This window comes from Micromys minutus (assembly GCF_963924665.1).
Source record: "Micromys minutus genome assembly, chromosome: X".
NCBI classification, from domain to species: Eukaryota; Metazoa; Chordata; class Mammalia; order Rodentia; family Muridae; genus Micromys; species Micromys minutus.
The window spans coordinates 78,271,865-78,416,043 of record NC_137970.1 but is presented as its reverse complement, the minus strand read 5'-3'; the positions used below and the strand labels follow the sequence as shown (position 1 = coordinate 78,416,043).

The window sequence follows — 144,179 nt, the reverse complement described above, 5'->3', positions numbered from 1 at the left end:
GTTCCACCTATTCTCATTCTTTCGTAGTTCACCAATAATTAGTATCTTACTTTCATGCTGTACATTTTATATAATTAAAAGAAAATAGCTTATATTATTAAAAGCTAAAAACCAGAATATTTTCATCACCATCTAACCATCCCTGTGTGTCCCATACAGCCTGTCCTAAGCCATTGATAATCACTGACCTCTTACATTTTCTACATTTTTGTCTTGTCCAGAATTTCATATGGTTTTGATTATATAGTATGTTGTTTATGTAAACTGGCTTCTTCGTCTTAGCAATGGGTAGCTATTTTCTCTCTCATTTTATCTTGTCAGAGCTTGATAGCTCATTTATTTTTACTAATAAATAACATCCCCATTTTATTCACTTCTTGAAGAATAAGATTTTTTTCTAGCTTTGGTAGTACTGAATTAAACTGCTAGAAATAGTCATGTACAGATTTTTGTATTGATATAGGAGGTTAAATTGTGAGGGGCAAATTAAATATTTTAAGAAAAATATAAACTGTCTTTCACAGTGGTATAGTATTTTATATCCTTACTTGTCCTCAAGAAAATATCTTATTATCAGAATTTGTTATTAGCAAATTCAGAAAAAATATTTTGGCATATTCACAAGTCTGAGTTAATATAATCATCTAATTTTAGCTTTAATCTTTCATATGGCATACTACAAAAGCCTCCTTTTATAAACATATAAACACCTGTTCAAAGTTTTTTACCATTTAAATTTTTTTAATCATATTAAAATGTGTGATACAGAATTTACCATGTTGAATAGTTTTAAATTTATCACTTAGTAGGTATTATTTAGTTCACATTTTTCTATAATCAATCTCCAGAATGACACACTCTACACTAAATGAAACTTCATACATACTAAAGAGCATGATATTTTCTCACCCACCTACCTTGTCTTCAATCACTTAGACACCATTAAATTTTCTTTACCTATGTATTTGATTGCTATAGTTATTTCATATATATATATGTATATTTCATATATATATATTATATACATATATAGTCCCACAAAATTTTTATATAATTTTGTACCTTTAACATTTCATTGTTCTATGAGACTGATGCAATGGCTCAACTCAACTTGCTGTGGAAGTCTGAAGATCCAGAGATTAATAGTACTGCATATTCCATGACCCAAGTACCAAGTTAGATGAAAACAAAAACATCTCTGAGACTTTTGCTTTCTAGCCTGCCTGTTTGTGTATGTTTTTGTGTGGGGGAGGTAGGTAATATGAGCTTCAGATTCAGGATATTTCTTGTCATAAAGAACTAAGGCAGAAGGGACTAGAGAGATGGTTCAGTGGTTAAGAACAGAGGACTTAAGTTTGGTTCCCAGGAACTATGTTGGGTGGCTCACAACCAACTGTAACCCTAATTCCTTTTCCAAGGGGATCTGATCCCTATGGAATTCTTGAGCACACACACACACACACACACACACACACACAGAGTTAAAAATAAAAATCAATTTATATTATATTATATTTTCATCTGACCTTTAAAAAAATCTTGTTTCCTGGATTAATATTATTGCCTGGATTTAATATTATCAAATCTAATCCATATATTTTTTTGCATGGTATCTGTCTCAGTTAGGGTTTTATTGCTGTGAACAGACACCATAACCAAGGCAAGTCTTATAAATAACAACATTTAATTGAGGTTGGCTTACAGGTTCAGAGGTTCAGTCCATTATCATCAAAACAAGGTCATGGCATCATCCAGGCAGGCATGGTGCAGGAGGAGCTGAGAGTTCTACATCTTCATCCAAAGGAAGCCAGAAACAGACTAATCATCCTCAGGCAGCTAGGAGGAGTGTCTCCAAGACCACCCTCAGAGTAACAAACTTCCTCCAACAAGGCCACACCTTCTAATAGTGCCACTCCCTGGGCCAAGCATATGCAAACCATCAGTATCAGACTTGAGTTAACATCTTAATATAGTTTTAATTTACATTTTTTAATGACATAGGATATTGATGTGTGTGTGTGTGTGTGTGTGTGTGTGTGTGTGTGTGTGTGTGTGTGTACACAAATACAGCCACATACAAATACACAACTAAAAGTGGTAAGATTCATTGCAAAAATAAAACACAGAGTAATAGAGATTATCAAATGTCCTGTTCTGACCTACTTGAGTATACATAGACATATAGAGCACACCCCTCCCCCATATAAATATAAACTTCATAATACAGCACACTCATACACATGTGTAAAATTAATTTATTCTAAAATTTTTAAAAATCTATAGAGAGGTGGTTCAATAGGTCAAGTACTCTGCCAACATGAAGACTAGCATTTACATCCTTAGCACTCACATAAACAAGAGAAGTGAAAGAGGTTCTACCATTTCAACAGTATGGAGCTCTGCTGGTTAGTTTTCCCAAGCTTGACACAAGCTAGTCACCTGGGAGGAGAGAGCCTTGATTGAGGATCAGGTTGGCCTACAGGTCTATAGGTGCATTTTCTTGATTAATGAGTGGTATGGGAGGGCATAGGCTACTGTGGGTAGTGCCACCTGTAGGTATGTGGTTCTGGGTTATATAAACATGCAGCCTAAGCAAACCACAGGGAACAACCAGAAAGCAGAAGTGCTTTGTGGCTTCTACTCTGGTTCCTGCATTTCCTTCCTGCCATGATTTCCTCTGTTTGTCGACTGTGATGTGGAACTTCAAGTAAGCAATATATACCCTCTCTCCCAAGTTGCTTATGATCATGGTGTCACAATAGAAACCTGACTACAATAGAAGGAAAGCCTTACTAAAAGTGACCTATTTGCAAGATGCTTATCATAGTTTGAAAACATAGCAATGCATCAGAGAGATAGACCAGTACATAAGGGAACTTGTCAATAACTGTGGCAATCTGAGATAGGTCTCTGGGACTCACGAGGTGGAAGAAGAAAATGAAAGTCTTCGAGTTGTCCACCTGAAATCCAAGTGCATTTCTATGGCACATGTTTACACCCTCCCTAGACAAAAACAAACAAATGAACAAGCAAGCAAAGATAAGAGAAAAACACTTGCTTAAGAACATAGAAATTAACATTTGAACAATTGGGCACTATAGCCTGACTACGTGAGTATGTAACCTTCCCAATCATGGAAAGCTTTTTTTTCCCCCAACTTTTTTTATTGGATATTCTCCGCATTTACATTTCAGGAAGCTTCTTAGTTACTCTATTTTATCCAGATGAAACTCTGTAACAGCTTTAGGATTCCCTAGCGCTTCCTGTGATGGGGCCTCTCTCGTTTCTATTATCTGCAGCCTCTCCCTTTTCCATCCTGCTAAAGGTTTATCAAAAACTAGCTATCGTTCTCATTGCTTGTTCCCATTGTTTCTTACTTGTCATTTCCATTCATTTCTTCTCTGGTCCTCCTTAACTGAATTTGGGTTTTAATTTCTGTAGGTAGAAGTTGAGGTTAAGTGAGAATAAACGCTTTCATCACTGGAGGCTCCATACTCTTTGTTGCATGACCTGGTGTGTTTGAGTTTGATAAAATATCATCTATCAGTGTTGGGGAGAAATCTGCCTTCAGACTTTTACTTCAGTTGGCTGACTACAGGTTAGGCTGAAGGATAAACATTTTGATTCCCCTTAAATGAGAGCGGGATGAGGACACAGTTATACCTTTAATTAAATTTACTGCATAGCTTATGAGGCTAATTCCCAATCGCACCAGTGCCGCTACTTTTAATTTGACATTATTTGATTTGGAAGAAGCTTAGGCCGTAGCCCCTAATATTTTAGGTTTGTTTGAATTCTAGTTTGCACAGCCTAAAACCCAGGAACATAATTACTGCAGTTTTTCTCTGTCTTCTATCCTATTTTCCACTGATATAATCTGGACAAATATTCAGGATATATTTGTACAATGAATCATTGGTTCATGTGAATTCTATTTGCATCTGGGGCTCATCTAGTTCGTATATACAGCCTATTTTTAGTCCAGCACACACAGTACTCTTTTCATAGTGCACATTACATTGTGTACCTCTCCTGTCTCAACTCCCTTCAATCGAGTTAAATTTCATTTAGAGGCAAAGACAGTGTCTTTATAATTGCCTACAGGGCCTTCAGCTTCTGTGTGCTGCATTTACGGTTCTCTATCTAATCTCTGCTCCTAGAACATACCTTTTGCCTTTTTACTCCATCAGCTTTTCCTTATTGATTTTCTGCTGATACACCATGTACACTCTTATTTGAGGTTCTTCACTCTGGCTCAGCCCCACTTGGATTGCTTTTCCCCAGATACCTGCCTGACTATGTTTTCCACTTCCGTCAACTCTCTTCTTAAAAATCAATTTCTCAGTAAGATTTACCATAACAAAAGCTATTTAAAATTGCATACAGTTGGCACGGTTTATAGCTTTGTAGGTTTTTTTTCCCTCCTCAGAGTCAAGATTTATATATTTTAACATAGATGAACCTTAAAGACAAAATGCTAAGTTAAACAAACCAACCGCAAAAGAACAATTTCTACATGATTCCATTTACACGACACGTATGAGGCATTCAAACACTGGAGGCAAAAGGGAGATTGATAGTTGCCAGGTGCTGGAGGACAGGGAAAGAGGAGCTGCAGCAGCTAGTCTCAGTTGCTGTGGTTTCAGTCTGGCCAGATGGAAAAGCTCCAGAGATCTGCTGGAAGCAATGCACACACACACACACACACACATACACACACACACACACTGCTTTATTGTACACTTCAAATTGTATGCTGTGTATTTTACACACACGTACACACACATACACACACACACACAGAGAGAGAGAGAGAGAGAGACAGAGAGACAGAGAGACAGAGAGAGACAGAGAGAGAGATGATCAGCTACACATTAAATATAACCAATTAAACAACAACAACAAAACAGAAACAGACCATTTAGACCATTTGCTTCAGTCTTTCACACACAGAAACCCGAGCATTCCTATCCCAGTGCTCACAAGACATGAAAGTTGGATGAACTCAAAACAAACAATAGTTTTACACTTTAACTGTTTGTATTCCTTTTTTTCATTAAATTAATAATAATAATAATAATAAACCAGAGGCTATCAGCCTGAAGGAGAGGATTTGTGAGGGCTTTGAAAGTAGGCAGTTCTAGGGTCCTGATAGGAAGAAAGAATTAAAAGCATTTAAAACAATTATCAACTTGAATTTTTAGGGAAAATACTTCAGTATGGAGTGAGAGAGAAAGCCAGAGAGTCCCAGCCAAGTTTATACCAGGGACAAAACCCATCAACTTCTGGGAACACGTAAGTGGTAACGTGGAATATTGTAAGAAGGAGAAACCTCTGGAGGAGAAGAATCACAGGGCGAGGCCACTACAGTTTTCTCTTATCTCCAGAAATCTGTCAGCTTTACATAATGGAAAGCCCAAAAGACATGACTTTGCTTTGGCGGGAGAAGGAAAAGTATTCATTGCCAAGACCTGCTCTCCAGAGTAACAGCTCATTTCAGAGGCTTCATGACATCTGAAAATGATTCCCATTAGCTCCAGCCTCCTCTGATCCCCCCCTTCCTCCTCCTCCTCCACCTCCTCTTGCCCCTTCCTCCTCTGCCTTCCCTCTCTGTCTCTCTGAGGGTATCCTAGCCAATTTTTTAAACATCTTTATTTTTATTTAAATTTTATGTGATATATTTCTGATCATATACTTTACCCTCTCCCAACTTCTTCCATATCCTCCTTGCCTCTCTAGTCACCTAACTTTATTCTCTCCCTCCCTCCCTCTGACCCTATCTCCCTCTGTCCCTCCCTCCTTCTTTTCCTCTCTCTGCCTCTCTCTCTGAAAATGTCCAAAATGAAAACATTAATGAACCTTAATACAAAAGTCAAAACAGACAAACTAAAGAAAGATAAAAAAAAATTCAAATAGACCAAAAACAAACAAAAAAGAAGAAAAGAACAAAAAAAGAAAAAAATGAACAGAAAATTATGAAGTCTAAAACAGACTTTTTTGTTTTAGGCCTTGGATAGGGCCTGGCATGGAATGTGGTTAATATACCCAGTGTCATTACTACATTGGAGAAAACTGTCTTTTTTTTTTTTCCTTTTCCAGTAGGTATTATTTGCAAATAGGTTCTTCGTTAGGCATGGGACTTTGTGTCTCCCTTTCCTTCTCAGCACTGGGATTTTGTCTGGTTAGAATCTGTGCAGGTCTTGTGTGTGTCCTCACAGTCTCTGAATTCATATGCGTCTGGAAGATGCTGTTTTTTTTTTGGGGGGGGGGATCAGCCACCACTTCTGTCTTTTAAATTCTTTGTACTCCCCCATCTGCTTTTTATTCTGTAGACTAACATTTTGCTGGAATGTTGTACTTTTGATGTTTTTTTCTTATTTCATTTCATGTTTTGCCTACATGTATGTCTGTGTGAGGTGTTGGATCCTCTGAAACTGGAGTTATGACAGTTGTGGGCTGCCATGTGGATGGGTGCTGGGAACTGAATTCAGGTTCTCTGGAAGAACAGACAGTGTACTGAATCACTGATCGAGCTATCTCTCCAGCCAGTACGTTACTATTTATAAACAGGATGAACTATAGGATATTTATGTTTTTAAGACTAAACGTCATAAAATTATGTATTTTTTAACTTTAAAAAATATATTTATTTATATCCTGAACACTGCCCCCTAGTCCCTCCTCACAGAGACTGCCCCCAACACCCCCTTCCCCTCTCCTTTGAGATGGTATACCTCTCTGTGTTCCCGACCCCGACACATCAAGTCTCTGGCAGAGTAAGTGCATCCTCTCTCACTGAGGCTAGACAAGGCAGCCTTGTTGGGGAATGGATACCAGAGTCATGCTACAGTTTTAGGGAGAGCCTCTGCATCAGTTGTTGATCCACATGGAGTCTGAGCTGCATGTCTGCTATATTATGTGCTTGGGACCTCAGTCCAGCTCATGTATGCTCTTTGGTTGATGGCTTAGTCTCTGAGAGCTCTCAGATGTCCAGGTTAGTTGACTCTGTTTATTCCCCTGTGGGGTCCCCATCCCCACCAGGGCCTACAATCTTTTCCCCAACTCTTCCATAAGTGACCCTGACCTCTTTCCAATGGTTGGCTGTAAGTATCTGAATCTGTCTGCGTCAGCTGCTGGGTTGAGCCTCTCAGAGGACAGCTGTACTAGGCTCCTGTCTGCAAGCATAACACAGTATCATTAATAATACAGGGACTGGTGTTTGCATATGGGATGAGTTTCGTTAATTGGATGGGCATTCCTTCAGTCTCTGCTTCATCTTTGTCCCTGTATTTCTATTAGACAGGACAAATTTTGAGTCGAAAGTTTTTTGAATGGATTGGTGTCCTTATCCCTTTACTGGAGGTCCTTCCTGGCTACAGTAGGTGACCTTTTCAGGTTCCACATCCCAACTGTTTGGCATCTTAGCTAACTGACTCCTGAGAGCCTATCCCATCTCAGGTCTCTAGGACAACCTAAAGATTCCTTTCACCCCCAACCCTAGGCAGCTGCAAATTCCATTCATTCCTAGCCCTCTGGGTACCTTTCTTATCTCTTTGAACATCTGATCTGGCTCCACCCTGCCCTCTCCCACCCACTTCCTTCCCTCCCTCTGCCTCCTGTGACTATTTTGTCTCCCTTCCAAATGTGATTTACACATCTTCACCCTTCTTGTTTAATTTATTTGGGTCTTGGGGTATATCACGGCTATCCTGTGTTTTATTGCTAAGATCCACTTATCAGTGAGTATATACCATGCATGTCCTCTTGGGTCTGGGTTACCTCACTCAGGATGATATTTACTAGTTCCATCCATTTGTCCGCAAAATTTGTGATGTCCTCTTTTTAATAGCTGAATTGTATTCCACAAAACTCTAGTCCAAATGGATCAAAGACTTCAACAAAAACCCAGATATACTAAATCTCATAGAGGAGAAAGTGGGAAATACCCTGGAACACATTGGCACAGGAGACAATTTCCTGAACAGAACCCAAATGGCTCAGGCTCTAAGATCAACAACTGATAAACAGAACCTTGTAAAAAAAAAAGTAAAATGAAAAAAAAATCTGAAATGACAAGGACATTGTCAATAGGACAAAACAGCAGCCTACAGATAGGGAAAAGGTCTTCACTAACCCTACATCCAATGGAGGGCTAATATCCAAAATATATAAAGAACTGTAGAAGTCATATTCCAACAAACCAAATAACCTAGTTTTAAAAAAATGGGGCACAGAGCTATACAAAGAATTTTCAATGGAGGAATCCCTGAGAATGGCTGAGAAGCACCTAAAGGAATGTTCAACATTCCTAGTCATCAGGGAAATGAAAATCAAAACAACCCTGAGATTCTACCTCACTCCAACCAGAATTGCTAAGATCAAAACCTCAGATGACATCAGATTCTGGTGAGGTTGTGGAGAAAGAGGAACACTTCTCCACTGTTGGTGGGGTTGTAAGCTGGTTCAACTACTCTGGAAATGAGTCTGGTGGTTCCTCAGAAAATTGGACATAGTACTACCTAAAAACCCAGTTATTCTACTTCTGGGCATATACCCAAAAGATGCTCCAACATATAATAAGGACACATGTTCTACTATGTTCATAACAACCTTATTTGCAATAGCCAGAAGCTGGAAACAACCCAAATGTCCCTCAACTGAAGAATAGATACAGAAATTGTGGCTCAATTACACAGTGTAGGTGGAAATGAAAACAACAACAACAACAACAAAAAAAAAAAAAAAAAAAAAAAAAAAAAAAAAAAAAAACCAAGAAACTTTAGATTTTGTAACCAGTAAAATAAAATTAAAGAAACGCCATGCCTGGTGGTAGAGGTCTGTATCCCTGATTACTTTGAAGTGGAGGTAAGAAGATTATAAATTCAAAGTCTGCTGAAGCTACAGAGTGAATTCAAGGCTGCCTGGGAAACTTAATGAAATTCTGTTTTAAATAAGCTAAAAGAAGCCTAGGATTTAGCTCATTTGTATAGCTACCATGGGTGAGAGCTTAAATCAACCTCAAATATCACAGAATTAGGTAAAGCATAAAGTCGAAACAAATAACAAACATATTGATCGTCAGACAGTTTTGCAGTGGTTCTCAACTTGTGGTTTGTGACCCCTTTGGGAGTGTCAAATCACTTTTTCACAGGAGTCACCTCAGATCACCAGAAAACACAGATATTTACACTGTGATTCACAATAGTGCTGACATTACAGTTATATGGTAGCAACAAAAGTAATTGTACCGTTGGGGGTCACCATAACATGAGGAGCTGTATTAAAGGATTAGATCATTAGGAAGGTTGAGATGCAGTGCTCAAAGAACATAATGATTTTTTTTTTTAGGGCAAATGGATTTCATAAATCAAAACTTGATTTCATATAAAAATGGGAAGAATGCCAGAAGAAAGAATAAATGAAGTAAAACCAAAATTACCAGTGTTTCTTATTCTTGGTAGAGATAAAAGCCATAAGATTGGTTGACATAATAAGGACATCAAGGCCTTGTGGGTTTGGAGTATGTGGGAATGAATGGGAAAAGTGCCACGAATGGCAGGCATGCTTGTTGCATGTGGAGTGGTAAAGTACTACTTGAAGGAACATTTAGGGCTAATTAAAACTCCAATTGAAACGTAAAATTACCTAAGCAAATAAAATGTACACTCAAGTAAAACCACAAGGCTACAGAGAGCAAGTGTAATGAATGAAAAAGACAAACAAGTCACTCTTATGATTCTAAATGTACTGGTTGTCATAAATGAGATATACTAAACACATCAATTAAAGCACATAAAGTCAATACAAAAGAGGTCCTGAGTACATATTGTTTATAAAACCTTAATTAATTGGGTTTTTATTATGTTGCCTGAACTGTTCACACACTTCTAGGCTCCTATTTCAGCATCCCGAGTAGCTGAGACTGTAGGGGTTCACTATCAAATTCAGCTAGGAAATCTATCTTAAATAAGAAGACAGCTAAATTGAAAGATAAGGGATGACAAAGATATATGGGAACATTTAAAAATGAACTACTTTCTATTAAATCCAGTAAAGCAAATTTCAGAATCAGGATGATTATTACAAATAACAATAGGCAGGATAGATAATAAACTTGTCAGGTAACCGGATGTAATAATCCTTAAATTGTATTCATTTAACAATAAAATATCAAAGTAGGGGACACAAAACTGCTAAAACTATGGATAACAATATATAAATATATCTCTATACTTGGAGATGGCATAAAACTGTCCGTAGTTAATAGATTAAGCATCCAGAAGTTTGGTAAGGGTTCGGTAAATCAGAAAAACACTAGTAAAATCAACTTGATGGAATTATCCCACATTATTGGCCATGAAGTATATCTTGAACTGGTACTCAATAAGCAATAGATAGCTGGGAAACTGCCCAATCTAAAGAGCTTAAGCCACAATTTCTAAATAAAACATGGATCAAAGAATTCTCAGTGGAAATCTAAAAGTAGTCTGAATTACACTGAAGTGAAAATAAAGGTATAAATTTTATTTTGGCTTCAATACTAATGTTCAGATAGCAATATATTATATTGCATATACTATGTCTATATATTATCTTATATGAGCACACACACACATATGGATGCGTAGATGAGGAGGATTTTGTAGGAAGAGTACTAAGCTAATTAAAATATTATTGTCATTATTATTTTGCTGGGTGTGGTATAGCATATGTTTTTCAACTCAGTACTTGGGAACTAGAAGGAGCAGGATCTGTGATTTTATGGCCAACCTGGTCTACATAACAATTCCAGGATTGTGAGGACTACATAGTAAAATCCTGTCTCAAAACAAGCAAGCAAGTAAACAAACAAAAATAAACAAACAACACAAATTCAAAAGAACAATAGCAAAAACCAAACCAATCCCTAAAATAAAATATAACATATATAATATAATTAATATAAAATGATATCTAATTATATGTATATATGTATGTTTTTATTTTTCTAAATGTTTCACTTTTTCAAAGATTTTTATTCATCATTGTGTGTATGTGAGTACACTGTAGCTGTCTTCAGACACATCAGAAGAGCTCTTCATATCTTATCACAGATGGTTGTGAACCACTATGTGGTTTCTGGGAATTGACCTCAGGACCTATGGAAGAACAGCCAGTGCTCTTAACCACTGAGCCATCTCTTCTGCCCCTCTGTATATGTTTTTATAAGGAGGTTGAATAGATGTATAGGTGAATAATGCTAATCCAAGGAGCAACCACAGATTCACTTGGTCTTCTGCAGAGCCACAACCCCATCTAAGAATACTGACTTGGCTGATTGCAAATAAGCATTGGTACTATGCTTTGAATATTCAGGTTGAAACTTAATGTGGGACTGCGTTTTGCCCTGATGCTGGGCATGGCCTCTGGGGAGGCAAAATACTGGGAGCATGACTGGGCTTATCCCATGAAGCTGCCTGATTGGGGCTGGATTTAGGGACATGCTGAGCACCACTCCAAGGGTGGGAAAGTGCAGTTTGAGATGTGGGAAAGCAGAAGCTAGTATTCCCTGACCTCCAGGGTAGCCAGTCGATGCTGGAGACCACACAGAGGAATTGTGAACAAAGATTTGGGGATCAACAGACTGTGATGTGCCCAGGACTGTTTGGGGGCCTGCAGGCTGAGGACAGCATTTAGCCTGAGGCTGGGGCTGGGAGCTCCAGTTTAGCTGATCAGTGATTGTCCTTAGCTTGGTGCTGGCTTGTCTGGAAGTGCAGAGAGGCTTTCTACAGGAAATTTAGACAGGCTACATAATCAAAGGCCTTCTCCATGCTCCCCATGGTGGTGGTAGATGAAAGAGACAACCCTTTGTTCCAAACTGTTTATTAGTTATTCACCTTGGAAGATGGATATGTACCAGCTTCTCAGGGTAGGGCAAAGATTACAGAATGGGAGCTTATTGGCTAAATCCTCAGGGCCTTTAAGTACCTAATTAGCATGAAGAACTATGTCCTATGTGGCCATAGGTCATATTTCCTTATGTTGGATATGTGGCATGAGTACCAGGCCAGGAATCTGGCAGGGTGTAGGGAGTTGCCTACCATCTTAGGTAGTAGTTTCCTGGGACTTATACCTGCCTACCTTACCAAGTTTCCTGGTAAGGTGTACTGTTTCACAACTTAATCCTCAAATCAACAGCATTAAGACACTGTTATTAGACTCTAGAAGGGTAGATCAGCTTCTAACTTTTCTCAATTAGGCTACTTCTCACTTATATGTAAATGAAAACAGCTAGTCATTCTCTCTCCCTCCCCCTTCTCCTCCTTTCCCTCCCTTTCTCTCTAGAGTTGTCCATCCTTCCCTCTCTAGATATAATAACATTTATGAGGGAGAAAATATGAGATACAATGGAAGTAAAAAGTGTGGGTTTGATTCCATTTATTGTTGCTGTGACTTTGAAACTGTTCTTTATACAGCATAATATAGTAATATTTGGGGGTAGAGAAGCATTTAAAGGTCTAGGGTATAGTTCAAGGTCACTTATCATGGATAATATAGTAAGTCCCTGGGTGTAATCTTCAGTTCCACAGAAAGAAAAAAAATCCTGAATTTGAGTATGTGTAGCGATGCCCGTTTTTAATCCCAGCACTCTGGAGGAGGAAGCCAGTGAGTCTCTGAGTTTGAGGCATGCCTGATCTATAGAGTGTGTTCTAGGGCAGCCATGGCTGTTATACCGAGAAACCCTGTTTCAAAAAGAAAAACAAAACAGACTTCAGAATTAAACTTCAAATCTTTTGGGGGAAGATTCCCTTTATTGGGGAATCACAGGGCTCAGGAAACAGAAGCAGGAGGACTAGAAGATCAAAGATGTGGCAGGCTCCAATAGCAAGACCCTGTATAAAGAAACACCATCTGCATCCTAACTACCAAGGTTCCTTTTCCTTCTCTGTACTCTTTTCTTCAGTCAGGTATACATTATATAAAAACACATGTCTTCCTACCACATTTCTATGAATGAAAAATGAGAGAAAATCAATGGTCATATTTTTGTGAATGACTTCCTTCTTCTTCGTTTTGCATTCTCCTCCATCTCCTGTGTGTGTGTGTGTGTGTGTGTGTGTGTATACATGCATGTATGTGTGCATGCATTCTCTGCCTGTGTCTATGTGTGTATGTTTGTTTGCAAGTCAAAACTTCGCATCGAAGAGGCCAGAGATTCATGTTCCTGTGCCTTCCTCAATATCCCTTCACCTTCTTTTTATTTACCTATTTTTTTTGAGATAAGGAATCTCATGGAACCTGGAACTCACTGTTCAGCTAGAGTGTCTGGGCAACAGGCTCTAGGGATTATCCTGTTTGTGTTCCTCAGTTTTATGATGAATCCAGGAACTGAGAATTCTGCTGAAGGCAAGCAAATTGCCAGTTGCACCCTCTCCTCAGCCCCACCTCTACTCCTTCCCTCATGAGTATTCTTCTCTCCCTTTGTTCTACCCCTGAAATTTTAGTATCTCCTCCTTCACCCAGTTGTGGCAAACAAATTGTCCTTAGATTCTGCCAAATGTCCCCTGGGAGCACAATTTCTATAAAATATTACCTGTCTTGATTATCACTACTCAATATAAAAGAAACTAAAACATTAGATTAAAATGGAGTTTTTAATTATAAATGTGAAATAGCTCACAAAAATGTATTAAATACAATATAAATTTCAGGCACTTATCCTTTCAACATTTCTAGTATATCAAGTTTTTAGATATGTTTGCAATATCCATAGAGCACAGGAAAATGAAATTCAATGAGAAAGAAATTTTAAATCAAAAGACAACATTCTTTGATATTGCAATTGTGTCACAATCTTGCAGTTGTTATAAATGATATCGTATGCAATAGGATAATAAAATTAACTGTTCATGCCTTTCAACCCTAGGCCTTCTTCTGTGTCATACCCACCACTCTGCGAACTCATTTTGAAGAAGATAATAAAATGTTAGGAATCAAACAGGCTATATTTTCTCCACCTCTTAAAGAACGCTATCATTCTATGCAACAACATAATCCAGCTCAGGATACACGGTTCTCAAACATGAGCTTATAGCACCACTTAGTGGTTTGTATGCTTCATAGAAGCAGGTGGAAAGATGCTCTGAAGAGGTTCAAGTGGTCTTAGGACTACAGGCTGCCACTTTTTACATTTGGTCTAACACTTAAGACACGGTACAGTAGAATGTCCAAATCTAAATATCAGATAGTTGTCGGGTGGAAACTCAGGTAAGCCTAAGCACTATGGCCCCGATTCTCTGCTCAGGGTGAGGTGACTGTCTCACTCTAAACTACTCTATTCCAGCAACAGGAACTGGACCAGTCAGGGACTTAAAGAAAGAAAAATGGATATTAGAAGAAAGGAGCTTTACATAAGGAGACAGTACTCAGTCATTTCTTGTAGAACACAAAAATGAGAGGGAATTTCCCAGTATTTTATAGTTAAAAATAATATCTAGGTTGTGAAGACAGTTTGAAGAATTTCAAATATAGGCCAAGTAGTTTTTTTCCATGCATATAATTACTTTTATTCGTTGGGGGTATTTGTCACATTACTTAAATGGCAAATATATTTGCTCTCTGAAACCAGTCAATAACATTAAAGCAAGGTTTATTAAATAGAAAGAAAATTCAGAATGGTAACAGGGAAAAAAAAGAAAATAAATTATTTTGATTACATAAAATACATATATTGATCTGAACAATCATTGGACATACTTACACAATGTATGAATATATATGTACAGGTAATTTACTAAATTTTTATGCAGTTTATGTATGTGATAGACATTATAATTCAAATACAAATCTGAGAAAAATAGAGTAATAAATATCTTCAATTTATCATTTATTTGCTAAATTTTCAAAATTAATTAATCAAAAGTTACTTAATCAAAGGTCATATAAACTGAGCTTGATGGTATATGCCTTGCCTATAATCCCAGAATCTGGGAAGTGGAAGAAGGAGGATAAGAGTATTCTAGGTTATATCACAATTTAGATGTCAGCCCAGGCTACACAAGTTCTTTCCTAATAAAACAAGTCAAAAGTACTAAGTACTCTGAGAATCTAAAGGGGCTAAAATGTGAACACTAGGTATTTTACTCACCCAGGTAGCATTTTTTTCCTTAAAGGCAATATTTGTTAATGTTAAAAGTTATGTAATATAATCCACTACATATATTTTCTATTATTTTACTTTTGTTTTCTCACCTTACATTAACACTGCTTGAGTTGAGTGGTATCTGCAGTTGCACAATGAAAGAGGGCATGACCCTGATATCCTTTGCCTCTTCTTAGTCCAAGTAGCAGAAACCAACCATATTGAGCCTGTGCACATGTGTGTGTGTGTGTGTGTGTGTGTGTATGTGAGAAAGAGAGAGGGGGGAGAGGGGGGGAGGGAGGGACAGAGACAGAGAGACAGAGACTGAGATAGAGACACAGAGAGAGACAAGGAGTGAGCACTGTAGCTCCCCTGGCAGGGCCCTATCTAGGGACCATTGAGGAGCTTGTTTCAGTTTTTTTCCTGCCAAAAATAACTCAAGCACTACAGGTAGCTGTGGAGAAAACCCTAGACACAGCAGACAGAATCAGTTGGTCAGCCGGTGAGCAAACACACACACACACACACACACACACACACACACACACACACACAAAAGAGAGAGAGAGAGAGAGAGAGAGAGAGAGAGAGAGAGAGAGAGAGAGAGAGAGAGAGAGAAGAGAGAAGAGAGAAGAGAGAAGAGAGAAGAGAGAAGAGAGAAGAGAGAAGAGAGAAGAGAGAAGAGAGAAGAGAGAAGAGAGAAGAGAGAAGAGAGAAGAGAGAAGAGAGAAGAGAGAAGAGAGAAGAGAGAAGAGAGAAGAGAGAAGAGAGAAGAGAGAAGTAGAGGGAGAGACAGCAGAGATGGAGACACAGAGACAGCAGGAAAATCAAACCAGAACAGAGAGATGCACACAGAAAAAACACTGCAAAGCAGAGTGGGGACTGTATAAACTGGTTAGGCCTTCCCTCCAGGGTTAAAAGGCTTAACTATCTCATAGGCATATTTTCCTCACTAATTTAGGGTTGGTCAACTTAAACAAAGACAGGGAGGCTGATAGGCCCACAACTTTGATGTGAACAGGTCCTGATCTGGTCTTTGTCAGTAGGACCCTGTTAGCAGGAGAAAAAAGCTTTGCCAGTACTTTAGACCTTTGTCAGGAGTGTGAGGTAGCCAGAAGTTTGTTGTTTTTATTATCTATTTATGGCCCCTCTGTCTCTCTGTCTCTCTGTCTGTCTGTCTCTCTCTCTTCATCTGTAATCCTCCTCTATGTCACCAAAATGAGGAAGAAGAATGGTTCATGGACACAGTGATAGTGAATTGCACAGTTGAGTAAGATAATGCTTCTCATCCATGCTGCTGCATCCCACATTGCTCCTTTGAGGAAACAAAAGAAGGAAGCAATGAAGTCTTTTTTTTTTTTTTTTTTTTTGGACCATGGTCACATGTTTTAAATCTCCTGAACTAATACATCCTAAAACAGTTGGCCCTTGTTGGAAGGCATAGCCATTGGCCTTTACAGATCCTTCCCACTCCATATAACATGCTTTTTTCTATAATGCTAAGCTCTGAGTGTTTCACAGGTTTACCAAAGCATCTGAAAGGTTTGCAAGTGAACCCAAACAAGGTACCTTGTGAAATTAATCCTTACAAGGTACAATGGGAGGCACAGATTTAAAAATTTCAGGAATGTTCTGGTTAGGTAAGGAACAGATGGTAACTAACAAAGTAACTGTGGGGGGAAAAATCCTACAAAAGCTTATGCCTATAACCATTGAGACAAGGGTTAGAATTTTGAAAGAAGATTCTTTGACTAGGTGGTTAAAGCTATTACTAGATACTATGAGGTTAGTACATGAAAATTTCAGTGTCACTGGTAGACTACCTTCCTCTGAGTTATTAGCAAGGGAGGCCTCTAAAACCACATACATAACAGGTTATTATCACTGTTGCAGGTAATAGAACTAGATGTTGTAGCGATGAGGATGATGGAATTTTAGGTAGAATTATAAAGGAATATAGTTCGAATTTAACAGAAAGTTTGCTTTTAGCTGGTTATTATTCTCACTACTGGAAGGTATTATGTAGACTATGATTCTATATCTGACTTATATCTCCATTTTAGATTGCATGCAATCTGAAAATCACCTTTTAAGATCTATATTAACTTTCTTAATGCCAAACAGATGGTCTGGATAAGAGGCTACCAATCTTCAACGATGTCAGAAATCTCAGAATGACTAATACTACCTGGTAATGAGAAGCATAAAACACAGCTTCCAAAAACTAGCCAATATATAGAGACTGCTGCTGATCACTAGGACAGTCCCACATCTCTCAAAACGTTGGAGCGTCAGTCTTCAGCCTTCTGGCCCAGGATCATATCTGATACACCTTTTTTTAATACAGAAATCTTAAGGACTGATAATTTTGGCTTGGCAATGGTCATCAGTCAACTATTCTGCAAAAGTGTCCCTTTCTGGACAGTATTTTCTGTAGATGAATGAGGCAATTCTTGCCAATTGGCTGTCTTGCCACAACTGGAGCAACTCTACTGATGTTCAATTTTTTTCTTAAAATCTAAGAAGGGCTGCTGTCAGGAGCAGACAGGTCTCTAGTCAACTGATCTTTAATTTTAAAATGTCTATAAATATATTCTGTCGACTTCTGATCTACATAAAGCATCTCTGAACTGTAAAGCCTTGACTACTCTTGGCTATCTTAAATTGAAATTATCTTTTAAAAAAGGTGCCCTTTTAATGACTTAGAACCATGAACTCGTTATGTATCCTTCAACTAGTATTGTTTAACCAACTAAACACAATGCTTAAACTTTAAATTGGTATCAAATAAATTTTTAGTACTGTAAGGATTATAACTTTAACTTTGTATCAATTAGAAAGATTCTTACTAATGAAGATATGACTTTAGTTTAGTTACCAAAATAGGATTATGACTGTATAATCAAATTTGACAAATTTCTCCCTGTATGATTATGACCATTTCTAATTTTTTTTATAAAAACAAACTTACAATAATCACTTTCATCCCCTCCTAAAGTCCAGAGAATTGGACGACGACTCATCTTATATTTTATACATTGTAAAATGGTAATAGTTATATTCATCTTATTATTTTAAAAAAGCCTTTAACTGGACAAAAGGGAGGGAGTGTAGATTGTCAGGAAGCAGTTTGTATTTTAATGCAAATTCCACTTCCCCTAGAAGACAGGCCCAGTTACCTACTCAAGAGATGATGTCATCTGAACCTTCCCATTTTAATTAGTAAAATAAAGGCAAGCCAGTGACTGGGTGGGGCGAGGGAGGTGGAGAGAGGAGAAGTCTCAGAGGTCAGAGGAGTGAGGGAAGGTCCTGGAAACGTGGAGGTTTCGAAGGACAAGCTAGACACAGGTGGGATTGATTGGTGTTAAATTGCTATGAGCATTAAGGATTTTATAGGTCTAAAATCATATACAGAAGGGCAGTTTGTATCTTTGTCTATTTGATGTAATCTTGTTGCGTAGAAGGTTTGTGGATTGAGAGTTGAATATATAAACCTGAATGAAAAGCTATCAGGCTGTAGAGTTGTGTTTGTGGGATTTGGGGGTAGAGAAACAGCCCAGGATAGAGGCAGAGAACCAGCGGTAGAAACCACCAGGGAAGCGAGTTGCGTGGAAAAGTTGAGCCCTGGCGGTGGCTCAGACTGGGCACCAGAGGTGCGCACGACCCTGTATCAGGGTCGGGCCTGAGGAATGAGACCTCAGGGCCGATAAAGGGATAAACCATATTTTTTAAATATTTACCGCAACAATATTATGCATGCTGCTAGGGAAGAATTGCCACAAAGTACTGTTAGGTCTATCATCATGCCAAAAACATGCTCAAAGGTACAATGATGGGAGGAATGCTATGGGCACAACCAGAGGGACCACATATTTGATATTGTAAGACAAAAATCTCTGGCTGGAAAGACTGTAGGCCCTAGAGGGAAACTTACTACTCTTGTTTTAGTAAATTATATGTAACAGGAGCCATCTAAAAAAAGACTAAGACATGCAAGTATGTTTTCTGTAAATGGCTCTCAGTTTTGCATGGCTTGCGATCTGTGAGCTCACCAGAGACTCAGTCCCAGGATTGCTTCTTGCTGCTGATCTGCTTTTCCTGCCACTATTACAAAGCCTAGTGGTTCTTGGGCATCAGCCTACCCTATTAGGCAAATTTCCTTCAGATCAACATGAAGATGTACTCTTATGTAGTAATATTGTATAGACAAATAATGATTTCTCCGTTTCTGATGATTTTATAGAATTCTTAAATTGATACAAGTAATTTCAAACCCCTCATAGAATAAAGCTACAATTAGTGCTCTATATGTCTTCACATGTCACAGGCTGATTGTACTAGATGAAATTACAGATGTGCACTAGATAATGCAAGGCCACGTGAAACTGTTGCTTCAGACTTGAGCTTATAGAATGAAACTTATAGACTGCTTTGAACTTAATATCCACACCCTTCTGTAACTACCCTTTTATGTAAGATTTCATCTATGAGTTAATTTTATAAAGAATATTTGTCTAAGAATTTATAAGAAGGCCAGAGAGGAGAATTAAAGTATGGCTTTTGGGGGCTCTGTTTGTCTATATTCATGTGCATACATATGTGTATATATGTAGGTATGCATGAACATTTGTGAAATTCTTGAGACAGGTAGTCAGACTGGCCAGAGTTTATGTTTGTGTGTGTGTGTGTGTGTGTGTGTGTGTGTGTGTGTGTGTGTGTTTGAATTCTCCCTTTCTTACCCTTTGATTCTCTCTGGCTCACAAAGAGTTGATGAACTCTGAGCCTCTTGACTGATCAGTGAGTTGTAGAACAAAGAGCTAGAGTAGTTAGCTTTTTTCCTTAATTCACTGCAGCTAACAGCAGGAGTCAATTAGCAGAAACCAGCAGCTTTTAGCCACAAAAGAGTAAGAGAGTAAAATTTCTAGAGGCCATCAGCTTTTGACCCCCAGAACAGTAAGAGTTACAAGGCCTTCATCCAACACAATGTTGTGTCCCATCTCAGTACCTGTCATGCTGCGAAGGTCCCTGGCAGATATGATGTTCATATCAAATTGAATTTTAAAAATTCGTGTTAATGATCATCAATTATTGCTGCTGTAGCTTGTTCCATGGAACTTTTTGTAGTGGGCAGTAGTTATTGTAGAGACTTGTAACCTGCTGTATTTCTGATTATAATATTGACTGTTGCTGTCAACTGGTCCAGTGATCAGTTCTAAATGGAAGAAAATGATCAAACATTTCTATTATCCCTATCAAGGTTCTGGTGTCATTGTGGAAGGGAGATGAGAAAAAAAGTGTATGAGCTGAAGGAATGGTGGAATGCGGCGTACTTTGCAGATGACACAGGGCTGTTTTACCACCGTGAAATGAGATCAGCTGTGAATACCCCACATGGAACCTTCACAAGACTGGGGCCATTGTTGCTTCCATTTAAAATTGTGGTTCTCAACCTTCCTCATGCTGTGACCCTTCAGTACAGTTTCTCATGTTATGGTGACCCCAACCATAAAATTACTTCATTGCTACTTCATAACTGTAATTTCACTTCTGCTATGACTTGTAATGTAAATATTTGACATGTGTACAACCCTTTGGGAGCTGTGGCCTTCAGGTTGAGAATTGCTATTTTTTCACTTTCATTTTTTTATTATTTTATTTATTTACATTTCAAATGTTATCACCTTTCCTAGCTAAACATCCTATCCCTCACTTCTATGAGGGTGCTCCTCTACCAACCCACCCACACCCACTCAGTGCACAAGCACTGGGTCATCAAGCCTTCACAGGACCAAGGGATTTCTCACTCACTAATGGCAGATAAGTTAATTATCTGCTACATATGCAGCTGGAGCCATGGGTCTCCCCCATGTGTACTCTTTGGTTTGTGGTTTAGTCCATGAGAGCTTTGGGAGATCTGGATGGTTGATATTATTGTTCTTCTTGTGGGGTTGTAAACCTCTTCAGCTCCTTCAGTCCTTTCTCTAACTCCTCCACCGGAGTCCCTGTGCTTAGTTCAGTGGTTGCCTGTGAGCATCCATGTCTGTATTGGTCAGGCTCTGACGGAGCCTCTCAGGAGACAGCTACAAGCTCCTGTCAGTAAGTACTTCTTGGCATCAACAATAGTGTCTGGGTTTGGTGTTTGCAGAAGGAATGGATCCCTAAGTGGTGCAGTCTCTGGATGACCTTTCCTTCAGTCTCTGGTCCACTCTTTGTCCCTGTATTTCCTTTTGACAGGAGCAATTCTGGATTAATATTCTTGAGATGGTGGTCCCATCCCTCAACCAGGAGCCATGCCTAGACACTGGATATGATTTCTATAGGTTCTTTCTCCCCCTTTGTTGGGTATTTCAGCTACTGTCATCTCTGATGGGTCCTGGGAACTGTTGGCTACCTGGCATCTGGGACTTTCTACCCTCAGGTTCCCATCCCCAACTGCTACACACCTCCATTGAGAATTACTATTTTAGAAGGAAGGGCCAGGGGCAGTAATTAGAATCTTACTGAGATTACAGCTCCTCTATCTTGCACCCATCTTTTATGTGTAAGTCATTCTATTTTATCTTCATGAGGTCCCATGAGATGTTAGAATACACGGGAAACAGAAAATTAACTAAAGTGGGAAACTCCATCAATGTGACTTTCAGGAAGTTACCAACTTTGGTTCATTTCAGGTATGTTTTTTTATTTTATCCTACATTGTTGTAATAACCTCTCCAACCCAAATAAGCCTGTGCAATGAAAGCACAAAATTAATATGAATACAAGCAGCGCACCTAGACTGGGCAGATCTACCACTACCCTACTTTGTTACCAGCTATGGGATCCCTTAAAACTTGCGGTTTCTTCTGGCCATGTTTCTTCAGTTCCATTTTCCTTCTACCTCTTTCTACAGAGACCCTCTCTGTCCCCCTCTTTCCAACCCTCCAGCTCCACCTTTCCTTCCCCTGCCCAATCACCAGTTCTTGCCTTTATTTTACAAATTAAAATGAGAAGAAGGTTCTGATAAAGTCACCTGAGTACTCTAGGCAGCCCTTCTTGGGGAAGTGGAATTTGCACCAAAATAAAACTGGTCCAGGACAATCTACAACACTATGTCATCATCATCATCATCATCATCATCAATTATAGATGCTTGTTTCTTCTATTCTAATGGAGAAAGAAAGGGTGTGGATTTGGGTAGGTGGGGGAAGTGGGGAGGATCTAGGAGTAGTTGGGAGAGGGGAAACCATAATCAAAGTTATATAAAAATAATTAAAATTTAAATATTAAAATTAAAAACTGAAAGAAAATAAAAGCCAGACCAAGGCCAGAAAATTTGTTGTGTGCCTTTAGTCCTAATATTCTGGAGAGAGAGGTGGGATGTATGAGTTTGAGGTCAGTCTAGTCTACATAGGTAGTTCTAGATCAAGGCTAGATAATGAGATCCTCTCTCAAGAGAAAAACAAATGTCAGAGCCAGGTCAACAATATGGCTCAGTGGATGAAACACGTATAACAAGCCTGATAACCTGAGTTCAGTCCTTAGAACCCATGTAATGCTGGAAGGACAGAACTGATCCCACAATATTGTCCTATGATGTCTCCAAATATATCAATCACAAATTGCATAAAACATGCATGCTTTGGCACATCCATGCCCACACATATATAATATCATACATAAAACTTAATACATTTTTTAAAAGGAAAACAATTCATCAGAGAAGTCATTAACAACTCAGTATCCTCCATCTAGTTCTTGAAATGTGAACCGTTTGAACAGTTATGTGTTGCAGTAAATATTTAAAATGAAGGTTTAACCTTTTATCAGTCCCCACTAAGATAGAAGTCTGTACACCAGGCAGAGTGAATACAGAAATATGTTAGGAAAGTTATTAATAAATGAAGATTTGACATTCCAGACTGAGAGAAGGGTGGATCAAAATACTTTGACTACGGTCCTGGTTTTACAAATTACTTACTTACTGATGTGTAAGTGATAGTAAGTTAGTTTGTTTTGTGAATTACCCTGCTAAGGCCATGTGGCTCATCAAATGCTGGCTAGTGAGGGTTTGTGATTATCTTAATTGCATGTATTGTTTCAAAATTTTTACAATGTTTGAGTTTTGTGTTTATATTATTTTTCTTGGAAAGAATACGAGATACAAGATATTCTAGTTGTTGACTAAGGGACATGCTATTTTGGGAGAAACGTTCTGTCTGTGTTTTTAAAAAGTGTGATTTGTCTCTGTGTGCCTTTCAGAGTTGTATGGATTAGATTTGATAGAGGTAGACCACCTGGAAACCTAAATTCAAGAGGATCAAACAAAATATTTCTCAATACTAAAATGTTTTCTGTTGAGTTTTAGACATATTACAGACTGTGTAGCTACGATGAGGCTTGTCTTAAGAATGCTAACCTGGCCTGATTCCAGACATCAGAGACTGCAAGAATCCTCGGTGTGGCTTTCCTTCTTGAGGCCTGTCCAGCTTCCTCATTCCCCCGCCTTCTGAATTCTCAATGCCCATATAATCAGCTTGAAGAAGCTATGAAGAGTCGTTGCCCAATTCCCTGGACTTTGGGGAGTGAAAGTAGTCCTTATAATGTTGTTTTTATGAAGAATTTAGAAGTGGTCATAATCTTACAGGGAGGAAATAGCCAGATTTATTTGTACATCTATAATCTTCTTCTGGTAACTAAGATAAAGTGGTATCTTCAGCGGTAGAAATCTTTCTAATTAATGCAAGTTAATGTTATAATCTTTACAGTGCTATAGAATTTATTTGATACAGATATAAGATTTATATACTGTTTTTAGTTGATTAAACAATACTTGTTAAGGGTTAGATAACAAATTCATGGTTCCGAGTCAATAAAAGTTTTGAGATATTTCAATTAAAAATCATAAGAGTATTCAAGGCTTAGTTCAGAAATGCTTTTTGTGGTTAGATGGTTTTCAAAAATGTCAGAAATCCATAAATTGTGAAATTTATGTTATTTATCTTTTGTTGAGATATATCTGCTCCTTACAGTTCCCCTTTGACAAAATTAACAAAGAAATTGAGCATCTATACCTCCAGGTGAGGTACACTTTGTGGCTAGGTGACCACTGGGCACACACTGCCTATTTCTTCTACAGACTAATATTGTCCGGAATGGGACACTTTGTGCAGAATAGTCAACTGATAATATTTGCTGAGCCAAAATTATCAGCCCTTTAATATTTCTGCATTTCAAAGTCTGTCAGAGATCCTGGGCCAGAAGGCTGTGAAGACTTACTCTCACATGTTGCTAACAGGGTACTGTTGGTAGAGATTTATCTCTACAGTCTCTCTCAGCTCTGTAAACCGTGTTAGACTTCCTATGTTTTTAGATATTTGGCCATTCTCAGATTTCTGATGGAATGAAGACTAATTTAGTTTTATAGCCTATCCAAGATGACTAATTTTGAAAAAACATAGTCATATAGAATATTTTTAAGTGGTAATAGTTGTTCACAGCTTACATTTAAAGGTAAAGTGCTTTTGGTTTTTTTTTTTTTTTTTGTTGTTGTTGCTGTTTTGTTTTTGTTCTTTTTAAAGTAAACAAAAAGGGTGATATGTAAATTTATGTTAAGGCGATACACAAAGAAGTAGGTGAGGAAAAGGCTAGAAAACCAGAAGAGGGGGAGAAAAAGGCAGAGAGAGGAAAATGAAGATGGAGCTCGAGAAAGGTGATCTGGACCCAGGTGGACTTAATAGGTAGATAAGAATATTTTAAGGGATTCTATAGGTCTTTTGTCTCATATAGAAGGGCACTTTGTATCTTTGTCCATTGGATATAATCTTATTGTGTAGAGGGTTTGTGGCTTAATAATTTAATGTATAAATCTACCATGAAAAGCAATTGGGCTTTGGAGTCCAGTTTGTGCTAGACGGTGGGGTAAAGAAACACTCCTGGGCAGTTGTATCCTCCCACCAGGAACAGAAACAGCAGGGCAGGCAGAGTGAACTGAAAGGAATCCCCAGGAGAGTGGGGCTTGTGGACCTAGTGACAGAGTTCTTGTGTTCGGCTCCACACTAGAGTGGCATCCATGGAGTGAGACCACAGGGGCCAATAAAGAGATAAACCATTCTTTTTAATATTTACTGCAACAGTTATGTGGATAAAGGAACTTGGCACTCAGGGTGATGTGTACTTGGAATAGGCAAGCCTAATGTGGAACAATCTTTCCACACTTGAAACCAAATTCGCTTGATTTATACTGTTACACAACCTATTTTTTAAGCAGTTCAGATAGATATTTGTACATGCGCACAAGCATATTCTTTGAATGGAAGCCTGTCATAAAATCTCACTTATCTCTGTAGGTGTTTAACAGCTATAAATATAGATTGGTTATATGGAGGATTCTCAGTGTGTGCACATGTATACAGACCAGTAAGACAGGGATAATAGCTTCCTTCCACTTCATTTACCTCTTTTGAATTATTTTCAACTCTCAACTCTAAGTCAAGGAAAGCAGATCATATTTTCTAAGTCATGCTATCAGGCTAGTACAAGGCGAGCTAATATTCTTGGCAACCATATAGATATGTGCTAAAGAGGCACATGTGGCTCTGCTGCAGTAATGGGAGGGTAGATTATTCTATTTGCTCTCTTCTTGTTATACACCCTACTCAAGACATTTCATTCATTCACTCACTCAGTAATTCAGTTAATTGGTTTTGGGTATGTGAATGTGTGTGTGTGGTATCTGTACCTGTGTATATTCAGTTGAGTGTGCTCACTTATAGTTTTATGGAGGTCAAAGGAGGACTATCAGATGTTTTGCTCTAAAATTCCCCACCTTTACCCCTTCATACAGGGTCTCTCACTGAACTTCAAGGTAAGCTGGTATCCTGGAAATTACCTTGATGGTGTATACCATTGTGTTGGGGTTATAGGCACATAATGTCAGACTTGGATTTTTACATGAGTGCTTAGCATTTAATCTTTGGTCTTCATAATTGCACAGTACATACTCTTATCAACTGTGTCATCTCTTTAGCCCTCAACCAACTTTTTAAGGCTCCAATTACATGTATGTTTTGAATATTAACAATGGAGCAAGTAGTTAAAAAGTTGGATTTCTTAATAATGATTCAGAAGAATATAGTTTGAATTGTATTGATTATCATTTCTTCTCAGTTCTAAGAGATGCCACACCCTCTGAAGCCAAACTGCATAGTGCTTAATTCCTAGCTGGGCCATGACAAGTGTCAACCATTGGCAAGCTATCTTTATCTACCAGAAGCTTCAAGTTTATTGCTTAATTTAAATTCCTAAAAGAACCCATAAACTTGAAGCTAACTATATAGTTATTCATTTCTTCCTAGGCTATGTAACAACATAGGTAATAGAAAGTTTATTTTAAAATCTTAGGCATTTAAAGGATATATATATATATATATATATATATATATATATATATATATATATTAGAACATGAATTAAATTGATTTTACAAGTCTATCTTTGTTGGCATGATTATATTAGATCATTCTTAAAGGTAAAGAGAAAAGGGTGATTGATCTTACATACAATGGGAGCAGATGCAGACAGAATGACAGGGCTTACTGGAGATAGATTCATCAGGAGTGAAAAGGGGTAAAAGAAAACTACAATTTGCAAAGTAGCAGGAATCCAAACATTCACACTACTCAGAAAGGTATTGGGACCCATTGGAAATGACTCCAGGTATTTGGGACCACAGTCCAATGATTCCTATAATATTCATATCAAGAAAACAGAAAGCCACTTCAAGGAACCAAGAGTCTACTTGAATGAGTGTAGACAATAGACCATGGGGGGAATATCAAATGTGGCTCATATTTTTCCAGCATGTCATATAATTTTAATTCAGTCTTGGAAATAACTTAATTCAGTCAGTTTTATACTCCATCATATTGATATTAGTTGCAACTCAAGAGACTTGTCTTTCTGGTGTGGTGTGCTTGTTTGAATGGCTTCCTTCCTGTGTACAAGTCAAATAATTTAGCTACTGGAGAGATGCCTTAAATAAATGCATGGTACATATTTGTTTATAGCAACATAATATTTGTGAATGAAAACATATTCAAAACATATTTAAAATGTCTGGAAACATACATGTCTCAGAAAGCTACAATATTTGTATAAAAGAACCACATTTAAAATAAATGTTTGTATAAAACTAGCCAGTAGATGTCTTATTTTGTGATACTTGATGTAAGAAAACTTTGTCATTACCTATGAGCTTCGAACTATTTAAAGGTTGCCTCCTTTGGGCTTCTTTCTGAGGTAAATAGTAATAAGATTATTATGTTGACCTATCTTTAAATTTCAGGTTTGTGAGGATTTTTTCAAATGAACCAAAATGTGCCATGGCCATGTAATCACGGGGACAGAGATGGCACTTTGATGAAACAACAAATAAATCTGAATTTCAAATGGTTGAAAATAATAAAAGCATGTAAGATAATCTCAGCTTCCCACTACTTAAGTCTCTAGTTTCCTGTTATTTCTTGTATTTACTGAAGATCTTTCCCATGATAAGTACCAAATGAGGTGTTTTAGCATATAGGTAGTAACACTACAAAACAGCTCCAAGTCTGGTTTTGTATTTACCTTCAGAACTGACTAGTTTCTAAACATGTAAATCCACAGAGATGCATTTTATTTCCTCTGGAATTACTACTTGAATCTGCTTGATAAGTTTATGAATGAATACAAATTTTCATGACATGTGGGAATGCCATATTAAACTCTCTTCTGTATGCTACTATTAGCTTTTACTAAATCCCTTTTTGATCACTAATAAACTCTGAATATGTACTCTTCTCTTTGAATATGGCCCCTATTTTTCTTTCTCCAGCAGACATGAAGATACTGGGTTGGCATGGTTTAAGGTAGTATTGAAACTTAACTGAGCTTGCTCATACCAAATGACATTCTGCCTATGTGTCCACCATAGTGTCCCAAAATATGTCTCTCTCTATTCTATGTGATTCTATGCCTGTATGTCCCAGATATCTAGAAGAAATGTTATTAGTTTCTAATTTTACAAGTGTAGCCTCAAAAAGGTATTTGGTGGAATATTGTATGTGCAGGTGTATGTTTTCTACACGTGCTCATGTGCATTTGGAGGACATTGGTTGACATTGGATATTTTCTTCAGTTGCTTGCCACCATTTTATTTAATCTTACTAAATCAGAATCCCTGATTTGGCTATACTGGCTGGCCACCAAGCTCCAGGGATCCATGTATCACCCCTTCCCCCAGTGCTGGGTTTATTAACACCTTTTACCAGTGCTCTGATGCTTGAATGGCAAGCAGTTTACTGACACATACCCCTCTGCCTACAGAAAGAGCTCTTATTAGATAACCACACTTTTTTTCTTGGCCAGAACTCTCTAAACACAGAGACCCTCTAGCATCTCCTAATCAGTACATTATTATTTAATTTAAAGAAATTATTATTTCTCAATTGAGCCAACTTCCAAGGCATTGTGCTTGCATATTCCAATAATGACACCAATCAGTAACTGCAAATTTTTATTTAAGAAGCCAAACAATGATCCATTACAGAGTTTCTGGTCAAACAATTTGTTTCAAAGATTAACTCAATACAAGTTGAATGTAACTGATTAAAACAAGAACATGTCTTGGAACAATCCAAAAAGTACTTAAAAGATCCCATTGAGAGTATGTGGCATTATTCTGTATCTTACAGAGACTATATTCGATGAATGAATTGTTTTTCATGTATATTCGTGCAGGGTGTGTGTGTCTGTGTGATGTATACTTGTGTTTTTTTGTTTTTTGTTTTGTTTTTTTACTGTATGTGTTTGTATGTGTGAAAGAGGGAGGGGAGAGGGAAGCAGGGAGGGGTGGAGAGAAAAGGAGGGAAGGGTAAGGGAGATGGTGGGGGGAAGATTAACATCCGATGTCATTCTCAGGAGTGTTATCTATCACTGGATTGGAGACAGGGTTTTTCATTGCCCAGCAAGCTCCAGAGATCCACTTGTCTACCCTCTTAGCACAGGGATTGAAAAGATCCATCAGCAACTGGAATCTGCATGTGATTTCTGGGGATGGAATTTACAGCTATAAGGCTTTAGTCACCTGGCTATCTCTCCAGCACTCACATAAATGAATCTTGGAAGAAAACATCACTTTGCTAACAGTTTCTCTCAGAAATGGTGATAGAGGAAGCAGCCAATCTTAGGCATTTTGAAGCTTATGTGAAGGGACATGATGAGTGAATGGGTGATTCAGCTTTGCCCGATTTTCCCCTCTTGCTCTTTGCTCTTAGGATCTTACTTTGTTTGAATTCCTTCATTCATTCAGGAATGTTGTCACCAGCCCTATTCTAGTTTTCAAACATCTCACATGATACATTTTATAGCCAGCGCTCTGGTAATAAAACAAAACTGCCATGAAATCAAATCAAATTCTCACCAGTGGTGCTCACAACCTGCCAAAAAATTCACACTTCGAACAATGAGTCTAATTAAAACTGTCTTTCTGGGCTTCGGCTCCAAATCTGCCCTGCATCGGCCCTTGCAGGTCCTGTTATAAGGCATAGGGCACATGTCATGTCCTCTATTACAAACTGTAATGAGGGTGAAGGTGTAGTCCCACTCTGTTTTGTCACCTGTCAAAGGCTGTACAAATCCCACAGATTTCCACCTAAGTTGAAACTATTCATTAGTGACCTCTATGACTAAAGAACTACTTCAAATATTTCAATCTTTCCTACTTGAGCACTAAAAGCTCCTTTCTTCTTGCAGGTACCAAGTTCCATTTCTTTACTAACACTTTAGCCTTCAAAGCCCAGCACTACACTGATAATTCTTGCTGTGTAATTAATTGCTTTGGGACAACATTGTAGTTTCTTTTTGCCGTTTCCTGTGCTTGCTGGAATAAATGCCACAGAGAACAACGGGAGTTGAGTTGTTAAAAGAGTTGTTTTGTCTTAGTGTCTTACTGTCTTAAACTTTATGATTTTAAGATAAAACTTACTATAAGCTTATTTTTGAGTAAATATGAAGAAAAAAAAAATCTTAAAAGGCTTGTTCCTACGTACTACTTAAATGAGAAAAAGTTCTGAACCTCCAACATAGCAAAGCTCCAGTTCCTCAGCGACAAGGTACTTGCACAAAGTTCCTCATGGCCTTTTGGTGTACAATTTTTTTTTTTTTGAAAAAAGTAAACTACTTCTAAGGTATTAATTTGACATTAACGTTTGCTTATTTAAAATAACTACTGAACGTAAAAAAGTAATTTGAATTGTAAACACTCAAGGAGAAGCCAGTTTTAGGGTCACATTAGTGTGTCACAGTATCAGAAATTCAAATCACATTTCACTTGTGGACTCAGGTTCTCCTATAATCTGAACACTGAGTTACTACACTCTTGAAAGAAGTCATTAGGAAAATCCAAATCTTCATTTCTGGCACAAAGGTGTCAGGAAATGATATACTGTCAGGAAACCACACACAGTCAGCTGCTTTTTTTTTTTTTTTTTTTTTTTTTTTGGTTAATCAGGTAGTTTAAAAAATTATTATCCTACTAGCAAAGACTTCAGATTTGCGAAGCAGAACTAGAGGACTTATTGAGGTATACTTTGTGGTAGGTTCTGTAGCTTTTTCTATTACCACAGAACTAACCATGTCATTGAGGATGGATAGGTATAAATCACGTTTTTTTTTTTTTTTTTTTTTTAAAGATCAGGTAGCAGTTACCATAGGTGAGCAAAGATCACCTATTTTGGGCATCTATAAAAAAATTGGAGATAGACTGGCATGAATTTCACTACTTCAGTTTTGTAGACTTTGATATACAATGGATGTTATATTTTTCTAAAATTCCTGCAATTTTCGTACCTAAAACAAAGGACTCTAAATTTGAGATTATCACTTTGATAATCATAATTTCTAATCTTACAGTGATAAAATGTGAAAATATAATTATTATCCATCAACATTCTTTTCCTTTGTTGCATTGCTTTGCTTAATAACTTGAAGGGCATTTTATATAGCTTAATGTACTTAAAATATATTTATATTTTTAAAAATATTTAATGCTGTCTGATGGTCACAGTATTGGCTATATAATAAAATTCAAAACTTATCCAATCTGGGGGACAAAATTGGACGCCTACTTTGATGTATTAAAAAAAAAACTTCTACAGTACATGTGCATTGGAGTTCAGTCCTGTATTCAAGATAGTAAATATATTTTTGGTAGTTTGTTAAAACAGCTATCACTTGGAGCTTTTAGGAGGGCAGAAGCAAACATCTGAGATTTTCTTCTCTTTTTCTTATAAAGGAAAAACAAATTTAACAAGGGGCCAGAAAAAAATCACAAGTGTTCTTCAACTGTGGATTGTAAAACTCATTATGTCTTTGAATTTAACCTTTGCTTGGAAAAATCATATATGGAAAAGCTTAATTAGGGCCAATTCCTTTGAAAGTTGCTGGTGATGTAATTTAGGTTAAACAGGTTTCTTTACTCCATGCTGTAAATCTGAATACAGATACTGTCCAAACTGTCCTAAGAGAAATGTTTGAATTCACAGTAATGAAAGTTACAAAGTTTGTGCAAAACATATTGTACACCACTGGAGTACATAGAGCTTGCTATAGTTAATTGTATTTATAAAGCTGTATTTCTTATCAGACTATTCTGTCCTACATTAAAAGCCTCTGATAAGAGTTTTCTCTAATGTTAAATTCAACTGTTAAGATGCAATGGCATATTTGAGATGGATGTTGTTGGCTGATCTCATTGGAACCCTTTAAATAGAATAGGTGCTTTGGGTCTCTTCAAGTTTTCCAAGGCTCACAACGTAAACCAGGCTGTGGTGATTGCTCAGTAGAGAAGTAAAGAACAGCTATAAAAAAAGAAAAAAGTCATCCGTGAGTTTCTAATCTATTTAAACTAGATACGTAATAAACAAAATGTGTTAAGTACCAGTATCTAACTAATTTGATATCATTAAAATATTAAGCCATCTTCTTTGGAGCAAAATTTTTCTTATTTTAAGAAACATACATTTGATTAGTTTGGGATTTAAATGATATATTTCAACATAATCATTTCACCATAGTCTACCAAATTGTAATTTATATACTTTATTATTTTGGCTTTGTTTCCACTTTAAAAATTTATTCTAATTTATTCTTGGAGCCTCTCCCACATCTACACAATGAATTCTGATCACCTGGTCACATATCCCTCAATTACCTATGGACCCTATCCTGTCTTTTTTTTTTTTTTTTTTTTTTTTTTCAATTTATAACCCACTGGGTCCATTTAGTGATGAGCATATGTGCACAGTTGGGGGGCCATCCACTGGATCATGGGAGAATACCAGTGGCTACTCCTTCCCCTTAGCAGCTCCCAACTGCCACACACACACACACACACACACAACACACACACACACACACACACACACACACACACACGGGTTCTTCCAAGATTAAAAAAAAAATCAGAATAGAACCCAAACATAAATCTCAAAAAGAAGGCAGTTTTTTAAAGTCATGCAGAGTATGAGACCTAATGATGGTAAGTGGAAGATCCGGATCCCTTCACACCTTTTATGTGTCAAATACCCTGGAAGATGCTACAGGATACATTAGAATTCTGCTTTGGTTCCCAAAACACTTCTCAAAACAGTTCCATTTTGGTGATAAAAGAATTAAGTTTTAGAAAGTTCAAACAAGGGTTAATGATGTGGCCCAGTTTGCAGTGTTTGCCTAGCATGTGTGGGGCCCTGGGTTCCATGCCCAGCATTCTCTTAACCCCTGAAAACAAAAGGTAAAGAGCAGATAAACATCCTTGGTTCTCACATCTTGTAAGATGACAGCAAGAACTGCAGTCCAAAGCTCTCTGACCTCAAAGCCTTCTACACATTACATCCCTGAAACTGCACATTTCTTGACTTTGCTGTTTTCTATGACATCAGTTTGAATTCTGTGTAATCTTTGGTAATGATTCTTAATATAGCCAGGGTTATTTTTTCATGGTATTCTTCCTTAAAATATTTACTTAGGTGATGAACTTTCCCATCTCGCTAATTTAATAGTTAACACTGATGAGATTTCACAGAAACCTTCCAGCTCTCAATTTTATTTTTCTTCCTTGTAAAATCATCAGTATACTTACTTGTGAGGATAAACTGAAACAAGCTTCTAAAATAACAAGCATATATATATATATATATATATATATATAAAATAACAAGCCTAACATATAATTATATATTCAAGAAATGTAAGTACTTTTTCTTTTAGTCTCACAATATGCTGAAAACTAGAGATGGAATATTTTCACCAAGCAAATAAATTCTGGAAAGTGGGTTCTGTCAAAATAAAATTATATTATTCAACAAATATGTTACTATTGCCAAAACAAAAAATAGTTTTTATTAATAGCGTGTCAATTTAAAAAAATCCTAAATATGTACAAGCAAAAGGAAAGGTATAAAGTCTACTTCCTATGCTTAGTTTGTTTTGACTTTACTGAAAGTTGTAAACTGTACCTTGTCACCACGGGCACACAGAAATCTCAGTTTCTTGATTGCACGGCGCTTGAGCTCATTCTCAAGAATAGTTGACTGTAGAGAGCGAGCTTCAATAGCCCTTTGGTCCCATCCAGTGATTCTCTGTGTACACTCAAAAGCTACGATACAATTGGAAATGGCAAAAGAACATCTGTTATTTTTTAGCAGTCATATGAAAAACATAACTAAAGTTAACTATGAAGGAGCTCATAGTTCTAGGTTAGGTTAAACTCATCTGTTCTTCATCTTATTTTGAAGTCTACCGTTTTGGACATTTGCTGTTGCTGTTTAGGACTGGTATTCTATAGGTACTGCAATGACAAACATTGACTTGCTAGATCGGTCCTAATGTTTGTATTCTTGAACTGTCAGACCACAGACAAACCAAAGAGGTAATGACTCTGTTTCTAGTTGCTCAAATCAGTCCATGGCTTTTTTTTTTTTTTTTTTTTTTTTTCATGGTGTATGTGAGATACAGTATCACACCACATACAAATGGAAGGCTCCTAATAAAGAGCTGTATTGTAGCATAAAATGGAAAACTGACTATTCAACAAATTAAGACAGGGAGTAGGGATTTGGTAAGTGGTAGTGTGCAAGGATTGAAGTTCAGTTCTCAGCCTTGAGAAAACTAAATCTGCTAAATAATATCTTGTTCAAATAATGACTTTAGTAACCCTAATTTAATTGAATAATTTTTTTCTGCTATAAGCAGAACGGAGGGTAATTTTATACACTCAAGGGCTTTTCCTTCTGGGGAAAACTTTATTATATTTTAAAGTTTTTAGATAACTTTTATAATCCACCATGGCAATATCATTTATGAAAGCATAACCCTAATTATGAAAAGCCCATATGCTCCATTGATTCTGTGAAGTATTTTATAGCATGAGAAGCAATATCATTAAATGTTTAACTTCCAATATTTTATTCTTTATGAAATTTACAGGGAAGAAAATTTCCATATATAAATTAAATTATAACATTTAAAATGACACAGATTTTAACTGGAGTTAAAATATAAACCATGGCATTATGTTTGAAACCAGAATTTATTAATCTAGTTTTGTTTTCCTTAATTTTAAAAGAGGGAAAGTCAGCCTTACTATAGTTGTCCTTAAGAAAATTACCCATCTTGTACTCTTGCTTAAACCAAACTGTACTTGCTCTACATGTACATTAAGTTTACACAAAATAACTTATGGAAGACTATAATCTTATAAAAGTAACTAGAAAATACATAGTGTGAGCAATATAGCATATCTCAAGCAAAAGTACAAAGCATTTATTATCCTGTATTTTTAGTACAATTCAAACTACTTACCTTATGAATTTGATATCAAAATTGAAATAAAATTTCTGTCTAATTAAATTTTTAACTAAGAAAAAATAGCTGTTCTTAAATAACTTTAATAGCATAATTTCAGACCAGAAATGTGTATTCTTATCTAAGAAAACCTGGTTTTCTGCCTATTTGTAAACAACAAGTTGTGTTGAAGTAGAAAACAGATTGAATTATTCCTTGATATCAGTGTTATATTGTAATATATTCTCAATATATGGTAAACAAAAAATACCATGTGTTTGTAGTGCTATGCATTCTTTTATGTATAGATATCTTTCAAATTGTACCAAGATTTTTTTATCTAGGTTAGAACTCTTCTTGCCTAAGGACATGAGATGTAGTAGACAACTTTTAAGTTCCCATTTACATCTATGATCATCGAGCCACTTGAATATTACAGTTTTGGTTACTTTCCCCCTTTGAACTTAGCTACCTGATTTTCATTTGTGACTCATGCACTTTCTGAGCTTTTAAGGAAGTGAGCCCTTGCACATTCTAGGAAGGCTTTCTTTCACTGAGCTGCCTCACTAGGTCCCAGATGTATCTCTATATAAGACATAGCATGTCTCCTCCTGTTTATAACTCTTTTGCGCTAAATTCATCAATTCGTACTATAAGCTTTAAGTGTTTGTCACTTGTGATGATTTCAAACACTCTGTGAATTCTTGCATGTTGGAAGAAATTAGAGAAGTTTTTCAGGACAATTCTTAACATTGACTGTGCATAAAATAATTAAACGATTCTGAAGCTGCAATTCAAAAAGTCTCTTATCATCCCATAAGAAAGTAGTTGGAAAAGGAGTTCTTTCAAATTGGTCACTAAAACAATGAGGACGTCACTACTACCTGCAGACATTAGAGAGGATTCTGCCCTCTAGACAAACAGCCTTTCTTTTTTTTTTTTTCTCTCTTTTCTATAACCCATTCTGACTCTGCAAACACACACGCACGCACACACACACACACACACACACACACACACACACACACACTCACGTGCATGCACAGAGAGAAAGAGAGAGGGAGGAAGGGAGAAGGGAGGGGCCATTTATCTTATCATTCTACCCTTTACTGTCTTTAATACTTTAACTATTTGCATATTTTCTGTCCTCTAGTTGCCAAAAGTTAGGAACATACAAAAGAATCTCAAATTAGTTATCTTGTTTTCCCAGACCAGCAGTGCTGCACTGTTTAGGGTTGTACTCTGAAAAAGCAGGGTTATGCACAAATTGTCATCTGAGTGGCAACTGCCAAGCATAAATGACTTCACACAAATACCACTCTCTAAAGTGAACAGACAAAATACAACTATTTATTTTTTAAAATAATGAATAAGACTTTAATTACCCTTCGGTGCTTTAAGAAAAAGAAACAATCCAGGAAAGCTGATTTAGGACTTGTTTTTATCCTGTTAAAGATTCTCTGGATCATTTGAGAGCAAACGAAATTTCGTACATACCCACAGAAGACGGTACGTCTTTCCACACATCGAGGATCTTCTTGAGGAATTGTTCATTTGCTTCCTCAGAGGCAGTTTCAGCATTGAAGGAGAGCATCACTCCAACTCCCAAGGAATCAGGTAAAATGATGACATTCTGTGATATAATGATTTCCAGTGACTAAGATTATGTTTCATAAAGATTTTCTGTCTTCAGCATTTATAACTATTATTTTAATCAAAGAACTATTACTTAATTGAAGACAAAAAGATGTTCAAAGTGCAGAGGGGAAGGTAACTTTTGTTTAAAGTCAGCAGCATGAGATAAATTAAATGTTTTATAAGAGTTGGTTTCCTTTATGGCTTAAAGCCATAAATTTTAATAATCTCTATTTTATTTAGGATAATTATTTGGGAAGAAGAGAGATGTATTTCTAACACAGAAATTTCTTGAAATACTACAAGTATTGTGTGTTATAATGGGAAAAATAATACAATCTTAATTTTCAGATTTATTTCAGAAATTATGCAATATTTTCATAATGTATTGTGACCCAATTGATAAATCATATACATAATTCTTGCTCATTAGCAAATTTATAAAAAGAAAAATAAACCTCAAATAGCTTGAGCTTAAATATTTTAAAAGGCAACCTCTATCTAATATTGTTCATGGCTGATTTTATTTTATTTGTCCCCTTTTCAATAAAATGTAAATTTTCTCATTCAATTCACATGCCGAAATAGGCTTAATAAAGAATTCAGAAGTATTTGCTGCAGAATAAGGAAATAGTAAGAGAAAATTAAGCATTTGTAAACTTCCAGATTCATAAATGGGACAAAATCTGCTTAGAGCACAGATCTTATGACATTGATGCTATTTTTCTGAGAAATAAATGTGTTCTTCTGCTGTTTCTCCAAATTAGCAACTTACAGGGGGAGGGGGAGGGAAGGTCAGAAACTATACTTGCCAAAGCCAGTGTACTCAGGCCAAGTGCTTGAGGCCATGTCTCAGCAACAACAATCCTCAAAACTAAAATGGGAATCCAGAGGCGAAACGCAATTTTAATGCGTTCCCTGGGTACTTGCATGAGCAGTTGAATCAGAAAAACAGATAAGAAAGAATGAAAGAAAAAAGCAAGAAATATGGTTTTCTCAAGAAAATCTGTTTGGAATGAAGCAGGCGTGCTGCAAATCCGGACAGCCTCTGAGGTAATTCCCTTGCTTTCTCAGATGGTTTCTCAAGCAACTAGATACTTTTCAGCAAGTGTAGCTCTCCAGCACCATCAGCAACTTTGTAATCTAGCCCTTCTGTGAGAACAGTCTTTTCAGGACAGTCTCTTTCGTATGACACCCTCCTCTCCTTTAGATTGGAGTCCTTTCTATTTTAGTGGGTCAAGACACTGGGGAACTTATCTAAAAATATGTTTGCATATCTATGAGGTATCTTAATTAGGTCAGAAAATGATTTGTAACATCTTTTCTCATTCTAGGTTCTATAGTTAATTAACTGATTTCTAAAACAAATAGTTTACCTGCTTAGTATTTACATTTAAGTTTCTTTAATGATTTTTCCTTTTCAAACGAGTGAATCATGTACCCCCAGACTGGCCTCAAATTTGTTAAAAAACTGACACTGACAGTAATTCTCCCATACTTCCTGCCTATATTTCCAAAGTTATGGAATTACATGCATGCACTGATATGCCTGTTTGGTTTTTCAGTAAGTGTAAACTTAAACCAACTTTTGAATATTCATTATTGTACTAGCTTCCTAGGAAAGGCTATATGTTCTGAAAAATCTAAGAGGGAGGAAGCCCCAGAGGCAGTTTAACTGAAGAATAATGTAGTTATATCACAATTATTCTGTAGGTTTGGCTGAGGTTGCATTCAATATTTTCACAGTACAAACAGGGTAAGCTGTCTATACAGGCAACTACTAGATCATTAGCTAATGATTGTTAGCGTCAAATTTAAAAATATCTTCACCTATGTTTTGATGCTTGTTTTCTGTAGTCTTTAAAATTGTGTTATTAGAGACACAGGTGTTATTAGCAAAATGTTCAAAATATTACACAAATAGGGTGAATTTTACATAATGATGACCTGATAAATTTTAGTGTTCAGAAAACTGATTATCAAGAAAGGATGAAGCAAAAAAAAAGTGAACAAAAAAACCTTTTAAATATATATTTCAACAGGAAAACCACCAATTCCATCATCAATATTTTGTATGATGCATTCATTTAGTGGACTATGATGTTAAGGTCAAGATCTTTATATGGATTATGTACAATCATTTATGATTTGACTTTATTTACATGTTAAAATTGTGGCACCATTACTCTAGAAATATTGAATCTTTCCATCAGAAATTCTGGAATATAATGAATATAATAGAATTTTTAAGTAATTTGCTATCACATATAATTATGTAATAATGTTATAATGCCCTGTATTAGTATATTACAGGGCATAGAAATACTAAAGTCAACTGAAAAACATCTTAGGGCCAATTAGTATGAATGCATGAAGATGAATGGATGGTGAATGCAGAATTCAACGCCATTAAATGGAGGCAGACCTCAATTAGTTGCAGTTGATAATGGCCAGATGGTGGTGCAGGCCTGAGATTATCAGATCTGGTTAATCAATAGAAGTCTGGATTTTAAAGGTAACAAAACCATTCTGGCCAAAAAAAAATCTGTCTGCAGACCACATTTAGATATCTGAAGTATGAAATAATTAGTGAATTTTCCTTATGTGTCAACACTTTCTGACATACTCAAATTACCTGTTAGATCTCTGCTGCAGTATAAGTTGTACCTTTAAAACTTCTGAGAATTTTGAGCATCAGAAAAATTCAAAGAGTTTTACAATAATATCTAGAGATCTGAAGGTATTATCTTACATTATTTGGCAAGGTCACATCAGATAGAACTTCCGATTCTGCATCGATGATATGATATCCATTAGCTGAGCTGAAGAAAATCTTCAGTGTTTTCTCAGAACCAATAGCAAGGTCAACTGTCACTGGCTTAAGATCAGGAGTTGGAAACACCTGAGAACAGAAAATCCCAAAGGCCAAAATGACATTCTGACTGAGGCAAACCTTCCCTATTTTTTGCCATATTTACAAGTTTATAAAAGTCAGATGGCTTCTTTACTACTGATTGAATGATTGTGATCCTGGGAATTCAACCTAGGGCTTTCACACAACCTACAATGGTCAAATTTTTATGACCCTCAGAACCACATATAGCCTTATTCTCTCAAGAGCTGTCCTTAAGTTCTTGCCTTGAGCTTCAGCAAATGAAGGAGCTCATCTGGTCTCTTAAACCGGTTCGCCGGATCAGCTGCCTGGATTTTTGCCAGTATTCGTATATAGGCTTCATAGGACATGTAGTCTCCTTCGGAGTCTGCTGATTGATCAGTGCATACTTGGTAAGGAATGAAAAAGGCCATACACATTAACCTAGGGTAGACAGACTATACTTTAAGACTCCTAATATTGATAGTCCAAGGAAACAAAAGGACAAAGAGAATTCATTGTTGTGATCAGATGATGACAAGGGCTGAGCATCATAGGATTCACAATAACATGGTCGTAAGGTGGGTGCTAAGGATGGAGTGAGGACTTGGACAGAACAGGCTAAATGTACAGTTGATACTTATCTCTTAGCTTTCCAGTTCCATACTAGGTAGCACTGACAAGTCAGCAGACACCCAAGAATTAATCCATATCTAAATGTTGACAGCTGAGCCAAGACCCAATTTAGGTAGACCAGATAAGGAATGCTGTATCTGCCGTGGTAGTCTAGTATCGATATTAGAGTAGTCATATGCATTACACCATGATCAATGTATACATGCAATGTTCAAGCCCCCAAATTAGAACTTATAAACAGATCCTGATATAAGATATAAATGTATTTCATGAATACCTTGATCAGGATATGCTCCTATCAGGGTTCTGTGAAATTTGCATGTAGACTAAATAGTTCAATATCATTGAGACCATTTGTTAAAGTCAGATTCTCAGGCCCCACTGCAGACCCACAAACTCAGCCTGGGGTTGGGTCTGAGATCTAAACATTTAACAAAATGGTCCCACTGATTCTGATGCCTGCAACAGGTAAGATTAAAAAGCTATTTGGGTTTTCTAAATACATGTCCTATTTAAATAGAATTCTATATATAATTCATTCACAGCCCTCAGTTTATGGGAAGTGAACAAAATAAGCAGCCGTTTATTTGGGTCACTAGATGGTTAGTTTCTATAGCTGATCCACACAAGTTCAGTTTCATCAAAAGACTGGTGGGCTTACCCACTATGTCCCAGAAAAGTTCTATAGGGAAGAGTGTTTCACAATGGAAGAAATACAGACCTTCATTTCCTTACCCTGCCTGTCTATTGTTGTAATGATAGTTGGAATGAAGTTCTTGTTTTTCCCCCCTTCTGAAGTAGCCTCCTTCGTATCACCACATCTCTTCTTACCTTCCCTCTGCTCTCCACCTCCCACTAAGAGAGAACACAGACTTTCCCCGTTTCAAGTCATTGGGGATGGCACCTGAAGCCTGTGTTTGGGCCTCTAGAGGAGAAGATCTTCATGTTGACTACAGGAAATGGGAGTGAGAAGCTGGTGGGAATGTCCTGGAAGGGGAGGGGTTGGGGAATTGCCTCAAACTCTCCCTTGCTGTGGTGCCTGTGGATTGTCTAAAAAGGGTTAAATCATAATTATTGACATGATATATTCAAATTGCAAAAACTGTAGCCAAACGGTATATATTTTCACGTCTATATTCCAAACTACTATTTTGTTTATAATGTCTTCTTAAGAGAAAAATAACATGATGAAATGAAATGGCCACTCACTTTAATGGCAGTGCATTCATCGAAGGTTTTTGGTGCCCATGCATACAGGTGAATTGATGATTTCAAAGCAATTGCAATGTATGTTGTTTCTTCATGTTGAACTATAATGTCAAAATTCAAAAATGTTATGCCTCAGAATTAAGAAGAACAGTCAGGCGTTATATTTATTATCACAAACAAAACACATTAAGAGCAAAAGCTACATTATTTGTAGAATAGTCATTCAAATCATATATTTTTTAAACAACAGAAATACAGATAAGCTGAATACATTTGACATTCGGGAAATAAACAGTAAACAAAACAGGGATAAATCTTAACTTTCTATATGGCAAAGTATTCTTACATTTTACAGAATTTATATACAAATGATACAAAAATTAAAATTAAGCTTCATCAAAATTTAAAACTTTTTTTGCATCTCAGGGCATAAGAAAGTGAAACTGGCCTTGGTACTGTCTGCCTGTACACTCACCTATTTGGAAGTCATAAGAAAGACTTAGGACTGCAGGAACAAGGCCTGTCTGTCCAACTTTGTGAGATCCTGTCTCAAAATATATAACAGTGGCTGGAAATATAGCCAGTGATAAAATGATAGCTGTGTATGAACAAGGAACCTGCAGTTCAGTTTTCAGTGTCACAAAACAGTGGAGAAAGAAAAATGGAAGAAGAAATATACAATCAAGGTATTAAAGAAAATATACATGTGTGTATATTCAAATGGATGCAGAAAATTGCAGTTCTTATACATAATAATGCATATATGTGCGTTATATATTATACAATTATATATAATAATGGTGACAATGTGAAATTCTGCATCTAGAAATATATTCAAAAGAAATGTAAAAGGAAGATGCACTTAAACTCAGCAGTATTATTCTTATAAGCTTGGAAGTGGAAAGCATGCAAATGTCTTATTCACCGGCATGTGGATAAATAAAAGTGATAGCTGTACAATACATTATTATTCAGGAGAAAAAAAAGGAGAAGGAATAACATTGACACATCCTGCATTATGATGCAACATGAATGAACCTTGGGAACATTTATGCTAAGTGAAAGAAATCTGTTACAGAAGACCACATAACACATGGAGATATTTCTGATGGTTTCTGAGTTAAGTGAGTGCATGACGAAAGAAAGTAGGTCACTGTTTATCCAGTACGTGACAACAAGTGGGGAAGGGGAGAAGGAAGAAAGGATGGAACGCCTCTAGTGGAGGGAATACAGGATCCTTTGGGGAGCCCAATCCAATGTTTATGTAAATAATATCATAGCAACTGTTATTTAACTCTACAAAGAGATGAAAAACATTGAGTTGTCCACTTTAAAAAATACATTTCACAGTATGTAAATAATTTCAATAGAGCTATAAGTAAAGTAAATAGTATACAAAGCACATGCTTGTTTTATGTAACGACCTCTTCTTTGGCTAGAATATAGATTATGTTCTGATTCTCTTCAATATTCTGCCTCTTGATCATATTTTCATTCTTCCTCTCCTATTTCTCCTACCATTCTACTTGTCCACGGAATAAATAACTTTAGTTGTCCTCGGTAATAGTACCACTGATTGAAATGGACTTGTCCATTTCCCAAGAGAACAGCTTTCCAAGGTAAATTACCTTTTTAAAGATCTATTATTGAGATAAAAATTGCCAACTTAATGAGAAGTAGTTCTACAATCTAAACTCCTGGACTTAATATCTTTTACCTTTGGGGGGCTATCATATTTACATAATATGATTGTGGGTAGTGGTATCTAAAGCTAGAAGAAAGAGTTTATATTGTGTTTTTTTTAGATTTAAATTTCTTCATTTAATAATAGTATCATTCACTTGCAATTTATATAATGTGCTTTCGGTAATCTTTCACCTACATTACCAATTCTGCCTGGAGGGGTCAATTGTTTCAACGGCAAAGGAAGCTGAGCAGAGAGTGGATTTGATTTAGAAATGGAAGAGAATGGGACCGTATTACTGCATAGCTATTGACATCTAACAGCAGAATTCTGAGGCCAAAGGGAGTTATTACTATGTTTACAGAGACATTCATGGAGAGATACAGGATATGAAAATATTCTATAGTGAAACATAAAGAATTAGGAGCAAGAATCAACAGATCACAGAAAACCTACTTTTCAGATTCACCATAAAATTTCCCAGTCAGCGTTGAATGGGTTCATAGTCTATTGCTATTCAGAGGAAAGAAAATACCATACACATCCTTGCAAGTTGCTGAAGATATGTCAAGAACATTTACAATGAGGAAACTATTACTTCAAATACTAAGAGTGACTAGTAAAGGAAGAAAGAAGTCAACCAAATTTAACTCCCAGAGCGATTTCAGCCAATAGGTCTGATTATTTAGAAAGGGCCTGGGAGATGTCTGTCTCCATGACAATCACTCTACAAATTCTTTCCTTTCCTCATCTTGTCTTTTGCAATTATGAACCTCTCCACATGAAGGAAAGCAGAAATTATATAGCAGTATTAAATGTGAAATGGACGTACGGATGCTGAAGTTTTCACAGCCAACCAACTTTTCAAGAGTTTTGCGAGCTTCCTCTGGCCTCATCGTTGTCTTCTGCCTTTTCTTACTTTCTTGATCATCTATCCTGTTCCTCAGCCAAGTCAGATGATACACGCGAAGTCTGTTCTTGCGGCCTGGTAGGAAAACATGATGATATTTCAATTCTTTTATTTTATAGAAATACAAAGGAGTAGGGTGCACTACTCTTTAAATGAAATGCTCATTAAATAAAAGTCACTTTAAAAACCAGACATATTACTGCATTCATCTGTCCCAATTCCAAGAAACAGGTGGGTTCAACTAGCTGCCTCTGTGCCTGTCTGTAGTGGATATAAAATAATCCAGTAGGATACATTCAGACTATTTTTAGGAAGCAAACCTAATTAACACCACTACTACTACTATTATTATTATTATAAAGTTTCCTTTTTATATATTTATGATGTGTGGTATTATAATTCAAGTAGAGATAGGAAATGAGCATATTCATTACCTTAATTAAAGATTTTTATTTATGGTGAGTACAGTCAAATTCCTATCTTGTGACTATTTTGATATATGTAATTCCCTATTTTTATTACGTTTACCTATTGTGCTATAGAACAACAAAGTGTTCTACTCGTATTTAACATTTACCTACTATGTACCTGTTGTTCTGCCTCACCTTTTTTCCACTTTCCACTAATCCAGGCTTTGGTAACCATCAGTCTGGTCTCGGTTTCTTTTATAATTATTATTTCTTTACTTTTTGATATTATAATATAATTATATCATTCCCCCCTTCTCTTCACTCCCTCTAAGCCTTCCTTTATAACACCTTTCTCTCTCTTTCACAGCCATGAGCTATTTGTCATTAATTGTTGTTATATATGTATATGGATATACATGGCTATTCCTAAATATATAAATTTAGCCTGTTGAGAACATGTTTTTACATCCTACTCATGAGTGAGATTGTCTTTAATTTTAATTTTCTAATAACTAAGTCTATCAAGTTTTTATAATTTAAGAACTAAAAGTCTAATCAGAATTTATTTAATTTTTCTTAGCCATTTTCTAAGATTGTTATAAAAAATTCCAATAATAAGAATCTTTTTTTTTTTTTGAGACCATGCTTGCCTCAGACACGGAGACCTTCCTGTGTCTCCTAAGTGCTGAGACTAAAAGCATGTGCCACCATTCTCAGCCTAAAAAGTAAAATTCTTAATATGATCAATTTTACTGTGTTTTAATGGGGAAAATTTACAGAAGTGTTTGGGTTCCAAAAGTTATACTTATTATCATTTGAAATTTAACTGGGAAAATAAACTACTGAATAACCTCACATTGCATCCTTGAAAGATTTTTTTTTCCAGAGTAGCCTTAGAAGATTCTCATCTGATAATGATGTTTTTATAGGCTAACACGCAAATAATTTGTAGGATGAGGGATGCTTTTCTACAATTTATGGGGCCTTAGTTTTAAACCCCAAATTAAACAAAACCAATCACATTTGGATTAAGTTTAAGGACTGTAAAAAGGTATATCTGGATTTGAGAAAAGAAGATGAAAAACATCTCTCTTATTCAGATGTATATCCTCTCTCAGATATTTGATGTTTTCAAACCAATCGTTGCTTCTGTGTACCTGAAGCCATTACAGATGATTGGTTATGAAATAGGATTAATCTACTATGAAGTCTGAGTTTACTTCTAAAGGGTTTTGCCTCTAATCAATCTTTGATGAAGAATGTTCCATCTAAATAGGGTGTCATATGGCAATTTACACACTACTATATATTCCACATATTCCTAAGGTGTTACAAGTACAAAACTCATAAATATCAGTGGTTGGTATGGTTTTATTTGATGGTCAAACCTTATGTTAACCATTCCCATTAATTCTTTATTTACCTTTGAGTTTCAGATACTAAATCCTGTTTGTGTTAGGTTTCAAACCCAGGACAACCCAGGTGAGCTAAGGTGCTTATTAACATCAAGGCAGTCTGGTTGTCCCAGCAATCCTCAGTGTCATCCTGGAGTGCATATCCTGCCTACTGCCCTGAGCTCTGCAGCTCAGGGGCTGGCCCACCCTTCCCCGAGCTGTTCTACCCAGCCATTTTGGCTACATGGTCTTCCTACCCTTTTGCCTTTTGGCCTCTTGACCTTTTAGCTGCCACTTAAGGTTCCCCTCTCCCTCTCCCCTCTCCTCAGATGGTCCTGTTCATTCTGTGGGTCATGCTCACTTCAGACTCTCCCAGATGCCTCTGCCTAAGCCCCTGGCTACGTTCTCTCATGTTTCTACAATAACACCATAGCTAGGAACAGTCTTGTCCTCCATTTGCTTATCTTCTCCCATTCATTTAGTAGTCACACTTTAACATCGACTTACTTACTTTCTCACTGTCAAAGCTTCAGACGCTGACTGATCAAGATTATGAAAATCCACTACTCTTTGGGAAAGGTGTAGGTGTCTTTAGGGCATCCATTCTTGTACCTAACCTTCTGTGTATGCTCTTGTAATAAGGTGGACCCATGTACAACTCTTTCTTTATCCAAATAGTCATCCATTTTGGTTTTCTGTTTGTTTGTTTATTGTTGTTTCAGATACGTCAAAAGCTAGAAGGTGGGTATTGGTGGAGTCCCTTGTGCATGTAATTGCAGCTCTGAAGTTTTAGAGAAAACTCTGAAAGGAGCTTTCAAGGATGCAAAAGTAGTTTTCCTGATCTCCAACCTGGGTTATGTGAATCAAGATCAAAGGGATTTTGTTTAAAGTGCAAATGGATAAGAAAACACAGGTAGGAGATTCTGCTGTCCCAATTAAAAGGTTATATTTAAAGTGTTTTCCTAGGAACACTTTCACCTAAGAAAGCCTTTAACCTAGTTTGCAGTTCAATTACCCCACATAATTGCTCGGTTAATTTTAGGTCTTAAACAAACCAGAGATGGTAATCAGCAAATTCAGCTGCTCCGCAACATGAATCTGGCGAAATGGTCTTCGGTTTATAAGTTTAGAGGTCTGTGTCTTTCCAGTTCTGTCCATCACATACAGACCAGATTGGGTGCCCAGCAGCAAATTGACTCCTGTTCAGAGGCAGACAAGATAAAGGGCTGTATTAGCTGATTGTTTTTTATTAGCATGTATTAATTCTACAGAAAGGGTTTCACTATGTTTTTATACTTATCACATAATTTAATCAAAATCACTCTCATTACCCTGCCTTCCCTGCCTGATTTTTCCTTCTCACTCCCTCTGGTCCCCTTCTGTTTTCTCAATAGTTTCCATCCTTTATTGATTTTTAACTCTCTCCATATATATAGTTAATATATAGAATTACTTTTGTAATTTCATCTTTCTAATTTATAAAGATGATTTTTATTATTTCAGGCAAATGTTTATCTCATACTATCTTAGGTCTTGTCAATCTCATATTATTCAACTATGTACATGCTTATCAGAGTATGTCCCCTAAAATGTGTAAATACATGTCTACACACACAAATATTCTATTTTCCTGCCATTTAATGTGCCACAGAACATTGTATATATCATAGCACTATTTTTAATTGTCACAAACATTTGTAGAATCAATCAGCTCTTCTGAAAGTTACCTTTAAGCAATTTAGTCTATACATACACAGTTAATGTCAGTTCATTTTCTAGACAGGGACTACATTTCTGGGTACTTGCCAGACTGAAGGGGTGCATGAAATCTTGTCTGAGCCACTAAATTAGCAAAACATTGCAGATAACTATTTTCTTCTGGGGGGCATCGAGCATAGAGTTAAATTTGCTGGTTTCTATTAATCATTTTAAAGACATGTCTTCTGTTCAGTAATACATTAGGTGAAAACCTACAAAGTGTTAAGTTAGAAGTTGGTGTTTACTTTGGATCTCTCTGCTGGCTGTATTAAGTTACATCATAGCAAAGGACTTACGAAGACTAGCTTGGGACAAACTAGAATCTCAGCCAGACTGATATGGTCATAACTTTTCTAAAACAAACGTTTGAAAAAAACATGTTAAATTTAAGAATTTATAGAGAAAAATTATATATTCTCTAGACTTAAAAATTGTAAAACCCTACATAACTCTTTCTTTTAATAAGTATATGCTAAGTTAGAAAAAATTTAAATTCAAATTTTCAAATAATTAGAATGAAGCTTCAATTTGTATTTCACACCAGTTAACACAAGGTAAAAAAAAAAAAGCATAAAAGTGGATGACATTATTTCAACATGTCAAATGAACTCTAAACCAATTATTATAAATTCATTTTTCATGTGTTGACAATGGTGAACATGTTTTACTTCCACAAGCTTTGAAAACTTTATACCACAATATGAATTTACAAAAGCTATCTGTCTCTGAGCATGTGATGTGGATCCTGCTCCCCTAATTAGACTGCTTTGTCTGGCCTCAGTGGGAGAGGATGTGCTTAGTCCTGCTGGGACTTTTATGTGTGGGGTTTGGGGAGGATGACAATGACATCCAAAGGGTGAAGGTGAAATGGAGGGAAGACTTGCATGAGGGGGCACTGGGAAGAGGGGCTGATTCTAGGATATAAAGTGAATAAAAGAATAAATTAAAAAACCCTCAGTTTAAGAAATCAAACTCACCCCACAATGAAGCACAGAAGATCTCAGATGAGAATTCCTTTCCATACACATGGATTAGTGGTTTGTTATATGCTGGAGAGACAGAAATGAGTTAACATTGACTTCAGGTGGTGGCTGAGATGCTTTTTCAGGCATCTCAATAAATCCAACATATACTGTAAAGTGAGAAGGTATTGAGACAAATCACTAGGCAACATACTAAATATGCCAAGCATTCATCATGTACATGTCCCTCAAAGTTTGGTTTCCTTATTGCATTTCATCTTTTATGTAAGTTTTTGTAAATTCTTAATGCATTGGAAAATACAAATTATAGTGGCTAAAATACATTACTGAGTATGAATGTGATTTGTGGCTTTTAGTGTAGTGTAAAACAAAGAATCAAGTGAAGAACTAAAATTCTCAATTGCAGGTCAGGTCAAATCTAGTCACCAAAAATACTAGGTGACAGGTGGGTATAATAGCAAGGGTTTGTGATCCCAGGAAGATGAAGAAAACAGTGCCAGTAACTGTTATAAGAATAAGCTCAGGGCCATCCTGGTTACATGAGACTCCCAAAAAATTTAAGGAAAAAGATGAATGTATGTCTATAATTATGTGTATAAGCAAATGTATATGCAATCTAGTTAACTTATTTAAGCACATACGTTAGGTTGGCTCTCTTCTTCTACCATGTGTGTTTAGGGGATCAGACTTAGCTTGTTGGACTTGGTGGCAAATTCCTTTACCTGCTGAGTCTTCTTGCCAGCTCAAGGAATAATTTTTTAAAGGATGCATAAATCTTGATTTATGCCAAATGGATATTCAGTCTTTTTGATTCATCACATATCATGAATTATGGTAGAAGCATCCAGCATTGAAAGATCACACCAGAAATACTCACAGATCTCACTCCCCATGTCATCAGAAACAGAACCTCTGGGAGATGAGCGTCTGATAGGAAAACCCAAACTTGCTGCTGATTCTGCTATATTGTTTGGCTCACTATCAAGGGCAAAGGATGTGATCTCCATGGCACTTGAATCTGAGATCTCAGTTCCACCATCTGATTCCTAAAAGGAGACCAAAGACCCAACTTTTAATATATTTGGAAACAATGCTATGGGACACTTGAACGTTTAAATGCAAAATCTGTAATATATACATTCTTAAATGTCCATATCTACTAAAAATATTCAGTAGTATCATCTGAGAAGAAAATTTATTATTGATATAATTTGAAGGAAGAAATAGAAGGAACATTAAATTGTCAAATGTACAATTTCCAATGTAATTTTTGTGAAAGTAGATCAGGTATTGTGTTAGTAATTTTAATTATAGGTCTCCATGAACAGTTACCACAACACAATAAATTGTCATTGCCTCTGACTCAAATATAAGGAAGCAAAACTTGAATCACAAGCTGTCTGGGTCAGAGAGCTGGTATGTATAGGATCTTAGTAAGGCTTGAAAGAAATCTGATCCCCAAGTATATGTGCCAAATAGTTTCTTTGAAAAAACATAGTGCAACATTGGGGTATTGCATCTGTTAGTTTAAGATATCTACAGAGCTGGGTCTCTTGGCACAGGCACGAGAATATAATGCTGGCACATGGAAGGCTGATGTCCTGAGCCTGAACTATGTAAGTTCCAGGCTTGCATGGGCCTACAGAGATAAACCCTGATCCTAAGACTATAACAAAACAAACAAAGGGATCAAAATACAGCAAAAAAACACATGACTTGGGAAAACTGATAGTAAAAAGAAACTTTGGGGTCGTGGGGGTCAAATAAACAAAAGATGAAAGACAAAATACAAGAACCAAAAAATATAAAATTCTTAGAGTAAGCATATTTCACTATAAGTCTTGTATGTTTCCATTTAAGGAGTAGGTACTTAAGGATAAAAGTTACCAAACATGGCAATACTATGTTTTATATATGGAGATTTTATCAACTCTGAATGCCAGAGGAAGAATCAGGAGTTAATTATTCAGGAAGGTAAAAAATGTACCAGATTATATGTCTAGCAGCAGAAGTGACAAACAAAAAATGTGCCATGTTCATATGCACAATAGAATTCTATTCAGTCACAAAGACAATTCTATTTATTGTATGTGTGTGGAGATTATTATATTAATGGATACAATTCTATGCAGAAGCATATTTCCTATTATTTATGAAACACACATGTCCTAGATTTTAATTTATCCATTCTCTCTCTCTCTCCAGTATAGAACTGGAGTTAATTATGAATGAGAGGGAGAAAGATTTTATTGAATAGTTATGGGGAAAATGGGTCAAGAGAATACACATGACTTAAGAGTTAAATGGAGGCAATTAAGGGGCAGAGGAAGGGAAAGAAGAGGAAGTCCAACCAAAACTAAGTATGTGTGAAAATGCCATAATGAAATCTATCCCTTTATGCGCTATATAAATACATAAAGCAAATGGTTGCACAATATTGTACGTGTCCAAAATGTTAGCAATTTGCATACTTAACATGAAAATTACAGAATTTGTATTCTATAGCTATAAAGAATCTTGACAGTACCTTGAAATATTATCCCAAGTGTATAATCTGACATAAAATAACAAAATAAATCAGGTTCTCTGCATTGGGAGTATGTAGGCACCATCAAATTGTAGGTAGTAAAGATCCTATGTATGTTTAATTTAAATAATTTCAGGATTTGAGGGAAAAAGGTTATAATCAATGTTAAATCCTGCAGTATTACATATCATGTGCTGACGTACATTTACAAGAGGAGTACATATTCATTACCTCTTGTTCATTTTCAAAATCTGGGAATACATGTTGATCCATTCCTGCACCATCTCTGCAGACTCCAAATGCTCCATTCTCTTCATTGCTTCCATTGGCTTCCCTGTATCTGTTACTGCTTTGATCACCCATACGGGCTTCATCTCCTTCCTGGTTTCCAAAGGCCGCCCTTGCTTCACCAGCAGCTTCAGGGTAATTTCTGGCTTCATTATCTCTATAGGCTCTGAAAGCCCCCTGCTGTCCATCGTTACCTGCGTTCCTCAAGATTCCTCCTCTGGGATGATTTGCCCTGATAACAAGGAGAAAGTAATCAAAGAAGGCCATTTAATACAAACACTCATCAAAGCCACAAAAGGAGAAAGAGATTTTACACACAAACACACCCACACTCACACACACACACACACACACACACACACACACACACACACAAACACACAAACACACATTATGTTCCGAAATATTTTTTCTTGTTGTAAATGCTTTTGGTCTTATAGACATGATAAATTCCCCAATGCTTTGCCAATACTCAATACTGTTAAGTCTGTGTTATCATTGTGGAGACAGAGGAAAAAGAACTACATGTTGTTGTTGTTGTTGTTGTTAGGGACACATAACTGGGTAGCTTCAGAAAATACTAATTTTTCTCAAATAGATAATTGACTAATGAATTTTTGTCACATGTAATGATCAACCCCATGGAGATATTAGAATCTTTCATCTTTGCTCATGCTAATTTGAACACGTGCTTTCACTTAGCCACAGATAGACCAACAGCTCTGCTATACACAATATTTTGGTCAACCTCTCTCCTCAGATAGTTCATGTAATATAGGTTTCAAATGTTAGGGAATGGGTAAGAGGATCACTTAATAAGTGTTTATAAATACTATTTTAAAATGTCAGTACCTTGTTTTGCATAGAATACAATATTAAATATATGTTTCTATTGTGATCATAACAGAAAGGCTGTGTGAGAATGGAACTTTTTTTATAGATTATTTATTTGGGGGAAAATATGAAAGATCTTTTTGTAACTTCTCCATACATTAAATGAACAAAGATGATATTAAGTTGATCATATACATGACAAGATCTCAACTCATTGAGAAATGCTTAACTACACTTGCAAATAGTAGTAGAATATTTCATTTTTTTACCACATTTCTCATTGTGATTTTATAGGAAAGGGAGGTTTAGTGGCATTAATTTTAAAAGAAACCTTGTAAGTCTTTGTTATCAAGAAACTAATAAATAACCGAATTTAAATTGCATATACATTTTATAATATAAATATTAAATTCAGAAGTGTTCTAAGTTAGAAAAATTTAAATTACAATACATAGCATTTAGCTATGCAAGTACAAGTCATCATTTCTCAAATGTTATGCCGCATTTCAAATAAACCAAATATGCCAATAGTTATGTATTTATAAGCATCTCCTGTAAAGTAAGAGAGATGATCCAACCTTGGCTCATTGGCAACAGCACCACGATTATCATCTTCATTTTGAACAGGTGCATCATTGTCGTCACCACCATCATGGCCATTTGCCTGATCAACCTGGTTATTCAAGTCATCATGGCCATCAGCATGGTCAGAGTTATCTTCATAAGCATCATCTGAAGCTTCTTCATCACCATCAGTATTAGCATCAGTATCATAGAGTTCAACATAATCACCATCTTCCACAGGTGGCTGAGCAGCAGCTGCGGCGGGGGCGGCTGCGGCGGGGGCAGCAGCGGCGGCAGCGCAGGGGTCGGCAGCAGCGGCGGGGGCAGCAGCGGCGGCTGCGGCGGGGGCGGCGGCTGCGGCAGCGCCGGGGTCGGCAGCGGCGGCAGGGGCAGCAGCGGCGGCTGCGGCGGGGGCGGCGGCTGCGGCGGCTGCAGCGGGGGCAGCTGCGGCTGGGGCGGCTGCAGCTGGGGCTGCTGTGGCAGCGGCAGCGGCGCCAGAACGTGAAGGGAGTATCCAATCATCCCAGAAGATTTCGGAGAGTGAGTTATATCCTACCCAATCATTTGTCAAGTACACAGGGGGTGATATTTTTCCCACTTTGAATCCATCTGGAACCTGTGTGCACAAGAAAGGTTAAGTTTGTCTCTAATAGCTTTCTCTCTCTCTCTCTCTCTCTCTCTCTCTCTCTCTCTCTCTCTCTCTCTCTCTCTCTCTCTCTCTCTCTCTCTCTCCCTCCCTCCCTCCCTCCCTCCCTCCCTCCCTCCCTCCCTCCCTCCCTCCCTCCCTCCCTCTCTCTCTCTCTCTCTCTCTCTCTCTCTCTCTCTCTCTCTCTCTTTTTTAGGTAGCAGAACTTTCCAAAATGACATTTGGTTTTGATGCCAGGCAGTATGTTCTAGACAAAGTCAGCTATTTCCTTTTGTTTGATCCTAACATTGGGATTAGGGTATAGCTCTTGAAATACATAGGTTGTTTTTTCCAGTTTGTCTGCATAGGCCATACGTTATCTTAAATTATTTCAAATGTTTCCAAAAAGCAAGCAAAGGCAAATGCAATTCTTATGGTAGGTATAGATATATGTATGATAGAATAGGGGTATTATGAAAAATAAATAATATGATCTGAAAGCACATTGAAAATATTTCGGGAGGCCTTTTACTATACAATTAGAGAACAATATTTTTCACTAATATTTTATTTGTCTCATCATCTAAGAAATACTATAAAGCAAAAATTGAAAATGTGATTGATACCTCCTGGTCATAGATTAGTCTGGATGTATCCATTTATCAATGTTCTTCCCTATATATTCAATTTCTGTTTCGTGTGGTACTGGGATTGAACCTAGCTAGAGTTCTGATTACGCTAGGCAAGCACACTACCACCAAGCTATACCTTCAGCACCTTCCATCAACACATTTTGATAAAAAAGTTAAAATTTCAATTTTAACTTGCAAATTTTATACCCTGAATACTTGCCCAACAATGTGATGTTTTTATAAAGACGGATACAGCAACATTTAAACTCTGAACCCCTCATGTGCATGAGTGTTTGCCTCTATGTGGGTATGTGCATCTTGTGTATACCAGGGACATGCAAAAGCCTGATCACGGTCTTAAGTCTCCTGGAACTGGAGTTACAGATGATTGGGGATCATCAGATAAATTCTAGAAAACAAACCCTTGTCGCTGAAAGAGAAACAAATGCTGAGCCATCTGTCCAGTCCCTAGCCTTGGGGTTGGAAGGTCAGAAAGAAAAGGTCAAACCACAATCGTTCAATATAGATATAAGTGCATCAATGATATAAACCTACATGGATATCAATCAGTAACTTCTGATCAATTGTAGAATAAGGTGGCGAAGGCTGGGACTTCCTCCTAGTTACAGGACTCTCCTCCTCAGAAGATGATTCTATGGAATGTCAAAAGTACATTAGTAACATCAGAAATTTAACAATTGTTTTCTTTTGTGTAGTGGAGCAATTCAATAGCTCAATGTTTTTGGTCATGCTCTGTAATTCAGTTACAGAAATATCACCTTATATTTAAAATCTCATGTGCCCACGATTCCTGAGTTCTGCTTTCAAAGGTAGCAGCAGGCTCAAGTGCGGGTCATGCTATAGACCTACAAGGCCTTTTTTGTCTTCAGTATGTAGTATACACTTGATAAATCTATGTAGACCCATTAGAATCTAAGTATGAGGGTAGACGCTAAGGCTAGTAAGCATGTAGACCCATTAGAATCTATGTAAGAGGGTAGACGGTAAGGCTAGAAAGCATGTAGACCCATTAGAAATCAAAAGATTAAGAGGCAAGACTGAAAGAGCCAGTGTTCACACAAACTAACCAGTAGGAAAGAGGTCCAAGATGTAATCTGAAGATGAAAAGCTCTTGAATGTGTACTGCAAAATTAAACCTCCCCAGTTTTAATCCAGTTAATATATTCCCAAATAGTTCAATAAAAATGAAGACTGAACTAATAAAAATTACAAAATTTAACTATGTTTAATGAAACTGGAAACTTTATAGTAATGTCTTCTGAAATGACCTTCTGCAGTGATAGAAATGTTCTGTATCTGTTCTATCCTACATGACCAATCGACATTTTAGCTACTGAGCATTTAAAATGTGGCCAGTGCACCCAAGAAATAGACTGTTAAAACACTTAATTTTTCTTTCAGTCATCATTTTAATAATCACATGTGATGTGGCTATTTACTGTCACATTGGATAGTACAAGTCCAATATGATGACATTTCTATTTAAAATACAAATTCTTTAACTTTGATCAGTATAGGTTTTGAAAACTATGCTGTAGTAAATAATAAATTATTTTAAAATTCAGTGCAAATATTTAATAGACCCCCAAATTAGTGAGGTCTAGGCAAACATTATAAGAATGCTTTTCACAGGAATGTTTATTTCTAGGGACATTAAGATTAAATACCACCGCACCCCCCATCTGTAAACTAACTTTACACAACCAGAGTCTAGACACTAAAATAAACCCCTTTGCATTTGTGAATGCTGTTATATTTTGAGAATGTTATATTCCATGTCAGGAAATGTGCTTTCTTGCCCTCTAGTACTGTTGTCACCTTTCTAGTTATTATTCAGGAAGTAATACTTTAGAGTGGCAGCAGAGCAACAATAAAGGTTGAGTGTGCAGTGACTTCTCTGGCGCGCCTACAGTTCTATGATTTCCTCTATGGGGAAGTCAGACCTGCTAGGACTCTCACATGATCCATGCCATACACACAACAGAGTCTCAGAGGTAAAAAGGATTGGCCATTATTTGCAGAGATAGTACTGCTTCCTCTGCTTATCAATACTGGTGAATTATTTTATTTCAAAAAGGCAAGTGAATGGACCATAAAATTTATGTGTTTGCTATTATTATTAGCAAGTTTATAGCTGATCCAAAACAGAAGAAAATGATTCCTAAAAATTTGCCTGATCTTTTCAAAACAGGATTTCTCTATGAAAATACTCAACGAAAACAACTGTTTTATTATATTACTCTCCTAAGTTGGACTAAAGTTTTAAAATTCAGATATTTGAATATTTGGTCTTCTGTATCCCTTATAATATAAACAGTTAACACAAACCCGTATGTTAACTTTTTTTTAAAATAAATACTGTGAGGGCTGGTGAGGAAATGTCCTTTAGTTAAACATATCTTGCATACTTAAAAGTGCGAGGTTTTATGACCCACTGCACAGTTTTTGATTTTTTTCATAATGTTTCCAAATAGGTTTAAAGTCTCTGAAATGAACACCACTGTTTGATTGAAAATGACACTGCAGTTTTAGAAGGTATCTTAGTATTGTGTGATCAATTAATTTTCCATGTATTTTGAATAAAGCCACAAGTTTGTAAAATTTTATAAATATATAATATTGTACATGTCATATTTTCAAGAGGTGAAATCAACTGACAGAGAAAAGCTATCCTCAGGCTGGAGAGATGGCTCAGTGGTTAAGAACACTGACTACTCTTCCAGAGGTCCTGAGTTCAAATCCCAACAAACCACATGGTGGCTCACATCCATATTTAATGGGACCTGATGCCCTCTTCTGGTGTGTCTGAAGACAGCTACAGTGTATTCATATATAATAAATAAATGAATCTTTAAAAATAACAAACAAGAAAAGCTATCCTCACAATTATTTGACTTAATACCATAAAAGTAGCCTACTACACTTTGGCTAGTTCAAGAATGGCCTCTACAGGTTTCATGCATTATCTATTTCATGTTTAATTCCATTTTTCAGGGGTCCCACGATCACTCAAACACCAAATCAAATCAAGGTCTTGTCTAAATACTATGTGGCCTACATATCATTTTCATGTGATCCTTCTTGAAATTCTTTTATACTTCTGAAATATAAACTGTTAATATTAGGCCTATGTTGAAACTTTCAGTTTTGAATCACCTGATTCTGCTTGAAAATTCTGACGATTTAGGGAACACCTCTGAAGATTCTGAGGATTTGGGGGATTCCTCGGTCTGATGTCCATGGGCTGACAAGCTTCTTCCAAATCAGGCTCCTCACAGACACTAAAATTACAGAGACCAAAGGGTTAAAAAAGGTGTGTTTATAAACATAATGAGCATATTGGGAAGTTTTGTCTTCATCTCTTAAAGAGGTCTGTGAAAGAAACTCAAACTAAAACCAAAGAAAGAAAAAAAAATTTCTTCCACAAGTGTTATAAGAAGATATAAAGTCACAAGATTTAAAAAACAATATGTCATATGGTTATGCTTATTATATATGAATTCTCTATCATCTGTCCATACTGCACAGTATCTTTACTTTGGATTTTTAGTTCACTTATATTGCCTTGTTATCAATATTTTACTATAGTAGGTGAGTTTATAATTAGTAAGTCCAAATTGATTTGCTTAAGGACAAAAATTATTTAGAACACTGAATAAAACATATTTCCCCTCCCCCTCCCTCTGACTCTATAATGCTTCCCCACCCACCCACCCACTCCCATCTCACCGCCCTGAAATTCCCCTACACTGGGGGATGGCATAGAGGGTTTGCTGAGGGGAAACTAGGAAAGGGGCCAACAGGGGATAGCATCTGAAATGTAAATAAATGAAATATTCAATGAAAAACATTTTTGTTCTGTTTGTGTGTGTGTGTGTGTGTGTGTGTGTGTGTGTGTGTGTGTGTGCGCGCGCGCACATGAGCAACTAGAAGTAAAAAAAAAAAGGTCCCATTGCATAAGACATAGAGACAATTTGGTTTGCTCCTTTTGACTGTTTGCATGTTGGGAACTAAACTCAGGTCAACACTGGGCTTGAAATGATGTGTTCTTACCCACTGAGCCACCTCACTGACCCTGTCTTAATATCTTTACTCAATGACTGACCTAAGGAACATGGAGACTAAAGTTCTCTCTACTGTGAGCTTAGTCTATTTTCAAAATTGTCTTTCAAACAGAAACCTGACTTATGGACCACGATCTTTGAAAATTATTGAAATCAAGAATGCTACAGAGATTAAAGCTACACTACATAGTTTCTATGTTGCATATGTCATCTTATTTATATGCTATCTTATATATAGGGCAATGAGTCATATATTTAATTGTGACCACAGAATACTTTATGGCTTTCCCATTCCGTGGCATTAGCTTCTGCATTTATGAGTAATTTCTCTTTTATTATGTTGTGCTTGTGAGAAAACTCACCTGACAAGTATTAAACCCTACTGCAAAATGGATAGTATTAAATAACTTACTGTGATCACTTCTATTACTAAATTGTTAAGATTGTTAGGTAATTATTGAATTGTCACTTGGACCAAATATGAGCACTGTTACTGGAAGATCTTGTTATTGGTTCTCTGCAGTTAGGTTTTTAAATAAAAGCCAATTTTTCCAAATAGTCATCCTGTTAGTGATGACTGAGTTTTGACTTCATACAGAAATTATTGTCAAAGAAACAAAATTTTGTTTTTTTCAAACTCACAGTTACTTACAAATAATTTGAAAACAGGAACACATACCTTGGAGAAAATTTCACACGATGTGCACGATTCCCGTTGCAAGGTATAGGAGCCGATCTCTCTTGGAGCTTAGAGATACAATGCAATAGATTGATAGAATTTATTATCATAAATTCTTTTGAGTTAATAATTTATTAAAAAATAAATTTCTTCACACATTTCCAAAATATCTAACTTAAAACACAATTTTTATAAACTGAACTTATTTTTATAGTTGTTACCTTAGAACTAGTTAACAATAATTTCTGGTGGTTTCTGAGAACATTAGCATAGAAGTAGACTCTTAAAAATATGTTATCAAAGTTTTCTTTTTAGTATTGAGTAACCATTAGCCCACAGAAGGATAATGGCTCTTCTAAAATTTTACAAAATAAAATCATTTGGGCAGTTGTGCCGCAGCAAGACTTTAATCCCACACTCAGGAGAAGGATTTATGAGTTTGAGGCCAACCTGGTCTATACAGAAAAAACCCTGTCTCGAAAGCAAAACACACACACACACACACACACACACACACACACAAACACACACACACACACCAGAAAAAAAAATTGAAGTTCAAACTCACACCCTCCTAAACTGACTTTACATTTTCTAAGGTTAACACTCATATACAAAATTCAATATAATTTCTTTGAGAATGTATGTCATAATCAGCGTTTTACTCCCAGTAATTTTCAGCTATGGCCCCCCAATAGACCAGTTGACATGTAATAAGAAAGTCACCTAGACTCTTTGGAGAGGAAATTGTATCATGTACTTAAAAAGCTAGGATATTGAAAAAAGACAAACACCCTCTAATTTCTAGAAACTTAACGTATCCTTCATATATTAGTTTGACTTATGAAGTGACTTTTCTAAATTGTCATTTTACTTCAACAGATAGATTGGTGAGAAAAGAAAAACAGTAAGTCTTTCAGGTTTTGCTAATGAGAAATTCCAACTATAACTAGATGTTTTCAGAATGGGTGGTAAGCATCTTCCTGAATAATCATTTTCGAATTTCAGGTGGATAATTGGCATTATACCAATCTACTCTATGCCTTCTATGAATGAACTTTGTCTCAAGAAGTTTCTATTTTATTGCATTGTTATTTTCATTTTTTTAGATCTCCTTATGTTATGTTACAAGGCTGTCCTAAATTTCTGAGCTCAAATGATTCTTCTACTTCTCCTGTAGCTGAGTCTACAGGTATGTACTGCCACGACAGCAGGGCCAAGAAGCAAGTCAGGGCTATTTATTTATATACTGAATAATTCTAGTAACCATGAAGAATTGGGAATGTTGGCTGTTACAAACCAAGTCATGATAATGCTACCATCTCTTCATAAGAAGTGAACTCAACCCCAGTCCCAAATATGTGCTGTAAATAATCCATTATTTGTTGTGGTCATCAAAGCCAAAGTCATCCTGACATGCAATTATTTAAATTTTCATGCAAATTAATAATAGACTAACTGACTTAGATCTGTGATAAATAGTCTATCAGGAACAGACAGAATCAAGGTAAAAGATGCATGATTATATTCCACAATGAGCTACTCACATTTTAATATGAAATCGTATATTTAAAAAAATTCCGGAAAAGCCTTCTTACGTGAACTACGGGTATATGTTAGATATTTTAAATTAAATAAGTTTGCAAACTGAAGAAAAAAAGTGAGGCCACTTGCCAGCAATGATAAAAACACGAGCTCTCAATGGAAAAATAGAAAGTGTGAATTAGTATCTGTCTGTGAGCACTTGACAACTTAGGACCACTCACTTACATTTATGGTAAACATTGCTAATGCTGTTAAAATGCTGTTCTGATATTGTGAAACGGAATGTAAACATTTGGAAGAATCTATATACACAGTGAAGTGATGTTTTCCAACTGATAAATAGATGATTTTAGAAATTATGTGTAAATGGAATCTCTATTCAGTGTACAAGATAGGACAATGAATTTTTATAGATAGACACTATTTTACTAATATTATTTTAGATATTATTTGTCTACTTTGGGCATGTTACCAACAAATATGCACAAGTATATAAAGGAGACTCTGAAAGAAAGTCTACAACAGTCACAATTATCTGAAAAATTTATACCAAATTCCTCTTTTTAGCCAGCTCTGTGTACTAAGCCAGCTCTTACACATATATTTCAAGCAAAACAACATATGGCCACAGTTTAAATTACGAAGTAGTTATGAATATCCAGCTGTTTTCCATTAAACAAGACAGATTAAAAGGATCAAAAAATAGGAGACAACGACATGTGTATAATAATGTTTTGGGCAAAATAAGTATTTTTCATGTATATTTACTTCAATGTTACATGTACTTATACCTTTTTGGTTTTAATTTTCAGTAAGTTAGATAGTGAATGACATAATGGAAAAGCTTTACAGAATTCTCAATATATAAGATTATAAAGGGATCCTGAGACCATTAAGTTGAAGAGGCACTTTTCTAGGTACTTATTAATGTCATAACAACTCTTATTGAGAACTTTACCTCATTTCCTGTAGGATTTGCAGCGCGTGGTTCTATTTGGACTTCAGCCTGAATTGAATGAAACACTTCATCATTGTCTGATGAGTCATCATCTCTGTCCTTTGAAACAAAAAATAATAATATAAATATTTAAATCATTATGAGTGTGCAAGTGATAAGAACAACAGAATCATCTTATTTTGTAACCATGACGAATAATTTTCAAAGACTTTAAAATTATTTAAACCAGCAGTTTCTAACAATTTATTGGTTAAGGATCCAATTTAAAATCTGAGGAAACGTACCAATTGCCCACATAAAAACTAAATATAGACACACATGTGCATACGTTTTTGGGTGAATTGCTAGTTTCCTGAAGCTTATCTTGAGGATCCAGATTGAGAATTTGATTTAATGCTTGATTAACACATAATCACAACCTAACTTTTCAGTTAGTAAGCTGTTAGAACTCCAAAATTTTGTCCTAAGGAGAGGAAGATCTGTGATATGAGTACAAACATTCCTCCTAAATTAAGCTTTCGAAATTTAAGAAACTGTTCAATCAAATGAATCAAGCACTATTATCTCTTCCATGTATGGATTATAATGAAAATATATGCATCTTACTTACTAGTAATGGCAAAGCACTCAGACATGTCTATAAATTCTAATTAAATTTCACATATTTCAAAAGAACTGTGACTTTTTATGTAGTAGAAAGAATTTTATTTCCTTTATTTTCTATAAGAAATACATATATAAGTATATAGATGTCTATGTGAGAACCCAGGCTTATAGGATGGCTAACAGTTATTAACTGACTTATTTCTGTTTTGAAGTAGCTTCTCAAATATACATTAAAAACAATGGCAGTAACTATGCTCTCTGCTGCTAATATTGGGCATATTTCCAAGATAAATACAAGTCTTGTTCACTAATGCAAATCCCATTAGCTCTAATTGGTTTAGAGAGCTCATTGAGAATAGTCATTAGCAAGTTATATACCTTATTTCTGGCCACAGATCATGGTTTCCAACATATATGATTTCTATCTCTTTATATTCCCGGAGGGATGCGTCCATTTGCCCTTTTGGCTCATTCCTCTTTCACTTTTTAAAATCCTTTCTTATGTAAATGTGCCAGGAAGTTACCAATTGCTTAATTGACTTAATGTGCACAAACCCAAATTATAGCTTATCTAGATATTCGGGAAAGGTTCATTTGTAATTACCACATCAGTTATTATTAAGTGGATGTGGTTAACTAAGCTTCATATAACATTTCCTTTTTATACAAATGAATACTGAAAATTATTAGAAAACAACTGCTTTCCTAACCTATACTGACCTTACTAATTTGCTTATTAAACCTATAAACTATTCGTTGTCAAATTAATAGTGCCAGATAAAATTTAACAAAGCCTGTCAAATTTTATCCACGTACATCTGGGAGCTCTGAAGTTTTATTGAGCGTTTTAAAATGAGAAGTCAAGTTCCACTTATTTCCCAGTCTGTGCTGTCACATCATTGAACAATTACATAAAAGCATGGGCACATTATGATGACAAGTCATAAATATGACAACTATATACAAAGTGTTTTGGAAATGAGTTCTGTCTCATGTATTTACTTTTATTTTATTTGTATGGGTATTTTTGACAACATGTATGTCTGTGCACCATGCCTATACAGTTTCTGTAGAGATCAGAAGAAGGTATCAGATTGTCCAGGACTGGAGTTATAGATGGTTGTTAGATGTCATGTGGTACTGGGAACTGAGATTGAGTCCCATGAAAGACCATGTGCTTTTGACTTCTGAGCAATCTTTCTTGCCCTTACTTTTTGTTCTGATTTTAACTTCAATTTAAAAATCCCAAAGTACAAATGAATGCAATCCACACAATTAGTGCACTTCTCCATTCTACAGCAAGAAATAACAGATATGAAACTTCAAATGATGTATTTGCCTACTTTAATTCATGTGTACCACATGTGTGCAGAAACCCATGGAAGACAGAAGGTTACAAGCTGTTCTGAGCTGTCATGTGGGCTTCTGAGAACTGACCTTATGTCCTCTACAAGAGCAGTAAATGCTTTTATCTGCTGAACCATCTCTGAAGCCCCAGAAAGTTACATATTAGAGACATAAAAAAATGGAGCCAACTTTGGAATTTTAAATTACAAATGTTTCAAGAGTCAAAATAGTTATTTTAAATGTTTGTATGCTATCCTTTTACTGGCTAATACTTGGAAAAAGTAAAACAAAGAAAAATACAACCCTAATAATTAAGCCAAACTCCTATAGAGATACATTAAGCCATTAGTTGTATTATTAAAGCAATTTTTCCTCTTTTGATCACAATTATCTGGAGATTTCAGAATGATTCATTTGAAGTGCAAATTAGTAAATCTTTGATAGAACATGGAATATTTGTTTCACTTGGATTTGCAGAGAAAATATGCAAGTAGCTTGCATATTTTTTTCTGTAGTTTTCACTCAGGAAAAATATTGAAAATCTCTTACATTTTGAACTTGTCTCAGCTGCTCTTCATGCTGATTAAAGATCTCCTCCCATCTACGATGGCGCCGCCTCCTGCTGACTTCTGCATCTGAGAATTCATAATCTTCAATTCTCCATAATGCCTTTGCCCTGAACCTCTTGGGTATTAGCCTTTTCATTATTGCACTCTTTAGCCTAGACATTCTTGACTTTTTCTTCTGTACTGGCTCTGGTTGAGTGTAAAAGGCATTTATAGCCAAATTTTCCAAAAAGATTTGTAGTGGACCAAGTGGTTTTGAGATACACACATTTGGTGCATTTGGTGCTCGAAGCAAGTCCCTTGATAGTCCCTCAATCAGTTCTTGCACCGCACCAACTGCCCTTGAGGCCTCTAGGTCCCAGGCCTGTGCTTGAGGGGCTTCTTCATGTTGCTCCCCTACTGGAATTAGCAGCTGTGTATCCAAATGAAGAGGCAAGAGTACATGATGGTTCTGGGACAATAAAGGCAGGAGCACTTGGGCATGCACTTGTATTGCCTCAGGTTCCTTATCCTCAATCTCAGCTTGTGGAGGCTCAATAGCCTCTTCTTGCACCTCAGCTTGCTCAGGTTCCCTGTTCTGCTCTGGATGCTGCTCAGGACCTGGATTCTGCCCCTGCTGTTGGTCAGCAGCATGGCCCTGCCTTAGCTGTTCAGATGCCCTGTCTTGCCCCTGAAATTCTTCTGGCACCTGGTCCAAATCTTTAGGATGTTCTGGTTCTAAGGCATCATGTTGGGCCTGCTGTTCATTGGGTATGGGGGCCTGTTCCTCTGGAGAACTAGGTTTGTTATCCTGAGTAGGCGGTGACATGAGCTCCTGAGCTGCTTTGCTTAGTTGGGAAGGTTCCTGAATCTTTGTAACTAGAGAAGCAGACGCTGCTGCTTCAACCTGTACCTGTACTGGCATGACCACCTGAACTGTCTCAGGTAGATGCTGTGGTATCTGAGCCTGCTTCTGAAAAGGCATAGGTGTATTGTCCTGAGAATATAGGGGCATGAACATTCTGGCTGCCTCTTGCAGTTGTTGAAATTCTTGGTCCTGTGGTTCTTCTTCATCAGGTAGCCACCTTGGCTGAGAGGGTTCTCCATGAATGACTCTGAGTGGTCTGCATCTGCTGCTGGTTGGCACTCTTAGAAGTTCAGGAGTGCAGGAAGGTCCTCTAAAATAAGCATACATAAGAATGGCATATAATGAGTGTTCACTGGAACTAGGTAATGCCTGATAATTGCTTTAATTTTTTTAATAGACCCACCAACTAAGTAAATAATTATGTACTCATTCTTTTAATGTCTGACATATTCTGTAGGTAATGTGTAATGATGCCGATGGATTCAATTGTTACTATAGGTTGGTATTCTGCTTGATCATTCTATTGATATATGTCATTTTGGAGTAGTAACAAAAATTCTCAATGTTTTCTCACAATATCTCAAAGAAGTATTTGTGTGTGTGTGTGTGTGTGTGTGTGTGTGTGTGTGTGTGTGTGTGTATGTGTGTTACCAAATAGGATTAAGTCATCTTGAATGGAAGGCAATAGTATTAAATCTGCTGTTTTATGTAACATGGTATCATCTAATTATAAATTGCATTTTCTCAACACACCTGAATCTCCTTGTGATGCACTGGTCGTTAATATCTTCTTCTGCTTCAAGGACCACGGGTGTACCTTTTGTGTGAAAAAAGAAAAGGAAGTAATGTAAAACCAGCATTTGGTCACTTTACTGAGTTCGCAACTTTCTGTGGTTCAGGATGTAGAGTGAATTACTATGGGTAAGAAGGTAAGAAGTAAGAGAACTCTCCAAGCATACTTTGCTGGTGATGTTGACAATTCCCTAGGCAGACTTTTAAAACACAGTAGAGATACTTCAGGCAGATTAATTTCTTTGGACATAAGGAAGAAAATCTTAGCACTCTGATGGCTGCTGTTGAGAAAAGATCAAATGGGATAAAAGGAAGAAAAAAATAGACAAGAATCACTTGATGATGTGGATTTGACCTATAGAATCATGAATGCTTGAGCTACCCTATATGCTCCCTGATGGTCCTCATTCTGCTCCAAGAGAGGTTTAATTATGTGTAAGATCCCAAGCCTGGAGTGCCATAAATACCTTGGCTTGCCCCTGAAATTGTTTATATGATTTTCCCTTAGGTAACCTACCTTGACAGAGGAGCGATCTACATGTTGGGTTCTAAGCAGTTACCTTTGCTTGTTTTATATCTAATATATTTACTGCATTCAGCTTTCGCTGTGAACTGTGCTATTATCACTGAAATGTGGCATCCTACAAAGGCAAAAAGACTCTTCCAATTCCTTGTGTTAAATTGCTGAGGACAGCTATAATTGCATTTGTGGAGAAGTCGCCAACTAAATGGGACCTTTTTTGTAGGTGGCAGTTTTTGAAATCTTACACCTCTAGATTTTAGCAAATTATGGGTGATGTTCTTCTAGCAAATTGAGAATGATGCTGGTCCTCATAACATTATTATCAGAGGCACATAAACAAACCCTGTAGCTCCCCATTCAGAAAGAGGACACAGCATTTTGTGGACTCGAAAAGCAAAAGTCATTCCAAAAGCTGATTTGATCTTAGCATGCTTTCTGTTGTTTTCACGTTCCATACATGGGGCCCTGTCTACAGTTCCTAAAATTAAATGCATAGATTTCTATAAAATATGCAATATGAGCTTCCTCAGTATGTTTTTCTGTACATTGAGTAAAATCATCTTATCACTTTGGAGATCAGTAAGTGATTAGGACATATCACGAGCTTCATATGGTATATACAAATTATTTCAAAACTAATTTATTAAATTTGCAATTATGAACACATTTATCTCCAAAGACTTGATTACATTTCTTTAGTTAGAAGTTCACTTAAAATGACATAGCCACAATCCAAAATTCTATTTGAATTTGATGCTTTGTGTCTTATAAATATGAATAATAGGAATAGCTAAATTACCTCCTAGATAAATGCTCACAAAATAGGTAATCAAAAGGATTAGTGACATACAGCACTGAAAATCATGCCAAAAGGCTCTGGGATTGTCGTACATATGTCATATCTACTTGTTTACTTGCAATGGAATTAAAGATAATTATGGGCCATGACACACAGGTGGTGGAAGCTGAACTTAGGACCTTTTATCTGCTGACCCAACTCTCTAGCACTTCCCCATGACCATACAAAGCTTAGTCCTTAAACAAGAACTTAAAAACTAAGAGCAGTAATATATGTATGATCCCATATCTTATCTGAATGATACAAAACTTTGTAGTCTCTACCTTTTTTCTCTCTCTTTTGAATGATCGCAGTAATATGCTTTGTCAATGACTCCACAATGCGTCGTTCATTTTTTATGTTATGGACAAATGGGTGATGAAGCATGGTTCCAGATGTAGGGCGAAATAGGAAATTTTTTATCATGCAGTTTTCCATGAAATTCTGGAACTTACGGGACCTGAAAAAAAAAAAAAAAAAAAAAAAAACGTAGAGGTGAAAGGCACCTTTTACCTACTGTGCTGTTCCTACTGTGCTCCGGAGCTATTCCCAAGGACAAATATTCTGAAAGACATGCTAGAACTAAAATTGTCTTTTCAATTAGGCAGCATCCCATGTCTTAACAATATACATGATACAATGATGTCAAAGAAACCTCAGAAATAGGAGTTGAGTCAACAGACTTTTCTACTCAATACTAGAAAGTTCGAGGAACACAGCAGCAGGTGAATGGCAAAGCTCATGTAATAAGATGGCAATTCAAAGATTAAATGTGGCTTATGATTCCAAAAGAAGGTACTGATAAACAGTATAAAATAAGCTTGTAAAATAATACATGCAAAGAGATTCAGCTAAATCTATGTTGAAACAAAAATCATCAAATTAATAAAAACTTTTAAAATAAAATACTAAATCAATATATTTTTTAAAAGTCCTATTTACCATCCACTGGATTTCACAGTAGGTGCAGCATTCTGTAGAATAACAAAAAGGGCTTCCAGAGGCTGAAGGTTACACAGAGCTGTTAAGGGAAACAGATACATTTAGGAAGAACATAAAGAGTAACTGCAGAGCCCACCTACTCAGCCCATACCCTCATCCACATATCCTGCTAAACAGACTTTAAGAGATGAACAGATAAATAAATGTATAATAGCTAACAACAAAATTTATTTCAATAGCAACATTAAGTCAGTGTCTTCATTACCCCATCTAACAAAACAATAAAAAATATAAATTGGTTTTAGAAAAATGGTGAACAATATTAAAACTACTTTATATAATATCAAGGGGAAGGGGAAATATTTGGTGCAGATGAAATTAAATTATTATGGTGTACAGGAGAAGGTTTTGTCCATAATCTGTTTTGTGTCTGGCAGAAGATTCACACTGTCACACATATACACAACACAAAAAGGCAGAACTAAGAAACACATCTCTTCAATGTATGCCCTATGTTATTATGGTGTTTGAAAGCTGCTATAAATCTTCCAGCCTTGCTGTAAACGTCCCCATATTGCTTAAGTCCTCACCTATAACTAAATAAGGCCCTGATATCCAAAAGGTACAGTTCTCTATTGTTAAAGCACCCTGTCCTTGATAAGGTTTTCCTCTGCCATCTCTTTCTTTTTCTCTGGGAGATCCTGATAATGTACAAAAGATCAAAGGATGATAATTTTCTTACTTAAATTTTGGAAGACACCATGTGATAATTGTGGTTTTGGAAAACTATCCCTTCTGAGATGATAATTATGGTAACCCAGAATACAGTTAACTTGAGTATTGTTTTCATGCAGAGTTCATACTCCAGGCAAAGAAGGATGGTGGTGAGAGAAATGTTTGATCTAGAGCTGCTTATGACTAAAGCCATCCTCATTATGTTTCTAGGCAGGATAGCCTATCTCCTGGTGGGTTCAGAATCGCCTGGCCCTAAAGGATCTTTCCTAAAGAAGCTTGTGATTTGCAATCTCTATGCAAAACTCTTCTGCCCTCCCACTATGAGTCTGTTCTTCAATCCCTTTTCCTTCTATGACTTAAAATTTTAAAATAAAATTAATGCCAAGTATCATATTCTGAATTTGAAGAGATGAACAGAGAAGCAGACATCAAAGATAAGACACAAGAAATATAAAATAACAAGACATAGAACATATATTTATAATTGGATGATTTTTAACAAAACCATTTGTTCATCCATGAAAAATTACCATTTATGGTTTGGTACATGATATGACACACGTGTAGCCAAATAATAGCCAAGTGTTACAAATGGTAGCATCATAATCCAGAGAGTCAGACTGTACAGTACAGTTCCACAAACTCTGAAATACATCAAACATATCAAAAGTTTGTACTTACGAGGAGCCCCCTCAGCCATTTCAATAGCGGTGATTCCCACAGACCACACATCACTCTAAAAAATAAAAAGGTAGCAAGATACCTATTAAAATGGGAAATTAGTATTAAGAGTCACAAAGTTTCATTATAGACTATGTTTATAGAAAGATATGATTTGAGTTTGTGACTAGCCAGCACTTCACTGTAGCATAGGTTCATATGGAATGATATGAGGTAAGTTCATCTTGCATGCATTTCTACTCATGCTGCACTTTATAGAAAAAGTAGCTTTTCATAATGAAGTCTTAATATTAAGATCTGTAATATGTGATTAGAGTGAATTAATTCTGTGTATTTTATTTAATGTAGAATGTGTCTTAATAGTGCCTACTTCACAGGATTTATATGCATATACATATGCATGTATATACACATATATGTACGCATAAATGTAAGTATCTTTAATAGACATAGATTTACTTAACAATTTATAAATTAAACATTAATATATAAAGTATGCTACATATTAACTATATTTGATGAAATATTTCTTAGTAATTATTAGATACATATTTCAATAGCTCCTGGAATATAATCAATGGAGCCTAGGGTCACTAGGAAGGTCTCATAAACTTTCTTCTCTGTTATTAGCTGTACTTGGTTTTTCAAAGCATGGAAAAGGGGCTGGTATGTTAGTTAGTCCAGTGGGTAAAGACATTTGCTGCCAATCCTGTGTCATGGAGTTCACTCCTTAGAGTCCACATTTTGAAAGGGGAGAACTGACTTCTGCAAGTTGTCCTTTGAACTCCACATGTGTGTGTTTACACACACACATGCAGGCAGGTGCATGAGCACAGAGACCATACTTAAACAAAATGTAGCTCTAAGAAAGGGTAAAGGGCACCCTCCTAGCTGTGCTGGCTGACTCTTAAAATAGTTTGCTTAAGTTTTAGAGGCTCCACTTACAGATAGCTTAACTTTGCTCTTTATGATATTGCAAGCATAGGTTTCTTTTAATTATTTTGAGATTAAATAATAAAAGCAACGAGCTAAAGTTCTTAGAGGACTGTACCATTTATACAGATACAAAGCATGGCACCATGCACAAAATGAGTTAAAGAACTTTATTCCCGTCATCTTCCTAGCTTCCAGTATAGTGGCAAACCTGCAATAGGCTCTCAGTAAATAATTACTTTACATAATAAGCAAAGAGGATTGGAGGAAAAGACAAAGAGATGAAATCTAAACTGATCCATTTCAGATACTGAGTCTTGTGTGTTACAGAACAAGACTGACAGTTGGGTGAGGTTTCTTTTTCAAGTTTTTAGCACATGGGGGGCTTTTCTCCCTTTCATATTAACTTGTTGTAATAAACAGTTGTATGCATGTATGTATACATGTGCATCTCAAATAGAATTTTCAGTAGAAATGTTAATATGCAGCACATTCCATTGATTTTCTGTGGTTTTGGAGGTGAACCAAATGCCAAGGATTGTCTCCAGTGCACCAAGTAATGAAAATATTATTTTTTAACATATAAGGATTAATTATTTGCTTTATATTCATTCTTTATGTGTGGAACTGGTGATTAAATTTACGGCTTCATGAATGCCAGGCTTTCTACCACTGACCTTTATCATCAGTCCTCTTTGTCACTCTTAATTGTGATAAAAACCTGACCTAAAACTCATTTTGTAGCTCAGCCAGGCTTAATACTCCTGTCTTAGTGCTTAAGTAGTTGAGATTGCAGTCTTGAGGCCCCAGTCTTGGCCTCATTTCAATGAGTTTACAAATTCCTCTGTTCTTGGAAGTTAAAATTCTGATTGAAACCATCTAATATATTTTTATAAAGAAGTTGCCAACAACACGAACTAGATACTCCCTCCTGATTCTGAGACAGTGCCAATGTTCTACTTTGTCTTCATTATTAGAAAATATTATTCTTATTCATACTATGAAACCGCATATGGAAATAGAGGCTAGTATTTCTGATTAATTGTGTTTCTTTAAAGGAAGATCTAATTTTTATTCTTTTATCATTCAGTTTAGATGAAGCTGGGGCTGGAGAGATGGCTCAGTAATTATGAGCACTTATTGCCTGATCATGAGGACCAGGGTTCAGATCCAAGCACTCATAGTCATATGGCTGACAAATAATTTTTAACTCCAGCTCCAGGGAATTTCAAACTGTTTTCTGTCCATGGACTCCTGGACATAATGTCTGGGTACACTCACATGGACACATACATACACATAGATAAAATAAATATTAAAAAATAAAATAAATGTAGTCACCCCTCCCACAAATTCAAACCCTCCCTGTCTGAATTATTATACTCACTCTGTAATCATAGGAGCATCTTGGGTCCTCATCACAATGAATCACCTCAGGGGCCATCCAGTACGGTGTACCAATGAAGCTATTTCTCCGTCCATTTGTTCTGCTCACTTGGGCACTCACTCCAAAATCCACTACATATGTCAAAATAATTAATCAGGAACACAAATCTCAGTAAGTTATTGCTTTAACTTGGAAAGGCAATACAAAAGCCACAATGGATAACAAATTTTCTTCCTGGCCCGAAAAACTTTACCATGAAGTCTTCTCCAGGAATACTGGGAAATGAGCTTTAGCTGCTATTTATGTTGGAATGAGACCCAACAGCACTGTTATAAATTTAATGTAGGTTTGGATAAATGTTTATCATGAATATTAAAACTAAGGTTTCCCTGGTTACTAAGATGTGGCATATGGCATATAGAGAGCTTGGACCTGCCAACAAGCTGTGAGCCACATCTTAGCAATGTCATTTTTGTTAACAGTTAGCGAGGAAGCCTCATGCATGACATCGGAAACTCCAATCCCACTGATAAGGAAAAATGAGCTTCCTAGTTGAAGTTAATTTACTAGAGATATCTCCTGAATTAGGTATAACTATTATCTGGGCTATCCATAGCTTAGCCTTATTCGAAAAAAGTTTATTTTCCCATTCTTGTGTGGGATACATTGTAAGAAAATATTTAGGATGGTATCCTGAGAAACAGAAAATGCTGAAGTAGACTGGGGTTATTGATTCCAAAAACAATAAGGCAGGGATGAAATATGAAGTAAATTTTCAAATTTATAATGGTTTCTGGGAATCTGGAAGACTGTGAACAAAATAACTGAAAAGCAGCTTGAATAATTTAGTGGAATCAAAGAAAAATGAAGGGAAATTAACAGTTTAAGGTAGTCTTTCAGAAAGCATTGAAGAAGAGGAAGAAATATTTCAAATATTTTTGAGGAATTTTCTTTGCTGTAAACTTCCATTATCTGGACTTTACAAAAGTTTATCTTTACATAATCACTCAATGTTCTCACTCTCTCTAATAGCCAAATTTAAGAGCCAAGAAATATCTATGAAGGCCATAAACTGGTATATCACAGATATGTGGGGGAAAGAAAATCGGTAAAATCTAGAAGAAATAATGGTAAATACAGGTTTTTAAAAGGTAAAGAAATTTATGATAAGATGAAGAGTTGAAAAGTTAACAATGAAGAAAGGTGTGGTGGGGCACACCTTTAATCACAGCACTAGGGAGGCAGGGGTAGGCATATCGTCAAGTTTAAAGCCAGCTTGGCCAACATAGCTAGTTCTAGGACAACAGGAGCTACACAGACTTTGTTTCAAAACAGCAGCAGCAACAAAGGACAAAACTCAAAAGAAAACCCAACAGTAATGTGTATTTTCTTTAATCACCCAAGGAAGATATTATGAAGATTATTATCATTTTACAATGTATTTTCTGATGCCACTTTTTTGGCTATCATCATGTTGTTTGCCTTCTGAAATATTCTGTTCATGTATATTGTTTAAAACATGTTAGTTGATAAATCTAAATTAAAATGTGTACAGATTGTGTGCCAAATAAGCCTGATTCAATTCTAAGCTAACACTAGAACATTAACATTAAGTGAATAGACTTTGAAACAGATATTTAAGTTACTCTGTACTTGTAATTTTTGTTACGCATTACACATAGTTGGGGTTTCCAGCAATGTGACTAAAGCTTATGAACATAGCACACATCTAGCTTTCGAGTTAGATATCACTGTTGTGTGTTTGAGTGGAACATTTATGCATTTTATGTATTTCCATATAGCTTCTGAAAATTATATTGCTAGTTTTGTAGTTTATGCATTCAAGACATGATGCATTGTCTCAAAACTACTGTTATTTCATGACACATAATTACTGCCTCATTTGTTCCACAAATATTCAATAAAAATATTTGTAATTAATGACAAAAATCTCTATTCTGGTTCTGCTTATTTAGTAAGAAAATGGAGAATTCAAGATTTGGTTTGTGTATTACTGAGGCATCACTTCTGATCAATAAAATTTGAAGAAATAAATGCAAATAGGAAAACTATGTTTTAGTAACTGAAAGCTATTTCATATTCTTCAAAGTATGGCTCTGTAATGGGCAATCTTTTAAACAGGAATTCTGTACATTTTTTAAGGTTTGTTTATTTATTTTATGTGACTACAGTGTCATTCTCTTCAGACACACGAGAAGAGGGCATCAGATCCCATTACAGATGGTTGTGAGCCACCATGTGGTGGCTGGGAATTGAACTCAGGACCTCTGGAAGAGCAGCCAGTGCTCATCACCATTGAGCCATCTCTCCAGCCCATGGGCAATCTTTTACAAACAATTGATACCTACCATGATTCAATCACTGAAATATATTTGGCTGCCATTTCTAACATGGTATAAACCAATAAGTAACCAAAAAGCAAAACTTCCATCATAATTCAAGTTGTTTATCTGCAGTTTCAAAGAAATAATTAGTCATTTCCTTTTTTACTTTCAGGCCATCTCCCTGCCAAACAAAGTTTCAAGAAAACCTAAATAACTATATTGGCACTGATGTTACAAGGCAGTTGTGTTAGCTCTCTGCCTCAGGTAACCCATTGCAAGAAGGAACTTACCTATTTTGACTTCAGCTTCATGAGTCAGCAACACATTTTGACCTTTGATGTCCCGGTGAATTACTTGGTGCGAATGAAGGTGAGCTAAGCCCTGTGCATACATACATATTTTAAAGTCTGGTAAGTATCTAAATAGAGATTTTTTTTCCATTTTTTTTTTTTTTTGGTAGTGCTTTAAAGTGTTTTTTGGGGGAAACACTTTTGTTAAGAAAAATGGTCCACATTTGGTTTTTTAAACAAAATTCTTTAGGCTGGAATGATTACAACCAGTTCCCAGAAATACTGCTTTTGGCTATAAGGAAAGGAAAATATACTAGACTACTCATGAAAGAAAAAGAACACCGAAAAGTAATATTTATATAGATTTCGAAACCTTATCCTCCTTTATAGCCTCTATATTTCTGAGTAGGCATGACAGTAAAGATCTGGACATCTTAACTATTTTGTTCTATTTCTTATTCAAACATTTGTTTAGTCCAAAACATTTTCTTGTGAGGCCTGTAGGCCTAGAATATGAGGGAATATAGAAACTTGTTTTAAAGCATGTACAATTTGTGTTGGCTTACCATGTTGGCTCCAGCCCATTTACTACTACTGAGGACCTCATGACCTGTCTAAACCATGACATGGTATGCAGTATTATGCTTCAGTGAGATCATGCCAGAAACTAGTTGGGCATTAATAATACATTCATTGAGCTTTTATTCTGTGCCAGACATTGTGCTAAATATTTAGATGGAGGCATTACTACATTGTCACAGAATCCCTTTAGGGAATATCTTATCCTCCCATATTGTAGATAAGGAACATGAGAGCTGGGGAAAGCAAGAAACTTATTAAAGGTCACAGAAATGATAAATGACGAATTAAAATTCAAACTTGGTACATAATTTATACTCTTAAAACAGATCCATTTTTATTAAAAATACATCCAAACAAAATAGCAAGAATGGCGTTCCAATGTGTTGGGGTATTTTTCAGTTTATTATTATTCTTTTTTTGGAGGTGACCCTAATGACTTACCTATGGAACACCAATAGAATTTGGCTGACCAAGAAGCTCATTGCTTTCATCTAACTAGATGTTAGAAGTTAAAGAAAAATTTGAGGCTATCAAAGAAGATGTAAGTTATTTTTTTAAGGATGCAAATAACTTGGGTTCACACTGTAAAACACTGACTTTTCCTGACTAGTCCTCATCTGAATTATGATGATACTTCAACACTTAAAAATATAATTCAATATTAAAATAAAACAATCCTTATTAATAAAATATCTATCAAATTAATAAAATTATATCAAAACAAAATATTAAACTTTATATTATGAATATTAAAATTAGCTTTCTTGATCAATATAGTATCTAAGGTGCTTTCCACAATTCTTGCTCACATAAATCTTGACATTATAAATGCTAGTCTACATAGGTTTTGTTGCAGTCCAGGAAATGGGAAGATATATCACATGTGTGTTTTACATCAGATGATACAGGGCATACTGGCTGGTTTTGTGAGTCAATTGAGACAAGTTAGAGTCATCAGAGATAAAGGAGCCTCAGTTGAGGAATCATCTCTATGAGATCCAGCTGTGAGGTATTTTCTCAATTAGTAATCAAGGGGGGAGGGCACCCATTGAGGGTGATGCCATCCCTGGGCTGGTGGTTCTGAATTCCATAATAAAACAGGCTGAGCAAGCCATCCGAAGCAAGTCTTGGAGCATCAGCTCATGCCTCCAGGATCCAGCCCTGCTTTAGTTCCTGTCTTGACTTCCTCTAATGATGCACTATGATCTGGATGTGTGAGTTATATAAACCCCCTTTTTCCAAACCAAAAAAATAAATATATACACATACATATAGTCAAGCCATGATGTCATTTCCATGATCTGGTGAACATAGTAGTTAGTGTTCTCAGTATTTTTGGTCTTTTAGGCTTCCTTATCCATGGGTTGTGTCTAGAATTCTCAGCTATACAGTATTATAAGCTTATATATTTAGAGCTAGGTTCTTTTAAGAGCAGGGGCAAAGATGATTTGATTACTCACTTGAAGGATTTCTCGACAGATATAAGCGATCCAGTCTTCTTTTAAACTCTGGTTTCTTGTCATCCTCACGACATCAGTGACAGAGCCTGCTGCACATAGCTCCATTACCATCTACAATGGGACCAGAAAAGCATCAACTGTTTTAGAAAGTTACATTACTGGAATGAGAATTTGTGGAAGAAGGTAAACCAGGAAACACATTGGAATGTTTCACCAGCAGGTGGGATTTCAACTAATACTTCAATCACAGGTTTTGTAGGTTGTAGTTTGAGATATTTAGAAGGAAGATCATTCAAGTTTATGTTAAAAAGATAAAAAAAATATACTTAGAAAAAGTTGGTGAGGAAGAAAAGCCTGAATGGTGATGGCAGTGGAAAAGAAAGAAATGGATATTTGAGGGACTAGTTTGCCTGGATACAGAAAATCTTAAAAGAATTTAAGCTCATTGATATTAGACTTGTTTTTCTTTTTTAGTGGGCTAGAATGAATAAATGAAGAGTACTTATATATTTATTAACAGGTTGCGATATTTCTAATAGCCTTTCATAATGTATGAAAGGTGAATTTTTCAATATTTTATGAAAATATACTATATACCTAAGTATTGAATAAATAAACATTAGCGCTATGGAACAATATTCAATAAAATCTCACTCAGTATTTTCAGAAAATAAAAAATTCCAGTGCCCTGGACACTTGAGAAAAACAGGGTTGATTTTAAAAATTTCTAAATTTAGCAATCCTAAGAATAATGTTATTAAACTAGCAGCATCAGTATCATTTATGGACTTACTAGAGAGTACAAATTTTACCCACATTCCTCACCTATATGAGGTAAATACTTGCAAAAGAGTTTTAGCACTGCATTACAGAAAGTTCTCTAGAAGATTCTGCTTCATGCTAAAATGTGAATTTCAATGTAATGTGTTGTAAGCACTTCTATAGTATCAATGGCCCCATTTCTTAAATCCACTGTGTACAATAGAACTTTTAACTGACACTATAAGACCCTAAGAATCCATTATTCCAGTTTATGTCCCAAGTACTGTGTTTCAAGGTATCATTTGCTGAAACTTATTATCTAAGATAGTAGAGCATGGGAAAAATTTGAGTGACTACGACTTAGTTATACTGGACTCCATTTAGTTACTGAAATTTATGCCTTATTGATCTGACATTTATATTAGTCCAGGCACAATGAAAAATCAATGATCCACTTAGCTGTATTTATGCACAAGTGCACATATTTCAAAAGAGCTAAAACGTGTTATTTCCATGTCAAGTGCTGATTCGAATTAATCTTTATCTATTTCTTATTTCCTGGCCAATCAAGCCACCTGGATACCAGCAAAAAATAAAACAGCAAAGCTAAAATTTAAAATATGAATCTTCAATCAACAGTGTTCATTTGTGTCTGTCTCCATCCCACTTTGCCTGGTAATTAAGTTCTTTCCATTTCTTAGGTTACGCTGTCACAAGGAATCAAAAAACACTTTGCCATCCTATCTTGAACAGTTGAGGACATAAGTTTTCTAGTAGGAAAGCAAATGTCACATCTTAGCTCGTTCACTGTGTTTGACTTTTCTTATGGAATAAGACCAGGGCAAAGAAAAACATACCCAAAGTTGGTGCTGATGGCCAGGGGGACTCAGCTTGAAAAAGGCACCATAGAAGGACACAATGTTTTTGTGGAAAGAGTACTTCCTCAGCAGATTGAGTTCAGTCCTAAGGTCCTCTTCTTCATCCTAAAGAGTGAAAACAAAGGTTTGAGCTACACAAATCAGTGGCAATTGACCTCTAAAGTATAGTGTATATATAAAGGAAAATCTTACAGAATTAACTGTTAATGGAAATCGTTTTATAAAATTGCAATTGTGTAGCAGAAAAAAGAGTAAACTAAAGATATCTTAATTCAGAAGTTCTTAAAATGTGACTCAAGAACAGCAGCACTGGACCTTAAGAAATTATTCAATAGATGGTGTGATATTATTTTTCTAATTTCATTGAGATATAATTCAATACAATTCATATACTGTATACTTCAGTCACTTAAAATATGTCTCCTGTTTAAGTAACACAGCTATATATTAATATCAGCACAGTCAATCACAGAACATATTTCCTCTAAAATGAAATCAAAGCCTACCTCCAATTCTACCACATTCATCTTAGGTCTGAGAAACTGGTAATTTATATTCTATTGACAGTATATAAATTACATTTTATAATATGTATTCTTTTCAGACTAGCTAATTTTGAGGTTTATGCATGAAATAGCCATTCATAAAATATTAGTATTTCATTGATTTAGGTTTAATATCAGATGATGGACACAGTGAATAATGTTTTTATAAGCATCCATGCCAACTTTCTTAATGTATGTGTTTGCAGTTCATTCAGATGAATCTGGGATGTTGAATACTGTGATGAAAAGCCAAACTCATTTTCAATATCAGTTGTGTCATTTTCCTTACCAATATACATATATAGTAAGCTCTGACTGCTCCAGATTCACCAGTAGTCATTTTATCTGCTCTTTGAGAGTGAAGTGACAATATCATGTGGTTTTGATCTATAATCTCCTGAGAAGAAATAGTTTCAGATTATTTTATCTATTTCCTATTGGCTGGTGTGGTTTGTGTGTGTGTGTGTGTGTGTGTGTGTGTGTATGTGTGTGTGTGTTAAATATTTTTTCGTGCTCTAGTCTTTCATGTGTTCTATAGGGCACACACATTTTTTACTTTTAATAAAGTCCAACTTATTATCATTCTATTGTTAGTGTGATTTGTTTCTTATCTAAGTATTCATCGTCAAATCAGAATTACAATCATTTAGCTTTATGTTTTTTTCTAAGCATTTTAAGATTTCAGCTCTTATGTTTAGGTGTCTGATCCATTTTCAGTCCTGTTTTTCTTGTACATTTATAAAGCTAGTAGAAAGATGTTGTGGTTAGCCTTTAATACATTTTAAAGTTAGGGGCTCATTTGATGCTAATCTTCTAAATTAAGTTTCTAATAAAGCTTTGTTTGCCTAATCTTATCAGCTGCACATCATGTCTATGTAGTAAAACAATTAATTATTTAGTCTCCCTGATTATCTAACAGACTCTTTTTAAAAGGTTGTAATATACATTCTGTCAGAGTTGTGTATGCTAGAAAGGTAGCTAGAGACCAAAGTGATCAATACATAATACACATATATAACATATGATACATACAATGGCTAGAGATAGGCAAATGTGGCATTTAGTACATAAAACACATCTACCTATAGCAGCGAATATGTGTATATCATTTGGTGGCAGTATAACATTATAAAGAATAGATATATGGGAATGATGCTTTCAGGGTGGAGTCAGACATTGAAGCATTCTTTTTAAGAATTATCAATTTATTGATCGTTGAGTCCACCTGATTAGATGAGATCACTGAGGTGAAAAGCAAAGTTTAAAGGGAGAAATCTATCAAGAGGATTTGACCTTAGCCAGAAAAGAACACCAACTTTTAGTATTGGTACATTTCTCTTTTAACCATTGATTCGCCACAGTAAGAAACCCATTTCACTTTCCAGTATTCCATTTACTTTAAAAATACAGTAGAAAATAGGAACATTGTCCTATCTTCGTAGATCTATGAATGTGCAACTAACACACTTTGTAGCCAAAATACTCAAGCTGATTCAGAGATAACTGATTAGCTAGCAATGATGTTCCTTTACTAAAACATAATCATAGAATTCAAAAGACATGACTTAAAAAAAAAAAAAAAAAAAAAAAAAAAACTTCCAAGAGTGGGCTTCCCACATAAATGTAAACTCTCCCAAAGCAAATAAATGAAGATCAGATATGTTTGGAAAGCATTAGTGTGTTTGCCACTCTCAATTAACGGGAAGTTGAGCTTGTAAGAAACACACAAATACATAATATCCATCAGGCCAAGTGGGTAATTTAAAACTCTCACACATCTCCCAGTAATATGATGCTACAGTGTTTCCTGGCTCTGTGCCAGTTGATCCCAGACTGGCCTAAATATCCTGCGTTTTGTCAAGAGGCAGCTCAAGGATGCCAGAATTCCCTTTGTAAATTCACCAGTGCTACAACCAAAAACCCCCCTTTTTTAATATGGAACGAATACCAGAAAAGTTTGGACATGCTAATGTTATATTGATATAAACTTTTGAGAAAAGTAGAATTCACCTAATAATTCTATTTTACATTTTTTCTTTGTTTTTTTTTTTGTGGATTTTTGATCTATGAAAGCTGGCTATAGCTTCTCCCTCTGAATATGCTTCTACCATTATGATACATTATAAACTAAAAGAAACCTGTTGTATAACAGATAAATCATGAAGGTATTTGGAAGCAGGTTTTTTTCTTATACCTAGAAAGATTTTAAATGTGTTTGTGTTAATAGAAAGGGTTATTTTTAAAGTACTTGTCACACTATATTTATGAAGGCATAAAGGCTGAAAATAACTGAACCTCATTTATTTGATTGCAGGAGAGAAAACTAGAAAAATGTATGAATGAAATATATTGATATGAACAATAATTTTTGCTTAAGGCTTATATAACATTTTAATAAAAAACTAAGGTTTTTTTTGAGAAATACAGTTCTGTTTGCCTGAACTTATTCTAAAACCAGTAATTATTGAGATAAGAGAGATATCAGAAATTCTCCAAGAAGAAATTGGTTCGTACTCCTTGTATCCAAGTATTGTGGACAAATATGTGAAGAGTGTTAGGGTGGATTTTGCAATATAAAAAGCATCCATTAATTTGCCTCAAATTAAATGATATTTGTGATCATCATAACTGGGCAATAGAGACTTGTTTTAAAGAAGGTGCACAATATGTAAAAAAGTACTTTGCAAAGGTCAATTTTAGAAAAAAAAAATTCTTGGCACAGTCAGCTCTTCCTTTGTTGCTAGCCCATGTGAAGGTTCTATGCACTGTAGACATACTCATTTCTCCCTGAAGCCAATAATTTACTGTGCAAAGGGCCTCTTCTTCGACAGATGTCAGTGTTCAACTGTGCTGAGTAAATCTATATGAATAGTAGAAGAGATACGTGTTATCATTTCCACCATGAGCAGTTTAGAGGGAGCCCATGTAGAGATAATGCAGAGGATGAATTGAAAGCTAAAATCAAGGAAAAGACTATGGAGGTGCTGAGGAAGACTAAGTACTCACGCTGTATCTCCACCCAACAGACTTTTGGTATTTATTCACTCTCACCCGCTTTCCTATTTCAGGCAAAGGATTCTGAAATAAAAAACAAACAAACAAACACTATTATTGGACCTACTAGTACACTCTTCGAGTATGCTGAAGTATTGTGTGCTATTTTAGCACTAAATTGTAGATGAATAAATTATTATTCCTGTCTTGCTTTGCACTAATAGTATTAATCTAAAATTCCAATTTCTTGTAGCATGTGTAAACTGGGAACAAATTTATGCTAATGGATGTAACTGACACATTAATGGGAAATTTTGCAGCAGTGAAGTGTTATTTTCCTTTTATTAATGCAGATAATTATTATTAAACATCAATTGTCCTACCATGACTTTTAAATATTCAAAGATTTAATATGGTTCTAGAGCTCCTAAGTTAAAGTAAGGAAATGAGTAACTTATACAATCTTACGTTAAAAAAGCAGTGGATTATTTGGAGCTATGTTTTATAAATCTACAGGACTCTCAAACCGCCTGATTCACACATTCATTTGCAAAACAAAAGTACACTGTGGTTTCTTCACTAATTGCAAACTAACAGTTCATTTATGGTACAGCAGTTCCATAAAGCTCCATGGTCTGTCGGGTATTTTTCCTTTGGGATATAATGAAATAAAAATTTCTTAACTTCTGTTACATTTGAGTTAATATTTTCATGAGAAAGTGAAGTACTAAAGAAAGAGCAGAATTCAGTCCCTCACAAATTCTTTGACAACAGATTATGAACTGTGACACAGCTTTATGAATGTTAGCAGGAACAGTGCCAATTAAATTGTCTCTCTTGCTTATCTGTCAGAAAACATAAGAAAAAGGTGCTTCTCTGACAACTTCTTTCCTTCTACCTGTCACTGGAAATCTAATGGCCTCAATTCTCAGAAAAAATATTGGAGAAAAAGTATGACAGGGCAGAGTAGTATTAACACAGTATTAAAGGAAATATCCCTGCCAATAGATAATCAACTAGAGGTAGAGAAAGACATTTTCCCAATTGTTTTTATAATATCAAATATTTAGAATTTATGGTGTGAGTGAAATATTTATAATGTGGAAATATAACAAACCAAATATTGTAATACATTAAAAGTTGTGATTACAAACCTATAATTATTCTGGGTTAACTCACTAATATATGAAATCATGATTCCAAACCAAAAGTTTCAGAGTTGTTTAGCTCCTGTAGAGTGCATTAGATGAGCAGAATACAGAGAGGACACAGGGTTGATTACCTTCCGGGCATTCAGGACTTTAATGGCCACTAAAGAACCAGTCTTTTCATGGAGTCCCTGAAAGAGCGGAAATTGATATGTGTCAAATGTTTGCTATTTACCCACTCACCATGAAACTAATAAAGTAAAATATAATTAAAGGCAAGGACATAGCATGTTATAATAGATGTATACATGTTTATAGCAAACATAACTGTGTTATCAGCATCTAAACAAATCCAAAGTACTTCACTGAAAATGAAGCAAGTTTAAGTAGATTATAATTTTGTGCTTATATTAAGCCACAGACATAACAAATCATCTATACTTATTACTTATTTAATATAATTAATTGTCTCAATTTGTGTTCCACTGAGGAATCCAGATGAACAGTGTAAATTTTCACTTGAAAACAACACAAAGAGAAGACATTTTTGACCTACATGCATGTAGTACTGTACAAAGATATGTTCCTATTGAGTATTTCTTTCACAATGATCTCTGATAAGAGTGATGTATAGTTAATCCAACAAATCTAAATGTTTTAATATGTCTTGAATCACAGGAACCACAAAACTTATGAAATAGTTCTGGAATAGTTTTTCTTAGTGGAATCAAAACAATTTCTAATGTAGTCCTAGCCTAAATGCATATCATAGATTTGTAATAATATTAAAATGAATATATAGTTTTAAAATTAGAGATTATTTTGTGGCTGTTAATTTTCAAATATATTTCATGTTGTGGTATTAGAAAATTTTCTCCTCAATATTATTATGTGTAAGTAAGTAGAATGCCTTATATGACAGTTCTCTAGCAGATAACTATTATTGGACTGTACTAGGTTGAACAGTAGTCTCCCAATCTTGAATTTCACCTAGTACTCTATATTGTGACCATAGTTGTTCATCCCTGAATTTCTCCATAGGTACATCAAATTACAACTTTACTTTCTTTGAGTCTAAGAGGTTATTCATGGGTCAAACTGCTATTCTGTTTGTACTGCTATTCTGTGCAATATAAAGCATTTGGTGTACTAGCAAAGATTTATCATGCATAAGCTGTAAAATTTTAACTGTATCACTTTCATACTTGTGAATATACATTAGTGAAGTCATTAAGTGCTGGTATTCATGATGTAAAGTTTTTTGTTTTTTTGTTTTTTTAGTATTCTCTCAATCAGTGATTAGGGATTGGCTCTCATTTAAAAAATCACACAGTTTTTTTGTCAGTCAACTATATACTAAAATGGTGTTTCAAGACGTTATTCACTATCCCTGAAGGAAAAATAGACTCTAGATCTTACAATCATGTAATAGATTAAGAATCAACAATTGTGTCTAATGCATACAAAAATACACAATTAAATTGCTGCTATTAAAATAACATTTCAGAGTTCTCTCTTGTACTCTGATAGTTTTATCATTTATTATGAAGTCATTTTTAAATTAAGACAATAGGTTCATAAAAGCATATATTACATGATTACAGTATAAAAATTATTATTAGAATAATACTCCTTTATATTATATTACAGTTTCTTCATGATTTTATAGTCAACCATTTTGTATAATGTACCTCAGCTTGTGTTTGTATAATGTACCTCAGCATGCTGTCTTGTAATTATTTTGAGATTACATACTTGTAGAAGAAAAAATAAATATATCACAACTTAACGATTATGAGGTAGTGACCTTGATCACTTAATAAGACCCGTAAATTTTCTCCACTACCCGTTCCTTGTCATACTATAATCCATTCGAATCTATTGACATAAGTTTTGAAAGAGAATGCTGTTGTTATTCTTGACTAGCCAGTTAGGGAATCTAGAAGGCACCTTTTGGAAATAAAGTAATTGTTCAGTAGTGCCATCTTGTGGCTTGCTGGTTCTGTGGAAGCTGCTTTTTGCTGAGAGCCGACGACAATTCTCTAGTGAGAGGAGGGCAGTCTTTGTAATGTGGGTTAAATATGGCCTTTTCTTTTTCAGCTATAATTTATGTTTTGTGTAAAATTAAATACATGTAGAAAGTGGTAAGAAAGCAGATAGGTTTTGTACTCTAAAGTAATCAGAACTGTCATCGATGTACCGAGTACTGAACAGCCCAAAATTATACATTGGTTTTTGTTGTTCACTTTTTCTATAGAAACATCAACAATATACAGGGACTCACTGGTTGCACTGGAATAATAATATTTCTTAAAATATAAAATACTCAAAAGTACTAAAAAGATATACTGTCTGGAGTTATAAGTTTTAAGATATGTATACTTATAACAGGGAAAAGAAAATTCAAGGACTTGTTACTCATACAGTTTTGAATTTCTAGTAGAATTGGTTAAAGGGTTAAGAACAACGAATATAATCTACCATAAACAGACACTAATAAGATCCTAAATGACTATCCTAACAACATATAATGCTTTTACAACTAAACACGTATTATTTTCACAGATCTATTTGAAGTAACTCAAGAGTAAAAATTAAAAAATTTCTCAATGTGATAATTTCAACTTGGCAAAGATTTGTGTTCTTAATTAATGTAGGTAATCAAATAAACAACATTATTTAGTTTTCTTCCTCCAGAAAAGGCAGAGTTCATTACTGTGCTGTTGGTCTTCATGAGCTGGAAATTAGTACCAGGATGTTTAATGTATCTTATTAATAGACAATACTACATGCTCCTAAAATTAAGACACAAACATATGCATATATAGTGTCCTCATATACATATATAAAATATTTCTTTAATTGGAGACTAAATCTTGCTATACAATAAACATGAAGGTAAGATCACAAATGTAATTGTGAGGGTTACAAGAAAACATGTATTTCTTCTCAATGTCCAGATTCCTTCAATTACTTTGGGAAGTCAAATAACTACACTCAAGACTAATTACTCTTTTTGGGGAGGTCTCTTAAAAATAATAAAGTAAGGGTAATTTAAACATTAATTTTCCAGAAGTGAACATAAGTGAACGGATAACAACAGAAGAAATTTGTGTGTCATCAGAGTCCAGCTCCTACCCGACCAATAAGTCAACCACCTCCCAACTGACCCAAAGTTAACTACCTCCTTACTGACCAATAAGTCCATCAACTTTCCAAGTGTTTTTATTTTTCCATTCTCTCAGCACAGTTCTTTTCAACAAGCATTTCTTCTGTATTATTTTATAAGGCTCTCCTACATGTTTGGGGATGTTCAGGTGAAGATAAAGATCTCATTCAGCTATTCACTGATTTCCATTAGAATAGTTGGGAAAGCTTTATGGAAGAAATAGCACAGATGCCAATTGGAACATGAATCCGGCACAGTATTTGAAAAGACTAGGGATTAAATGGTGGTCTCAGTTGCATAGAACCTCACAAGCATGTGCTATTGGGTAATGCTGAGTAGCAACACTCAACCATTAAGCACAGAAATGTTAGGAAATGGGCGAATGGCCATACAGCAGAAAATGGAACATGGAATGTCAGGGCACACCTGTTTTAGTCACAAGCAGAATTGGCAGTGGGAAAACTAATAAAATCATGCTGAAAAGGAGAGAGAAGACATCACTGAGAGAGATAGTTGTATACTTTATGACTGACTTTTGTTAGGTAATAGGCTGATGCACACCTAAATTGGTAAGGCACTGAAAAATCAGCATTGAATTGCAGAAATGATCAATTTCTTGGGGATTATACATTTTAAACCATAACAAATGATTTAAAATAGCAGTTGTGACAGCTGTGTTTGTAAAATCCATCATTCTGCAACAGTTAATTACTATGCTTTTCCTAGAAAGAATATAGGATAGTTCTTGATGGTCTTGTAATTTTCATTAGACATTTTTTTATATATCATGTAGTTAAAGAAATTGTTGTGGAAAAACTAACTTCTCTTCAGCCATTCATTCACAGCCCCTCCAGTCATATATTTTGCTATTAGTTGGTAAACTGAAACCACATAATCTCCATGGCATTCTTGCTTTTTAGTTAGGTTTGTGGTGGAGAAAGACCACTGAGATACTACTCATTGATACTTGAGTCCAGTATATAACTGTGTGGCTGTCTTTGACTCACATAGAGAATCACTGTCATTTGTCATCTGTTTTGGTCCATAGCAACAGACCCAACTAATCCTGGATGGCCACTGCAAGGGCAGCCATAATCAGTATCTAGGAGTACTTGTAGAGACACCATGGCTAACAGAATAGCTTCTACCAACAGGTCTGTCTAGAAACATAAAAGCAAGTGGCTGGTTGAGGGCTTTCCTTCTAAGCACATCCTCTCCTTAACTACCCTTTCAGACTGGTAACAAGGGTGCTGTTTCTTTCATGGATGGTTTCTATTGCTTCCTTCCTATCCTCCCATCATTACAAAACAGCCTAAGAAGCCCAATATGGCAGATGTGTTCAGAGTAATCAGTGGAAGTGTAATCAAAACTACCAATGATATGGTGATGATAGAGGGTGAGAACTAAGGACTTAAATGAAATGCCAATCACTCACCAAGCAGGAGCTGTAGTATATTTGGAAAGAAATGGGAAATTATGAGTTTTGTTTTAAATAAAAATAAGTTTTAAGAAACTCAGATATGCAGATATTAGATAGATGACAATTCATGACAAAATTATCAAAACACACCACATCCATTTATATTCTTACAAAGCTTAATATGTTGTATTAACACACACTATGATTATTACATGAGACTGAAGGGCAGCCAGAGAGCATTATGCAGGATCTATTATTCAATGTTTGCATGAACATCTCATTGCTACAGCTTTTTAAGAGTCATGTGTATCAGAATTGGAAATGTCTTCCTAGGTGTGATCTCTCTCTCTTTCTGTCTCTCTCTCCCTCCACCTCCTTTCTCTCCATACCTCCCCTCCCCTGTTAAAGAAAACTCAGAATAGGCCCAATCAAATAATTATGGCTAGAAGCCGTTGGAGTCTGAAACTGAATAAATATTATTTTAAATGTGGGGCCTTAGAATTTAAGACTCCTACAATCAAACTGCATTGCATTGCAAGCGAGGGTAAAAAGGAGTCATGTTTATGTTAAAAATTGTAACAGATTTTTAAAATATATTGTAAATATTATTTATAAAACAGTTGTTACTTACATGCTACTATGATGATATCATATCTTTGTGTAAAATGAGGGTAAATTGACACTCCAGTTAATTAACATAAATTTAAGTTATATAATCACTTGATACTCTGTGTCTGGGGGCTCATACATTCGTTCCTTTTATCAAATGAATCATTTACGTAGATGACAGATTTTTAAAGAAAGTTTTATTTTTATTCGGTTTTAGGGTTACAGGCATTCAGCAAAGGTGTGTTGGGCTAAATCAACTTAATTGCAGTCTGATTCTAAAATAGGAGGGGAGGGGCCGAGTGGTGAGTGTAGACATGTGAGTGATGGTGAAACACAGGATAATTTTTATGCCATACAAATTAGTAGAAAATTTAGAGAGATCATAGCGCCTAATAAGCACTCTAATATACTGAGATCTCAGACAAAGCACGTTAAATGCTGCCATGTTGCTCGGTACTCCAGGAATCCAAAGAGCATTAATTATCAGTAGGTGAATTTCCCTTCTTCAACCCTGTAATCATCTCTGTGGTTACACTGTGAGGCCACTCAAAGTTCCATGCAATTCTCTTTAGTTAGAAAGCCTCAAGGCTTGGAAAGATATGTGCTTGTCCATGTCAGAGGGCAGGGGGCTATTAAAAGGAAGTGGTGCCAAGGCTGTGGCCAAACCGAAACAAGGTTAGTCTGTCAGAGGATACTGCCTAATCCTCAGTCTTGCTACTACACCGAAACCTTCAGTAAATAGCCCTGATACAGACCCCTTGTGGTTCTCCTGAGTTTAGAGGTGCGAAGTGCTGAGAACACCAAGTATTTCATCTCTTTCTTTAGTAGCTAACCATCCAATTACAAAAACCTTGGCTAGCTTAGTAAATGGATTCAGAGTGAAGGAGATTTTGCAAAGCACAAAGCTACAGAAGCCTCAGAATAATCAGACAGACTAATGTTTTTCCACTTCCAAAAATCTGGGACAGTCACGGTCATGCTTTGGTACAACTGTGAAATAGTCGGAAGAGGGCCTTGGCGGTTTCAGTGGCTTTGTAGCTTAGGCTCTGCCCTGTAATTTGAGGCAGTTATGTGTGCTTATACAGCAGCTTCAACTGACTTTTATTACCCTTGTCATTACTCCTGCAGGGGAAAATAGGTCAAAATATGAAGTAGCATCATTTGCAAATGGAGCTGCTCTCTCTGACACTACAACACTCAAACAGCAAATTGCATAAAATGCACAATAAAGATCAAAATTTGTGGCTAGAAATATGGATAGTGGCTACTAAGTAACTAAGAGATGTCTTCAATAGACAGTTACATGATAAGCCAGGTCTAGAGGTGATCAAAACACAAAACCATTGAAGTTCATTCTTACAAGTAGGTGGAATCCTAGAAGTTTCAATGTTCGCCATTAATACAAATGGGCATTAATACAAAAGTCATAGCCTGCAGGCATGAAAAGTTGGCTCAGAGGCTAAGAACACTGACTGCTCTTTCAAGGACTTGAGCATGGTTCCCAGCACCCATAACAGGTGGCTGACAGTCACCTGTAACTCTAGCTCCAGGGGCTCCAACACCATCTTTTGTTTTGTTAACATCTGTATATTCATGGCATATTTACACTCCCCATAACAGAGACACACAAGTCTTTAAAAATAGTCACAGTCTATAAAGTGGAAGTTCATATTTTGAGGAAACTGTCACATACATGACTAGGTCCTACACACTCTCAGAACCAGTGCTCATACCACCAAGCAACATCATTCATCAAAGTACAGTAAAAACATAAAATAAAAGATACCTACATAACTCTGTGTGTGTGTGCTTTTAAGCCTCTGACTGTTTTCCCCTCAAAAGTACTATACATTACAAACACAAGAGGGAGTTCAGCTCCCAGAAGCTACTTTTCACATTCTTTTTCTCCCTTCCCTTCTCTCTCACCACATTTTTTCTCATTCTCATGAACACGGAGTTGTTACTTTTTTCTTTCTTTCTTCCTTTTTTTTTTTAAGGTAAGATATCTTTGGACTTAATCATGGGACAGTGGTTCAAGGCATGGGCACTAGCAAAAAACCACATCTTTTATAAGCAAACAAGTTCTAGCCAGAATGGATAATGCTTCACCACAATGTCACAATGTTTTAACATAAACTGCTTTCTTTATGCAATGCATGAATCAGTTAACACTCACACAGAATGTATTCCATCTGTTCTGACAGATGTGAGGGGCAATGTCTCCGATTCTATCAAGCAGCACAACCAATGTAAGGAAAGCATTGAAACAGCTGGCTGACGGGGGAGGGGAGGGGTAAACCAGCCAGAGCATCAGTGTTGCCTTTAAAATTGTCCCACTCCAAAGGAGATTCTTAACTCTCCCAGCTCTACCAACAGAGGTTTAAACACAAAAGACCTGCGCTATGGTAGACAAGGAGTTTATAACTTCAAGAAAAGTTTTTATGTGAGCTGTGTAAGATATTTTATTTAAGAGCACCTCAAACAAGAAAATCACTGAGGAAAATTAGTTAGATTTAGTCAGGCAATCTGAAAGTGTCAGGTAATCTGAGACATTGAGACAGTCATGTAAGAAAGGAGAAACATATTGATGAAAAAAATATTCTCAGGTTGGAAATGAAGGAAGAAAAGATATACATATCATGGGAGCACAGAGAGGAGGATGAAGTGGCCTTGTTCCAAATTTTGGACCTTTTCTTTCCTATTTCAAATTGTTTCCTATGTTTTCTATTATATTTATATTTTTCACTACTAATCTATTAATCCACATAGACAGCGACAGAACCAAAGCTCAGTCCTAGAATCATTCCTAGTCTGGTGTTTTTCAGTCTGTCAAATGGTCTCTGTGGATTTTTCTCTTTTTTTAAATTATTACATATCACCTTTAAACTATTTATCAAGCCAGATACTTGACATATAATATAATAGCGCCCAAAATTTGAACACAACCACTTTTGCAAGTAGATTAAATAATCTCTCTACAGGTAAGTTAATTAATTATTCAAATGATTTTAGCAATATTTTGTTCATGCATTCAGCAAATATGTATGAATTATGCTATGAACTTATTACTTGATATGCATTAAATTTCACAAGCAAAAAGCACTACTGGATTAGATAAAGATCTGAGCCAAGATGCTTTTGAGTTTATAGTTAAGTAGTCACTTGCCTACAAATTATAGACAGAGGCATGTGTTCCATTTCCAAATATATCAAAAACAGTTTTGTTGCATTTTGTCATTGCTTTGTAAATTTTATTGAATTTAGCCAGAGTGTGTTTTGTGTGATATGGACCCATTAAATACAATATTTTCTTTATACTTAAGCATACAATCAGGTTTTTAAAATGTCCCTCATGTGCCTGACAAAAATGGTTATTCTCTACTTGTTGATAGCAGAATTCACATAGTTCAAAAATACCAAATGTAAATGTAATTGTATTCTTAGCAATTTTTGCCAGCTTCATGTATAAACTTCTCAAACAGAGGTCAAAGTTTTCCACTGCAACTCTGGATACACTGCATTAATAACTCCTTGCAATTTTACTAATTTAAAATCACTTCTTTGAGAACATATTTTACATTCCTTTGAATGCACATTCTTATATTTTAATAGTAGAATAAGCTTTAAAATTATGAATAAATTAATTGCTTATAGAAATAAATGTGAGCCAAGAAAGCAAGCCCATTTGAGACTTTCCAACAGAGATAAAATCCTACCATCAAAATATCTTCTGATTTTCTTCTTTTTCTAAAAATGCACCTGACTTTCATTGTTAGAAAGCTGTATCACCTAGAATACCGAGAAAGCTAAGAATTCTTTGAGTCTAATTATTTGGGGGTGGGGCTATGACTGAAGTGGTTGTTTCCTCATGAATTTTTCCAAAATGCCAGTACTGGCAAGACATGAATAAAGGGAAGATTCTGCCATGGACTTTGCCACAGGCATGCTGATAAAGCTACAAGACTAATTATTTTCTTCCTAAACAATTATTTTCTTCCTTCTTATAAAGAAAGGTGGCAAAGTTAGGACGGTTTATTATACTTTTGTGCTCTGATTCTTCTTTATTAATCTACCAAATTCATTAACTTCTGGGCCTAATTAAAGTTTTTTTTTTTTTTTTTTTTTTTTCAAACTGCAGTGTACCTCTTGTGTGGGCCTAAGCTTTGGTTGCATGCCTGAAGAGCTATTGGAACATGTTCCTTTATTTCCACAATAACAACAACAGAAAACCTCACTAAAACTACATCTGGGATTTAACTCAAAAGGATTTTGTCTCCGAGGGTCTTTGCTGGTATTAGAGTCATGAGTCACTGTCAACACTGTAGTTTAGAGGTTGTTCTTACTGTCATGTATTGTATACCTTTATTTAATTGTGAACTATGACAATTCAAATAATACAACGTTCATGGGGAAATAGGCAAAAGGCTGAGCTCAAGGGCCTCCTTAATGAGCCTCTTTTCTCCAATAATAAATCTCTTCTCAGAACGGGCTTCTACTTCCCACCGCCTCCATTTACTATTCTCCTCCTCCAAACACAGGTAATGAGGTAGATACAATGTTTTATTGTTAAGTTGCTTTATTCGAATTCTTGAAAAGATGTTTCATTGTGTAGGTGCAGAAGAGTACAAGAAGCAGTTTCAAAACTGGAGATTGAAGCAGCATACAAAAAACAGGAAACATCTCAAGTGAGGAGACTGAAAATTAGAGTTCTATAGGGGAGGGTAAAAGGGGACGGCTCTGTCCTTGCACTGGGGAACTTAGGAGGATACAAGTGTCAAATATCTGTAAGCTTCCTTCCTGATGCAAGAGTAAGGAGAAAAGGATGCAGAATCAAAAAGGGAAGGGAGAAGAGAGGAGAAAGAATGGAACACTTTATTCTTGTTAAATGAACAAAAATGGGCAAGGTTGTGGTCTTAATGTTCACTGATGAGTTGATGAATGTCAGGAAATGGAGTAAATCACATAAGTGGTTTGTTTTACTTCGAATTTGTGAAATGTATCTATCATTTTTAGCAAAATCTAGGTTACATAAGTGACTAAATGAACTAAATTCATTCTGTCCTGACCAAGTCTTCCCTTACAGAAAGTCAATCAGAAACAAACTGTTTACTTTTAGCAAGTTGAACTACCAAATTGAACCAGCAGAATTATTTAAGGGCTGGAGAGATGGCTCATCCATTAGAGGCCTAGGCTAACAACCAAAAAGTATAAGAGAAATATAAAATTTTCTAAGCCATCAGTTAAAACAAATGGTGATTTTTTTCTCTAAGCTTTTGACTTCTTTGTTTAACTATTACACATGATAGTTTTAGATAGTCTGTGTGTCAATTTTTAATTTTAAAAGATCTTGCAACTTGAATCTCAAGTACCTGATGATTTTCCTAAGAAACAGACTGACTTAACTTGCAAAATTGCCAAGTCATAATGGACAGTAACCTATAGAAGTCTCAAGATATCCACGTTTAGAAGGTAACTAAATATACTATGCAGTTTTATATGTTAATGATGTTTTTGTGTTTCACTTAGATTTCAGATTATTAACTATCTCTGGGAACTGTGATATACAATTCCTCCTATAGTGATAATTGTATGTTATATCCTTTCATGACAAAATTAGATTTACAACTTTGAAGTGTATAATCTAAATAAAATGGTAATTACATAAAAACTTGAAGATCAAAATTTTAATCCTCAAAGGACAAGTGTGTTCACGCAATTTAATGCCCATATAGGGGGAAACCATAAAAAACCATCAGCTTCCAAAAAGGGGCCTGTGCATTCCTGACCACATTGACTTTGACGGTAAAAGTGACTAAAAAATGCTTGCTTATGTAATTTGAATAAATCACTGAGGAAGATGGTGAGAGATGACACTGTGAAAAAAAATCTTTGTACAAAAGGAAAGTCACCTATATGTAATTTTCAGATTTCCAGGCTAACCATCATTAAAAGTGAAGAATATTTTAGTGGCTGAAATTACTGAATTGGACTGTATCTATGTAAGAAAATTTGCAGGCAATAGGGTTGCTACATTGAGAGATGAAAAAGTCCAAAGAGAACTTCAAAGATAGACTTCTATTATGTAGAAGCTCATGGCTGCTGCTATTAACTGTAGCAACCTGATAAAAAGGAGATGGGTTTATTAAAATATGAAATACTTTGACTAAACATCAGAAAGACAACATTGAAAATGATAATTTTGCATAGACGTATATGTTTTTGCTCAACTCACCCAGCAGTCTGAAGTATGGTTAGTCTCAATAGCTGCAACTGAGCAATTTTCCCCCAATGGCATTTACCCAGCAACTCAACTGCCCTCCTCACTTCTGTCACTTTAGCATCTTTAAAAACACCCCTGCCATCTTCACAATGATTTATTTTCATGCTTTTTCACAAATGTAAAATGTGGTTTAGATGTTTAGCCTGCATATAAAATAAGACAGCAACATGCAAAGTGGACTTGTTCACTGTAAAATTATCATTGAAATAATTTTATATTCAAGATAAAAAGAGCCTTTTAATATTGAATGTAAATATGGAAAGATGTGGTCAATCACTGTTGCAATACTACTTTGAAGGCAAAGGAGATATGGCCATCAGAATAAATAAGGCTAGCATAGTTGGTCCCAGGCTAGTTGGGGCCATAGAGTGAAACTCTGGCTCAAAACAAATAAAAGGAAATGAAACAAAAACAAAACAATGCAGGCAACAACCAGGAAAAAAGATGTAATTGAGTCTTTGTTAAAATAAATTATTTTTTTTCTTTACAACACTTTAACTGTCAATTTGGATTTAATCAGGAGCTAGTTTGGAAAAATATATAAATGACATCGTTAGAGCCTTCTTTAAAAATCCAAGGTTTTCTCACTGATTAGCCACTAAAATTTCAAACAGGAAAAAGAAAAGGAAGCGAGGTAATTATCTTGCACTAATTAAACCTAATCATAAGACATTTTACAAAATAAGGATAATAAGAAAGTCATCACCCATATCTAAAAGGAAGAAAAAGAAGTATTTTAAAGTCTCAGACATACTTTCTTCCCCATGATTTTACTTTGACTGAGATTATCTAGAGATGTTTTTCAAAGGATAGCAAAGGGTGACAGAATATTTTGGTACCAGGATATGGATCATTTGATGTACAAACAAAGTATATAGAGAAGAAGTTGGCTCCAAAATGGATGTATTTGTGGCTTTAACTTTCCTAAGTCAACATTTATGATGAACACAATTACTGGCAGATGTTAGAACTGGGGGAGGGAGAGTTGTATTTACGGTGTCTTTAATGCTTCTCAGCAAAATTGCTAAACTTATTTCTAGTAGGCAATATATTTTTGGCTGAGTGGGACTGTATAGTACATAGACAGCAAGCTTATACTTTGTTTTGCAGTCTTATGTGGTTGGTTTAAAAGTAAAGTTTTTCACCATTAAAAAGATAGAATGGAGCAAGAGAAGTTCTAGTGCATTCATTTTGGGGATAAGCCTTGGGGGTGGAGATAATATTGTGTAGATGGTAGACAAGGAAAAGTAGGTCCTTTGTGGGATGGTAGAATAGAGAAATTTTATGAAATCCAACCCAAATCATTGCATCATATTAATTATATTTGTGAAAAAAGCATGAAACGAAAACATTGTGAAGATAGCAGGGATTTTTTTAAGGATGCTAAAGTTACAGAAGTGAAAAGAGCAATTGTGTTGTTGAGAATACCTGAAGCACTTTAAGATCTATTTGATAGGCTGTATATGATTTTCAAAGTCACTGAAATATGTGTATCCATCACTAGAAACTTTCCTGCAGGATACTTATAGGTACTCCTTTCATGTATAGCAAGGGAACTCACGGTCAACAAGAGAATGTACTTGGCCTTGCCTCTCATTATTTCCTTTTCAACATCATTTCTACCATGGTTTGTATTTTGTGTATGCGTGGGTTATGCTTAGGAAGGTAAATCCAATTCTGTAAACCATAACTAAGAAATTTACATAAACACATTAAGCATTCACATTTCACACTGATGTAGTCAGTGACACAGTGACATCTCTTAACCCCAGATGAAAGAGATCGATTTGAGCAAGCCAATGTAAGAAAGCGAGAAAGGAAAGGATTCAGAATACAGTGCTTATTCATCTTAGCTGCAATCTCTTTTTATGAGCATAATCCTCAAAATGATGGTGACTTTTCATTAACTCACTTCTCTTCTTTCCCTGCTAGCATGGAAACTAATCCCCAGAAAGTAAAGTAAAACAATCTTTAACAATATAAAACTGATAAGTCTTTTTATTTTTCATGCTGCCCAAAATGTCCTGGGTCAGCCAGATTCCGATTTTTGCAATCCGATACATCATTTCAACCAGGTGGCTCCATCTTGACCCAGGCACTGTTATATAGGCAAACAGATGTTTCTCGAATTTCACTTGACATTATCCATTCCACCTGTTTTGTGACAGATGATTTACTTTCTGACACTTAAACAGTTCTATTCCCCTATCACCCTGCAAATCAGTTCACCTCAATGGAGAACTGCCTTAGCTTAATGAGATTCTAATCCAACCCCTTCAGTTTATACACACACAAGCAAAATACAAAAACCAAAAGTAACCTTATGGTGCTACTTAGAGGAAGTCTGTTACTAGTCAAGCATGATATTATGCCTGTGGTATCTCAGTATCGGTTCTTTTCTTTATCAAATTATATCTCTTATATTTGTAAGATGGGCCTTTCTGGGTTGTCCAAGAGGGCCTTAAATTTCTGGACATAAGCAATCCTCCTTTTCGGCCTTCCTACTTGTTATCTAATAAAGGTGTAAACACTACCATGATTGGCTTTAGACTTATACATTTTTAGCATTTTGGTTGCCTACTCTTAATCTATACATTGGTTGGATGACATATAGGAAGGTGACCCCATAAAATTATAAAATAACTGAAGTGTGTAGTAATTATTAGTATATATCTAGTATGTATAATATATAATGTTATATAATACACACACATGCATGTATATATATGCATATTTGTGTGTGTTCAAACATGGAAGGCTTTTCTCTCAGAACGAATCACAGTCATTAAGTGATGCTTGACTGCAGTTATTCATACACTCACTCAGAAGGCCAGAAAGCCTATTTTGCTCTGCTCTGTTCTATTCTTTTAGATTCTTAGACCAATTTTCTTTATTCTATTTTTGTTTCTCATTTCTCACCTTGATATTGTACATATTAATATCACAAGTTACTTCCAATCCTCTGATAAGCATCAAAACTTGAACTTCTGAGTTGCTTACTTCCAGCAGCTTGAAGCAGAGTCTGTATTAGGCTTCTGTTTCTGACCCAACTGCCTGCACTTTTAGAGGATTAAGACACCAATACTGCTTTCCTTTTTATTCCTGGTTTAAGTTAGTATACCAAATAATTGGTTTCATTATAGCAGTTTCACGCATGCTTTTGTCTTATTATCTCCACTGCCTCTCTACCACAATGCTCTCCTGTTGCTGGACTCTTTGATTCTGTAACAGCCCCTCTCTCTACATTCATTGCATATGCATTCTGTTATCTTCTTTTTTCTTTTCCCTTCATGTAAGATCTATTTTCCAAAGAGTAGGATAGAACAACAAAATATGGACTGTTGCCTATACTTACTGAAAGCCAACCTCTGAGAGAACTCAAGAGCCTTTCTCACATGGCACATCCATTTAAAGTACAATGTACCAGAATGTAGTGAATCTGGACTCAGTCAATGTAGGTGAGGGTGAAGAGAAACATAAGTGACATATGCTAGAGTCCATATGGATTGGTGCATTCTGTGACTCGAATATGTTTCATCTGAAGCTCATTAACTAAATAGAATATTGTATTCATGTGGCTTACAGATGTTAATGTTGCCTCAGTTTCTTGCTACAAATATATAAAACATTAGTAGTAGCTTGAGGCTATGTGTTTTGAATGATATATTCAGCCAGCATAAGCTAACTGAGAATTCATTTAACCAAACACGTGGTTTAACAAACATTCTTTCTCTTATTACCTTATTACTCTTAAATGGAGTCACAAAGTTGACTGGAATGATGGATGAATATATTTGACAAGAAAATAACAAAAGTCTTCAAATCACCTCCAAATTATCTCTTTGTAAATCTTACCATGAGAGCTTACAGCCTTTTCTAACACAACTGTCAACTTATGCCCTTTCTGAAAAACCCTGCCCAGGTTTCCAGATCTAAAAGTTCTGCAGAAACATTTAGTACATTCTAAGCCATCATCACAGAGAAATTTACTGCAGAATGCTCTTACACTACTCCAAACCAGTGCATTAAGCTGCCATCACTAACTTGCCAAGAAAGAACTTTGTGAAGACTGTCCCAAAATGCTACTCGACTGTGTATTAAGATGTAAGGAACAAATTGCTTAAGTTTCCAATTCACTAACAGAATACATATGCCACGCAGAGAAAAGTAACTAATTCTATAATCAAAACCAGGGCTGCGTGTATTTCTAAACTTCTAGGGATTTGTGGGAGCAGGAAAGTCAGGGTGTTTGCTTTTATCCATGCCCAGAGACATACTTTCATGGTTTATAATTTATTTTTATTGTGAAGGAGAGTTTTAAATTTCTTCATCAAATCTATATGTTCTAAGAAATTTAAATTTAACCCGGAAATTTTGCCTAGTTCATCCATTTCTTTAGATTTTTCCAAGTACAAAGAAGACAATTTACTTTTCATTTCATGGGTTGTTGGAATGTCTAAATAATGGTAAATATTTTTTATTTCTAAATGCATCTTTGCTTATGTGAATGAGTATGTGTGTGTGTGTGTTTTGTACATGCGTGTTTATGTATGTATCTCATATATTCATTATATTGGGAAGGAGATTAAGTAAGTTTTGTTAAGTGATCATGAAATTCCAAGAAAAAAAATGTGCTTTTCTTCTGCTTAGTAGTTGATTCTAACTATCGACTATATGTAGAATGGGAGAATAGCAGCAACTTCAAGGATGAAATACAACTAAGAAATGTTGTTCAGCAATGACTCTCCCACTAGGTGTAAACCCAGAATGACAACATCTGTTAAAGCAAGATTCTTGTTTCACCCAGTTGGCAATCCTAGCTGTGTTTGTTTCAAAATTACTGGAATGGACCAAGAGTTCTGCATTTCTACCAAGTTTCTGGATGATACTGATGCTGTTAGTGATCGAGATGCCTGACTTTGAGAATGACAACATAAAAGGAATTAATATATGAAAGTAGAGTCTATGAATCTGGCTTAGCCAGAAGAGAAGGAGCAGAAACACAGGTGAATAATCACTTCTGGGATTCACTTAGTTGGATGGTAGTTCTCCAAAGGATATAAGGGGGCATTCAGAAACATTTGAAAGACACTGCAGCCCTCCTTCCTTTACCATCAGGGCTGTTAATGTCTTGGGGTTTTATAGAAGTTTTAACAGATTTCTAGTAAATTCAAAGTGACTAGATTTTAATTTTGCCTTTATTATCTGCCAATACTTTAGCACTGGCTTCTGGGCTTCCCTTAAGAAAGTGGTCCACATGCCACTTAAACTGGCTTCCTTAATTGAAAACATTGGTGATGCTGCAGGGACTAGATGTCTAACATAGGAAGGGAGGAGTAAGAACAAGAGTTCATGAGTCTGGCTTGGTTTAAATCCTGCTGCTTAGATTTGATATGTGCTTTAATCCTCCTTTTACATGGCCAAATATGAAAAAGAAATAGTATTAAAGTCCAAGGCTCAAGTTAACTGACCAAAAACCAACTGGATGATCCAAGAATGGATTAATCAAAACCACATTTGAAAAAGAACATAGTCTCTGAACTATATGTACTTTGAAGACATCTAGACAAGCAGGGTTTATTGATAACTGGAAAGAGACTTTTAAAAAGGGACAGTAAAAGCTATGGTTACCAACATCAGGAGTTCCCCAATTCTGTTTCTAGCCACAACCAGAAATTTACCTTTTCTCTCTTCATCAGTCAATTTGAAACAGCTTCATCTACATAATCACGTGCCTATTTTCTCTGATCTTCAGCATAATTCCTTAGCCTATGACCACTTCAACATTTTTCACCATATTAAAGAAGTCTCACAATATTTGACCCAAAGGTCAATTTCCTTTCCACTGGAGAACTTAAAAGGCCTCATAACTCTAGATGAGGTTCAAGTAAGCAAATAACGTAGCTGTTTCTCTGTTGACTTTAATGTAGCCTGTTTTCTTGAACTGACAAATAAATTTAAACCATCGCTTTGAGTATACAGTGTGTGTTGTCTCTTTTCTGAATTGGTCATATCAATCAGCTGTTCAATACTCTAATTTAGGAGGTGAGATTATGTCCTTCAGTCTTTCTTTGTTTCTTTGCATTTAAATGAAGTTGGGTCAATGGAGGGTCATTCCAAGTAAAGAGAATTGAGCCCATAAAAGTGAGAGAACCAGACTCCCTCCATCAAGGGCAATTGAATAACCTCTACTTTGCCTTCATCCCCCACCCCTCCCACATAGCCCTTAAGACTCTTTCCTTTTACAGAGGTGATACATCTGGCTTTGCTTTTCTTGGGAGCAACTCTCCTTGTTAAGGAATTCTCCCTCTTAACTCCCACACAACCATCTGAAATAATTTACCTGCCTTAGACCTGTTTCCCTTGAGATTAAGGTGAGAACTAATCCCATTCCTTAAACTGTTAATCAGTCGATTAATGCATTTCTTAATTTATAAAATGCCTATAAAATGTGATTCCTGGTAAGAAGACCAAAATTGCATGAGTGCCCAGTAATGTAAATATGGAAGAATGCAGTAAAATGTTCTGCAGGAAATAACTTTGGTCTATCTTTTTTTAGCAAACCATACCATATTGAGTCAAATTTCTATGTTCTCAAGACTTAAAAAGTTGTCTAGCTTTTGAATAAATCAATAAGCCCTCCCTGAGATTTCTAGTTCATATATGAAATCCAACTTACCAGTAGTAGTTCCCATTGGAAACATTTTCATGTAGACCCTGGGCATGTGTTTGTGTAAATTAGTGTGCACTCCAGTTGATGAACTTATGCAGTTTAAAAACAAGGATATTACACTCCATCAGAAGGATCCAAGTCCAAGGCCTGCTACTGGCTCTGCTTACAACATTGTTCAAAGTGTTTCTTAGTTCCGATCATATTGTGGGCTACTCTAAAAGGAATGAAATACTGAAATCTAGTCCATTTTACATCATTCATTCGCCTTCTATTACTGTCTCCAAGTCCCAGGCATATCTGGCATTAGCAATGTAAACAGATATTTTAGACCAGGGCAGGTCAGACTACCCTACTTTCAAATCATCATCATCTAATAAACCTAAGACAAATTACCTAAAATTTTACATAATAATACATAACATATGGAAATAAACGTGGTGGAAAATGGCTGTAGCAAGCCAAGAACAAATTTCCTTCCCATATCTTCAGTTTCTTTCCAAAAAAAAAAAAAAAAAAAAAAAAAAAAAAAAAAAAAAAAAAAATAGGAAAGAGTGAGGAGAGAAGATTCAAAAGAACAGCAAAAAAAATGTATCAGGGGAAAGATGCAGGAAACGGGAGTGATGTGGCAAAGACAGAAAACTCACTTGCTTTCTCTTTGAATTGTTGTGAATAACAATAAAACTCCTTGCGATAAACTGCTTAATACTGTTTACTCATGGCTATTGCTCAAAAGATTTCAGAGTAACATTCCAATCACATCTAATTTCCCAAGAATTACACTTCCCTGGTGTATTAACAAGAGCTAGTGCTGTCAGCCTGCATTAAAATTTTAATCATTGGCAGTCTGGCACAGAAGCAGGGGAAAATGAGATGTTTCACCTTCAACTATCTAGATCAGAGCTACCTGAAAACCAGAGTATCAATTACTATCTGGAAGCCTTGAGTGTATATAAGTTAGCAAAGGATAGAGATATGTTTTTTCTATAAAGCACGAGGTTTTACCTCCTTACTTAATTTGACCTTAAACATGTAATTTCCCTGCTGAGGGCTTGAGTTGTTTTATTTCTAAATGAATGGTAGACCTATTATGTTTAAGGAGTCCTTCTCGCTCCAAGCTGCAGTAGAGTTTGATTCTTTCCCAACTACTTTGGCTTTCGGGGTAGTAATTTTTAATTTCACTGTTTAGATTATGGCATAATTACATTACTTCTTCCTCTTTTATTCTCCCCAAACCCTCCCATATATTCCTCTCACTCTTCCTTAAATTCATGACCACATTGCTCATTAATTGTTAGACGCATATACACATGTAACCCTAACATAATCTGCTCAGTGTATATACTGCTACTTGTATGTTTGGGGGTATGACCACATGCATTTACTGTGCTCTTTCCTGGGGAATACTAATTCTCTTAATCTGGGCATTCCTTAGTTGCCTGCAGCTCTAAAATAAGCTTGATGTTAAAAAAAATAATTCCTTGATCATTTCCCCCATCTTCAGTCATAATAACATTTTGTACAGTGTCTAGCATGGGTGAAAAGATTTTTACAAGAGTTTTAAGAATACTAACACCTACATTACATAGTGGTTCTCCCTGTCTCCATTGTTTAGGAAGGTAAACCTAAAGGAAGTGAAATGACCCCCACCCCCCTCAGACATTCCACTCATGAAGCCATTTAATTCATACAATGTGAAATTCAGACCTGTATGATACCAAAGTGTTCGTGCCCACTGTGGTATGGGGAGTAGAATGAATCTGATTACAGAAAGATGAGTCAAAATAGGTGTTTGCAATAGTTTTTGTTAGAGACATGAAATTAAATTCATGAAACAGTTGTCTTCCTAGGAAGAACTCTTATTACAAGCATTAGTCTCTCTTAAGTTACACACACACACACACACACACACACACACACATGCGCGTGCGCGCGCTGACAGCATTACCCCTACATGGCATAACATAAAATGTGTGGGTACATTATTTTTCTGGAGACTGTGAGCTGCACTTGAGTGAGCACCTCTGGACCATGCTAATGGTATTTTTGAAGTGGGTGATATAGTGGCTAGAAGCAATCATCATTGCTAATAGTCTACCTCCATTTTAAGCTATATGCAAACTAATGGCATCTGTGTATATGTCCTTGAGTACCATATATATGCTAAGAGAGATATATCACAATGCAAAGAAATGGACTACATCAGATTGAGTTCTAAACACTAATCTTTCTGGGGCTAGTCTGTCTCAGACTATATGATCTTTCATCAGAAGGGAAAAAAATCAACATTGATTTAAAATTGGTGCAATCATTCTAAGTGATTGGACTCACATCAGGTGCATTAAGTTTGACAAAGGCCAATGAGCTCAACAGTCTAGAGCCCTCTCTACTTGTACAGTAAGAAAGAAAGAAAAGCCACAGAGTAACTTTAAGAGTGACTTTGATTGTCTTTTCCAGTCTAGTAAAATGAACAGGCAAATGTTCTCCTTAGCATGCCAAGGTAAAATCTCTCCTTTGCTTGGCTCAGCCCTTCAGAGGAAAAAATTACTCACCTGGACGTAGTGAACCCTGACAGCTGCCATCAAAGAAATTTTGCTATGGCGCTCCAACAGAAGCACAGGACAACATTTGCTATATGTAGGGAGGAGTAGCAGCTGTTTTCGGACTAGAAGACTAACACTCTCCACCCTTTGGTAGCAGCTTTAGTTAAGCTGATTCAGCATTCCTTACCATATCATAGCAGGTGGGTAAGACAGGGCCCCTCTTATTAATAGAGGGCCAACAGTCAATAAATTTGTGACGAGGTAAAGCTGGATCTGTATAAAGCTGGCAGGTAAAATGTCAAGCTATTCTAGCTGAGTTCTAATTTCAGATGGACAATTGTGCTTGTAGTATAAGTATATACTCTTGGGGCATACTTGTGCTCAAAATTATTGTCTACTCAGTGAGATTGAAATTTAAGTGAATATTCTGCATTTGGGAGCCAAATTGGCCTTAAGTCCTTCTATGTCTGTCCTTTTAACACACATGCCTTTGCTTGTTTGTTGCTTTTTTTTTGTTTGTTATTTTGTTTTATTTTTTCTTACTACCTGATCAACAAGGCCTTGGAATATAATATTTAAATTAAAAAATAAAATACACAATTAAGCAGAAGATTTGATTTGGCATAATGCTTCTGCAGAGAACACTTCAAAGTGATGTGTGTTATCTACCTCTTATGGATGCTTTTCAATAGAATACTCAATTAGGAATCAGCAAAGCTGTTTAGTTTACCTCTCATTCTGCTTACTTTAATGCAAACAGAAAGCAAGCCCTATAACCCTACAGACACATGCTCATGGAATAAGGCTTGATTGCTATATCCCATGCATCATCTATCAAGTGTGTAGTAGTCTAGAAGAAAAAAAAAACAACAAAATTCTAGTGTGTGTGTGTGTGTGTGTGTGTTGTAGAAAAGCAGGTCTTTTTCTTTTTATAATGCTTAAATACGAACAAATAACATTATCCAGACTGAGCAGGTTATCTTCAGAAGTATACATGTGCGTATATATATATATATATATACATATATGCATGTAACAACAATCAAAGAGGGCAAGAGGGTTCATGTATGGGAGCATGCAAAGGACAAAAGGAAAGGGACAATTATAAATATAATCTCAAAAATTAAAAAGTTAAAAATAAATAAATATTGTCCTATTTTATAGTGCCTGCAAGACCTAATAACTGTTCTAACAGAATTATGGACATAATCATGCTCTTGTTTTTTAAACATTGTCTTGCACAAATTCACTGACCATATTTAAACAGATTGTTAGAAACTCTTTCCCAACTTCACATACCCACACATGCCATTAGAGGGACTTGGGGAAGGGTTAGGTTTATCTGGATAGTTCTATCCTCACATCCCATCTAAAGGGCCTTAGGGCAGGAAGCTGACAGTGCATTATTTTTCTGTAATCTCTTGAGTCTTGGTATTCATATTTGGGTGCAATAGAAATCATCTAGGTTCCATTTTAGTCAGGCTAGATATACCAGGTGCCAACAAACATTTTTAATAGTTTCCTTCAAAAAGAGTCATAAAATTAATGCTATCTATGTATTTTTAGGAGTAGTAGTATTTTGTTGAAGATGTCAGTCAAACTTGTTTCTACAATGCATTGGTGGGAGTAAACACAGACACTGCACTCTACAAAAATCTCTATTCTATTTCATGCTTCAACTAGTTTTCACCTTTTTGTTCAAGCTGACTATTTCTGGAACTAGTGCAGCTGAAGACTGAATATGTCTACCTAATTCCAAGTATGATATGATTAAAGAGTATTAAAGGGTCATAAATCAAGCATACATAAACATACACGCACAAGCACACATACATATACACAGCAGCAGGAGAGAGAGGAGAGACTGTCTTTGACTAATAGTAGCATCACAGGACCTTGGGGCAGGAAAAGTTCATTATCAATGAGGAGAGAGGAAGTGGAAAAGAGATAGGGGAGGAGGAAGAGGGAGTAAAAGGATGAAGTAGAGACATGGAAACGGAAATGGTATGAAGTGAGGAGAAAGAGCTGCTAAAAAATTATGCTACTAAATCTTTTAAAGTTTACTATTTTGGGCCATTTAATTTCTTTTAAAGCATAATAAAATTTAGGATAGTTCAGAAACTGGCGAGCATGGGTAGAAGGTGAAGGGAAGCAAGAACTTGTATGCTCTTATTTATGTGTGCTTTTCTTTCTAATGGCTGCCAATTTTCCAAGTCAGGAAATATTTGTACATGTTCTAGACATCTTGCTGAAGGTATGAAGCTCTCTTGAACCATCTGATTTGGCCATGCCAATAACACTACAGCAAACTACAGGACCTTTAGAAAAAAAAATACTCTTTCAAGTATCCTAAATGACTCATTCAGGAGAGAGTAATAAAAAGAAGAGCTAGTATTTTAATTTTTTGGAAATATTTATCTCTACACAGTACCGTCTTTTGAAATAAAAGTCAGAATAGACAGGTACTTAGGTGGTATAATTTGAAAAAGCTATGCTGTCTTTAGTAATGGCATTGCAGGGTGTCATAGGGCTTTTCCATCAAGGCACATTTTTCTGTAGAGAGCTCCCAATAAGGTGTCATTTCCCAAGAGGTCACTTCCGCACACGTTCTTTTAGTTCCAATGGAAAATGTGCTAAGCACCATGTGTATAAGGTACCATGCTTGTTCTAAAGAGTACAAAAGTGATGAAAATAGGTTTTCTAGATGCACAGTGTTTTTTGTTTAATGAGCTCTTTGTTAAATGATAATGTTTAAGATAAAGAGAAAAGTGAATGTGGACAATAGAAAATAGAAACAGGCAACTTCTCCTTATTTATTTATCCCTGATGTCTTTCTATTCCAGTCATATGCAATTAACTTTATTAGGCACTCTAGGATAGTCAAAATAAAGAAAAAATACTCTTGGATCCTTACTTCCTATACAACTTGTATAACAGTTCTAAAGACTAATTACTAATTAGCCATCCACTCCAAGCCTTTTCTGACTGGTTTTCATCACAACACTATTCTATGTCAAGTTGGGAAGAGTTTGGCTGATCACAAAACTCTTGTAGAGGTTAACCACTAGGGAGGCCTCACCAGTAAGTTCTATTGAAACCTGCACTCCTATCGGATGGGAACAATATAAGGACATTTTTAAAGGGCACACCTGGTTCTCACCTCCACATCTGTAATGCCAGACCCTTATTCTCTCTTCCATGTGTTTGTGTTTCATCCTCTGCCACTGTCTAACCTTTCAAGATATATGCCGTTTTTTTTTTCTGCCTTTTCTGGGAGAAGTTATGTTCTTAAGCAGAGCAAGGGGAGTCCTTAAGTTTTGTGCAGTCTAATCTGTATACATGCTACTTAAAACATATCTACTATGAATGCACACACTTAAATGTGATTATTTTAGTTCTGTTAGTTTTGATCATATTCACCCCTCCCCCAACTCCTTCTATACCCATTCCTCCTTTACCTACTTATATGTCAATCACCAAGCCCCTAGTTAAAAACCCATAAGTCAAATTTGTGTTGGCCATATATTCTTGGATATGTGCCCTTTCATTGGGACATGAGTCTACCCCTGGGCTACACTATTAAGAATAACTGACTCGCAGCAGCTATCAACTTCTAGAAGCTCCCCAGCTACAGGTGAGGCTTCATGGTTACCTCATCAGAATTTTCTTACTGAAAATTCTCATTAATAAAAAATCAGTTCTTGGGACTGGAGAAATGGCCCATGTTACAATTACTGACTGCTCTTCCAGAGGTCTGGAGTTTAATTCCCAGCAACCACATAGTGGCTCACAAATATCTGTAATGGAATCTGATGCCCAGTGATTTCCAGGAGTCCGAGGAGGAGTGTGGGTATGAGCTCAAGCACCCTTTAAAACCTATTTGTTTGTGTCTATCCAGTTCTGAAATTCAATTGTTTCATAAAAAGTCCCTAAGACTCACTGTCTTAGTGCTCCTCAGGAAGGAAACACAGTGTGTCCCAGAGACACATTGCTAATGATCTTCATTATGCCCTGACCTTAGTTTGTGTTTGTTTGTTTGGTAAATATGGTTATTTTGCACTTGGGACAAACTAATACTTTCACTTGATATCTAATAAAATGATTTTATTCTAATTTGGACATGTTAAGATGAATATAATATAGTAGTGCTAAGGGCACACACGCCTATGGCCTGGGGAAATGTGGGGTTCCCTATGTAATGTCTAATTTACTTTTAACAGTTTTGCTTCCCTTGTGTAAGTAAAGGCACTCACATCACAATGCTCTTATGAGATGCCAAGACAATAGTGACAAGTAAGAGCCAGGGACAATGTAAAAACTATGGAAATGTTTAGACCTTGATGTCACAGTCTCTAAAAGTGGATAATGTTTAAATCACAGATTACAGTCAAGGAAATCTTGATCCAGAGACCTGTGCCTTCTGATCATCATGGTGCTTTTTCTGTCTGTCTGTCTGTTTGCTTTTGCACTTTAGAGTTAATGATTTATACAAAATGTTGCTAGCAGTGCTTAGAATATAATCAATATTTTTTCCTGTCTCAAGGGATTCTAAACAATCCAGCCTTTTTTTTAACCATGAAGGGACTGTGCTTAAAAAGACAAACTTAAAGAACTTTTCTTATCTTATAATAAAAATGACCCATAAGACACCATGATGCCATTATTTTTCCTATTGAATAACACAAAATTCACATCTAGTTTCCTTTTCCTTTCCCCATGTTTTTGTAGAGAGGAGCAATTTATTAGAACATTGGTGTATATAAGCAGAGAAAAATAAAAACTGCAGCTTAAAGACCTGTTATTATATTGTGTTTGTTTTTTATGTTTTCATTTGGTTTGACTAATAGGATTCTTTGTAAGCTCTTATCATTCCCTCTTGAGTAAAATGTGTTTCTAAAAACTTCTACTTTCCTGTTTACACTGCTTAGAGTCACATGTGGCACCACACATGCAATAGTATCTTAGACACTAGTACACAAGGATAGAATGTTGAGAAACCCTAAAAGTAATTCTAATTTTTTCTTTCCATAAATCAAGGGTGACTTTACAAAGTGTCTAATGGCTTGTCTTGGTGACCTAGTGGGAAACTAGTAAAGGTTAACACAAAGCAGAAACTCTTGATACTTAAACCACTTTAACTGAATTTGCTCTGGGAATATGAGTGTCATTTTATACATGTGCTTAATTAAGACTCATATATCCATATATTATATTGACTATATTAATAATCTCAGAGGAAAAAAATCCATCCATGACTTGTTCTTCTCTAACTATAATACTAATTACTTCTTTCTTCAAGATTAATTGAGATACATAAGTTTGATAAACCAGCCCTAAAATTTAGAGATCTGCCTCTATTCCTAGGTTTGAGAGGTTGCCATTGCCAAGAGAGAAATCTATCCTTTATACCAAGGCCTTTAAGACTCTATAATTTCCATTAATTTGACTGGGTCTCGATTTATATAGCCTATATTGGTCCTTTTCATCATTCCCACCACAAATATTCAATTTCTGTTCCCTTAGTGATGATAAAACTCTTATTGTAATCATATTGATTCATTAGAACTTCTATAGCCAATTAAATAAATAAATAAATAAATAAATAAATAATGCCATTCCTATTTTTCTCCCCTCTTTTGCTCATTCTCATTCTTCCCTCTTTCTTTCTTCCTCTTAGCATCATTCCTTCCTCTAATGTGGGGTCCCAGTTAAGGAAGACAAGAAAAATTACCTCCCAATAGGTTTTGATTACCTTACTACATTCTACTTAATATAGTATATGGTACATAGTATGTATTCAATAACTTTTGGAAATTTCTATCATGAGTGTTTTAGACATTCAAAACAATGCTTTTATATAATAGATACCTTTAACACTTCTGCTAGGACAGTCTCCTTGAGAAAGACTAATTATTACCCTAGAGGCATATTATTAAAAAGAAACCATGGCACAGGAAGAAGGTGGAGTCATGGCCAGGCTCTGGAATTGGGATGTTGTATTAGGAAGGCACAATAGCTTGGTATGCCTATGGCTTCAATTAATCTCCAGCTTCAGCTCCTGCTTCAGAGGCTTGAAATGTATGATAAAATACCCACTGTTGTGTTCTCTGTGGGCACTCAAGTAATATTTGTTGGCTGACTTAATTGAGCTATATTTGCAAAATGGCAAGGATGTGAGGAAACTTTTCTACCTAAAAAGAAAGCATTCACAGTGCTAGACATTTTAGTAGGCAAATAAACAGTATAATTTCAGCCTAAAAGGAAAAATATTCACTCTCCCATCCAATAGACCTAGTGGCTAGGCAACTCAAATGTCATCACCATATTTTTGGAAATTAATTTTAAATATCATAAATTGTATGTCATCAACTTTGAAGACATTTCTTTCCTTCCTGTCTTTTCCCATTCCTTGTTCCAAATTCAAATGCAGAAAATGCAACTAATAAACTTAAATCCCACCTGTCTGGTAAGGTTTGCAAATAGTTGCGGTGTGTCCTGCAGCGTGCAAAAAAAAAAATAAAATAAAATAAAATTTAAAAACCATACATTAGATGGCTTTTTAAAACAAGTTTTCCACAATTACTGTTGCACTTCCAGAATAAAAGCAGGTCAGGGATTTGCTCAGGACCATAATGCCACATTGTTATTTACCTGAATTAACCTTCTGATTACCAAGGGGGCAGATTTCTCTACTCAGATCTTCCAAGGATCAACATCCAAGGTAAGTTTCAGTTTCAAACTATCCACATATTGCCATACATTTTTATTGTATTTCAAACGAGTTTGCCTTTGCTTGAAATGGCTGCCTTGTCTTACTCAGTTCCTTTCACTGACTTCATCACGTGCCCAAAGGCAATGGAGGAGCAGAGTTAGATGTTATCAGTTCAGCTGAGGGTTCATGAAGATTGTGGTCATTTTTTGTTCACCCAGAAAGTCCTGCTGCATGCTTCACTTTGCTAATATCATGTTTAGTCGAGTTGTGTTGCATACTAACACATGTTTTGCATTCTTAGCATCCCTGGTGCCAACTTCTACCTTTGAAAGGGATATTCCAATAATAACTCAGCTAATTCTTAAGCCAGTCAGGTGGCAAAATAGAGAAGGAAGCAGAAAGATATGCTGAAGAATATTTTATTTGGTGAACTACAACATGGAAATGCATCCTAGTAATTGTCTCTAGCTATTAGTCAATTAGTATTTAAGAAGGTTCTGGAACTATAGGATCATTGTCATTATTACTCTGAGAGTAAGACTTCTTTATGTCATATGTAGTATAATGCATTCTGTGAAGTGCTATATCTCAAAGGCATAAGAAACTGGCAATTCTCACGTTTAGTGCATTGATGTCATTGCCTATCAAATGTGCTCAGAAAATTTAAGTAGTGTACATTTAGAGGGTCAGGTTGCCAGTTTCTACCCTTCCTCTCTAAAGACTCATATTTACTTCATACTTGATGAAATTGCTGGAGTACTTCGGTATGCATTTCTCCATGATAAATTTGAGTTTTAGTTTGCTTTGTTGAAGAATGAGTTGCAATCTATTTTCAGGAACACTAACTTATTGTTTTTATGCCCCTTCTCTCTTTTGGGGAGATGGGACATCATTCATGTACCATAGTGCACATAGCAAGATGGGAGAACACTTCTGTAAATTTGATTGTCTCCTAACTTTATCATGGTTCAACTGATTAAACTCAGATTATCAGGCTTACACTCCAGCTTCTGTCACCACTAAGCCACCTTACTAGCTTAGACTCTACTTTCTTTCTTTGCACCTATTTCATTTCATGGTCCAATATTCTTCTAAATTATTAATCACAAGCTATGAGCCTAGTGGTTAAAGGTAAAATTAAATCTACCATTTCTAACCTTACTTGGGGGGAAATAAATGGAAGAGCAGTATTTCTCCAAGAATGAGGAAGGAAAAAGAAGCCTACAAATTCAAGTTTGTAGTGGCAAGAATGGGGATAGGGTGGGAAGATAGGTGTCTAATTAAAAGAAGAAAAGGGAAAGACTTAGAAGAAAGAGTGAGACTCAGTCTTTATTTCAGTGTATACAGACTTCAGCAGACAGCTGGAGACCTGCCAGAGAAGGAGACCTTGGAATTAAGCTGGAAGACATTGGAGAGACTTTAACCAAAACAAACAACAGCAGGGGATGTGGTTGGCAACACTGAAAAAGCAAAGACCTCTGTGAGTCACTCTCACAGTAACTTTGAATGCTATCCTATCTCCATTTGGTTCTATAGGTTGGTTATACAATGTCTAATACATAACAGATTTATATATCTGTGTAATACACAGGCATGCTTTTTAACATCATGGACTGGAAAGACAATCTAGCAAAAATATGGACTAGAAAATTACCCAATATCTTACTAACCTAATAATTTAATTCAATATTTCTAATCTGCATATTTAGACATAACTAAAATGAAGATGTAATAGTAATGATATGTTATTTAGCACACTATGTATATTTCTGTCCTTTTACTGAAGTCTGATTCACAAAATAGTAAAATACCAAGCAACTCGGTTTTTTGTAACAATTCCAGAGTTAGTTTTTGTGTGTGTGTGTGTGTGTGAAATTAATACTACAAATAATGACAGTAATAGATGTCTTAAAGGAAACCTACTATTTGTCAAACATTCTATAAACACTGTTTCTACAAGGTTTCTTCAAAATTTACAAGGTAAGTGTGGTGAGCTCTATTATATATACTCTAATATACATACATACATATATATATATATATGATAGAGAGGGAGTAAGTGAGAGAGGGAGGGAGAGAGAGAGAGTCAGAGGTAAACTAATTGATTCAAGGGCATAGCTCTAAGTACTAAATTAGGTGCCTGGTTCAAAGGAGTTTTGTCCTCACCAAAATATGCTAATTTACACTGAAAGGAGTGTCTCTCTGCTTCTAATCTGTAGTATTTATCAAAACCTTCTAAAGGTACAATTACTAGTGTCAAAAGGATACTGAGTTTAAAATTAATGACAACTTACTGCGTGTCATTTTCTATGAAGGTAGTGTTAACAAACCTTTTTGCAAAAGGAAGTTAATTTGAGGTATAATAAAAATGGATCATGAATGACAGAGAAATCTTTATGTTCTACAAAGAGCTTTAATCAATATTCTGCAACAAGTTTTTCCTTAGAAAAATCTGACAGTGAAAAGCACTTTCTATCTCTGGATCTGAATAGGTCCCTATAAAATTCTTGGAAGTTGATATATCCTACCATACAATGAATGGTTGCTTCATGACCATTCATTTAAAAGTAATTTACATAGACTCCTCACTTTGGATGAGGATATAAAATCAAGAAAGAGAATCACTCCTAGCCTAATAGTTAGAAAAAGCTAAACAGTATAAAAATCACACTTTTGAATCTAGAGAGAAGTTTCAAAGCAGCCAACAAGTCATAAGTATGAAGAAAGGCACCACTTGCAGGCATGGGAATAGACATACATATGAGCACACATGAAGAAGTCGTGTGGGCTGGAGACATGGCTCAGCAGTTAGCTGACTGCTCGGCCGAGGTCCTGAGTCAATTCCCAGCAAGCATGTGGTGACTCACAACCATCTGCTATGGGATCTGGTGCCCTCTTCTGGTGTGTCTGAAGACAGCTACAGTGTACTTATGTATAATAAATAAGTAATTTTTAAAAACACCCAAAAGTTGATTTTAAAAAATCATGTATTTTAAAGTGATTTCCAAATATCAGGCATGGATTTTCAGGAGAGTGAAAACTTGGGAAGCAGGCATCCAGCTATCTCTATGTGTATTCATGGCACAGAGCTAATGAAGAGACACCAACACAAGGAGAAGCACTAGAAAGTATACCAATTCTTTTATACCGAAGGCTAAACTCCCTACCTGGATAAAAGGCAAATAACTCGATTCATTCCTGAGTGCAGATAAGGATCCATTGCACTGAGAAAAAGGTAAGAATTCCAATCCTCTCTGGAGAGAAGCAGAAACTAGTTTGGAACTCAAATGATGTGGAATATGTCAGAGGCAGATGATGATCTGGTAAGAGGGTGGCTGACATAGAAAAGTAGAGAACTCCCTCCGCCCCCGCCTCTCAGCAAGGGGTTAACAAATACTTAGTAAGAAGTAATACTACTGGGGTAGGGCAAGAAAGAGAGAGAGGGCTTCTCTGAAACACACACACATACACAAGTGCACGCACATGTACATACATGCGCACACACATACACACATGCAGACGCACACATTCAACTTCTGAAACTATGGAAACCAAGGGGAATAGAGTGACATGTTTATGTTGCTGCGAGGGAAAATAATCCAGAAAATATCAACCCAGCTCCTATGCCTGTAAATATCTTTCAGAAGTAAAGAAGTTATACATTTCATTAATAGAAGCCTCAAAGTACAAGGAACATAGAGGTCTTCAGTCTTAAGCTCTTTCTAACTGATATAAAATTATATATTCATAAAGAAAATTCTAGAAATGGCTAAACTAAAGTTGATGCATAAAACATTTATTTTGTTTGGTCTAAGGGAGAAAATGCAAGGCTCCTAAAAATGAATATAAAAACAGTAAGTGTATTCAATATAAATAAACTTAAAACACAATAAACTTAAAACACAACTACAGGATATGTAAAAGCAGAATTGAACATCATCCAGTATATCACACAACTAAGTATAAAGGCATTCCTTGAGTTATATTAACATAAAATTTATATTTAAATCTTCATTGTGAGTAAAATGTATTAAATAATAGACCCAGAGTTTTTTTTTTTTTTTTTAAGAATAAATTTCCATGTATAACATACCTTTTTCTTTTGTTGGTCTTCTGGTGAGGACATCACACTTCTGATGAATGTTTATTTAATTCTTACCTTATTTCCAAAATTTGGTGATGGAGAAGGCTTTACACTTCTTAGAAGTATACATACATATATATTTATACTCACAAACTCAGGAACTGGAATATTTATAGACTATATGCATATTCTAAACATGTCTGTCATGGAAAGGAATTTTCCTACCATATATAAAGTGCTTTATCATTAGATTGAGAAGCAAAATTGAGAATGTTAACAAATAGAAAATGAAACACAACATAAACAATATACTAGGTGCTGTGCCATGTTTAGTTTGTAGATAATTCTGTTTATGTGTATGATCAAAACTATTTGAAGGAAAGAAAATGGTTGTTCTTTTTATGGTCACTTTCTCTGCTCCCTGTACCCTGAAGCTTTTTGCTACACCTAGGACATGGCTATATAGCCACTGCTCTACGTGGACTGTGCTTTGGTGTGAAAACTTAAAAGCATCTTTTACACTAGTGTTGGCATATACAATAGAGAAGAAGCTCTACTGGGAAGATATTGCTCCAGACAAGTTCTGGGAGAGGGTATTAATGTCTTAATTGACAAAGGAGATATTTCCTTTAGGCCTATACCAGGGCACTGCTCCACTTTAAGTATTAACATGACCTGTAATCAGTAGGCAGTAACAATTACCTAGGGACAATGATATCAATTTTAAGGAAAGCACCTTGAAATAAGTACTTCCTTGTATAGAACCTTATATTTTATAATATTACAAGATAGAGAAAGCATAAGTTTATCATATTTTAGAGTACAAGAAGGAGGCTTGACTAAATACATGCTAGCCCTTAATGCTGCATTACCCCCTAAAATGTATCAATATTCTCGACAACACTTAAGATTTATCCCCCTGATATCAGTTTTTAACTTTCCATAAAGTAGACCAACAATGATCCTCTTATCTAAATAAACTTCCATGTTTTATTCATCTATATTGCTATAAATTCTCTCAGAGTTAATACATAACAATTAAAATTATGTTGGTGTGTTTACTTACATAATATATGTGGATATTTCAAACAAGCCCCTATACATATATACATTTAAAGTCATGTTTCAATATTATAACCCCCAGAAGAGTAGGAAATATACTTGGTTTAATTTTTAGTTTATCTCAAGAGATTATTACAGTTCTTGGAACATCCTTAATATATAATTATTAAATAAATGCATCATATTTTGAGAAATTCTTCAGCAAATTTTATACATGTATAGAATCATGTGCACTTAAGTGAAAAATTATGAACTTTGCCTATCAATAATAAATCAATTAAACTTAAAGTTCAATATGGACAACTAAAACATTGATATGTATTATAAAGTAAGTCATATTATTATTTTGGTACATTCTACTTTTGTCTCCTTTCAATCAAAGAATTTAATTTTTGCTACATATTTTACATCTTATTTTAATTAGTTCAGCAGATTGTATAGTGATTTTCTTTTGTATTAATAAACAATAAATTTAAAATGTCAATCATATAATTTAACATGATTCACTTCTCATATTGATGCATCGAATTTAATAGTATTTTATTTGCATATTTTGGGATTTGACTCACAATTACCGGTTATTATAAAATTAAGCATAAATAAATAACCTAGCTCCACTTACCAAATAGATTTTTCCGTAAGTACCAAGGCCAATGGTTTTATCTAGTGAGAATATTCCAGTTGGATCCTACAAAAATTAGAGCAAAAATTATCAGTTTTCTTTAAAAAATTCCAATCTGCATTGTTCTTTTAGAATTTACAAAACAAAGGACACCCTGAAAACATGTTTTGTGATGAATCCATTGTTTCCCAAAAGAATAGGTAACAATGTCCTTAGATTAAGTATAGTCCTTTATAAAAAAAAAAAAAAAAAAAAAACACTATGAAATTATGTAATTGTACTGTAAAGCCTTAAGATAATGTGGGTATTCTTGTAAATTAACATTTGTTTCAACTGAGTGTCTTTTCATGGTGCAGGTAAATAAATATTCTCTTGACTCGATAACAGAACTGTTAACTAACTAGACAACTCGAGGTAACTCATTTATTCTCTGGGACTCTATTGTATTCTATTCTATGAATACACTATGTTCAGTGATTTCTGACCTCTAATATTTTATAGAAAAATATTAGATTCTCTTTTCCTCAAATCCAGATGTGTCCATAGGACGGACAAAGCCATTATCAAGGCAGTCATTCCAGAATTTTTTCTTAAAAATAATCACACAATGAAGTGGTGATTATAAGCAAGTAGATCAAGGCATATTTCTATTTACAATACAAATGTTATTTAAATGCCAGTTTTTAGACGTTAAGAAGCAGAGGATATTTACTATCTAGTATATGACTTCTGCTGTGACTCTCTGAAGGTTCTATTGGGAAAAGTTAAACAATGAAGCAGTTACTAAGAACCAGCTTTTCGGTGCTATTAATTTAGCACACAGTTCTTTTAAAGATGTCACTGAAAAGTATATTTATCACAGTAGCAATTCAAAAGAAACAATGAATAAAAATTCATTCATTCATTCATTCTGTACATGTGTGGACATGTTCATATATGCCATGGTGCACATGTGGACATCAGAGGACAACTTGCACAAGTCCATTCTCTCCTTTCACCATGTGCGTTCTGGGGATTGAACTCCAGTCTTCAGGTTTGACAGCAAGCACATTTACCTGCTGAGTCATATTGCAGAGCCGGGCTACTTCATTAAACAATTAAACAGGTTAGCCAACTGTTATTGGTAAGCAATTATTTTTATAAGGAAGTTTGTGTTTAATGTGATAAAGATACCATATGTTAGGGAAATCTCATATTGTCTATATAGCCTGAATCTCTGAAACTTAGAAAACAGATGAGAAATTTGTTGGACAAGCATATCTTGTAGTCAGATTTTAAATCACAAGCCTTTACTTCAGTTTCATTAATGTTGTTAGAAATCTCCTTGATTTCTATTAAAAAAAAAACACCTTAATGACCTTTATGATCACTTTAAATAAAATAAAATATTTTTTAAAAAATTTATGCTTTCAAGGTGTATTGAACCTAGTGTTGATGTTATTGCTAATCTTTATCATTTGTAATATATTTTACAGCTAAATCAAGTTAAAGAGGGAAAATTGTTCTGACTTGTGAATTAATACACAGATTTTTATATATCATTTTCTATTTTTATTCAGCACACATGTATTCTGGACTGTAATTCAAGAAATCCAATTGTTAGATCTTCTCTCAAAAAAGAGAAGCAAACAGAGGAAACCAAACAAACTTATTTTTGAACCAGAACCTGTTAAGCAATTTTTAAGAATATTTGTCAGATTGTTCTATACATTCAAATTATGTTTCGTAAACTAAAAGCCCTAATTCAGTTGCCCTTGTGAACTTAAACTTAAGAGTTGTTTTCTCCTTCTGAGTAAGGAGAAGGTAAGAGTGAGAGCTCCCCTGGCTAATTTCCTTAAGGGTGTGGAAGAAGGAAGTAAACGAACCACTAGGAGGCAGTGTTCGCTTCTCAAGGAAGACTTCCGCAACTGAATACGCCTATGTGCAGAAGGAAGAAAAGCAATGCATAATCAACCATAGCAAGAAGTTCCAAGTGTGGTTAAATTTTCTTAAAGGTGAGGAAATATGTTCACCTCGTTGCACCGCAAAGGAGGGAATAAACACTATGTAAGTACATAAAGGGAGATTGCACAGGATTTTCTTTCCCTATTTTTAATCATACAAATAGTAATATTATATATTAAAACAACCAAAATTAATGGGTAACGTCTCTAAAATGTTGGCTGTATTGGGATAAGTGCTACAGTGAAACTCAGTCAGTGGCAAGGATGACGTCACAAGAGACCCAGAACTTAGAAAGAAAAAATTGGCGTAGATCACTATTTTATAGCCCATGCATAGATTGTCCCTCTAGGAGACTTCCTTAGCAATCCTGTTTTAAAATAAAGAATCTTTAGGGATATTGAGAAATCATCAAATCAGAATTTCCTTAGATGATTTTTTGAAAATACCCTGATGATGTACCCCGTTGTCTCTGCACACTGACCTATGGAAAAACAGTGACCCAGAGACAGGGAACGGGACTCAGAAAAAATAATAATAAATTGAATTACAGTGTCAAGCTGAGACACTATTCTACTTGTAATGGGTGGTGTGCTGGGTATTTCAAAGCTTGGGCACTTGAAGGCAAAATTGCTTTCCTGCGGCAGCTAACAACCTGGTAATGTGGGAAGCCTCTCATGGCTGAATGCTGAACTGAGGATTGGCCTCTTAATGAAGACTGGGGAAACTGGACAGTATATTTAAACCTAAACTTAATGCATTTCAAATATCGTGTTTGGATCATGTACTATTTCAGATCAACTTGGCTCCCACTGTTCTCAAAGTCTGCCTAATCCTGACCCCAAGATAGATTAGGAGTGCACATGGCAGTGTCAAATACCAAGGCCGAAGTCACAGGAATGTCATTACCATACTGGGAATAGAAGGCTTAGGGGACAATCATAGTGAAAGACAAGCTAGATTTGAAGATAAAGAGGACTGAGTTATTCAGGCTTACTAGATATACATGGTCATATATAATAAATCATAAATTAATAAAAAATGAATAGAATAAATAAGTAAATAAATTATAAGTACATCCCTTGTCTGGGGTTACCAAGGTGAAACACTACCTAGAACAAGGTGTGGACACATACAACACTGCAATTCTCTTTTCTAAGAAGGAAAGTATACACTACAAATCTCTGTTATTATTCTTTTCCTATAGAAAGTTTATATCCACTTAAGAATTGGGAAAAGTTGCAGCTAGTCATTGATAAGTATGCTTATATGGTGGCTCATATCTTTAGTACCAGGACTATGAAAATAAGGGCAGAAGAATAAGGAGTCCAAAGCCAGTGTCGGCTATATAAGTAGTTTGGAAGGTGGCCAGGGCTACATGAGCCCCTGTCTTAAAAACAAAAAAACAAATATGATGGAATTCGCCTACTCATTGAGAATTGTATGGGCTTTCTTATTTTATATATCTAAGGCCCAGTACAAAGGGTTTATAATTATATCACAATACAATCTACAATTGTGACCTTTATGTAATTTTCTTCTCATCTGTGTAATGTTTTAGGAATAAAATATTATCTAATTAAAATTACTACAGATTTTTTTTAAATCACTGATTATGTTGTGCTATGAAAAAGGGTCTTTGAAATCCTGGCTATTTGTGGCTCACACTAGCTTCAAACTCATGATCCTTCTACCTCATGACTCAGGTCTCCACCTCTTTCTTTACATTCCAGTCTGTACTCTTGCGAAAGCTTGTACTCTCCAGGGTTTCCGATTTCTAGCCATTAAGTGCAACAGCCGCGAAAAGTACATAATATTCCACTCTCAAATATATATTTATTGTATTTCTATAGTCTGAAAAAAAATGTGTGTCTGCTGTTGACGTGTGCCTGTATAGTACGGGAATTGAACCCAGGGACGCTGCACAGTAGTGCTCAATCTGCTGCTCCGGCAGGCCACACCCAAGCCTCCAAGGCACTTTTCACAAGATGGCGGCTGTTTACAAACTGCTACACTTATCAGGGACGTATACTAATATTCTATCCTTCATATGCCTCCGTGACTGCAGAAACCATGACTTTAAATCTCTAAACGTTTGATATAAAGACAATATTGAAGAGCATGCTGCTCTCCAGCTATATTTATTTTCTTGGAATTTGAATCTGGAAGGGGGAGAATTACCCATGATTTGCTCCGATAGCACATAAAATGGCTCTATTATAAGAGTCTGAAATATAAGAATTTTCCTAAATTGAGCTTTTCATGATAATTTAAAATAAAGGAGAAGACCACTTGTACCCTATGTTTTTGTGTCTTTTCCATATGCTTCTACACGAAAAAGCAATCCCACCTTGCTCTTCTGTAACCACTGCCACGTCACCCAAATGGAGGGCACTATAAAGATCTTGCTTATCTCATGGACTCTCCTCAGAGCAGAATATCCCAAAGCCAGAGCCACTTCAGCTAATCCAGGGATTAGTCCCATTCTTTGGGCTAATCACACCTTTATTTTTTACTTTGTTGTTCCTTGGGGTTTGGAATTCCCTGCGCTATCATTTCTATACACACGGTCTTTTTCATCCCTCAACTTGGACATTTTTTAGAAAGCACTTCACTTTGTCCACGTGTGCTTTCAACAACCCCGCCCTTCCCCCCCCCCCCCCCAGCAGGCCGAGGAGGGGGCAGGCTCACTCACTGGCCTTATAGTCTTATTTAGGATTTATCGATCTTAATAGGAATAGGGGAATTCTGCTCTGGTGGAAGGGAATCCAACCGAGGCCTCCACAGACTGGACATTTCATGTATACCTCCTGGAAAAGAAGTGGTTTCAGGTGTATCTGGGAAGAAAAAAAACTTTATGTTTAAATCCTTTGGCTTTAATTTTATGAAGTTACAATAGCAATAGTCACTGCAGTAGTTGCTATTCAACGGTTTTGTATTGAAATATGTTCTTCTAATGACTGATAACAGCTTACTAAAATATTACACGTGTACAGCACCTCCCTCACCACATACCATTCTAATGTAAAATAAAAAGGGAGGCTTCGGGAGTGTCCGGCTTTTAGGGAGGCACGCATCTGCCATCATTAACAACACATATCTTTAAATGCCAAACATACACAAAAATTAATTAAGGCAAGATGATTTTGAATAGTCCTATAACCTCAAGGTTAATATTTAGCTTTTCTCACGGCAAGGAGGCCACTGCCCCGAAGTACACATGTTTGGCGATCATTCCAGCCCAGTGACTGCTCATTTCTCCTTTGGAGCGTCCAGGGGCCCTGTGCATTCAAGAGAGGGTGCAAGTGAAATGCCAATCTAAAAAGGGAACTTGAAAAATGAATTTGGGTGGGATCCAGTATCAGCGAGAAACCAGATGCCATTGAAATAAATGGTGTTGCTACAGTAGTAGGACTGATGTTTGTGAGGCTTTCATAGCCCACCAACCAGTTTCAACTGGGTATTGAGAAAAGGAGGACACCCCGCACATGCTAACCACGAAGAAAGTCATATTCTGTTATCTAAGAGAGATAATACACTTTCAAAAATTAATAGGCTTGTACAGAATTCCGTTCCTTTCCAAGAGGCGTCGAGTTCTTTTCACTCCAGCAATACTTACTCCAGAACCTTCTCCTGGTGAGAGTAAAGTTTTAGAAACTGATATTACAAAGGGAGAGCAGCGTGATGCGTATGCTTCTATTTTCTGTGCTCCTTACATTCTTTACGGTGGGGGGAGGGGAGGGAGGGGGCTCCGCCCATAGGTAGAGATCTTTGCTAGCAAAAGAACGAAAGTGGGGTGGTCCCCCACATGTCCTGTCCGGGAATGCTTGTATTACAGGTACCCATGCGCTGCTAGACAGCTGCTAGACAAAGCGGGCTCTATTTAGAAAAGGCCCCACCCTTTTTTAGGACCCACTTCTTTCTCCCCAACCTCACCCATTCCTTCGCGTTTTGTGGCCTTCACCTCAGCCAGGAGCTCAGGGATGATGATTCTGCTCAACAGCTTCCCTGGCCCATCCTAAGCCACAGCCCGTCGAAGTTCCTGGCCTAGGCTGCAGGAGGGTGTGGACTCTCTTCCCCAGGCTTTCAAAACCACAGAAAGAAACTCACAAGGGGGGCGATGGCCCGGAGTCCCTTACTTACCGGCAACTCGCCCAGATCTGTCACCTCCTTGTCCCTCCAACTCCCAGGTCCTGCCATGGCTTCGAGAAGAACCGAGCAGGAGACCGCGTCCAGCAGGCGCGCTGGAACTAGGTCCGAGGTGAAGGAGGAAGAGGAGTTTAGGGGGTCCCGGGAAGGGAGCAGGGAATGGGAGAGAGGGATGGGGTTGGTGGGCTTGTGGTTCGGGGAGAGGAGAGGGAAGCGGAGAGGAGAAGAGCCCAGAGCCGAGCGGGAGGACGAAGAGGGAAGCTGGAGTTTGTCGGGAGGCGGGAAAGTAAGTTTGGCTACGGGGAAAGAGAAGAGGAGAGCTCTAGCGTCCGTCCGTCCGAGAGACGAAGAAGCCAGAAGGGTGCTCCGCGGCGAGAGCGCAGAGCGGTCGGGGCAGGGTGCGCCTTTCAGGGTGAGGAGGGGGGCGGTGCAAGGCGGAGGGGCCCGGAGGAGCTCGAAGGGGATTGGTGGAGCGTCACGTCGCCAGGTGGGCAGCCGCGCAGCAGGGAGGCGAGCCAGGGGGGCCCCGGGGCAGAGGGAGTCTCTAACGGTCTCTAGGCCAGCCTCTAGCCGCCCGCACCCCGCCCCCGGGTCCTGGGCTGAGCCCGCAGCCCGCGCCCCCGCCCCCGCCGGCCACTGTTCCACAGGAAACTTTTTTGCTAGGCAGCTGCCAGCCCCGGAAAACCGGTCCCGCTCTTGCGCCGCTCCCAGCCTGGGCCCCACAGCCCAGCCACAGTCCAAACAACCCGCACCGTCATCCCACCCACCCACCCCCATCCCCCCACCCCTCAAGAAACACTGGAACTTTCCTAGTGATCTGGGATCTCTTTCTCATCCCCTGTCACTTCATTGCTCCATGGGTTGAAGAAGGAAACTCAGGAGAAGCTAGTGAAACGATTTACCCACAGGATTAGGGATCCGACCTGGGTGTGCCCCTAAAGCACAGGGTGAAACGGAGACCCCCAAGGCTGCCCTAACTCCTATCTTCCAAACCAGCTGTCGCCTGTGACCAGGCAAAGGGGACAAAGTTCCCTGGAGCCCCTGGAGGCATCTGCAGCTCTCCGCTTGCCCTGGGGCTATTTGGTGTTTGGCGTCTGCAGCTATTTTGGAGCCATACCTGTGAACAGGTGTCTAGGGCAAAAGGCACAGGCTCCCTCTCAGCAGCCCAGGCTGCCCCCAGCCCCAAGTTTGTAGGCTTTGAGCTCGCAGTGAGCCCAGAAAGTTTCTGCTTGATTTCCAGTCTCCAGCGTTCCAGTCCGGTTTCATTCATTCACTCATTCATTGCAAAACTTTTAAGGGCTCAGGAGTTGTGCGCCCCGGTCTCCCCACAAAGTGCAAGGAGGCTGACCCTTGGTGTCTACAGTGATTTAGCCTCAAGTAAGTTGCCTCTTGAAGCATTTACAGAAAAGGGGAGCCAACGCATAAAACTAACCGCATTCTAAGCTCGTGCGCGCTACAAAGAAGGCTTTAGAAAAAGTCCTGAAGCTGCTTACATTCCCGGAGCTAGCTTAACTGTGCTTCGCTTACCGAACTCCAGGTCCGAATGCTATTAGGAACTTATTTCCTGTTTCTTTTTTTCTTTTTTTTTTTTTTAAATGAACAAATTTTGTTCCCCATCCTAAGGAGATTTATACAAATAATTACTCCCGGTGGCCTTTGGTGATTTTTGACCTAGCTTTCTTATATGTTAGTGGGTTGTGTTTATTTTGTGTCTGTTTCAACGGTGGAGTTTGACTTCTTTCCGATCCTTTATCTCAGAGGCTCGGTGAACTCTGGAATGGCTTCAGTTTGTCCAAGGAACTCGGTGTCACTCCTTAGAGATTCTCTGTTAACAGTTACAGGATAAACCAACCACCACCTCCTCCAAAAAAACAAGCCTGGTTTTGCTGAATCAAATCTTCTTCTTAAACTAAATGTTATTAATACCACTGCAGACACTAAACTTTCAAAGAACTATAATCCTGACAACTCTACCATACATAAAATCCTCTTTTTAAAAACAACTTAAGATTTCCGGAATGACCAGTAAAATGCTTCTGTGTCTGATGAAGTAGAAATTGAAAAATTTAACATTTCATAACTTAAAAAAGAAGGATCTGGCTAGCTTATAGAAAATTACAATTTTATATGTATGGCTTGTTTTAAGAAATCACGGCAGAGAAATCAAGCAATACAATTAAAGAAGCAGGATTACTGGGAGAGAATCTTTCTTTGTTAAGGGGAAACAAGTCCACACCTTGACATTTTTATCTACATTGTTGTCTGCAGGGGTGCAAGGAAATGCTCCCTGGCTGTTTCAGCCTCCAGAAAGCAAATCCAGACCACACAAGAGAATCTAGGCACATACTGGAAAGCTACTGGTGTGTCTGGATTCCATAGAACTAGTCAGTGTGTCTAGAAAGGACTCCTGTGGAGTGGCAAGAAGAGCACAGATGTTTAACCAAAACTCAACCAGAGAAACCTATACTTGTTTTGTTGTTGTAGTTGTTTTGTTTTTTAAGTTAAAATTTTCAATGATTAAAAAGAAGGCAAGGATGAGTGTGGACATTTTGCCTTTTAAGATGGTATTAGGGGCACTTTGGAGACTGACTTGGAGAAAGCCAGCCTGTCCATTGCATTGTCAAGTAAACAGCAGCCAGGAGGCTCAGCTCAGAGCACAACCTTGAGACAGAGCACCTGTTTTCCAACTTCAGCACTTCTATTCCCCTCACCCCACAATCAGCAGTCTCTCTATCCTCTTCCCAAGTGTTTCTCCACCCTCTCCTTCATTCCCTGCCCCCCCCCCCCACCTCAACCTCCATAAAAGTAATCCTACTTTGTCCAGAGTCCAGGAATTTGTCAGAGTGTGCTTTACCCAGAAAAAAAAAAAAAAAAAAGGACCCAGAGTCCCATGTTTGTTCAGACTCACTTCCTGGGCCCTTTTAAGCATTTAGTTGTTGATTTATTTTTATAACTAAATTTCATTGAATGTTTACCATTATGTACCACACTGATGTCTTTGCACATAGTATCTCTTTAATTTTACCAACAGTTTCCTAATTGATTCATTTAGAATCTTTGTAGTTTAATTAGGTAAATTGAGGCAGAGACTGAACTTGTTTATAACCTCACAGGTAGTAAGGAGTCAGAGGATCCTGGTTTCCAGCTCAGGCAGTTGGCCTCCAGAGACCTCCGGTCAATGACTGTTGAAGGCCTGGGGCATACTGAGACTGTGAGAAGGGGAGCCAGATTCAAAACACGCCCAAGAGTACGTGAGAACCAACAACAGTTGTTATGTCCCTTGGCTATCCAGTTCCCCCTTCCTTGTATGTTTGTCCTCAAGCCCTCTGAACAGAACTATCTTGAGCTGTCTTTAAAAAAAAATTGAACCTAGTATCTGCGTAAGCAAAGCCAATGACGATCTCGGTAAAAGAACACCAGGAGGAGTACCTTATAAGGAAATTTCATGAACTTGAAGCTCAAGGTGTGTCCAGAAAAGTCACAAGCACCCTTCTGTGCCCTAAAAACCCCTCCACTAGAAGACTTGCACTCTGGATGGGGCATGGGCTCATGAAACTTAACCCCTAGGCAAGGAGCTATTAGCAGCTGTTGACTGCTGAGAGAGGCTGAGCAAGTTTTCTTCCTGGGTAATGTTCCTAGTAGGTTGTCCAAACTCTAATGGAGGTTCTACACTCATGTACTCATGGACGACACTAATTGGACTCACTAACTGGGAGTTATGAGTGTATGAGGTTTAGAGGGATACATGGTGGGAGTGGTCTTGGAGGAATTGAAGAAGAGTCTACTTGATAAAGATACATTGTCCTCATGGATGAAATTCAAAGAATAAATAAAAATATTTTAAAGGGCCATAAACATGTCTCCCTGAGAGATCTTTGGCTGGGAATAATCTTTATTTAGGGAGGACTAGAGGGAGGCTGTGTTTATGAGAAACTCCTTAACAAATGTGCCACCCTAAATGACAAGGTATCAGCTAGTTAGCTCAGTTGAAAAGAACAGTGTAAAATTTAGGTGGAGGATGAGTTTGAGCCCCAGAGTCCCAGTATACATTTCGATCCTATAAGGTCTTTGATGACATCTTCTCTCTCATAAGTCACTGTGAATTTTAAGAGAGAATCAAATTCCAAGTTAGTAATACCATCTTTGTAAAAAGAACCACATAATCGTTTCTTTTTTTTATAGACATGTCTAATGACAATAGACTTGAAAGAATAATACTAAAAGCACAGGTAGATTTCATGAAAATAAGTGCTTTCAAAGATTCCAGACTGCTAGAGAAAGAGGCGAGGCAAGACAATCTAAAACAAAACAATACAAATATTTTTAATTATTTTTATTTTCTTTCACTCATGCATTGAATAGCTTGAATATATGCTAGTAGATATTTAGTGTTATTTTTAATTTTTGACTGTTATAAAATGCTTTCTTAAAATGTTACACACAATAATTCCTCATTTATCTTCAGAGAATATGTTCTAAATCCCTGGTAGGTATCAAAGATCAAAGCAATTACTGAATCCTATACACACCTATCATTCTTTTCCTATGGTTACTACCTAGAATATGATTTAACTTAAAATGAAGAACAAGAAATTAAAAAATTACTAATCATATAAATCAGTTATTTATGGAATGTTCCTGTCAATATTTTAGAACCATAGCCCACTAAGGTTAAGTGAAGTCATGAAAAGCTACTGAGGATTAAGAATGACAACTCTAAACAAAAGGCTTGTCATTTAATAGGTTTCTTCTAAGACCTCATTTCTAAAAAAAACGTCTATTAGCGCAGGTTTATTATGTACAACATGGGGTCACAGGGTAGGAATAATGTAACACTTCTCTTGCAAAGAAGATCCATACATGTGTAATTCAAGTCACTACTGGTCTTAGAATCTTCATGGGGAAACTACAGAATACCAAAGTATGATCCACAAAACTCAAGAATGTTAACAAGCCAAAGCGTCCAAGTGAGGATACCTCAATCCTACTTGGAGAGTGTCACGGAGGGAGGGAGGCACCTGGGTGAGAAAGAGGACAGGGGGAGGAAAAGGGGGGCATGATCAGGTATTGGGCATGGGGGAGAGGAACAGGACTGAAGCCCTGAGGGCCAGCAGAAAGAATGGAAACAGGCAAACTCGGGAGGTACAAGGTAGGGGGACCCTCTAGAATGTACCAGAGATGTGGGATGGGAGAGACTCTCAGGATTCAAAGCGTGTGGGGGGACTAGATGAAATGTCAGAATGTACCAGAGACGTGGGAAGTGAGAGACTCTCAGGACTCAAAGCATGTGGGGGGACTAGATGAAATGCCCTATAGTTAGGAGAGGGAACTTGTAGAGCCCACCTCCAGTAGAAAGACAGTGAGGGTTGGGATTGCTATCCCACAGTCAGAAACTCTGACCCAGAAATGTTCCTGCCTAAAAGAACTGCAGGGACAAAAATGGAGAAGATCCCTGAGGGAAAGGCAGACCAGAAACGGGCCCAACAAGATCCAGCTCAAGGGGAGGTCTCAAGGCCTGACACTATTACTAATGCTATGGTGTGCTTACAGACAGGAGGTTAGCATGGCTGTCCTCTGAGAGGCCCAACAAGCAGCTGAAAGAGTCAGACATAAATATCTACTCATAACCAACCAATGGACAGAAGCTGAGGACTTCTGGTTGAATTAGGGAAAATCTGGAAGAAGCCGAGGAGGAGGGCGATCTCACAGGCAGACCAGCAGTCTCAACTAATCTGGACCTCCAAGACCTCTCAGATACTGAGCCACCAACCAGGCAGCACACAGCAGCTGAGATGAGGCCCCTGACACATATACAGGCAGAGGACTGCTTAGCCTGGCCTTAGTGAGAGAAGCTGCACCTAACCTAGGAGGGACTTGAGGTCCCAGGGAATAGGGAGATCTGGTGGGGTGGGGGAGGGGGGTAGAGATATCCTCTTGGAGACAGGGTGGGGGTGGGGAAAGGAGGTATGAAATGAGGAACAGTCAGAGGGCAGACCTGGAGGGGGATGAGTCACCAAGAATACCAATTAACTAATAAAAAGAAGATCCATCCATGTGTAATTCACGTCACTACTGGTCCATTATCTTGGAATCATCATGGGGAATCATATATATTTGAAAATCTCAAGAAGTCCTAGTAAGGGGAGGAAAACTTTGGCAAAGGCTGTGCTTAAAGACTTGATAAGCTTGTGCTTATGGAGATGTCTTTGCAAGCTTCAGTTTCTACAGCAGTTCTGACCAGGCTTTTTTATATTTCCTATGTGCTCCTCCTCTGGGGATAAAGCAACAATGCACACACTATTTGTCAGGCTAAAGGTCATGAAATGTGCCTTCTGACCATAGTTTGCAAAGCTTCTGCTACTTGTCATGGAATGCTCTTAAGCTCAGCTTGATTTGAGCTATGCTTGTTTCTAAAATGAGGCCCTAGAAACCTGATCCTGGATGAACATGGTCTCATTGCTACTGAAAACTGTAATGTTATGCTTAAAAATAAGTCAATTGTTTTATAAGAGAATTAAACTAGAGACACCTAAAGCAATAGCCAATTGAAATTGGTCACCAAGTTTCCTCTTCTTCTTAGCCTTTTACATTTTAGAACACAGACCATTCTCATTCTTGAATTACTAGCCCAGAAACTTCAGGATACACATGTTGTTGTGAATCTCCGAGGAGTCCTGAGCTTTAGAAACTGCAACAGCTTAAGGTTCTGGCCTGCTCTAATAATACTGTATGGGTATTGTTATGTTTCTGCTTTAAGTGAACTCCCTGACTTCTGAAAGTTTCAGACCTAATAATCTTAATTTGACTTGAAATGAACACCATATTGACAACATAGGACATTTGAAAATATGTGCGGGTCTACCAAACATCTCTGTAATATCATTTAGGGTTGAAAATGAATTATAGTTAGCAGTGCAAAGCTAAAAAGTACATGTATTTAAAAGGGAAAAAAAGCTAACAGAATTCTAGCACCAAACATCAAGAAATTATCTATCTATATAGAAAAGGAACTTGTCATAAAAGCAAGACATTTATCCTTTGTCTGGAGATCAAACGAAAAGATACAGGAAACACATAACATTGTTGTGGGTATACTACATGTTGATATAAGGAAATATTATAGCCAAATTTTACTAATTATAGTGTTTGGAAGACGCACTAATGGCAGTATACTTACACACATGCATGCACAAAGACATAACACTAATTGATTTTAAAAAATAAGGTTTTAGTTCAAACCAGAAGATATTTATTAACATATATGTAAATATCCATAAATGTTCCTCAGCAGATATATGGTATATAAATGTCATCCAAGATGATGAAGAAACAAATCGCTGTAATTCTTCATGTATACATATTTACAATATACATGTATATATTTATATATATTTTTATCAGAGAAACTAATTTTGATAAATGCCATAAAGTATAAGTTTATTAAAAATATTAATATTGAGAAAATCAATATGATAGACAAAAGCTTAACCAAATTAACTAAAAGGCAGAGATACCATACCCTGATTAACACAATCAGAAACAAAGTGGGGGCACAACAAGACACTGAGGGTATCCAAAATTCATTAGGTTTTACTTCCAAAGCCTGTATGACCACCAACTAGAAAATCTAAATGAAATGCCTGATTTTCTTGATAGGTACAATTCACCAAAGTTAAAACAAGATCAGGTAAACAATTTAAATAGGGCATATAACCCCTAAGAAATTAGAAGCACAACAAAAAAGCCCAAGGCCAGATAGTTTTAGTAACAGAAGGAACACTGCCAAACTATTTTTAATTAATAATTTTACTCATTTACATTTCAAATGATATCTCCCTTCCTGGTTTCCCCTCCACAAGCCCCATACCCCATCCCCTCTCTCCTTTGCCTCTATGAGGGTGCTCCTCTACCCATTCACCCACTAGCATCTCCCATATGCTGGGGCGTCAAGCCTTCACAGGATCAAGGGCCTCCACTTCCACTGATGCCAGATAAGGCCATCCTTTGTTACATACGTAGTTGAAGCCTTGGATTTTTCTATATATACTCTTTGGTTGGTAGTTTAGTTCCTGGGAGCCCTGGAGGTGGTCTGGTTGGTTGATATTGTTCTTCCAATAGAGTTGCAATCTCTTTCATTGCCTTCAGTCTTTCTTCTAGCTCTTCTATTGGGGTCCCCAGGTTTGGTCTGAGGGTTGGCTGCATCTGCATCTGTATTAGTTAGGTGCTGGCAGAGCCTCTCAAGGGACAGTCATACAGAGGCTTCTGTCATCAACTGCATCTTGGTGTCAGCAAAAGTGTAAGGGTTTGATGTCTACAGATGGGCTGGATTCTTAAGTGGGGTGGTCTCTGCATGGCTTTTCCTTCAATCTCTGCTCCATTTTTTGTCTCTGCATTTTCTTTAGACAGGGACCACTCTGAGGGAATGGGCCATTCACCCATCTCAAAAATTTTAGCTCTGTATTTCTTAAAGGGATTTATTTGTTTCCTCTTTAAGGGTATCTACTTGTTTGCCTATGTTTTTTGTGTATTTCTTTACATGAGTTATTGCTATCTTCCTTAAAGCTTTCTATTATCTTCATGAAAATATAATAGAGGTCAGCATTTAGGTGAGTTTTATGATTTTTCAGGCATATCCTTGCTGTGGTGGGAGAATTGGGTTCTGATGGTGCCAAAATATGTTGGCTTCTGTTACGTATGTTCTTGTGTTCGTATCTTAACATCTGGTTATCTCTTGTGTTAACTAGCCTGAGTGTCTGTCTGGAGCCTGAACCCTGTTTCCCTGGTTGCGATAGATCTCCTGGGAGACCTGCAGACTGTTGAGTGGTTTCAGGCACAGATGTGCAGATCTGCCCCTGTGAAGGTACAGACTGGAAAAGAGATAGGGTTCCCATGGAGAGTAAGGGCCCAGCGCCCGCAGGGCTCAGAGGGGGGCTTTTGGGTAGGGTGTCTCACCTGTGTCCCTGGTTGCAGCATATATCCTGGGAGACATGCAGACTGTGGGGTTGTGAGAGGGGCAGACAGGAAGGCCATTTCTTTTATTATACTTTACTATATCACATATAGTTTTAAATGTACTCTGCACACAAAGAAAAGGTAGGTGGCCCAGATGTTGAATATTATTCCTGTCTACACATCTCTCTGATGAAAAGGGAAAGTCTTGATATAGTGTTAGAGTCAAGAAGATAGTTGGGTGAAATAATGTGTAAATGGTTAAAGTCTCCTCCATGAAAGAAGAAAAATAATTTATTTCAAAGGTTATTAAAAAGAATTGCCAGATCTTATGTGCTAGACATCCATTTCATTGTCTCTTATATATAATTTATATGTTCTCACCTCACATACATTGAATTGTTCCGCTATTACTACAAGATAAAACCTCTTGATTGTTTCCATACAAATTTTTTTAAAAAGTCTTTTTTTAATTAAACAGAAATGGTGATGTGTAGGATGTTGTCATTATGCAGCAAGGCAGGTCCAGCCTGTCACTGGATGTGAAGAAAGGGTAGGCAGGGAAAAGTCGAGGAAGGAGGGAGGAAGAGGAAAAGTAAGAGTAGAATCAAGATGGAGCTGAAGAAGGAGGATCTAGATACAGTTGGTTTTAATTGGTGATTGGTAGATATGAATATTTTCAAGGGCTTCTATAGGTCAAACAATTTGTCTTATCTAGGTGGGTAGTTTCTATCTTTGTCAACTGGTTGTAAGCTTATTATGTGGATAGATTATGAATTGATAATTTAACATATAAATCTGATTGATAAAATTATTGCTTATTGAGTCATGATTTCACTAGGTAATTGGGAGCTTATTTCTTAACTATGCGGAGACAGTTGATGACAGTGTGAGTGAAATCCATGGCAGGGAGCCATGATAGGCCAGCCATTGCTGGACTTTTAGAGCTCTGCTTCTACCAGGTTACAGAGATGTGAACAGAGTTCCCCGGCAGGCAGGGCAGCTCGTGGACCATGTGTCAGAGAAGCAGCCAGAGTGCACAGATCCAGCTCAGTGGTGCAGAAAATGGTAGCCACCAATCATTTTATATTTACCAAAACAGATGATAACATATATTATTCCCTGTAGGTGACCATTAGTTCCTCTCTATAATAAAATGATGCAATTCTTTTTTCTTTCTTTTTATTCATTCATTTATTTATTTTTATACTCCTGATGCACCCTCCAACTGTTCCACATCCCATACCTCCTTCCCATACCCCTGCCTCCACTAGGATGTCCCCACCCCACCCACCCCACCAGACCTCTAAACGCCCTGGGGTCTCCAGTCTCTTGAGACTTAGGTGCATCTTCCCTGACTGAACCCAGACTCGAGAGTTCTCTGCTGTATATGCGTTGGGGGCCTCATAACTGCTGTATGCTGCCTGGTTGGTGATCCACATTCTGAGAGATCTTGGGAGCCTAGGTTAGTTGAGACTGATGGTCTTCCTACAGGGCTGCCCTTCTCAGCCTCTTTCAGCTTTTCCCTAATTCAACCACAGGGTCAGCAGCTTCTGTTCATTGATTGGGTGTAAATATCTGCATCTGACTCTTTCAGTTGCTTGTTGGGTCTTTTAGAGGGCAGTCATGATAGGTGCCTTTTTGTGAGCACTCCATAGCCTCAGTAATGGTGTCAGACCTTGAAGCCTCCCTTTGAGCTGGATGGTCTTTTGGGCCTGTCCCTGGACCTTCTTTTTCTCACTTTCTTCTTATGGGACACAATGAAAACAGTGCTAAGAGTAAAATTCATAGTCCTGAGTATCTCCATAAAGAAATTGCAGAGATCATACACTAGCAGTTTTACAGCATACCTGAACACTGTAGAACAAAAAGAAGCAAATATACCCAAGAGGAATAGACAGCAGGAAATAATCAAACTCAGTGCTGAAATCAACCAAGTAGAAGCAAAAAGAACTATACAAAGAATCAACAAAACCAGGATACAATCCTCATAAAAATTGTAACACAATTCTTTATGGATCTTAACACAACAATACTCAACTTTATATGGTAAAACAAAACAAACAAACAAAAAGACTAGCTAAAATAATTTTGGTATTGGCATAAAAATAGGTAAGTTGATCAATTACATTGAATCAAAGACCCAGAAATAAACTCACATTCCTTCAGACACTTAACTTTTGAAAAGAAGCCAAAATTGTCCTGTTGAAAAAAGAAAGTATCTTCAACAAATAGTGCTGGTCTAACTTGATTTCTGCATATAGAATAATTTAAATAGATTTATATCTATCACTCTGCACAAAAAGCAGGCCCACGAGGATCGGTCACCTCAATTTATAATTAAATATACCCAAATCTGGTAGAAAAGAAAGTAAAGAATAATCTTGAACACATTGGTAGTAGAGACACCTTCCTGAAAAGACAACCAACAGCTCAGAAACTAAGATCAACAAACAATAAGTGGGTAAGACAAAAGACACTATCAGAACAAAAAAGCAGCCTACAGATTGTGAAAAGATATTTACCAGCCCCATGTCCGACTGAGGGCTAATGTCTAAAACATATAAAGAACTCAAGAAGCTAGACAACAACAAACCAATTAACACAATTCAAAAATGGGGTACAGATTTAAACAAAATTCCTGACAGAGGGATCTTCAATGGTCTAGAAACACTTAAAGAAAGTTCATAATTCTTAGTCATCAGAGAAATGTAAATCAAAATGAGTCTGAGATTCTACCTTACACCCATCAGAATAGGTAAGATCAAAAACTCAAGAGACAGCACATGCTGGCAAAGAAGTGGAGTTAAGGGAACATTCCTCCATTTCCAGTGGGAGGGCAAATGTGCAACCACTCTGGGAATTAATTTTGCAGTTTCTCAGAAAATTGTACATAGTTCTACCTCAAGAGCCAGGTATACCATTCCTGGGCATACACCCAAAAGACACGCCTCGATACAACAAGGACACTTTCTCAACTATGTTCACAGCAGTTTTATTCTTAATAGCCAGAAACTGGAAAGAACTTTGATGTCTCTAAAGAATGGATTTTAAAATGTGGTACATTTTCACAAAGGAATATTTCTTAACTGCTAAAAAATGGCATTGTGAGATTTACAGGCATATGGACAGAGCTAAAATAGATTATCCCAACTGAAGTAACTCAGGAAGACAAACATGGAATGTATCACTGATAAGTGGACATTAACCATAAAGTACAGCATAGCCATTCTACACTCCATAGACCCAAAGAAGCTAAGTAACAAGGAGGGCTGGGGGTGGGGGTTGACACTTAAATCTCACTGAGAAGGGCAAATAGAAGAGTCATTTAAGGTGGACTGATGGAGGGACCACGGTGGGGAAGGGCATGTGGAGGGAAAACAGAGGGATCATGTCAGAGGAAGAACAGAGGAAGAAAGTATAGGGAGAAAGAACTGGTGAGGGGATATCTCTTAGACAAGATAGAAGCCCAGGATTATGAAAACCCTAAAAAATCTATGAGGATGAACCTAGCTAAAGTTTCTAGTAATGTGGAATATGGAAGCTGAATCAGCCATCTCCTGTAACCAGGCAAGACTTCCAATAAGGTACTAGACATCAAGACAGCCACAAAACCTTTGTCCACAATTTGTCTAACCTACAAGATGTGCAAGGGTAAAAATGAAGCAGAAATTAGGGAATGGCCAACCAATGACCCACCCAGCTTGAGACCCCTGCTATGAGAGGGAGAGAGGGAGCTTACCCCTGATAGTATTAATCATATTCTACTATACTTGCACAGAGGCAGCTAGCACAACTGTCTTCTGAGAGACTGCATCCAGCAACTGATGGAAACAGATGCAGAGATACAGCACCAAATATTGGGAGGATCTTGGGTAAATCCTGTGGAAGAGAGTGAGTAAGGCATGAAAGACCCAGAAATTACACCACAAGGAAAACAAAACAAAACAAAACAGAATCATTTAACCTGGACCCATAGGGGCTCATAGAGACTGAACCACCAACCAGAGAGCGAGCAGGAGACTGACCTAGGCCCTCTGCACATGTGTAACACTTGTGAAGCTGAATCTTCATGTGGAGCTTCTAACAGCAAGAGCTGTCTCTGACTTTGTTGCCTGCCTTTGGTTCCCTTTCTCCTAACTGGACTGTGTTTCCTAGCCGCAATTGGAGAAGATGGGCCTAGTAGTACCTGAATTTCATCAGTCAAGTCTGGTTGATATTCATGGGAGGGCGCCCCTTCTCCTAAGTAAAATGGAGGACTGTGGTAGTGTGGGAAGGGAGGGGATGGGAGACTTGGAGGAGAGAAGTTATAGATAGTTGTGATTTAGATGTAAAATAAATAATTAACTAATAAAAATTTAAAATGCTTACAAAATTACCCAATTCTCTGTCTCTGTCTCTGTCTCTGTCTCTGTCTCTGTCTCTGTCTCTCTCTCTCTCTCTCTCTCTCTCTCTCTCTCTCTTTCTGTGTGTGCATGTGTGTTGTGTGTGTGTGTGTGTGTGTGTGTGTGTGTGTGTTTGTACATGTATGCTTTGTGTAAAAACAGAACTATGAAGAAGAATCACATACTTTGGGAGAGCTGAGTTTATGCCACAGTGATAATGACCCCATGAATTAAAAAACGTAATTCCCAATGTACTATTTTGTATTATTGAAGTAATAATCCAATTGTAGAGAATCAAAAGAGCATAACTAGAAAGATCTGAGGCTCAATTGCAGAGTGAATCCTTACTGAAGCAAAGGTACTTTTGGTAGATTACAAAACAGAAAAAATTTGAAGTTTGACAATAAGATGAGTTCCAGAAAGTATAAGTAGTGAGTTTGTTATTGATTCTGTGGGACATTCTCAAAAAATAGTATAATAATGGCTCCAAAGAGATGATACCCAGGAGAAAGCAGAAGGTTATTAATAATGGGCCCTGACAAACAACTAATTCCTTTCTTGTTTTGAATGGTGTTATCACAAACCTTGAGTGTAACCCCCAGTAAATTACATATCCATCCTCATCTCATTTGATCTCCTCTCACATTTTCTAATAACTGGCTTGTGAGGTCAATAGAATATGGAGGTCATAGTCATGCATGGCTTGAAAATTAGGCCACAAAAATGCCTAAAACTTCTAGATTGTATAATGTAGAGGGAGCCATTTTCTAAACCTCTAGGACATTGAGATTAGATCTATGGCCAAGAGCTGTTACCACATTGGTGTGAATATACCACTTTGCAAGTTGTTTTTAAATTCCAATTGAAGCAAATATAATAACTAATATTCAAATGCAACATAATAAACTTTAAGAACACATTCCCAAATTTTTTACCTATACAAAAAAGAGAAAAATTTATTTTTCATTAAAGTAATTTTAGGAATGACATTATGAAGTATTAAATAATTATTTGAGTGGGTTACTTACCAAGTAGACTAATTATCCATACATATATACATACATACATACATACATACATACATACATACATACATACATACACACATATAATTTGATGATACATTGTTGAGTAAAATAGAATAATATAATCAACTGAACTCAAATGAACACATTCAAGGGTTTCTTAACAGAAGCAAAATAATTTAATAAAAGGAAATAAATTAAAATGAAGTAAACTTAGAATATTGATACAAAAATGAGAATGGTTGGCGAGATGACTCTGTGACAGGTAGTACTGTCCTTCCACTGAATGTGAGTTTAGTTCTCAGCACAGATACCTCACAACGGCCTTTAATTCTATCTGCATTGTGATCTGATGTTCTATTTTGGTCTTAGTGGGATTCTGCATATATACGGTATACACTCAAACACACATAATAAAAGTTAAAAAAACTGAAAAGTTATTCTTGGAGACAACAAACATTTCAGAGTAGCTTTGTTCAAAAGAACTTTTCAAATGTTTGAAAATATTTTGTATCTATGCCATACAACCATGATAACTCATAGAAGCACGTGGTCAAGTGCTTACAATGCTAGAATTAGGGAATTAAAACTAACATGCATTGTGCTTTGCGATAAAATTAAATAAATCTATGTGGACCCATAGAGATAATAATCCTAATTTAAGATACTAGATGTGCTAAACATTACAAAAAGGGAAGGGAAATTTTAAGCAGATCTATTTTAAAAAATATAAGGCAGATTCTGTGTTCTTGCCTGATGGTTCAAATTATTCATTGATGATTTAGGTAGGAACATGAAAGGCATGGATATAACTTTTCTTGATGAACCCAGAGCTGGCAGAATTACTTACTTACTTAGAGATTTATGCATTTTTATGACTGTGGTCAGAGAAAGAAGGGAGTATGGCTAGAGAAGTGATCAGCCTGAGTCATGAGGCAGTCTTTAGGGTTAGTTCAAATGAAAGGGACCCAAGGCCAGAACAGGTTAGGGGAGAAAGGCAATAAATTGAGCCTAGTTTTGGGAGGCAATGAAGCAGAAAAACTGAAAAGATAAAGGTAGAGATGAGACCGGAGATGACAGGAAACTGGAAACTGGAATGATGAATGAGTGAGGGGTTAGGAACAGGAGGCAAGGAGTGGATTGAAATTGAGCGAGGAATAAATGCAGAGGAAGGGCAGTTCATGCTGGCTCTCCATTCCTTGTTCCTCCCATTTTCTCCTCCACCATTCTCCTTGGGCTTTAGCTGGCATATCAAAAGTGCAGGTCCATTTTGAAGAGAATTGAACCATGCAAGAGCCTAAACATATTGTCTTATACCAACACAATTATATTTTACAGAGTTATGAGGAAAATCTTGAAGCTGAGGTTAGAAAACAAGTCCCCACAAGACTGAGTTTGAGAAATGCAATATAAACAGATAATATTAATCTAGAGTTGCAGTGATAACATAAGCCAATAAATTGCTCCCAGAACTATGCAAGCTGATCTTAGGGACAAGTCACTGTTTCAGAGAGGTACATTTTAAAGGAAACATAGCAGGTTCCTAACTAAGGAAAGATGCTGAGTAATTTTGAAATCGAGTCTTATTTGGAAATGACGAGTAGCATTTTGAAGAGAAGGAAGGCGTGGGGATGCACAGATGCTGTCCTTGGCCGTTATTAATGGGAAGTCATAAAGGATAAGAATGAACAAACAGAGGTTATAAACAGGTAAAATTTGGAGCATCTAAAGGGAAAACATCCTCACAATTGTCACTGTAAATAGCTGTTTACTAAAGGACACATTTCTCTAAAACTGGAAATATTTTGTACAGAAACTAGATCAACATCTGCCTTGGACTTGCACTTGAAAATATTGTGGTTTAAAAGTCAAGCCAAACTATATCAACTGTGTCTTTCTGAATGTTTGGGTGATATGATATTATAGTTTCTTTTGTGTGTGTTCCACAGTATTGTTTGGGCTGTTTATTCAGAAGACACTCCAATTCTCTTTCTAATGTCAGAAATTAGAGCATGTACTATCCTTACTAAAGTCACACCCAGGAGACTACATTTTATGTAGGGTCACAGACCAAATGCTACACTGGGCTAGAATGGAGAGGCATAACTGGCTATTTATATACGTGGAGCATTCACCAAGCAATGCAGACATTGCCACCACTCCTTTCCTCTCCCCTTAACCTCCTCCCACTTCAAGCCATCACTATCCTCTCATCACAGTCTGCAAATGCCTACTTCAGACTCTTCAATTTCACTCTTAGGAGTATTGTAACAGTAAAGAGGGTCTTTAAGATTAGCTAGTGCATATTCGAGGTAGGTGGGTGATGATTCACCGCTGGAAATGTGTCTGAATGTTTGTTCTATGTCCCGCGCAACCGTCTCGCCTGCAAGAACGACGCGGCACACAAAATAGAATCCTTCTGCGGTAAACTTTATTAATCTGGAAAAACCGGTACTTGCTTCACGTAACGAAAAGGACGGGGAAAACCAAGAGATCCAAGGAGACGAACAAGACGAACAAGCTCCACGAGACGGCCGAAAACCACGAGGGGAAGAGAGGAAGAAAAGGGGAAGAGAGAGAGAGCTATCCAGCTCGCCCCCTTATAAAGGGATCAGTCCTTGCCTTGGACGCGGAGCCCCCTGATTGGTTGAAACTCACCAGGCCCTATGACGCCACGGGAAGAGGCGGAAGTCATGAAGCGGAAGTTACCCAGCCTGTGCGCACATGGCTTGTTTACTGCTAACTCCAGCCAGATATCAGCGCCATCTTGTAATGGCGAATGCGTGGGAATGTGTGGGCGGCGCCCCACAGTTCTATAAGTACAAACTTAAGTTATAGGACATATCTTGTTGTTCCTTTATTTTTGACTTCTTCAGAGAGCAGTGCTTGCCCCACCTGATATCCATTTTCTTTCACAGTGGTGTTATTCTTTCAGACTTTTCCAGGTATACGTTTCATGGCCATATATATGTTATTGATTTTCAAACACGTTAAAACATACAAGGAAGTATAAAGAAAATGGTAATTTCCTCTGGTCTTCATTTTTTTCCCACTGAGATAATAAACATAGAAGGTTTGGGGATATAATATACATAGCTCTATTTTTGATTACACTAATATACACAAATAAACACAAAGATAGCTTGTCATATTGTAGTTTGCAAGATTACAAGGATATGAATATACTGTATTTGTTGTCAGTGATTTCTCCTATTTGATATAAATTATTGACATCAATGTAATATTTTAAAAATGCAAGAGAAGATTAATGTGGGCCTGCATACTGGAAGCTTTCCAAGGAGATTTGTGTGTTTCAGATAGGTGTGGTGGATTCAGGCGAAGGGGAGAGAACTCAGGTAGAGAGGGAGAACTGCTTCTGCCACTCCATTGTTTGTGCCACTGCCACTTCAGTTGCTCCAAGAAGTAGAGCTGGGCTGAGCCAGCAGGAGACTGACTAGCAGTCAAGGTGTTCACTAGAACTTCTGGTGGAGATTTTGGGAGAGCAGACCTCTTCCCCAGGCAGCAGTGTTACAGATCTCATGACAGAAGCTCTCAGATAATGGAATAATTCCTGCACACATTTATGCCTTCTGGATAGGATTCTTATACATATTTTTGGAGTGGGTCAGGGTCTGACACAGGTACTTCCCATTGGCTTTGTCTGAGAGCTTGGGAATACCTCATCTACATATGAAAGAGTGTGATCTTCCTTCTAGGTGACTGATGGCCAAAAACCTCTCTTCTCTACTGGGCACCATGGGGAGGCTGTAGCTACATGAAAGAGGCCTGGCCTCCTGGAAGTTGAGGGAAGTGCCTACTGTCCTTTAGGGTCACCTGGGATTTGACCTTATCTCCACAGGGAATCAGGATACCTTTTACAGCCAGCTGCCCCACAGATTAATAGTTTTGATTATATTGAAAAATAAACTTTTGAGTATGCATGAAAAATTTCTGTAACACATATGACCAATCATTGCCCAGTATACAAGCATAGATTTGGAAATTTACAGTACATAAATAAGAAACCATTTAGTTTCACTATTAGTCATAGAAAAATGAAAAAAAGCTATTTTACTAAAAAATTAAGAAGTAGCAAAATATCATTATACAGCACACTGAAGCAAAACTATATAAAGGTATAGATAACCAACAAGAACAACAAAACTTTAGCCTAATCATTAGACAGGAGGTATTCTACTCTCTGTAAAGTAGCCATTCCAGGTAACAAAATTGACTGTGCACATAAAAACACATATAAACTCCTATCAGTAGATATTTTCAATGCAGATCCTACATGGGTGTATACACACACACAAACACACAGAGATAGAATACAGACAGACAGACAGGGACAATCAGAGAGAGAGATAGAGAGACAGAAAGATATACAGAGAAAGAGATAGAGAAGGGGAACAGAAAGACAGAGAATTTGGAACACACTCAGCCTAAAATAGGATATCCTCTTCAAATTCTTCTCAGGGCCCAGGATGTACCATAGAGCAGGAGGCAGAAAGAGTGTGTTAATTTATCTTTTAAATTTATCTCATTTGAATCATGTAGGGGTACTATTAAAATCTCTGCTTTTCATTTAAGAAAACTCACATTCATAGGCATCAGGTTGCAAAAGGACAATAGAGTCTTAGATCTAATTCTGTGAAACTTCATAGACATTATCTTTTACAGCAGGGTCAGCAAACTTTTTTACACACGGTCAGATAGCAAAAATATTATGCTTTCCAGGCCATATAGTCTCTATTGCAACTAATTAACTATGTCATTGTAGCCCAAAGTCACTTGCAATAATTCATAAATAAATAAATCTAACTGTTCATGTGGAATTTTTTGTAGACACTGAAATTTGAATGTCACAATATTTTTCTTGTACTGAAATATTATTTGTATTTTTATTTTTTTAACCACTTAAAATGTAAAGCCATTTTTAGCTAGTGGATCATAGAAAAACAGGTGGTGGCCAGATTTAGTGTGTGGGGCCATAATTTGCCAGCCACTGGTCTATGACATCTTAAAGTTTACAATGTATATACAAACCACAAACCTAATGAACTTCATCGACCTTAGTACTTTTTCTTAATACCTTAATATAAATCAGTCATTCAGTCACATATCTAAACCTTTTTTGGAGTTACATTTTTTTCCCTATTCAATGCCATATATGTGTTGATTTTATCTGGAAGGAGCTAATCCCTTTCTAAGTATCTAGTCAAGTATTCAAGCAGTCACTGAACAAGCCTGTATTATTGAATTATTTATATTTTTAGTAAAACCCTGGATATATTTTATTTCTCACACTATGCCAAAGATTCTTCCCACATTGCCAATACTTGTTCTATAACATATCTATTTTCCAATAGCTGCGGGGCATCTTTTACAAAACAATGTGTCTTATAAAAATAGCTAATATGTGACTTTATAATGTTAAGTGGATTGAAGGATTATATGATTGTTAACAATTTTAACAATGGGTAACTTTACTATGAATCTCTAAGACATGTCAATGTGTGCCAAGATATCTTCTATTTCCTATTCCTGATCTCTTTAAACATTATTATTTGTCCTGAAATTTTCTACTCAGAGATCTAGGGCAGCAAAGGCCTTGCTTTTGATTCTTTAGAAAAGTACCTTACCTGTAGGAAATACCCACTTGCTAGACTGACTGAGTTTCTAAGTTTCCTTGCTACTGGTGATGCATAGACAGCATGTATGATGCACCCCAGTGTTGTTTAATTACAGCATAAATTAATGCCTTCCTAAGTGTTTACATTCTAAAAAAGATTTATTTTCAATGTGCTGTAATATATTCTGATCAGATTACTTCACATCTATCAACTCCTAGATTTCCTCCCCCAACCTACAAATCCAACTTTACATTCTTTTACTCTCTTTTAAAATTACATATATTTATTTATTTTTACAGTCCAGTCATTGCTTTCTCCCAGCATGTCCTCCCACAGTTCCTTATCCCATTCCTCCTTACCCTGTCTCCAAGAGGATGTTCCCCTCCCTTCCCCACCAGGCCTCACTACTCCCTAGGGCCTCAAGTTTCTGGAGGCCAGACCAGGCAGTTTCTGCTCTATTTGTTCAGGGCCTCAGACCAGCTCCTGGTTGGTGGCTCTGTGTCTGAGAGATCTCAGAGGTCCAGGTTAGCTGAGACTGCTGGTCTTTCTATCAGAATGCCCTCCTCCTAAGCGTTTTCCAGCCTTTCCCTAGCTCAACCACAGGGGTCTCTGACTTCAGCCCACTGTTTTTTTTTTGTTTTTTTTTTTTTTGTTTTTTTATAAGTCTATGTATCTGTCTCAGTGAGCTGCTTGCTTGGCTTCTCTGAGGACAGCCATGCTAGGCTCCTCTCTATAAGCACACCATAGCATTAGTAATAGTGTTAGGCCTTGGAGATGGAGCCCAGGTTGTACCTTTCCCTAAGTCTCTTCTCCATTTTTGTCCCTGTAATTCTTTTGGACAGGAACAATTCTGAGTCAGAATTTTTTACTATGGGATAACAACTCCATCCCTCCACTCGGTGCTCTGGTGCCCTGTCTTTCTACTAAAGTTGGACTCTACAAGTTCCCTCTCCCCACTGTTGGGCATTTCATCTAAGATTCCTCCTTTTGAGACTTAAGAATCTCTCACCTCCAAGGTCTCTGGTACTGTCTAGAGGCCCCTGTCTCATGGTTGCATATTTCCATTCATTCTACTGGCCCTTAAACTTCTCTCCTGTCTCTCCTCCATAACTGATGATGTTCCTTTCCCCTTTCCTCTCCTCTTCCCTTCTCCCACCTGTGTTCCTCTCTCGTGTGAGTGTTTTCTTCTCTCTCCCAAGTGGGTTTTAAGCATCCTCATTTGGGCCCTTCTTCTTATTAACCTTCTTGAGTTCTGTGGATTATATCCTAGGTATTCTGTACTTTTGGCTAATATCCACTTATTAATGAGAACATAGCATGCAATTTTTTAGATCAAGTGCCTTGCCAGGACCCTATGAAACTTTGGATGAGAAAGAAAATAGAAGTGGTTTCCATGTTTGTTATTTATCTAGAAAATTTATGGTTGCCCAGAAAATCCCTTCCCCAAGTCTGAAGGTTGATATTTTGTAAGATGCCTTAAGCTAATATATATACTTTGAGGATTATGGCTTACCTAAGGTTACCCTCTCACAACAGCAAAGAAACAAGGATTTCCCAGGATGCATGGCTGAGTACAAGTAAAAAGCTGGACCCTCAGTTCCTGTAGACAGTAGATTTCACTCAATGGTGAGTACAAGTAAAATGCATGACCCTCAGTTCCTGTAGACAGTAGATTTGATGTTTTTATCTGGAATCTCTATGTGAACCCTCTTGATCTGTCAATAAAGATGCTAGCAGCCAATGAACTGGGAGGAATAGGCAGGACTTCTTGGCCCCCACAGGCAGGTTAAGAGACACAGGGAAGGTAGAGAGAATTTTCTCCATGCTTAGGAGATAGAAAAGGTGACCAACCATGTGAGATTTTGCTTCCCTGACAGGAGACTAGAAACTCAACTAAGCAGAGGGCAGTTTTGGTTTACTCAACAAGGAAAAAGGAACTGAGAAACTAAATTTCAGGGCATATTTAGGGTACTGAGCTAGGAGTGAAAAGAAGAGTGTTAGATAGGTGTATCTTCCATCTCTAAATCTGATGGAACCTGGGCAGGACTGGTTGTGTGATATGGCCAGAGCTTAAAGAAGGGTAGCAAAAACACTGACTACAGATGGTGGCAATATGGAATGTGCATCCACAATTAATTTAGGACTTCTCAGATAGCATATACAAACCAAACGCAAGATATAACTTTAGAAGGAGAGGATAATTGGTTTCTCAGCAAATAGAGCTGAGTCATGTGGCTCCAGTGCATGAAACTGGAACAAAGGAACACAGCCATCAGTGGCAGGGATTTCCCCAGGCACTTTTCAAAGGACTCCAGCTGCCTCAGGGAGCCTTAGCTGAGACTCTAGGAGGGCCTGCTATACACAGAGACAAGATGACTCCTCTGAGTCAGAGTCAGATGTTAGACACAGCCTACTTCCTGCAAGCAAATAGTCAAGAGATAGGGATAAATAAAATGTGATTTAATTCTCTTTAAGGTAGAAGGGAATATAAATGTAATAGTTTAAATGTTCTT

At 36.6% G+C, this 144,179-nt stretch overlaps 1 protein-coding gene across 1 annotated transcript; it reads right to left on the bottom strand.

Moving 5' to 3' along the window:
- Positions 1–31,902: 31,902 nt before the first annotated feature.
- NRK (Nik related kinase) lies at positions 31,903–121,722 on the bottom strand (the record flags this gene model as incomplete). Its single annotated transcript, XM_080910157.1, has 29 exons — positions 31,903–31,998; positions 33,655–33,794; positions 36,479–36,614; positions 39,369–39,518; positions 41,334–41,434; positions 43,850–44,002; positions 46,787–46,930; positions 48,467–48,538; positions 49,350–49,518; positions 51,231–51,519; positions 52,700–52,940; positions 53,187–53,301; positions 54,498–54,595; positions 57,120–57,244; positions 58,707–58,774; positions 61,210–61,308; positions 63,712–64,885; positions 65,329–65,392; positions 67,013–67,188; positions 67,671–67,749; positions 69,087–69,141; positions 71,407–71,537; positions 74,042–74,132; positions 76,084–76,194; positions 77,703–77,828; positions 81,275–81,346; positions 82,545–82,601; positions 115,582–115,647; positions 121,666–121,722. 29 exons carry the CDS (start codon positions 121,720–121,722, stop codon positions 31,903–31,905), a joined length of 4,455 nt encoding a protein of 1,484 aa, XP_080766283.1.
- Positions 121,723–144,179: the final 22,457 nt, after the last annotated feature.